The sequence below is a fragment of the Erithacus rubecula genome, assembly GCF_903797595.1.
Source record: "Erithacus rubecula genome assembly, chromosome: 3".
Lineage (NCBI taxonomy): Eukaryota > Metazoa > Chordata > Aves > Passeriformes > Muscicapidae > Erithacus > Erithacus rubecula.
In genome coordinates, this window is record NC_136689.1 from 63,299,855 (window position 1) to 63,443,269 (window position 143,415).

At 40.6% G+C, this 143,415-nt stretch overlaps 5 protein-coding genes across 11 annotated transcripts; 3 read left to right on the forward strand and 2 right to left on the reverse strand.

The window, feature by feature from the left end:
* Positions 1-4,791: 4,791 nt before the first annotated feature.
* ELOVL2 (ELOVL fatty acid elongase 2) lies at positions 4,792-52,147 on the forward strand. Of its 2 annotated transcripts, none has more exons than XM_079300827.1 (9): positions 4,792-4,857; positions 4,968-5,225; positions 28,434-28,497; positions 33,674-33,861; positions 45,323-45,400; positions 45,951-46,122; positions 47,856-47,980; positions 49,938-50,072; positions 50,696-52,147. In XM_079300827.1, the coding sequence occupies exons 1-9, from the start codon at positions 4,807-4,809 to the stop codon at positions 50,822-50,824; spliced, it is 1,200 nt and encodes a 399-aa protein (XP_079156953.1). In that variant the 5' UTR covers positions 4,792-4,806; the 3' UTR covers positions 50,825-52,147. The 2 variants fall into 2 exon arrangements, with proteins under 2 accessions (XP_079156953.1, XP_079156954.1); XM_079300828.1 differs by having other exon boundaries at positions 4,808-4,857; positions 4,963-5,225.
* Positions 52,148-56,158: 4,011 nt separating this feature from the next.
* SYCP2L (synaptonemal complex protein 2 like) lies at positions 56,159-82,594 on the reverse strand. The gene is made up of 35 exons (XM_079300825.1): positions 82,533-82,594; positions 81,931-82,068; positions 81,725-81,844; positions 80,433-80,537; positions 79,478-79,502; positions 78,513-78,598; positions 78,290-78,378; positions 78,156-78,190; positions 77,324-77,466; positions 76,770-76,822; positions 76,380-76,425; positions 75,545-75,637; positions 75,400-75,460; positions 74,831-74,979; positions 73,953-74,010; positions 72,158-72,276; positions 71,699-71,768; positions 71,504-71,549; positions 70,817-70,862; positions 69,822-69,883; positions 68,322-68,370; positions 67,149-67,204; positions 66,504-66,558; positions 65,792-65,945; positions 65,083-65,132; positions 64,369-64,465; positions 63,850-63,941; positions 63,628-63,691; positions 61,981-62,112; positions 61,161-61,285; positions 60,577-60,671; positions 59,169-59,268; positions 59,030-59,088; positions 58,489-58,558; positions 56,159-57,326 (listed from the first exon to the last, which is right to left on the reverse strand). Exons 1-35 carry the CDS (start codon positions 82,554-82,556, stop codon positions 57,267-57,269), a joined length of 2,826 nt encoding a protein of 941 aa, XP_079156951.1. The 5' UTR covers positions 82,557-82,594; the 3' UTR covers positions 56,159-57,266.
* A 970-nt stretch (positions 82,595-83,564) lies between these two features.
* On the forward strand, positions 83,565-90,428 carry GCM2 (glial cells missing transcription factor 2). Of its 2 annotated transcripts, XM_079299611.1 has the most exons (5): positions 83,565-84,009; positions 85,240-85,492; positions 85,847-85,959; positions 87,260-87,385; positions 87,599-90,428. In XM_079299611.1, the coding sequence occupies exons 1-5, from the start codon at positions 83,968-83,970 to the stop codon at positions 88,463-88,465; spliced, it is 1,401 nt and encodes a 466-aa protein (XP_079155737.1). In that variant the 5' UTR covers positions 83,565-83,967; the 3' UTR covers positions 88,466-90,428. The 2 variants fall into 2 exon arrangements, with proteins under 2 accessions (XP_079155737.1, XP_079155736.1); XM_079299610.1 differs by lacking the exon at positions 83,565-84,009 and having other exon boundaries at positions 85,177-85,492; positions 87,599-89,630.
* A 6,544-nt stretch (positions 90,429-96,972) lies between these two features.
* MAK (male germ cell associated kinase) lies at positions 96,973-124,405 on the forward strand. 5 transcript variants are annotated; one of them, XM_079300469.1, is made up of 15 exons: positions 96,973-97,049; positions 102,073-102,404; positions 104,064-104,118; positions 105,057-105,178; positions 106,215-106,294; positions 107,221-107,353; positions 107,439-107,610; positions 111,795-111,962; positions 113,719-114,033; positions 115,045-115,235; positions 115,746-115,876; positions 117,725-117,853; positions 119,679-119,753; positions 121,291-121,419; positions 124,120-124,405. In XM_079300469.1, exons 2-15 carry the CDS (start codon positions 102,304-102,306, stop codon positions 124,269-124,271), a joined length of 1,953 nt encoding a protein of 650 aa, XP_079156595.1. In that variant the 5' UTR covers positions 96,973-97,049; positions 102,073-102,303; the 3' UTR covers positions 124,272-124,405. The 5 variants fall into 5 exon arrangements, with proteins under 5 accessions (XP_079156595.1, XP_079156597.1, XP_079156599.1 ...); XM_079300470.1 differs by lacking the exon at positions 96,973-97,049 and adding an exon at positions 97,168-97,254; XM_079300471.1 differs by lacking the exon at positions 119,679-119,753 and having other exon boundaries at positions 96,983-97,049.
* A 3,552-nt stretch (positions 124,406-127,957) lies between these two features.
* On the reverse strand, positions 127,958-131,607 carry LOC306799134 (transmembrane protein 14C-like). The gene is made up of 4 exons (XM_079299740.1): positions 131,441-131,607; positions 131,055-131,156; positions 128,980-129,064; positions 127,958-128,748 (listed from the first exon to the last, which is right to left on the reverse strand). Exons 1-4 carry the CDS (start codon positions 131,514-131,516, stop codon positions 128,697-128,699), a joined length of 315 nt encoding a protein of 104 aa, XP_079155866.1. The 5' UTR covers positions 131,517-131,607; the 3' UTR covers positions 127,958-128,696.
* Between the last annotated feature and the right edge of the window lie 11,808 nt (positions 131,608-143,415).

Sequence of the window (143,415 nt, forward strand, 5' to 3'; positions counted from 1 at the left end):
TTTTCCTGTGATGCTCAATGCTGATCAATCTTCCCACATCTTCTCTTAGTGTGTATGAGCATGGACACACTGAGATATATTTTAGGGTAGGGAAAAGAGGATGCTCAGGCCATCAGGCAGCAGAAGGACTGCAGCACCAGACTGGTAAGGGGGCACTCAGGGGGCCTCTGCCCAACAGTGCACAAGCCATGGGCTGACTCACAGCAGCACTGTTTGACACTTTTCCTCAAAGCAGCAAGGGCCCATAATGCTGTGAATAAGATAGCTAAAGGCTCTTTAGCTCAGGGAAGAGGGGTGAAGATGCTGAGGGCACAAACCTTGTTTTCAGGGTGTGAGAGCTGATGCATCTAGAACAACCAGTTATTTCACAGCAGCCAGTTAACCACTGTTTGTGTTTGCATAGCAGGACAAGGGGAGGGATCTTTTTATCCCTCTTCAGCTGGGAGAGGGCTGAGGCAGACAGATACATTTGAAGTATCAACTTTTTTGATTGCCTCTTCTGGCCTGCTTTTGAGCTGTCATGTGGGGAAAATCTCATGCCCCCCTTTATTTGCAGCACAGCTTTTGCTGATATCAGGTATTGCTGCAAGTGCTCAGCACTTCAACAAACCCACACTTGGTTATCTAGAGGGACACAGCAGAAGGAAGAACGAAATAATTGACTAGCTGTAAAAACTTATATGTAAACAGCACAGCAATTATTCTATATAAGGCATTTATTCCTGGAAAAGAATTTCAGCCACTTAAGTTTGGGGGTTTTTTTGTCCTTTTCCAAATCCTTGCATCATTCATGGCCTCCTGTTTGTTTATATCATCCGCACCCTGCATTGATGAAGTGGGAATCTTGCCGAAGGTTATTATTGCAAATAAGGCTTAGTAAAATTAATACGGGCAGGAAGAGCAAGCTAAAGTAATCCAGGCAGTTTTTGTTCTACAGTGTTCTAATTTTTTAATCCTTCTCTTGGCACATGCAGTATCTCTCAAGGTAACTGGCAACCATACCAACTACTAGAGCCAATATAATGTTTAGGAACTTGACTGCCTATCAGTTGTACCCCAGAAGCCAGGCAGGTAGAGTTCATGCAGAAGGTACAACCTGTAGCCCCTTCTGCTATTCAGAATATACTCATGGACCTTCCCACTGCTCAATTTCTTTTGGCATTAATACACTTCTCTTTCCCGGGGTGGGATACAGAGGAACAGCTTCCTCCCACCCCTTTCCCTCTGCTTTACACCATTCCTCATGGCACTGTAAGCTCCTGGATGTAGGACTCAACACAGCAAGACCATGGTCCCAAACTGGGACCTCCACAAGCTACCCTAACACCAAGTACTAGCATCCACAATTCACAGCAGTACATGCCAGCAGGAGACATGCAGGGAACAGTGAGGAACTATGGTCTTTTGTAACAACTCACCTTCAGTATTTGCTTTGGAGCCCTCATGCTTTTCCCAGTTCTTGGCTGACTTAAATGAACAGCACAGACTATTTGTATAAAGATAATAAGCCTAAGAGGGATGAGAAAATTCTAGTTATGTTAATTTATAGAATAGAAAAATACATAACTAAACTGTGTCTGTGACTGCAGCCAAGGACTTTTCCTGTTGCAAATTCTTTCCAGCTTTAGCCAAACCTTTTAAGAGTAAACACCAGCAGTGCTGGTTTCTGTCCGAGAGAGGGTGCTAAAACAAAATACTACAAAATCTTCAGAGCTCCACTACTGCTCAATTCAGTGCTTCCACCTGCAGAAATTTATTTTGATTTAGTTTTTATTCTACTTGCTTGCAGCTGGCAATTTAATACAAGCTTTAGCTTTAGTTACATATTACACCACTAATAGTAGTTTCAAAGCTGAAAATAACATTTAAAAAGAACTAACCATACCAGAGAAAAACAAGGGAACAAACTTCCAAATTTTCACTTCAGCCTGATAACTCACATTTGATTACATGCATTTTAATTACTGACAGTTCTGAGTTAATAAAATTAACAAAAATTAATGAAAGTTAACTGAAGGAGGAGAAATTTAGGTTAGATACACAGAAGAAATTCTTTACTGTGAGGGTGGTGAGGAACTGAAGAAGGTTGCCCAGGCAAGCTGTGGATGCCCCACCCCTGGCAGGGGCCAAGGCCAGGTTGGATGGGGACTTGAGCAAGCTGATCTAGAGAAATGTGCCCCTGTTTATGACAAAGAGCTTGTAACTAAATGATCTTTAAGGTCCCTTCCAACCCATTCTATGAGTCTATAAAATTCTGTCACACTGACCTTGTAACTCCATATGGTGTCACTAGCAAAATCGAAATCTGCAGATACGTAACCACTGTCCTGTGCCAAAAAAATTAGAAAAAGAATGGATAATTAAAGGAAGATATCCTCTTTCATCTGAGCTGGATGCTCAGAGACAGAATTTTGCCAGAGAGTTAGACAGATGCTGCTGACAGAACAATTTTGTGAAACAGGAACATTCTGAGTTTAAATTCCAAGTTTTGGAAGAGGTCATGGTTGAGAGGAGTGACTGCTAATAAGTGACATGGTAATGAAAGACAGAAAGACTTTCCTGAACTAAAGCTTTCTCCTGCTGATTGAAACTTACTGGGAGTTGAGTGTTGGTTGTAGTTGACTGTTCAGTGGTACCTTGTCCACCCTGTTTCCTATTGACCTGCAAGCCCAGTGGGACCTGTCAGCTCTGAAGTCATTGCAACTCAAAGGTGCTTTTCCTAAGCTGCAGAGATATCAAAAAACCTGACTGGACAACCACCTTGGATAGCTGACTGTAGGAGACCCTGCTTGAGCAGGTTGATTGGACCAGATGGTCCCCAGAGGTCCCTTCCCATATCAAGCAGTCTGTGATTCTGTAAATTAGGTAGTTTGTGATAAAGTACAACCCCTAGACCAGCAGTGCTCAAGCTAACTCCCTGTGGTATTGCACTTTGAACAGTGGTGGTTGTGTAACAGCATTGCCCCAGAAGTAAAGTGCTGTTTAAATTGCCTCTTCTTACTCTGCTTGTTTTCAGGGAATTTCAGCTGGAACTAAGCAAGTCTATTTGTCTACATGCCAACTTATTTTGCTGCCATTTATCTCAGGACAATGTGCTGTTCAACAATTACTGAAAGCTGGCTGGCAGAGGTCTGCTATGCTTGGTGTCTGGGATGAACTAAATGCATGGCATCACTCTCCCTACAAAACAGGTGAATCCAAATTCTGACACAGCCCTTAAATCTCCAAATTCAGGTCAGTAGATAGGTGTTAAAAATATGCATAATGTTATTACAGCTTCTCTTAGATGCCACCAGAATCCTATTTGTTCTTCACTGGAGACACTATTGTTTTTACAAAAAAAAAAAAGAAAGATGCTACTGTAGAAGAAAATTGGTTAAGGAAGAAAATTATCAATTGGTACGAATATAATGTGTCAGGATCAAGAAACTGAAGAAATTAGAAATGTAACATATTTATTAAACCTGAAGTATGTTTCCTTTCTGATTTAGACAAAGAAGAACAAGAATAAAGACAGAAATACCTTGTATTACCATATTCTTAGATCTAGATTTAGCTTGACACACTAACCCAGATTATTTTGGACTATAAAGAAATTGGAATAAAAATTGTGAAGCCAAAGCATTGCAATGCATTGCATCACTTCTATGTTCCTCTGTCAGTCAGCTTCCAAACTGTTCCTTGCTCTACAGCACCTAAAGAATGCTAAGTTTTTGGAACAAAGAGGAAAATTTTCTATTTAGGGAACAATTTCTCTGGGGATAAAATAGGTATGAAAAAGTATTTCTCCTCAGTATTTCAAGATGGTTTGTAATGACCCACAAAGAATAAAATTTATAATCTACGGAAAAGGTGAAATAGGGGAAAGGCCAGCAGGTCAACCTCAGGAATTGCAGCAGTTAGTGTAGACTAACATGCTGGGATTTGGAAGCTTGAGCAAACAAGTTTGTGTCTGTAAAAGTGGGTTAGAAATTACATAAGGACACGCTTTCACAAGAATCTCCTGGCAGTATCATTTCTTGGCAAGCAGCAGCCCCGGGAAGATCGCCACCCTCACTGCCCTTGGTGGACCTCTGTGTCTAGATCCAAGAGTTGACAAAGAGTCAATCAGGAAGGAAATTTACAGGTCCAGAACATCAGTGCTACATTTTGGACAAATATAGCATGTCTTTACATCAAGTATGCTTTAGTTTTTGAAGATGACAGTCCTGCATACGGTGTCCTTAACTCATTGCTACTGTTTGTCCCACTGAAACTGGTAAATACATCTCCGAGCTCTGGTCAGAGAACACAGAATTGAGAAGACAGCTATGGAAGTGCATGCATGGATACATAATTTCTTGACAAGTTTTCCTTTAGAAAACAAAATAAAAATGAAAGATATGAATAGCTTTTAAGAAACATTATTTTGACTTTGCGTGCCAAATATTTATTAAAAGCAGGGATAAAGAAGCAGGAAATTTTCAATCAACTGTGGTGGTTTAAATAAATGTTTTATAGTAGCTGTAAGTCTTTGTCAGCACTTGGAACAACAATGAGTTTTGGAGGTGTGAGGTTTTGTGCTTGTTACACCAAGCACAAAGCCACTTCCTTCTCTGACTTTTTCTGTTGTGTATGAGAGGCTGAGTTGTGATGGAATCGATAGCTCCTGTTCTATGTGATTTTTGTTTCCTTCCTAGGCAGCCTAAAAATTTGCTTATCAATCCCTCCCTAACAGAGGGCTCTCCTAGGAGATGCCACAATTAGAATCATGGAATCATTTAGAGCGGCAAACACCTCTGAGGTAACCGAGTCCAAGCAGCAACCATGAGGTGCTGGATCTCACTTTGGCGCAGTGTGGCGGATTCAGGGCTTCAGGTTAGACAAGTTCAGCTTGTAAACACGAGTGCTGGGCCATAGAGCAAATACCAGAGACTCAGTGCTCCCGAGGCGGCCCGACAGCGAACTGAATCTTCCCAACAGGGCAGATTCCAACAAAGGCAAGCGGCCGCCATCTGCCGTCACAGCGGGCCGGGCGATGGAACAGCACCGGGCGGCCTCTCCCCCGCCCAGACCCCGCTGCCCACCGCCTCCCCGTCCGTCCCTCCGCTCGCTGTGCCCTCCCCCGGCGCTGCCCCGGCCCGTGCCCGCCCTCAGGGGCCGGGCGGAGGCGGTGCCTTATAGGGCCGAGCCGCGCCGAGCCCGTCGCTACCCTGGACAGCGCCCGGCCCCGCTCCGCCGCCATGGTGAGTGCGCCCGCGCCCCTTCCCCTCTCTGCCCGCAGCCCTTCCCTTCTCTGCCCGCACCCATCCTCCGGCCGAGATTTTCCGGGGGAAGGGGGGAGCTTCAGGTGCCTCCAGCCCCCAGGCGGGGCACCGAGCCGCTCTGGTGGGTCGGCTCCAGCGGCTGAGCTTGGGCACTGTGGGGAAGGAGGGAGGGACAGAGGGGCTTCGGGGAGCGATGGGGAGGAAGGATGGGGAGAGGGAGCCCCGGGAGCCGGGCGGCGTGCGGGGACAGGCACGTGGAGCAGCGCGGTCCTGGGCGCAGGGAGGGATGGAGAGAGGGAGCCAGAGATGCTCATCCATCTCCCCGGGCTCCATCCATCTCCCCGGCTCCCTGCGCCCTGCCCCGCTCCGAGCAGGTGCATTCTGCTCTACACCGCGGAGTAGAGCGTGTTACATAAACCGATTATTCCCGTTAATTTGTTATCTTAGCAGAAGCTCTTGCTTTAGCCGTGCAATCTGTAGTGGAACGCTTTTTTTTTTTTTTTTTTTTTTTTTTTTTTTCCCCATGTGATGAATGAACAATGGAGTTTTAGATTCCAGTTCAGCGTTTAAAAGAGTTAAAGTGGAACAATGAAGTCACCTATTTAGCGAGCAAGACCGATTCCCCACAGCATATTGTGTCTTTGCAGTCATAGTAACTTTCCCAAAGGGGCTCATCCTGTTTGTTAACAGCAATGCATTAAGTGTAATGCTGACCTTACAAAGTAGGGCAGTATCAAAGAAGTATGTGGCAACCTTAAATTTTGAGGCACATTTGGATTAATAATTTGGCAAAGCTTGTTGTATAAGAAGCTTGAGACATGATTAACATGACAGTCTAGTTTTTCTTTTATATGATTTAACAACAAAAATACTTTTCCCCCTGAAGTGTCTTTACATCATATATAGTAAATTCTGCCTTCCTTGAATAAAATTCAGTTCAGACCCTCCCTCACCCCATAAATCCAGACTTGAATAATATCCAAATAGTCATTCCATGAATTAATTTGAGTCCTCTTTTCTAAAGTCGTGTACCCACCTGCTGTCAGGTCTGAATCTGTTTCTGCTACCCATTCTATTTGCCACCAGCTCAGCCTTGGGATGACAGATATGAGAAGACCCTGTTGAAAAGAGCTGAAATGGTGCAGTAGTTCATGCTGCCTAAGCCCCTCTAGAATGACCCCCCACTATATAATTGAATTCCTATTTTCTGTCAATTTGGAATATAAACACAAGAGCTAAGACTAAATTACCATAGCTGCACAAAGCCTAAGTTAATACCAGCCATTGATAATATCTTTCTTGTGGTAGAGGAAGAAGGTTACAAAGATACCTGGTGTTGCAGAAGGTAATGTGCATTATTTATCAGTAATTGGTACAGTTAATGCCTAGATTCTCAGGAGTACTAAGGCAGCTGGAAAGAAAGGTAAAAAAATACCCTGAACTAGCTAAAATGTTTCATTTTGATTCCTTCCAGGACTGAGATGAATTCAGTTATACTAGTACAAATCAGGGAAGCATTGGTTGGTAACATAGGCATTGGCAGCCTCTTACCAATGGAAAGTATAGCTGAGACCTACCCTTAACCTGTTCTTTCTGGTTCCTAGAGCTGTTCAATTAACCCCGGCATTTTTCTTGAAATGGTTGGAAGCAATAACCAGAAGTTGCCATTCAGAGCTACACATGGGTTTGGATTAGCAAATTTTGCCCTTCTATATGTCCATTAATCTTAGTATTTTGACATTTCCCAAGATTTGTTTCTCATACATAAAGGCATTCTGAAGAAGGAATTGCCAGTTTGTGAAAGTCCTTGAAGTGGTATAAAGGATGAAGGTTACTCTGGCTCTAAAAGTTGGAAAGAGTGTCCTTGGGGTACCAGTTACTGAAACAAAAACCTGAGCTATTGATGAAAGTTGTTGCAACAATGCTAATGCAATGTTAAAAGTTACAGCACATCGATTTCTAGATGAACCTGAAGCTTGGGGGCAAGGGGTCATGGGGACATCAGAGTATACACCAAAGGTATCAGGAGCAAATGTAGGACAAACAGATTTTTGGCCTGAGTGGTGGGAAAACACTCACTAAGCATTCCCTTCTCTAGTATAGAAATAGAAATAAGCAGGTTTAGCTTGCTAGTGTCCTTAAAACTCAACTGAGAGTTTTTTCAGCATCCTGAGTCTTCAACAATCACTATTATTTGTAGAAAGTAGCATAATAAAACTTTTTTGTTTGTTTGTTTTGAGAGTGCATTTTACTGAAGCAGGAAACCGCTGCCATCACAAAGCATGAAGTATTTTGTCAGCATCCTCACTGTATGAGGGCAACCACACTGGCTTGGTTCTTCTGTTTATGTGGTTCACTGCAGCTCTCCTTCAGTGAATCTAGGTCAAATTACACTGGCTCAGGATTTGGCTGCACCCTTGAACTTTAAACCGATTACACATTTTGATTTGTCAGTGTATTTTCCATGGGGTCAAATCCCACTTTTATGGAGTAAGAGGGTGTATAACATTGCACAGTCATGGCAACTTATGTTTACAAAGAGACTGGGTAGCACTAGGGTAAGCATAAACATGAGGACTGTATTTAATAGGTACCAGTATCTATAGCTGTATAAGGATCCAGTGGTAGAGGGAGAGACAGAAGCTAGAATAAGTTTTTATTTTCCTTCAAAGGCTTTGATACCCCTGTAATCTGAAGTCAACACAGAAAGACACTTAACTCTTGTAAGCATTCATAAGCATCATGGCCATCATATCGGGATATGGACCATGATATGGGTATACACTGCAGAACATACAAAAAGAGCCCTAGGCAGAGCAAAAAACACCTCTTCTTTGTTGGCAGTAGCCAAAATAAACCCCTGTCTAATTTCCCATTGGTGTTTGTTAATTTCTCTGAATGCTGCATGAGAAAGAGTGTTGCAAAGTGTTCTAGCCCCAAACAGTGGCACACAAATTGGAAGAGAACGTTTTTCAGCAGACAGAGTTCAGCTCAGCCCAAATAGCTGATGACACAACATCCAGTGCTAGAGCACCCACAAGATCTCTCCAGCTCCAGCAGAGGGAATGGACTGCAGCAGCCCTGCCATCCATAACAAAAGCAGGAAGGCAGGGGTTTGCCAGCTGACACAGAACTATTATGCTGTGAGAAAGCATGCTGAGAAACTGCATATAGAACAGAAAAAATAGACCCTACTTGCATAGAAACTCAAGAAGAGACACTGAAGCCTTTTGCACATAGTGGAATTGATTAGGAAAAAAACCTTCCAGGAACTGATGTAAGAGTCCACCAACTCATTTGCATAGTTACAGATGCCTGCTTTCCAAAACCTGCATGTTGCCCTTGGGGTTGGTCCCTCTCATCTCTAGGAAGATCCTTCAATTCTTGAAGACTGATCATTGTATCTCCATTACAAGCAGTCTGACTTGTGAAGAAAAGCACAGTCCTCTTGTTCATCAGGCATTCGATTTTACATTCATTTGACTTTTCTCATCTCTGGACTTTTTGGAGAAAAAGGTTAATCATAGGTAAAACACTAAATTTGAACCTCTGACTCAATCAAAAGTTGGGAAAAAAGCCTGCAATAGTATTTTCTTGAGTAAAGTTCAAAGTAAGACAAATATAAAGGTCTAGTTTATTCCTTGATCCAAGCAAAATTCAAGTGTAAATAATGGAATAATTAGAATAGAATAATATTGTAATTCTTCCTGATGCTTTCATGCCATGCTATATGAGAGTTTTGTTGAACACTGCCTATAAAACTGATTGAGAAGTTGAAGTATTATTAAGCCTCACACAAACAGAGTCTGAAATCTGTTTTCAATGATAAAGTAGTGTGTCACAAATGCAGCCTGGTTTGTAATTAAAGAAGGTAACAGAGAAGGGAGGGAAATTATGAGGATGGAATTAAGTGTACAGCTGATGGTTCCAGCCAGAGAGCTACTGGGATGAGCCTGCCCTGTGATGCACTGGTGGGAAGGTACAAGGAGGATTGCCCAGCCATAACAAACACCCTGGGACATGCAGCTCTGTCACATTGTTAATGCCACACTTCAGACTTGGAGCACACCAAATTTATCAGCCCATTTGTGAGTGCCTGGCAAGAGTGGAGCTTGTAAATCCTTTATCTGCATGAACCCTCCATGGCTTGCCTCATCATATGCTAAATACACGGGCCACAACATCTGAGTGACTGCATCTTTACCCACAGGACTACCCACAGCTGGCAAGTAGAGTACAATGTGAAATTAAGTGAATATTTATGACTTCTCTGGGGTTCTTATCTACCTAACTAACAGCAAAAGTCACTTTTAGTTTTGGAGGACTAGTCAAATTCAGATTTAAGAGGGTAATTAGAATTCTTTACACCTTCAAGGAATGACAATTATATTGGCATTAATGCTGAAAGTTGTCTGACTTGATGTCAGTCTAACAACCCAGTGATAATTTTAAATATTGAGTTCATCTACGTAATGACTTCTAAATTGCACTGAATTTCCTTTTTCTCAGTCAAAACTGGCTGTGATAAAGTGGTAAAGCTCCCACATACTGAAGGAAATCAAACCCTATCTGGTAGAAATTTGTACACAGAGATATGTAATTAGAGAATAAAAAATTAAGATAATTTTATCATCATTTGGGGAGATTCTGATTTTTTTCACCCTAATGGAAATGAAGCAAGAAATAGTTCATACTCTGTGTCATCGTTTGAAAATCAAACAGAGCAAGAAATGGAAATTAGAAATAGGGTGACCAAGTTTAAAATTAATATCCTAAACCCAAGCATTAGGAGCCATAACCAAACTGGTCTTCCCCTAGATCTTAAAGAACCTCCTACAGGATGCAGTCAGTAGTCACCATTTATGACACTTTTTAGCCAGCAAAGACATTGTGGTACAGAAATCTAACAGGGGCACTGACTTACACCCATGATAGAAAGTTTGCAGCTGTTGTTATTTCCTCTGTGTGACAATAACTGATGCAGTTTACAGACATTGTGTATCATTAGGGCATTACCATGCAGCACAGTCATTAGCATTTTTATTCTGAGCAAAGTGTCCGTCTGGGTGTTTCCATGGTGTAATGGGTTTAAGAGTCTGGGCTTTAAAATTCCAGTTATGTGTGGATTAAACTCTAGGATACCCACTGCTGGGGCTGATGGAGAAAGGGAGCTAATTAGCATGTGCACCCTCTTATCCTGTGCCAGCAGACAGCTCTCTGTTATTTGGGTTTCGTACGGTTTTAAGAAGAGGTGTCCTTGGAGTTCATTAGAGTTCATTTAGAGTTTTAAAAGAGGTAAAATTAGAATTGTTTTGGAGGAGGAGACGTAAGAGAGCTCCCATACTCCTGTTTTCTTCTTTATTAAGCTTGATAATCAACTGTCATTTCCTTTCCTCTCCTCTCTTTGCCCAGTCTTCTTTAAACATGACTGAAGTCCAAAACATGAATTAGCATTTGAAATGCAGGGTTTTGCCCTCAAGGATTTAAGGGAGAAATGGAAGAAAGAAAAAGAACTTAAGGACCAGTTATCAGAAGATGTTTCCCTCTTTAATTGTTGTTTTGTGTTCTTAAGTGACATTTTGGAAAACAGGAATCAGCTTCTGTTTCCTTATTTCCTTATGTTACACTTGCATTTTCACATCCTAGAAGTGAAACAGTACTGTTTCTTGCATTTTTCTGTAAGCATGGATAAAACTGCTCCAAAAAGCAAAGTGCTTTCAAATTGGCAAGGAATAAATGGTTGGCAAACTTTTTGAGAGTGATTTCCTTGTCAGGGAATTGGCACATCTCTTGGTAAGGCAGTTCTGAATATTACTGTCCACACTTGCTTTCTCTCCAGTTGCAGCCAGCCAAGATACTTCTGCTGGGGTTTAAAAGATTAGCTGTGAGGTTGTGCAAGTTCTGATCTGGTAGGAGCTGGTATTTGTGTCAGAAACATGTTTTACTGTGCACATGGTGCAATTTTTTCCGGATTTGGCAATAGTCCATGCAATTCCAGAGGGAAAAAACATTGTCTGTTTTTATATGTGTATGCTTGTCAATTCATTATTTAAATATCTTCATGTACTAGGTAGTTTACACAATTGGCATTGTAACTGGCTACTCAAAATTATCCTCCTCCCCCAAATTCAGATGCTTGTGTGATATGAATAATATCCCATGCAATGGGATATTTTTTAGAACCAGATGCATCTGTCCTCTCAGATGTTAGTATTATGTGCCTTCCTAGAGTAGCATTTCAGTGTTGCTTTGCTGTTACACCAGACTGTACAGTGGATTTAAATATTAAAATCAGCCCTTTTTACTTAGGAGTACCCACTTACTTTGACTTGACTTCTTTCCAAGGTGTATCTTTTAGTACTGACAGAAGGCTATGCATGAAGGCAGACAAAATCTCCATATTTCAAGCTAATGGAGGAAAAAGAAAAATCAAAGACTTAGAAAACAAGTGTATGAGAAACCAGTTCAGATGACCAAAGTCGTTTTAGGTTCCTTTCTTCCTCCCACTTCTTGCTGCTACTGAAAGCAGAATGTCTTCCAGCCAGGAATGATCATCACTTTCCAAATAGTAGACAACTTATTCATGTGAGTTACCTAAGAAATAGAAATCTTCTCCCAAAAACTATGTATGTCCATGAAAAATGTGTTAGAAGAATCTGGATTCAACCTTTAAAGCACTGTTGGAATATTTTCCTGTTCAAATACTGGAGCTACTGGCTTTATCTGGCAGCTTGATAATTAAGAACCATGAGAAAGTACTGCTCAATCAGTCCTTCCCCTGAGCCAGAAAAACAAAGTACATCCCATCTCTAGTTTTATAGCATTCTTTTCAGTTTCCAGGGCTGTTTCCAGGCAGAAATTTAGTTACTTATTCTAAGATTTTTTAAAAATTTTTCTTATAAGTGTCAAAAGCTTCACAGGATCTTCATGCTCTCCTTTAAACGCTGTTATACAGCTTGTGATTTCCTGGTGCTGAAACACATTTGAAACTTGTCTTTAAAGCTGGAAATTTGTTTAAGGCAACAGAGAAAGTAGCATTTAGCTTTATTGTTCTGCAAATATAAATACCTCTCAATTTCAGTGAAAACTGAAATGTAAACCTTTTGGGTTTAATGCAGCTATTTCTTCCTTACTGCTGTAGACTTTGTAAACATGCATTTTAATAGTATCTGCAAAAACCCTTGAAAGATATAAGGCTAGATAAAAGTTATTTTGCTTACAATAACTTAAAGAAAAACTAAAAAAATATCCCTTATAACCTACCTTGGAGAAAAATATCCATTTTTTCCCATTCTTCATTTACTAAATTAGCAGCATAATTTTATTTCAAATCTGCTATAACTAGAATGTCCCTCCAGGAGTACATTTAATAATTATTTTTTTTACAAAATAATTTTTTTATCATCAATCAGGAAGTAATCTCCTTCTGTTTGCCAGATACCTTCAGGAGATGTCAGCATTCAGATCAGAAAGTGTTTTGATGGAAAGGTACAAAGTTGAAAGCCAAGACAGAGAGCAATGTCATTAAGACAGATGTAGAAGGGAAACAAGACAGCACTGTCCCATTTTTACCCTGAATGTGTTTTCCTGAGTTTAAAGTAGTGTGAGTATTTCAATATTCTGGCTTGTTAAACCTCAGGTCTTGCTGAAGTTTGACATACATACTGCAGATATTTAAAAAACCTAACTCAGTAAGATAAGGAACATCCCTATCAGCTGAAAACAAGAAACCCATACTAGTCCCCTGGTCTTCAGCAAATTTTGGGTTTCATGTGTTCTTGCTTTAAAAAGGCATTCCTCCACTGTACCACCTCCAAATGACAGCAGCATTGATAAGACACTGGTGTAAGTGTAATTCTTAGAGGCTTTCATTGGATGCCATAAGGTGGTTGTTTAAGCAAAGAGGACACAATATCATTCAAATAATGAGTCAGTGTAAATTAAGAACACTGAGCTCAATAAAAAATAGAAAGATGATGACCTGTGACGCTTCATTCATCAATCCAGCATTAGATGGGGTTTGAGAATTTGTTACCTGAAATTATCATTAATTTGACTCCATAAGCCAGTTTAGGATATATTTTGATCAATATCAAGTTTATCAAAACTCCTCAGGTTAATATTGCAGGTAACACAGTTTAAATTAGGAAAGAGACATTTGCACAGTCAGAATGAGGGAAGATTTTGATTTCAATTAGAACCCTCAAATAACAGTGTTTATACCTAGCTGGGGAAAGTACCAGAGACACCTTCAGGCATCACCTCCTGGTTTGTTTCTTATAACCTTCATAAAAGAAATCATTTGAAATAGACAGATTTTCTTTCAAATCTGTGATACTTGGAATTCTTTTATTTTACCTGATAACCTAACTCTCACAGCTGTCACATATTTACTCCCTCACCACATTTATAGATCACACAGACTTAAACAGAGGTATATATTTCTTGCTATAGTTGGTTTTCCAGGGGAAAGCTTCTTAACACTGCTTTCTTGCCTGAAACATCTTAGTACTGTATGATATTAAATAACTAGATTTACTATTATTACCTTTGCCACTCTTTCAGACAATGCATTTCACTGGCAAACAATTATTCTGTGTCTGCTAGTTGTTTTTTCTCCCTTAGCTGGAGTTTTTGGGGGTTTTTTGAGCACAGAAAGTTCTCATGTTATCTGTTTTTTGAGGTTATCTCTTCTGAAGCTTAAATCAGCTGCAAGCGCCATTTATGCTGCTTCTAACTTCTACTGTAAAACAAATGTATTTGTTAGGTTTACTTGTAATAAATTGCCATCTCTTCAAAATGTTATTCCTAGTACACATATCATGCAAAGTAAGAAGTGATGCTTATCCTTCTTGGAAACCTAAGCTTGTGAGGATATTCATTTTCTGGAAAGAAGTACACTTGATCAGTGCCTGTGATGTATATCAGGTCTCAGATACTTCAAGCTGACCTTGCTAGCAACTCTGTTTTCCTCCCACCTGCTGTCTGTCCATTACAGAGCAGCACAGAACCTTGTTGATGCTTAACTATCAAGGGAACCAACATTTTTCCAAATGATGCCTGTGTTTATACTGGCTGTTTCTTCTGAGAAGCAATTCACTCCTTCTGGATGGGTGTAACAACCACTGCAGTGCAGCACTCCCGTGGAGCTGTTATGTCACATGGAAATTCCCAACTTCAGTGGCTCTTGACTTTACAGGTCAGCTTAGGCTGATCCTATCAGATGATCTTCCTGAATGCTGAAGAAAGCTAGCTGTGGGAAAAGCCTCCACCAAGAAAGCTGATCTTCTAATACTGGACATAATCACAAAGGCACAAGATGTGTTGCAAGACCACCAGTACCACTGAAGTACTGGATATTTTCTAGTCATGTTTTCTCTACATATTATTGTTATTTATTATTAGATATCATGACATGCTTACCCTTTAGAATTTTTGGGCTCTACTTTTCTTCTTTCAATCAGCAGTTACTGATAAATGGTATCTAGCACCAAATGATAGATTAAGAGGTAAATGTCTGTTACAACTCACAAGCTTGAAATCCACTTGATTTAAAATTTATTTTACAGATTTTACAAGTGGATATTTTTGCCTGAAACTTCATGCTTCTTTCCCAGGACAATTTATACTCCCAATTGAAAAGCTTGCTGCACTGGGTTTCGTGCCTGTATTTGTCACACAGCAGTTAGACAGTTTTGTACATGGGTAATGACCTCGAAGTGAAATTGAAAGGCTTTGCATGTGTTGGAAGATTAAGGCTGAAACCTTAGAAGCTGGGATGTGAACTCTCTAATCCTCAGCAGCATGCTACAAACACCTCCCCCCTCCTCCATTCTTTTCCTTCCCCTTTTCCAACTTACATCCCTATAAATAGCTCAGCAAAGATTCCATTCATTTGGGCAGAAACTACAAGAAATGGCACAGCAAATGACTGCAAACTGAGAAAAACCATTTCTCTAGTGGGGAAAAGAACACATCCAGATCTCCTTCAGCCAAACTGTAAGAACAAGAACAGCTGAGTGCTGTTACTTCTAAGGATGTGGCTAAAGCAGGATACAACATGACCTGTGTTACTAGTCCCTGCATGGAGAGCATGATAGATAGAAACAGAGAGAAAACATGCACACACATACCATGAGCTTAGTTATCTTGTCAGCATCCTGTGTTCCCTGCTTTTGGAGAGAAATGAAGCTAGAAGGGCTCCACTCCTGGCAGTGGGTCCAGTCAGTCTGGCCAAGGGGAGTGTTATATCCATGTGGAACTCTGCTGGTCTCTCCAGCAGCCAGCCTGGCATTTACCCATAATGTGTTGGGTTATAATTCTGCTATGAACATGCCCCTCATACATCTGCTTCTTCCAAGGGCAAGGGGCTGGGAATTTGTCCTGGTTTAAAAATTCAGGGCAGAAGGGTTTTGATTTGGGACGTTTATGCTAGAGAAATCACTCCAAAAGCTAGCCAAAGATATGAACACATCTCCTGTTCCAGCTGTGCCAGCTCCCAGGCACACAGCACCATTCCTTTGCTGCAGGTCACAGTCCTGCACAGCTCGCATGAACTTGGTACAGTGTATTTTAAGAGCTCCTGTTGGATAATTTCCATTAAGAAACCCCTTTATCTGAAAGAGGCAACAGCTGTAGAACCAGCACTGCCAACATCTCTGCAGTGTCATGGCCAGCCCAGGGGATACACAGCTGAGAAGCCAGTGCATGGCAGCCCAACTCTCCAGCCAGCACAGTGGCTTTCACAGAGCTTAAAATGCCACAGATGTTTAGCTCTGATTTAGTTTTTTTGTATGTTTATAAGGAGTTCAGGGCAGTCAAATAATTGCATCAATTGGAGGCTGTTTCGCTCATGAGGATGAAAGTATTTTCAGGACCATTACTTGTTTCTGAAAAAATAAGGTATCCTATTTACAATTTGCTACTTACACATGGAGCCTTTTATAGTTAAAGCAGGCTTCTGTACACATTCTGCAGCTATGCAACTTTAAAGTACTTCAGGAGTATGAAATTAATAGTAGTGAATTTCACAAATTCATAAGATATTGACTATATGTATTGTACATGGTTAAGTGATACAAACAAAATCTGCTGCGTTTCATTAATTTTTTATATGCAGTATCTGTAGCATTTTACGTGTTAGAAGTGCATTCAGCTTCATATACCCTGACTACAAGACTTTGTTACTGGTTTGAAACAAGTGTTAATTGCAAGTATGTAGAGAGCTGTCAGTTTTTTCAAACATCTCTCACAGTTTTCCTTTTTTTTTACATGTTTCATGGGCTGTATTCAATCTTCTACCCCTCCTGTCCTTAGCAAAATGTGTCTATAAGGGGAATTATAGGGAAAACGTCTGAATTAAGCAATTATTTAGTTGATATTTTACAAGTTGAGTTTTTGACTTACAGTTTTCTGAAGGGCAGCTGACAATCGCCTGTCAAAGATTACAAGATGTAAAAAGCACCCTCTTTATTTGATTATTGTATGTTTACATTTTAGTGCGTTATTTTAATTTAATTTCTTGTCCTTTAAAGATAAAAACACACAGCCCTACTTTTAAGTATGCCCAGAGGAACTAGAAATGCTACCCACACAGATTTTCAAATACTCCTGCCTTGTCTCCCCTGCCAGCAGCCAAGGACCCCCCAGCACTGTTATGAGCTGTTTAAGGAACTCAGACAAAACTGTCCAGTGGGGGAAAGCTCCAGCCAGGGAACACACTTTATAAAATCCTTTTTGATCTCCCTGCCTGTATCAGGAGGGGCAGGCAGTCCCTTGCACTTTAATCCCTGCTATGGGGACACAGTTGCAGACATCTGGGACGGCAACCAAGAAACCTACTTCTTTGGCATAGAGTGCCCTTTGTCCTCCTGCACTGCCAGGATTGTGGGAAAACCAGTGCTCTTGCTTTGGGGTTTTTTGGTTTTTTTGGGGGGGGGGGTTGTTTGGTTTTTTGGGGTTTTTTTTAGTTTGGGTTTTTTTTAAGGTTCTTTGTCCAACAAACCATGAGATCGTGTGCAGAGGCTTAGAATCTCCTATTCGTCTTAGATCGTGAAGATTGTTACAGCAGAAAATGAAGAGATTTTCACAGTACTAGAGAGGATGTGTTGTCAGCTTGTCCCTGTTTCTTTCTCCAGAAAAACTATCAATTATGCATGCCAAGCACAAAATAAAGTCCTGCATGCATACTAACTTTTGAAATCAGCTTCTCAGCAGCAGAAAAATCTGTCTGCAAATAGTGAGGAAAACAAACTTATCAAGATATGGCATACTGAGAAAACTGAGCTGCCATGTAAACTTGTGGTTGTAATTCTCCACTACCATTTCATTTGCTCCCTGTGCCCTTTATTTATTGATAGATCTAAATGTAAGATGCAAAGTCTTTGCTGCAAAAAATGTGTAGTAGCACATGTGGCAAATTTTGGGCAAACACTCTATACCCAGTATACATTTGGGGAATATTCTATTCCAAAACTAAATAATCTGGTAAATCCAAAGCCTTAAAAGGGGTGATTACCTCCTTTGATTTGGTACAATTATTTTCCTGTGCTTCTCAAAGTGCAGCTGGCTGTCTTGCTCTTATATAAGGTGAAATTTTATACTGGTTTTTCACACGCAGTTTGGTTAGGCATCCTTTACCAAGTCTAGTTGTTGGAAACAGGTAAGTTAAGCTGTGCAGGCTTTCGTATTGCTGATGTAAAATTAATTCTGACACTGATCTGTCTTCCCAACGCCTCATAATATCAACAAGAGCTGAACAGGCTATTAAGAAAGCAAGCAAAACAGAATTAACCTGTCTCTAAAAAAACTCATTGGGTTTCTTTGCTTGTAAGTTTAAGACCTGCTTGCTCCAAAGGAAATTTTCTATTATTCAAGCCAGAACCCATTCCCAGGGATTGTTGCTTTGCTTGAGAAAGTGATGTGTTCACTGAGGCCATTAGGAGGAGGAAGAATTTTTATCTTCTCTTTCATTTTTAACTGTTTTCCTTTTTGTTTATTCCCTCACAGTCATATATTCTTGTCACGTTGTCACTGACAGGAATTATGCTCCAGCTCAGGTCATTCTGTCAATTTAAATCTGATTGTTAGAGCAAAGGAAAATGAGGTCAATAATTGCTACCATTTTCATGGGAACTGGCAGGCCACATCTGAGGTCTCCCTAGAGAAATCTTCTTTAATTACAAGTTAAGCTGATGTTCCCCTGTGTAGCAGGTAGAATTGAGCAGGATTACTTTTAAAAGGATTGCACTGATCTGCTTTGGTGACAGTTTCATTTTGAAATTCTGATAACAAGCAAGAGGACGGATTATAAAGATATGGTTCTCAGGAGTGTACATGACTGACAGATGCTGCAAATTGGTCCACAGCAGCTTCTCTTCCTTTTTACTCTTCTTTTAAGGCCATATAATCTCTATTTTAAGAGCTGAAAGTGGCTTGCATTATTTTAGGAAAGGAAAAAAAAGTTTGGAATTATAGAAGGGAAATCTTGCAAACAATCATTCAATAAAGGGGAGTTTTCATTTGGAGACACTGAACCTCAGCCTTTGATAAGACCGGGAAATAAAAAGCATGTCATAGATAGAATGCTTCCAAGCACTTCAATTATGAAAGGGTTTTGTAAAACCAAGTAAATATTAATGGGTTCTTAAATCACTTTTCTTCTAACCCATGCAATGATAGTGCAGAAACCTTTCAAATTCCTTTTCCTTGTACTTAAAAAAACAAAAGCTTGAACAGCTGATTAATTTTGCAAAAGCAATTTATCTCGCAATAACTGATCTGACAATATTGTGACTGGTAAAACAAGTCTTGCTTCATATTATGTGAGCAGTTAATATTTTCTATGACTCCTAGCAGGTTACATAGCCAAAAACAAGACTGATGTCTGAAATAATGCACATACTTACAATTAGTTTTCACTAAAATTCTTCTGCCTCTTGGTGCTTTCTCACCTGTGGTATTGATGGTGTTTTAAGCTGATTTGAATCCTGACAGAAACCATAAAGCAGCTGTTCCTCCATCCTTATTCCCATGTGTGGGATGAGCCAGTGCAGCACTGAGCAGGTCTACAAAACAAAGTGAAAATAGACCTCTTGTTAAACAAAATTTAAAATCCCAAAGCAGAAGGAAGCTAAATATTAGTGCTCTTTTATTAGAAGCCAAAAGTCTGGAGTATGTTGGCTCCCCAGCTGAAAACAGCTCAAACTCTCATTTCCAATGTGAGTCACCAACCATCAACCCACAACTGATCAGGCTTGGGAGAAAACTGCTCCTCCAGCATCTCATGGCTGTAAAGGCCTGTCACACAGAACTGAGGTGATTGCAAAGTGCCCTTTTTTGCAGCAATCCACAAAGCCAAGCAATCAATTTTCAGGAGTTTTACACCAAGTGTTACATAACTCACTTCTCAAATATAACTGCACTAAACCAATACATGCTGGACTTTGGGTTTCCATCTTGCATTACTATAAATTTCTCAGTGAGAGGCAGAACTTACCCTTCTACTTCACTACAGCTGACATCTGGCATTTTCAGAGAACCATAAGAGCTCTCTTTATGATACCTCAGTATGATGAGTTAAAATCAGTTTTGGAGAAGCAGGGAAATAATATAAAGCAGGGTATATTTTGTTAGCTAGGAAGAGAGAATGAAAGCACAAATGCAAAGCTTTTACAGTATGAACTTCATTTTGTATCACAATTTTTTAGAAAGGTGAATGCTAGAAGATCCAAAGGGGGTTTTTTTCTTCCATTGCATTGGGTTATCATCCAGTGCGTTTTCCCTTATGTGTGAAATCATTTTATCAATTCCTGAGCTGCTGTTTCAGACAAGCAGCAGCAGGAAGGGTTGTCTATAGATTGACACCTGTAAAAAAACAAGAAACTATTCAGCAGTGAAGGTGGATATTGCAGCTGGTGGGGGCTGTGTGCCTGGGCTGTGGTTACAGCAAGATGGGAAAGACCAAGCATAGCATGTCTCCTTGGGTCACTGCCATTCTGAGGTGACCAACTGAAGCCTGTCCTGGAGCTCAGAGACCTGAAGCAGAGTGTGTTTGCTGTTTTGGGGGCAATGGGCAAGCTCAAAGAGATCTGCTTCCTCAGGGTGAGGAACACTTGTACCCACAATTTGTACTCACAAGAGCCACGTGGGCAGCAAGGCACAGGCTCTGCCTTTAGTAGGACACTGTTTCTCTTATGAGTCTGTGAATAATACTCAGCCATAAGATGCCTCAGGAGGGTTTGTTAAGAGAGCTGGGTGTTCTGACTCATGTGGAGGCCACCCAAACTCACAGAGCAAAGTGTGGAAGTTTCTCAACCTTCAAACCTCAAAATCATCTGCTTCCCTTTCACCAGAAGGAAAGATAACACAGGAACAGATACTGAAGGATAGGGCTGGCTTTCTGCCACCAGCTGCTTTAGCAAAAACATGGGAATTAAGTCAGGGGAGGTCTGTGCCAAGTCCCTTCTGGGCTTGCTCTTTCCTGTGATAGTTTCTATCTGCCTGTGGGAGCTGCTTCTCCACTGTGGGCAATGACAGGGATGTTTGCTGGGTCCAATGTTCCCATTCCCAATGTTCTGGTCTGGTTTGGGTGTGTAAACACCCACAAAAAGTACCATTGGCACAAATAGAACTATATAAAGGTGTCATTATTCACCAGAGACTCATGGAATCTGCATGGAAACTTGGTTTGGGTGCATGTTTGCCAAAAGATCAATTTCTAACTCCCCAAAAAGCAGGGGCATATTATCAAGAGGAAAGATTGCTTCTTTGAGCAACTTGGTCTAGTGGAAAGTCTCTGCCCATGGTAGCAGGGTTGGAACTAAATTAACATTAAGGTCAAACTACTCTTCTACCTAACTTGAACTCATATCTGACATCTTTCTATGACTTTTTAAACTGCTTGGACTGGCACATCCCCCTGATTTTTTGAGAGTAGTCAACCATCACCACCATCAAAAAAAAAGGGAAAAATTGGAACTGAAATAATTTATCTCATCATCTGGATTCTAGTTCATGCTGTGACACATGCTTAAGTTTTCTATAGGGAGACAAAAATGTAGTTGCAGAAAAAATAAATTCTGGAATTAACTGCTAGTCTGAGGCTCAGGGTGGGTTTGGAATGCAAGCTGAAGGTCCACTGACAGATTAAACAGAGAGCAGGTGTGAACAGTGGTATCACAGACACAGCAGGCTGCTATATCTGCATGTATCCAGGTAGTGCTTTCTTATCTTGGCTGTGTTTGCAAGGGGAAATACTTGTGTGGGTACCCAGCTCCAGAAGCAGCCACTGGCAATCAGAGGGAACAGCCACAGCTGCTTAGTTACCATTCTGCAGAAAGGGAGCCTCTGTGCCCTCTGCAAACCCACCTGAGTGCACAGTGCAGGGAGCAGCATGCCCAGGTCTTGTGCCTTGAAAAAGGAGCTTCCACATCTCCCTTGGGACCACAGAGCTCATCAAGACTCCTCAGCATCACACACCACAGCACTACACCCCAGACACCTTGGATGATTCAACTCTTTCTTGAAAGATCTGTTTGAGTTGAGAGAACACAGAACTAAAATTAGATTAAAATAAGGTCAGTTTGCTGGTATAAGGAGCATCTCTTAGCATGCTCCTGGTAATTTAGGCAGTCAAATATTTTGCTCCAGGTTTGGTGCAAATACTACTGGCATCCTCCTGCTTCCCTTCAGGCACTGCTAAGCCTTGTGGTAAAATTTCTCTGGGCAGCAATAAATTAAGAGAATCTGAAGTCAAGCCACCTAGACAGCTTAAATGCCAGATAAATCCTCTGGCTACTTTTAGCTGTGTCTTTTACCAAACTTCACATCCATTCATTTTTTATATCAGAAATTACTAGCCAGTCTTCTTGTTGAGGAATCCACTGAAAACTGCATTTTATTCCAGACAGTGTAACCTAAGCAGCTGCTCAGAGAGAACCCACAAGCCTACCCTACCTTTGTAGCTACCTTACCCTTATCTTTACATCCTCAGTAACAGCATCATCAACTCAGCTCTCTCTTCAGTCACTAAATCAGCACAAGAGGAGGTGTTGGGCACTTCTGGCTGTAATCTGTTCAAACAGCTGCTCTGAATTCCCTCTCGAGAAAACCAACCTATTTGATGAATCAGTTTCCCACACCAATTTGCTTTGTCAGATAACAGGCAGACCTGCAAGCTCCCAGCCTCACCTAGGCTGCCATCCTGCAGTCAGTCATTTCCAAATGCATGCAAAAAATAACCCACAACTGAAAAAATTTGTCACAAAAAGTGCTGAATTTGGTAATATCAACTGGGAAAGCATCCAGACATTTGCACATATGCATGCAAGCTTCAGCAGTGGAATGAATCATATATTGCACAGTATGAAAAATTAATAGGAGTAAAATATGATCTGGCTGAAAAACACTGAAAATCAAATGAAATATTTCAGATTTGAGATGGCTCTCACTGAGACCTTTTAGAAATACTGTATGTTGCTCAAACATAGACAGTGCTATTCTCTGCTACCTTCAAAGTCGTTCTTGAAGTTTTTTTAATAATTTACTGACCACAGTAACAACATGTTTCTTTCTTGGAGTGCTTACAGTTTAATGTGAAGGCCTTCAGAAGAAACAGAATGAGAAAAGAAACATACAAAGACCATTCATTTTTTTGTTTTCTGTGCTAAAGCTGGAACAGACTTCTTTTGTTTATTTTTTTTCCACCATACCGTATTTTTCAGAGATATTTTGCATTACATTAAAATCTATTACACAGCTTGCATTTCCAAAACAAAGATACAGCTCTCTCTTTTCTTAGAATTTTGAAAGAATGACTAGATGGAGTAGTTCACACATAGTTCTTTTCTTAGCTATTTTTGGCTATTTTCTGCAAAGTAGGAGCATTACCAAACGTTGTCCACATATTATATGGGCGCTTTTCCAGACCCAGACTACTGGCAGGACTTCCCTCACTTGCCTTGGCTTCAGCCACTTCTGTCACACCAAATTACACGCCTTTGAAGGAGAGATGGAAGGATTCAGGCACTGGGATTGCTACAGCAGCAAAAACATCTCCCATGGATCCATCTTATGTTGGCAAAAGAGCCCTGTAGCCAGCCCAGGTTACCACAGAGGGTTAAGCTTCCTCCAGGAGCTCTGGCAACACCACTCTGCTGGGTGAGGCGTTTGTGGCACAGCCCCTAATCCTGTTACCAGTGGGGTGGAGAGAATGTGGGACACAGAAATTACCATGTCAAGACTCCAGTTTCTGTCTCTTCAAATGATTAATCTAAAATGCTAATAAGAAAGATCTAAGATAATGTCTCTTCTAGCTGTTTTTCCCCTCCCTCCCAGTACATCCATAGACATAGCAGCAGTCTCATACCCCAGCTAGCTGTTTCTCTCACAAGCTCACTCCAGCTTGTTCCTACTCTCAGTGAGATCCATATATTAAGCATAAATTACACAAAGCAGCAGTTAATTGCCAGCTCCTGGATGTCCTGCCTCCCAATTTCATTGAATATCTCCCTTCTTATAAGACACAATTCATAGCAACATCTGGCTCACCTTTCTGCCTTCAGCTTCAGCTTTCTCTGCAGTTCACATATAAATCCCTAAATAAGTGCTTCCTTTGGGATTTTTTCTGCATGTTTCCCCTACAGATATAACACACAAATCATAGAAGGTAAAGATGACAAAAGCCTATAAGGTTGTCTGAAGCCATCTGTGATGGAGAATTGTCCCTCATTGAATATATTTTTTCACAAGTAATTTTAAATGCTTCAAGCAATAGAAAGCTAAACAATTTAATCTATAAGCAGTTCTGATTTGGACACAACTTTGCTTCATTCCATCCACTATTTCAGCCATTCTAGAGCCAACACTAGCATTTACATAATCTTCTTTAATATTTGTATAGTTAGATATATGCACAGTAGCATCTAAAATCAGTTTCTTGAAACATGCTGCTAAATTTGGATTCATTCCAGTACTTCTCAGACACTGATTATGTGCAGAGCAGAACTCTTCAAGGAATCAAGGAAAAATTGCCATTTAAATAATAAAAATCCTGTATGTATTTTCAATCAGGGTAGTTTAAAATATCACTGTTACTTCCAGAAGCTGTGTCAGAGAGCAGAGGCTGGCACCCATTTCCACTTTTTCTTTGAAGTCTGAAATGAGATCTTGTTTTGTACAGAGTATCCTAATTGCTATGTAGCTGTGTAAGAAGAACAAGTAGTGGATTTTTGAGGTGCTGGATGATATTCAAGGCTTTTGAATTAAAAAAAAAAAAAAAACAAACCAAGAGTAATACAAAAGGTTTCCAGATAGCATAAGTAAGATTGAATGCAGTTTACTCATCTGCAAGAATTTTATTTCAGAAAGTTTTTTCATATTTCTGTTGGATTCAAATAGTTTGGATATAAAGCTATATAAAGAGCAAACCTAAATCACTTGAGGCAATGTTTTCACTGGGCAATAAATAATGCCTAATGACAGATCATTGGTATTTTGAGAAATCAAAGGTATTTTTCAGAAAGCAAAATTATTTTGATATCTGAACTGTTTTATCTATCTAGCATTTACCTATTTTTTACATAGCTGATACTACTTTTGCTAAAACTACTAGAAAATCAGTAGATATTGGTGTCTCAATGAAGACTAACATTTGAAAATATATATATAAATATATAACAAGAAGTGATATATTTTTTACATACCCACTGACTTTGAAATTGTGTTTTAGGTGCAGTGGCATGAAAACTAATTTACTTAAGTACACTATGCTACCTATTCACTTACTTATGTTTCTGTGCAAAAATACTGTAATATCTCATTAGAGAGATATTTGTTGCTTTATCATCATTGACTTTATGCTCCCTTCATATCTTTCCATTTGGGTGATTTGATTTGCTCAGATAACCTACTGTCTTTTTAATAGGTTTAGGTAAATAGATCTTCCACAAATCTGTCCAAAATCCTGCAGAGGAAGATACATTGCTAATACACAGAGCGATGCCCTCTACAAAAGAAGAAACAACACGAAAGACATGTTAATCTTTAGCCTTGTAACCCAAATACCTTCATTGATAAAGGCTGTTACAGTCATTTGCCAGAAAGAAGAGAGTTGTCTGAGCACGTGGGTTTGTTCAGACTGGTTTTATTTGCTTTTCTTTAGAAATGTGACAGATCATGTTGAGCAAGACATTTGCATCTAATCTGCCCAGAGGTACTGTTGAGGGCATGCTCTAAAACACAGAAATACAGTAGAGTCTCTTGTAGCAGTGTTGACAGGAAGGTGTCAAAACTAGTCACACAAAATTACCTACCTCTTTGTAAATAAGAATTTTTTTTCCAAACTATTGCTACTAGTTTTAGTTATAAAAACAAATATATTTTCTGTAGCAATATTACAAATCTATATTTTGTGAATAACTATTTTTCTTCCTGCAAAAATAAAATAAACTGCACAATGTTGAAACAAAGGCAAAGGCTGGGAGATTCTTATGAAGAATATTTGTTTGTCTGCTGCACCTCCTGGAAAAAATTCTACTCTCAAATTACCAATGAAGGCAAACTAAGGCACTGAATTTTTGTAGTGCTAATTAAGAGAGATGGGAACAAGGTTGTCAGCTGGTACAAGTCCTCACTGTGCCATTTAAGCACACTCATAAGGAGGTAGATTTCATTTCAGACTGGCTCATCTGCTCAGCATGCGGTCTGCTCATCCCAGCCAGGTGTGAGAGGTTCCAGGTTGGGTCACTGGAGACAGTAACCTGTGCTGGGCAGGAGTGTTGATCTGCTGGAGGGTGGGAAGGCTCTGCAGAAGGATCTGGACAGGCTGAATGGCTGGGTTGAGGCCAGTGGTGGGAGGTCCCACCTGTGATCATCCCCCTGTACTCAGCACTGGTGGGGTCACACCTCCAGTCCTGTGTTCAGTTTTGGGTCCCTCACCACAAGAGAGACACGAGGGGCTGCAGCATGTCCAGAGAAGGGCAGTGGAGCTGGGGAAGGGTCTGGAGCACAAGTCCTAAAAGGGGGAGCTGGGGGTGTTTAGCCTGAAGAGAAGGATGCTCAGGGGGACCTTGTCACTCTCTATAACCACCTGAAAGGAGGGTGCAGCCAGGTGAGGGTCAGCCTCTTCTCCCAGGCAACCAGTGACAGGACAGGATGAAGTGGCCTCGAGTTGTGCCGGGGAGGTTCAGACTAGGTGTTAGGAAAAATTTCTTCACTGGAGGGCTTAACAACCCCTGGAGCAACCTGACCAGAGAAGTGATTTTATCACTATGCCTGGAGGTAAAGACATCTAGATGTGGCACTAGACATGGTCTAGTGGTGGAGTTGGCAGAGCTGGGTTTACAAGTGGACTTGATGCCCTAAAAATCTTATCCAACTTAAACAATTTTATGATTCTTTTCCTTTATTCTGTTCTTTCTTAATATTCTGCAATTCCCATTCCTCCATTAACTGTTAGAAGCATCCACTACCTAATTTCCATTTCAATCCAGCTGAGAATAGGTTTGTCTACAGTATTTTAATATAAAAGGAATATACACGGTGTTTATTTTGTTCTGGATGTAAGATTTGTTTATGTAGTTCAAATGTAAGATTCATTTATGTAGTTTAAGTATGAAAGCAAATAACTTTGCATGCTCATTCCTACACTCAAATCCATTATAGTATTTTTTTCCAAAGCAGTTTGTTAAATCTAACCACAAAACCATTAAACACAGGAGTTGGTCTGTTTCAAATTAAAGCAGCAGGTGAGCACATCACAGACAAAAGCAGTGTGGCATTTCCCAAAAGGGAGTATCATTGTCATGAAATAATAACAGAGCTACTGTATAGCTCAAGGAGATAAAAATGGAAGCAGATTTTTGCTTTGGTCTCACACCTAGAAACGGAGGCACCTCCTGGGAGAGAAATCATCATTAGGCTGGTAAAGTAATTGTCTGAAATTCAGAAAATGCCTTTTTTTATGGTTTGTAACCAGGACACTTTCCTAAAAGTTTAATTTCCTCAGTGCTGAGAAACTTTTTTGTGTCATGAATCATCAGATTCTTTTGAGCAATTATTTTTTTGTTTTTTAGAAAAATATTTATTTTTAGTTTTGGGGTTTTTGTTGGGTTTTTCTCCAAGAAAACATGAATGCAGAGAAAGAGGCTTATAGCCTAAGGTGGTGAAAGAATCTCTCATTACCACATGTTCACACAAAATCTGTCCACTTTGAATAATCTGAGGACCAAATTCAAGAGCAGAAGAAACACAAGGAAGGGGCTTAGGAGTGCCAGGAGCTTATCCCTGCCCAGATCACAGCCCACTCCCAGTAAAGGAATGGAGGGGGGACAGCTGGACCTTCCAGTGTGCAAATATGTTTCCTCATAAGGCAAATCTTTTAATGGTGTCTGCAGTGCAAACTGGTGTGGAGATGCCTGGCATTCAAACCCACCCAGCCCTCAGCAGCTCCTGCCCTGCAGAGAGGCTCAGCATCACTCTGTGTCTCTCAGCCTGGCTGCATTTTCTCAGTGCTGAGATTAATTCATCAAGCACAGTAGGACACTGTTGGGAGAAAGGGAAGAAGAAGCTGGCTGACCTCAGGCTGTGGCAAGGCATGCAGGAATCCATTGCCCAGAGCTGGAGTCACCTCAAAACACAATGTCTCTGTAATGTAACCCACCTCTTCCTGCCACCCTGCATGTCCTGAACTTCATTTCTGTACCTCTAGGTCCTTCTGTAGGCTTGCTTTAAAGGAACTTGGGGCCTGGTTTAGAGAAATCTCAGTTGGCTCACCTTCACTTAAATCACTTAAAGATTTCCTTCTTTAAGTGTAAAGCATTGAGATATTCAGTTGAGGAAACACAGTAAAAACAAAACATCATCCTTATCAGAGTGAAAACTACACCCATCACTGATGGATTTATTGTGATACTTGCTGATTCTCATAAACCTTAATTTCCCTTCCTAAAGAGTTCTGGCTTGGGCAGTTTCCAGCAAAGAGGCCTGTATTGTTATCTAGACCACAATCTGCCCTAAATTAATTTTTAAAGAGGTTTGGGGTATTTTCAGTATACATGATGTCGTGTACTTTGGAAATACTTGTGCATGACAGAATTTTTACAAGTTCATTGGAGTCTTTTAAAATTGTATTCTCTCTGTGACCCTGAAGTAATGTCTTTTTCACATGTCCTTTTCTGTATTTTTTAGGAGACCCTGAAAGCTTTTGACCGGGAAGTAAATGCATTTGTGGACTATATGTTTGGACCTCGAGGTAAGCTGCTCCACTTACAGCCCTTTAAGGAAATAATACTTCTGGAAATTACCACCCAAAAAACTTCTAATAAATTTGCTGTGTAATTTCTTATTGAAAAATGTAAACTAGGCAGAATCACAGTATTATCAGAAAGACAACAGTATTGCAGCAAATCTATCAATGCAATGGTTTGTGATTCCTTTGTTTCTGAGAATATCAGAGAAATTCAATTTTACATTCTAACGTGGAATAAAAATCCTGAAAGTCTACACCTTTCTGAAAGTGGAAGATCTCGTTTGGGACTGATTGTCATTCATAACCCAGTTTGCTTAGTCCAGCTACTTATTAAATTGCCTGCTTCAGAAGGATTCTTGGAGCAAAAATCCAAGAAGGATGCTTGGAGCAGGAATCCAAATTTTCAATGAACCAATAGATTGGGTGGGAGAACAGATACATCTTTTGACTTCCTATTATTGCTTTCTGGAACAGTTTGGATAAGAGTAACTTAAATAATTGTAGGCTGGAGGTGCCTCATTCTTTGTTAGGACTGAAACAAGTAAGTAAAAGAAAATCCAAACCTAAAGTAGGGCTGCAGGTGAGCATGAGGCATAGTCAGGGCTAAGAGAGCCAAGCAAATACAAGAAAGGGATGGGACAGGAGCTTAGGCAGGGCACAGTCTTCAGAGGTGGCCCCTGCAAGACCACCTTGCTGTTGATAGGGCCGGGTTTAATCTCAGGAACTGCCTTGCAAACTTTTACCCATGGTTAAATCCAGAGTGTTGCCTGTGGGGATGGATGCATGATTATGGATTCCCAATTTGTCACAGTAGTGTTCTCCATGTCACAGTTCTTACTTAATTGGAAGGAAAAAGGAAAGATGTTGTGTTCTTAAACACAAGAAATTCTAGTTTTTCTTAGCTAGATAGCTGGCTACAAAATCTTTTCCATTGTGACTACAGTAGATGTGAAGTTTGAAAGAAAGATTTCCAGTGAAGAAACACTGAACTGCAGCAGGAGTGGTTAAAGCAGAAGGTTTTATTAATGGGTTCTATAATAGAACATTTTAATATTAACAAAGAAATGTGATCAGAAGAATAAAATACTACTTTTTGGTGTTTTGTGGTTTTTTTTCCAAATGGACATGATGCCTTCTTTCATTCCTCTTTCCTTGTTGGTCCAGACAAATTATCTCAAGGAGATAATAATATCTCAATAATATCTCAAGCTATAGTTCTGTATAGCACAGAGACACCTTTAGGCTTTTAGAAAGCCCTTCAATTAAACAAGTATTATTTGTATTGCTTGCCAAGTACACCACCATCCTTCTCCAGACATCAGTGCTGAAGATAGCTTTGTTTGTCCATGCCTCTGCAGTGTGATCTTTAATTTAACTGATGGTATAATGACACAGTATCATGCATTTCCTGAATAGTACATCTCCCTGCAGTGTGTTCATCCACATAAATAATTCACATAAATAGTTCACATAAATAATTCACAATAAACTGCAATCAGTTTTAAATTGAATGACCCCACAGATTAATATCTAATGAATTTGAGAGCTTCTCCAAACATCTAAACCCACAAACCACTCCACCTCTTTATCTTTACTGATTTTCATCCACAGTACACACTTCATTCAGCATCAAGATGGATTAAAAGGATGGATAACAGCACTTTATTATTTTAAAAACCAATCCCCTATTTATTGTTTATCTTTTAGGTAGTAAATTCTGAAATACTTGTATCACTCTGCAGGTCTTTGTCATCATTACCAGATGTGTCTGAGGGCACTAGAGGAGACAGAAAGCCACACTCTGTTTCCCAGAGGCAATGTCTGTCCCACTGGGAGCACAGAGTTAACACAAGCTGCAGTACTGCCCAACTAGAATGAGGGACAGATTATCAGACATCTGAATTTGATTTGTAAATATTGGCCTGTTTTGTACCTTCATTCACTGCTATCAGCTGGGCTCTGTAGACAACTTTACCTCTGTGTTTGCTTTGGAACTAGCAGAGCAAGTCCTTTGGATCAGGGAACAGCTTCCTCCCCATTGGTTTCATCTCTTAATGAGGGGTGGACATAAAATTTGGTGTTGGTCCATATTGTTCTTATGCTCAAGGTAAATTGGGAACAAGTGAAATAGCAATTTTCTTCTGTAAGAGATAATTTTTCCAGGGTAACCCTTCATCTGCAGAGTATTGCTTGGTGTAATGCAAAATTAAGTAATACTGAATTGCGGGAACTAAATCTAGTTAGCTGGTTATTAGTTTTATCTGTGAAAGAAACAGAGGGGGTCAAGAGGAGATGTATTTTGTTAAAGTTATGGTAAAGAAAAAGCCACTTTTCCTTAACAGACTATGATCAGCAGCAAGGCACTGGGGCAAACCATGTATCCTCTGAACCTTAAAATGGTCTGAATCTACTCAGACACTGACTGGCCAAAGCTATAAGGAAACTTGAATCAAAGTGTTTCTAAACCTCATTGATAAAAGCCTGATATGTTTCAAGAGCCTGGGAGGCCTGCCACTCATTTAAAAGGAGCCAGGATTTCACCCCAAGGGTTTGGCACATCATGGGCAGTGACCGTGAATGAGCTTATTCACGGAGCGATCAGAGCTTGTGGGCGCCTGCTCCTCCCCCTGCTGTAGTCCAGTGCTTTCCCACTGGGACTTTATTCACTGCTTTGGTCTCAATTTCAGATGCTGGGCAAGTTCAATACTGCAAAAATAATCCTTTCTCCTATTGACAGTGTAACTTTATAGTACTTGAACACGGAGATTTAACTGTCGGTCAACAGAAATACGTTTCATCTCTCATTCTTCTGATAACTTCTTTTGAAATACATTCCCTTTCCTCCCCTTTCTTGACACATAAAAACCTCCCTCTGCTTGTCATTCAGGGATAAGTGGAAGTGGAAACAAAACAGTCACGTTCCTTGGCTGCCCTTTATAAACCACTTTCTGCCAGAAACTGTCTTGCTATTCAAGGTATTGAGGTCGTGGTGGGAAATATTCAGGAAGGGTACATGTTTTAACAATTTCTCCTGAAACTGGAATACTATAGAACTTAAAAATACTTGACATGCTGACCTGAGCAAGCACACAAGTTCTGCTTTTGTGCAGATCAGCCCACGTGCTGTGGCCACTCACAGCAGAACGAGAACTTTCTGAGGGGCAGAATTTATTCTGTGTAGTTTGATTTGTATTCTGAACTCTTCTGAGTGTTTTTCCTCTTTGAGCAAACGTGCAGTTTTGTTATCTACTGATGCCAATTTGCCTTTGCACATGTAACCTTTATGCACCAAGTGTTGCAATCCTCGGATGGGAGACCTTCCCCTACATAGCAGTCTTGCTGACATGACTGGTCTCTGCATCTTCATTGAGAATATCAATTAAATAAATTAAATCCTTATGCTCCTAAAACACACACTCCTAAGACATCAATGCTTAAGCACTCAACCTTTATCTATGACTCGTGTGCTATAAGGGAGCAGAATCACTTCTAAAATATTCATTCTAGTGCTTCACAGATGGGTTGTGAGCTTTAAGAGATTGTTGGAAGTGTTTTCTTCTCACACTGAGGTGATCCTGATAAGCACTGAGCATTGAAGACACACGACAATTGCTAACACACAACAAAGCAAGGCTGCCATAGACTGTGCTGTTGTGGCTGCTTTAATCCTGCACCTCTCTGCTCCTAGAGGTTTTTGGGAGTCCAAAAGGGAGAGTCAAAAGCAGGGGAGCATTGGGCTTGTGTGGCAGTGGTGGCCTGGTTGAAAGTTTTTCCTGCAAAAGGGCTGACAACCTTCATGGAATCCAAATTCAACAGATAAATGTTACAGCCACTGACATGGAATTGAGGGGGGAAGCAGAGGAAAAATGTAATGAGGAAGAAAGCTGGTGTTCAAAGCCTGGCTCATATGCAGGTTACTCTAACAATTGTAAAATTTCACTTTACATATACCTGTATGCATGTATTTCTGAGGAAGAAATTGCTGGAAATAATACAGTACAGCAAAATTACAATCAATTACTAAATGTTTGGGCACATTTACTTGGTGCATCATCCATTGCCCAGTCTTTTCCAATTTCAACACAGGCAGAAAAACAGTAAAATATATTTTCATGTACTGTGAATAGCTTTTCTATTACAATTTTAACACAAGCTTGACTTTTGTAAAAAAGCAATCTAAGTAATTTAAAACATTTTCCAAGGGCAAAAACATCTTTCTAAGAGCAGGAAGAACTACTTCCTGTGAGACCTGCACAGTGACTCCTCACTGACTTCTTTCTTCACTTACTCCATAAGGCATTCTGAACACTAGCTCTGATGCCCCACTGTTCTTTCCATAGGTTGAAGAATGTTGCTATGGAAAATTAATTTTAGATTTTGCTCCATCTTGGAAAAAGAAAAAAGAAAAAATAAAGCACACCCCTTTCACTCATGACATCCAGTTGCTCATATGAAAACAAAGTGGTGCCTCCAGCTTGGCATCTGGGATTAGGCTTTGCTCATATACACTGAACTATCTGATTACTGCCAATGGGATTACTTGTGTGAATAAGGCAAGCAGGATTTGACCTTAATATTTCATTTCAGCACCAGGCAAGTGGGACAGAAACTGTGAGAAAGCAAGCCCTTGCCCAGCCAAAAATCTTTGATAACCATCCAAGTAAATGTTTGCCCCTTGCTTTTCATATTTAGTATTTTGGAAAAGTCTTCCCCTTGCATGACCGTTTTCTAGTCAATGTTATATACCTTCCTACCTGTATGGCAAGTGCACAATTAAAATAACATGTGAGGCAGCAACATTGCATGCATACTTTGTATTTAACTCAATCTGCAAATTGCTGAGCAGATTAATATAGGATTTAAATAAATATTAAGTCAAAACATTAAATAAAAAAAAATAAAGCATGTAAGAATGGGTTTTTTCCTTTCATTTTCTCTTTACTATTAAAATTGGGTGATTTAGGTTACCTTAAATTATTAGGGAATTCCATGCACTTTTCAGCCCATATTCTCTGAGACTTAGCATGCAGTTTTGCTAAGTTGAAAGCAATGGATAGCTCTTGTGAGAAAAGAATGGCTGATTCCATCTCACACTTTTAGCAGATTCTTTTCATGATGTGTTCTGCCTTTTCTTACCATAGCTTTCTTAATTGCCACCTCTGCATGTTTCCTTTTTTAGATGCCAGGGTTAGAGGATGGTTCCTTCTGGACTCTTACCTTCCCACGTTTTTCCTTACTGGAGCATATCTACTCTGCATATGGCTGGGCAACAAGTTCATGAAGAACAGGCCTCCTTTCTCTCTCAGGCCTCACCTCATCGTGTATAACCTGGGCATCACCCTGCTCTCCTTCTACATGCTCATAGAGGTAAGTGCTCTGCAAGCAGCAGGGCTGAGGAAGGTGACCAAGATACAGCTTTTAGCAGAAATATCATTGTGACAGGTGGCTTTGCTAGGAAAGTTTAAATCTACAGGAAAATAATATTAAAAAGTCTCTTCTCATCTTAGACCTTGGCATGTTTTGATTGTCCTTCCTGAGCTACAGTCCACACCAAGGACAGCTCTTTGCTGCCAGCATAAATTTGAATCTGCAACAGCCACTCAGCTCAAATATGCCTATGCCTTGTCCTTCAGCACCCATGAAAATGCCATGGATTTGGTTTATTCCTATGACTGTCTGTAGAATGATTTTTCCAGGCCCGTGCTTAAACATTAATAAATTTATAGATGAGAGAAAGTACTGATTTATTTATGGTACTGGCAATATTTTTCTGCTCTTGGGACTAAGAAGCTTTGCTCATACAGTCTGACAGTAAAAGATAGATGTTAAAAACTTACCACTTCATGTATGGTTTTTCCATCTGCAGAGGAAAACAGAAGCCAAAATACACAATTTGGATATTATTTGGGAGCTGCCCATTCTCAGCCTTTTGATACCTGCAGTACTTTTAATATTAAGGGGTAACATGCATTAATTGACATTGCTCTGTTGTCTGCACAGCCTCACAGCATTTCTCAGTCCTGAGGTTCTCAGCCACAGTTTCCACCTTATTCTGTTGGTTGAACAAGAAACTTTTCAGAAGCCAAACATGACACCCAAAGACTTCAACTTTTAAACTAATTTGAACTAGACCAAGTGACTGGCCTGGTGAAATGGCTGAGGAGCAGTTCAGGTTCGTGCCTTTGTGCAAAGACTGATTGTGTTGCACAGAGTTTTTTCCTGGTCAATGCTCCAGCTGGCTTCAGAGGCTGCTCTGAGTGTCTGGGAGTGCAGGATAAGGTTTGAAGCAAAGGAGAAACCAGCACAATTGCTGGAAGGTTTGATGACTCCACAGTGGTTGTCTTCCAGAATTCAAATTAGTACTTTGATGTTTAAATCCCCATTTTGCTTGAAGGCATGCAGATAACCGGCTGCAGTAGCAGCACTCAGCAAAAGGAATTAACTGAATAGGAAACAATACTGCTGCCCCCTTTCCTTTTCAGTCTGATTTGGCCTGCCATAAGTAAATAAATGGAAGAACAAAGAAAATTTTAGCAGGTCTCATTGGCATGAATGGAACAAATTTTGGTTTAGCCATCTTCACATCCTGGTAGGAAGCATATTTAGCCACCTCCTGTTCAGCTGCCTTCCTGCTCCTTCCTTCCTGAGGCTAAGTTTGCTGCAGACAGTCACTGAGTTGTGTGAGTTCTCAGATTAGTCCCTCCTTGAGACCCTGATTCTAAGGCTGGGGGCTGCTGATTTACACCTCCCAGATGGGCATGGCTGGCAGTGCCAGCTCACAGCTCCACATTCTGCAAATTTGGGAACCCAGGGAGCATGAAGGCAGATCTGCACTGCCAGCTGTTCTACTGCAGATTTCACTCAGTTCTGGACTGCCAGCCAGGCTGGTTTTACACTGTACAAAACACACTTCCATAATACTGGCTCGGTATTTCCTCTTAGTCTGCTTCCCTGGTTCCTATCACAGCTTCTCCTGCAAAGGAGCAGAATGAAGGTTAATACTTGCAATCCTGCCTGAGGTAGCTTGCACATCCCTGCTGAAGAAAGGTAAATGTGAGAGAAGAAATCATCTTCAGTACCAAATCATGTCATGGTGATTCAATATTTCAAAATGTCTTATTTCCAAAGCTTCTCTCTATGTTCCTTATTCTCTCAGTCTCTTGTGGACAGTAAGCTCTTTAAGGCAAGAGTTACCTATATTTAGCACATTCTGCACAGTGGTTCCTTATGTAAACACAGCTGATCCTTCCAGTGATCCGGGATCAATTCCTGGTTAGATACATCTCCAACAGTTGTTTTATTCCTCCATCCTCTCACTGCATCTAAATCCCTCTGGTCTCTCTTTTGGGGATAAATCACAAAATAAGAAGAGAAAAAATTCATTTCCCCACCACCCACACCCCACAAAAGAAAGCCCCATAACCAACCATCTTTCTCTGTTTTGTTTATAAGGTGCCACACATCATTTCTTGCCATAGCTCCAGAATGTAAGGGTTGCTTCTTAGGCATTCAAAAAGGAAAAAGTATCTCGTTCACAAGAAAGGGTCTATCTCCAAGTACAGCTTGTCCCACATGATGGATTTAATGAGAAACATAGTAAACCTGCTGATGGGGGTAGCTGTGCTTCAATTCTTCATCTCCTCACCCTCATCTCCTGACTAGTTATAGCTGGCCCTTCATGACAGTTGATTTGTGCAAGCTCAAGGCAAGAAGAAGAAGGTTACAGCAAGGAGTCATAACAAAAGGGCTGTTTTTAAATCTCCAAGGGCAGATTCCTCTTTTGAGCCAGAGCTCCATGCACTGCACCGTGGGCATGAAGTATCTGGGAGCGGATTTTATCTCTGAGCTTTGAGGTCAAGCAATGCCCAAAGTACTTGGAGGAACAGGGCCAGGACAACTCTGAGATGTGCCATTAGCATAAGGTCGGATACCCCTACAATTCCCGAAGGACAAGGTCTAAAGATAACAGCTCTGCCCAGCTGCCCTCATCCCACTGAGATGTCTCAAAATGTTTGAGTCAACAAAGAGTTGCATGTCTCTGATGGCCTCCCAGAAGGGCAGCTTGTTGGGCCTTTGTTTAGAGTTCTGAGTTGGGTAGATAGATTTTTCTGAAGTTGTCAGAGACACTTACCTTCCCCAGTTGAGTACAATAGATAAGTTGGCTCTTGGGTTTGGAGCATGTTTTTTTTAAGTACCTGAAGCTTAGGCAAAGGTCCTGTGTTTAAGGTGGGCAGGCTGCAGGTGGACTGCTGAGGAGGCAAAAGACAATTCCTTCCACCATTGCTGCTACCAAAGAAACCCATGTCAAAGTTTGTTCGTGTTACTTACTTTTCTGTACCAGTAAGTGCTCATAGACCCAGATCAACTCTACTGATCCAAAATTTCTCCAATATTGTCAAATTCTGTATGAGGAAAAACAGCCAGCATCCTTTTACTTTAACAAAAATCAAAACTTTCAACAATTGCCTTAAGAAATAAGTGCCTTTTCTCTGCACAAATATTTGCCTAAGGTGCTAAAATTACCAACCATGAGCAGTAAACCAGCTTGCTGTGAAAAAACATCCCATCTGTGCGTATTTTTAAAATTATTTCATGTGCTTTCAAACCACACTTCAGGGATGCAGCCTGAGGCACTAGAGGCCAAACTGTCACAAGTACAGTGAAAAATTAAAACTGGAAACACAGAAGGCTGGTGCTGATCTCTGACTTCTGAAATTACTCAGGTGAAGATACTCTCTCTCTCACTAATAGGAAGAGACATAATCTCTGCCACAGTCCTAGGCTGCTTTCCCCAGCAATAAGTATCACCTCTGCCCTATTTAAATCAAATCTCAGCTGGTCATCAAGGTCTCACCCAAGTCCTTCTGTTGATCAGGGTCTGAGAAAACCAGGACACCAGCACCATTTGGGCCAGATTAAACAGGAGATCTAGAGATAGTGTCATTAGCAGAGGGGTGGCGTGATGTCTCAAGCTGCCTGTATCCCCAGGTAGCTTCTCAGACTTATTACAAATCCATGGGATTTGTAAGCAAGCAACCACATCCGTGTGGGGAAGCAGGACTTGCATGTGAGGACCCCTCATTTCAGAGCAAAGGGAAAAGAGCAGAACTCACAAGTATTGCCAGCCCAGTGCATTAGCCTTTCTAGAGGAGGCAGGAAAAAAGTCTTCTACCTTGCAGGATTAACTAAAATAAAAAACAGTAAATCAACTGCACTTTAACTGTTTCTAGGAACTGAAAATTCATACCACATTAAGTACAGTTTCTGAATTATAGCCATAACTTGCATAACTATTCATAGATGCCAAGATGGTGTGAGGATTCCAAGGAGTGCCAGAACAATCAGGGCTATCAGCCACCACTTTTAGCCCTTCTCCCTGCAATTGAGATTATATCTCTTGTATTACTGAAAGGTATAATGCCTAAATTAGGCATAACAGGCCAAAACAAAAGGAACAATTGAAAAATAGAAGGAGCACTTAAACTCTGCTTTATTCCATCATTATGATGGCTCACATTAGAAAGATTTACTTCCTATCTGTGCATGTGTTAAAAGGATGGACCCTGTGTAGCACAAGTTCTAAGTAAAGTGCAGACAATGGGGAAAAGTGGAAAAGATCCAAACTACTTGGAACTCTCCTGGAATTTTACTGTAGAAATCCAGCTTCAATATAATCTTGCTTTTGATGTTCATTTTCTTAATCTTTTTTTTTTTTGTAAGATTGTGATAAATTACTGTTTACTCCTTCATTAATTGTCCAGAGGTTAACAAATGTAAATTAAGTACAGAAATAGGGAAAGATTGTAGTTCCTTTGAAGCAATTATTTAGTACTGAAAGACTGTTTGTACCTTAGGGCACCAAGAGAAAAATAACAAAGTGAGAAACCAGAAGAGATCAGGGATGCTTCTCTGTGATTTGAAGAAAAGGAGAAGAGGGAAAAAGAAAAACCTAGAGAGCAAAAGTCACCAAGAGTGCATTGTAAAGCAGTGAAATGTAAGGACAAGAGCAAACAGCTCTTCTGATCGAGTCAGGACTTTGGTGAATGGAGTTAAATTACCAGGTGTTCTTCTGCCTTAATCAAATAGCTTCTTTGGAGAGCTGAGGAGCTGACTTTGCTGTCCTTGCCTGCTGTTATTCCAGCTGGGCATGTTGTCCTCACATCTCAGTTTTCATCCTCTGTGCTCTCCTTGTCTTTCATGCTGACCTTTCTGAGCTCTGCATTTCAGTAGAACATTTAACCTGATCATCAAAAAGGGCAGTGCTCTGGATCTCTCGTGCACATTTGAGCAGAATTCAGCAGAACCTTATTGGAAATCAAGAATAAAGCTTCATATTATGAGGTTTTCCACATGTGCACACCTTCTAATACCACCACTGGTACCACAAAATATGATAGGGGAGTTATTCAGAACAGATGTAATCAAAGACTCATGGAAAATAAGCCTAGACAGGATTTCTTTTAACCTATCCTGCTGTCCCAGACAACAGCAATATTCAAAGTAATTATCATTCATAGCTAATTTCAAATAATTTTGAAGTCATTGGTTCACTAATCTTTCTATCAGGCTCCCATTTACTTAAGGAGTATTAAATAAACTGGCTGGTAATTTCTCAACAATATGGCTTTAAATTTTAAAGACTTTCTGTTGATAAAAATATTCAAATAATTATCTAAACTTCACTTGGAAAGCGACTCTTATTTTTTTTGTCACCATGCTATGAATTTTCTGACCTAAAAACAGGAAGAAAGCATTGAACCACATATTTCATCCACCCTGAAATAATCAGTATCCTTTTAGCTACAGTGCTCCAGTTGGAGGAGACATCCAACTTAGGGTCCAGCTATATGTGCTGTGGGTCAGGATAGCAAACTGCAGTTGGTATATTAAAGAATTAGACAATCTTTTTGGGGAGACACCATGAATGCAATTTTTTGACTTCTAACCAAGTACATGGAGAGCAGGAGAGCCTCACCAAGCAGTAGCCCAAAGCACACTTTTCACAGTTGTATCCCCATGAAAAATATCTCAAATGCACCATGAAAAAGGAACAACAATATTTCCCCTGTGATAAATCTTGTGGGATGTTTCCCATTCAGCACCAGGATTTGTTTGACACAGCATCACCACTAAGTTTTTACATTTGGGGAAGCCATGGCATTGACCAAGTCACAAGGCTGGGACATCCTGGAATCTCCCAGTCCTGGGCTGAATCATCAAGCCCACACTGCTTCCCTAGAGGGTTTATAGTCGTGCCAGACTGCAGCTTATCTGAGATCTTTGAGGCACAAAGGCATCAATCTGGAAACACAGGCTGTTCTGTACCTTAGTTATCCATCTAAAATCTAGGATTGTGCCACAATTCTTGGAATCTTGTCTAAAGATAGGCAACTTCTATGGAGAGATATTTTTAACAGATGCTATTTGCAGATGATTTTACAATTTAATGTTTTAGCCAAAAAAACCCCTAAAAAACAAAACAAACAAACAAACAAACAAACAAAAAAAACCCTTAAAGCTTTCTATGTATTTTTTTAAGATTGATTTAATGACAAGTCGAAGATGATTCATGGCGTTTTCCTCTTTCCATTGGGTTATCATGTAAAAGTGTGATGCTCTCAGTAGCCTTATGATGTGCTTCACCCCAGCCTCTTGGGTATAGCAAGACAGTTCAGATGTTGCATGCTTGTGGAAGTAGGTCATGTTACAGGCAAGGAGCTGATTTCTCCCTTTAAAAACAAAAAAACAAAAAAAAACCAAAAAAAAAAGGAAAAATATGTGTGATTATTAGTATCTGGTCTCTGTTTTTAGATGCTGATGATCTTCTCAGGCATTCCTTTCTAAAATGCATTTAAGTTAAAAAAGAAAATGTAATTTCTCTTTCCTTCCTGAAACAGTGCCCTGAGTGAATCCTTTTCCTTGGGATGTGGCCATCAGGTAGCTCTTTTAGGACTATTTTGTCCAAGCTTCAGGAAGGAACTGCCATTCACAAGAAGAAACTAAAGTCTCCAGTGGCCCAGGGAAATAGGAGACTCACAGCACTGAAAGTTAAGCCCTTTTGTGCTATATGGGTAGATTAGTCTCCTTTACTTATTCTAGTGAGATTTCAGTTGCTTGAGAATAGTGGTCATATTAAGTTGTTTTAATTGGTCTGAGGGCTGGAGTACCTTAGAAAATCCAGTGAAACATCACACCCATAATAACATCTTGCTCTGTTTTTTTCACAAGAGCACTCGTGCTCACACTCCTGCTCTGAAGTTTTAAGATGAATCTTAATTACTTGCATAGTAACTCCATTATTAGTTTTTAGCTTTCCTTCTTAGCTGTTTCTGTGTAGACAGATCATGTACTGGATAGACCATTTCTGTTGGAAGGGATGCACAGCACTCACCTAATCCAACTGCCTGACTGTTTCAGGGCTGACCAAAAGTCAAAGCATGCTGTTAAGGGCACTGACCAATTGCCTCAAACACTGACAGGCTGGAAGCATCAGTCATCTCTCTAGTAGCTTTTTCCAGGGTTTCACCACCCTCTCGGCAAAGAATTGCTTCCTAATGCCCAGTCTAAATCTCCCTTGTGCAGCCTGGAACTGTTCCCACACATCCTATCATTGAATCCCAGGGAGCAGAGCTCAGCACCTCCCTCCCCCTTCCCCTCCTCAGGAAGCTGCAGAGAACAATGAGGTTCAGCTTCCTCCTCTCAAGTCAGACAAGCCCAAAGTCCTCAGCTGCTCCTCACAGGACTTGCTTCCAGCCCTGTCACCACCTTTGTTCTCCTCCTCTGTATGTTCAGGGACCTTCAGAATCCTCTCAGATGGTGGCCCCAGACCTGCACACGGTGCTCAGGGTGAGGCTGCTGCAGTGGATGTTGATCCCCTCTCATGGCTGGTTCTGCTGTGCTGGATGCACCCCAGGATGAGGTTTGCCCTGGGGGCTGCCAGGGCACATGATGGCTCACAGGGAGCTGCTGCCAGCCAGCACCCTCAGATCCCTTTCCACAGGCTGCAATCCAGCCATTCCTCCCAGCTCATACTTGTGCCCATGTACTCCATCCCAGGAGCCAGAGCCAGCACTTGGACTTTAACAAAGTTCATCCCACTGATGACTGCCCAGGGCTCCACTCCATCTCTCTGCAAGGACTCTGTCCCTCAAGAGGGTCAGCAGCACCTCCCTGTTTCATATGACCAGCAAACCTGTTAATGGGGCAATCTGTGCCTCCAGATCACTGAGAGGTATTTTGGACAGCACTGGCCCTAGAACTGAGGAACACTGAGATTCTGAGGAACACTGCTTGTGACCAGTTACAGCCAGATGCAGCCCAATGCTGATATCTCATCCTCTGCCTTCCTCCTGCCCTGGGACAAGGGGAATACCTTATTGCTTCTAGGCATTTCCTCTCTGAGAAAGTCCATCCACAAACAGAGATTTTTCTACAGCTCAAAGAGCACAGAGAACCTGCAATCAGTAGAAATGGCAATGTCCATTCAGAAAATCACATCACTTTCCTTTCTAGCCTGTCTATAGGGAATAGATGAAAAACAAGCTATGGCTGTGAGATTTTTGAAGTTGAAAGCTTGAAATGAGCAGGACACAGGCCCTTGGGTGAGGCTCTTAGAGCTTAGGGTGCTACTTGGTGAGGTGGGAGGATTGCATCATCTTTTGGTACGTGCTGCCCACCCCTGAAACTTCTGACAAAGGAACCAACTTTCAATTCTGAACATTTTGATTCCCCATTTACAAAAGTAAGGCAGGGCTTGGACTGATGTGGAAAACAACTCTACGAATTCTTATGCTGTACTTGAGTAGATGAATAGAAGCCATTTATCAGTGTAAAAACAGGAATCTGTTAAGAACAACATTAGGGCAAACAGCAAAATATGAAAATCTACTAATTAATAGGATGTTGCTACTTAGCAGAATTTTTTTCACAAGGCAGCACTTTGCTCTTTTGCATGATCCGTTTTTCCAAATAGCTTTGAACAATACTGGTTTTAATATTATTTTCAGGATAGGCTACCAAGAATGCAAAGAATTCAAATAATTGTTTTCTAGGGGAAGAGAATTTCTGTTTTGAAAGAGAAAGGGGGATTTCTCATCTCTTTGATAGATCCTGCACTTGCACCATCTCTGAGTAATTAATAACAGCATCAGCTCTGCAGAGACTGCTCAGTGTACAAAAGGGAACATGACTGGAACAGAACAAATAATGTATAGATTTGGTATCAGAAAAAAAGAGACCTGCTACCAAAATGTCTTGTGTCAAGGTGCTAGAGCCAACAGGAAAATCATTGCCTAGGATCACCAGGATCTCTTAAAAATTACTCTCTGCTTTCAAAATTTCCCCACTAACTTTTTTTTTCTTTTTTTTTTTTAATTAAGAAGTTAGCCAGAAGTCTTGAAAATTATCTTGCAAAGCAGAGGAGTCAAAACACAAAGTGAATTTTTCTTAAAGGAGACACAGTAGTCTGCAAGGCACTTACAACAAAGAATAGAAATGTTGAGCTACAGAAAAGCTGATGTGAAAGACTGAGGTTAAAAAAAAGTCAAAAAAGATCTCCAGTCCAAGCTGCTGGCTTTTGAAATGCAGACACAAACCAAGTGTTTACTTCTGCCAAGTAAAATGACTGGGGAATAAGCAAGTAGAATGATCTGAAAAATCTGGCATTTTTTAAATCATGGAAGAATGAACAAAAGAAATTAAATAAAACCATGGAGTCAGACAGAGTGGTATTCTCACCTAAAGCTTACTTTTCTGTAGTGGCAGGCAACTTCTGGAGAGGTATCTAACATTTTGCAAATAATCACTTTCTTTTTCCTAGCATTTATATGGCCCCTAACAACGTACAGATTTCCTCCACAGCTTTCCAATCACACCAGTTATCCTGAGCCCATTTGTGTGAGAACTTAGGACTTGGACATTTTCCATGCTTTTGTAAGTAGTCAGTGATACTGCTTGCAAACCTGCTGACTACACCAATTTTTGGCAGATATGTGTTTTAAGGTCACTTAACAAATCACTGGCAAAGGTATAATCAAAACCAGGTTTAATATAGAAGTGAAAGCACAACAAAGTTCTTTGGCAAGGTGTCACTCTACCACATATCAGATAGTTAAAAAAAAGCAAACAAAAATCCAGTATCAGTCAATCCAGACCAAAAATATCCCCAAAGTATCTCCATGGATGACTGCAGCTCCTGGCATGTGGTGAGACACCACCTTCTTTCCTCAGGGCTTTACCCAGGACCTGCTGGGCAATCAACCAGCCCTCACTCCTGACCTTTGTTACACAAGGAGACAACACACAAAAGAGAATTTTTAAAAAATCAATCCACTGTAATCATATACAAATTGGAACAGTTGTAAAATAGACTAATCAAAATATTGAAGATCTTACATTTTCCTCACAGATTTCTGTGAACCAACATTTTACCTACTGCAGCAGAAAATTTTGAGGTTGAATTTCTTCAGCAAAGCAGAAAAATGAGTTGGTTGTAAAGAAACGTGTTTGTTTCAATTGTTAAGTATCAGTTATCTATAAAACACTAATTTACTGTATTGTCATCTCTGTATTCAATTTCTATGGGCTATTTTGGCCACCTAAAACAGCTAAGTTCACATTACAGGGACAGTCATGGAATTTGAATGCAGAAGAGAAACAGTAGAAGACCCTGCTTTTCCACATTTCAAAGCATTTCAATGGGAATTTACAGAAAGCATTCTAGGCTACTTTCTAATCCTCCAGATTTTATCAATAATAAGTTTTTAATGTATTTACTCTAGGAATTAATTCACTTTGATCGCTGAGAATGCCTCTGCTTCACTTTTGTATGGTCTGTAACACATTCAACACAGGACAGTTCTTTCCAGTGTGAACTAGAGGGAAAAGTCATCCCTTCTGTGCTGACATGTATCATCCCTGTGAATGTAGCTTCAGTTCTGAAAGCAGCCCACTGCTCTCAGCATCTTGCAATTATGCTTACAGCATAACACTTGAGTGCCTTTCTCCCACTCTCGCTCTCTGCAGTTGTGTAGAGGGTGAGAAAGACCCCAGAACATGCTCAGTTTGTCCCCAAACCCACTTGGCACTTATTTGAGAATAAACAAGATCATTTCAAAATTCAATGGATTCTACGTGGCTTTTATAAGCAGGAGATGATGCTCCCTATCCACAAGGGCTGCTGAGTGCTTTAGGTGGCTGTTAATACAAAAATATTCCATATTGAAAACTACCATATGGTTTTCTAGAAACCTGCTTCATCCCTGTGTGGCACTCTGATATTTCATTGCTTCCCTGTGTGACATGTGCAGAACCTAAGAAATTGTGTTCTTATTCATGCCTCCATTCAGCACCGTGGCTGCTCTCCTTCGCTTCCTCCAGCGTTTAACAGTGTAGGATAAAGAGATGTGTATGGCATTAGGAATTATTTCTCCCATTGCACTACTTTGCATTTGCCTTCTGTTTGCTTGGCAAACAGGGAATTTTTCTCAAGGACAGCTTTACATGAGTAGCTGAGTTAAGCTCTGTTCATACTGCTTCAGGACAAAGATACAATATTCCAGTGTTTGCTTTGGAGATGCATTAAATGATGAGAGATTTTAATGGATGCCTTGAAGCTCTAAAGCTAGAAAAAGAGAATAAATGCATCATTTCATATCTCCACTTAACCCATGCCTTTCTCCTTTCAAAATGCAAGATATTAGCAAGTTGTCTGGTTCAAGAGCATCGGTTCATGGAAGGAGTGGGTACCCACCAATGAGGACTGAACAACTGCAGGGGGAAAAGCCATCCCATCTGTTCACAAATGCAATTCCTCTGTTTTCTGTTCCAGCTCATCCTTGCCACGTGGGAGGGCGGCTACAACTTGCAGTGCCAGAACCTCCACAGCGCAGGGGAGGCTGATATCCGGGTGAGAGACAAAAGCAGCTCAGCCTCAGCATCCTTTGTATTTTAACTGTCCCAAGATATAGCCTGAGCTCTGACAAAATACTCTAGAGGAGGATGTATTTCATTGCACTAAGTATCAAATTTAGATTTTTTTTTCAAAAGAAGGAGCTGGCAGAAAAATCTGTTCCATGTCAAGAAGGTGGTAGCACCCTTAAAATGAATAAAACAACCCCAAAATGAAACAAAAACCCACTCACAAAACTGCAAATTTGTAAAAAAACCAAAATAAAACAAAAAAACCCCCCAAAAATAGAAAACCCCTCCTTAAAGTTGATATTTCTTAAATTTTGATAATTATGTATTTACACAACTGTTTAAAAGATGTGCATTTTTTTACAAAACTGCTTCATTGAAAGCAAAATAAAATTGAAGACAGAGCTCGTGCTTCTCTCTTAATAGCATATTAATGCCTCTGGGAAGTTGGATACCTAGGGAGTGAAGAAGTACAGTAATATTTAAGCACTTGTATGGACAGATATTGATCTTCTGTTCCTTTGTTCTTGCTTGTACAGGTAGCCAAGGTGCTGTGGTGGTATTATTTTTCCAAAGTAATTGAATTCATGGACACTATCTTCTTTGTACTGAGGAAGAAAAGCAGTCAGATCACCTTCCTGCATGTGTATCACCATGCCACTATGTTTAACATTTGGTGGTGTGTTCTGAACTGGATACCTTGTGGGCAGAGTAAGTCTTTGTTTGCTTCATCACCCCGGGTCTAAGCCAGCTGCAGCTGGGGAGGAATCACATCCCCATGCAAAGGAATCATGTCACTGTGCAATATGAGGGCACCTTCAGGGTTCAGAGTCTTTCAGAACTGCTGGCCACCTGCAGAACACAGGAAAGTTAAAAGCATGGTTAAAAGTTCAGGCCAAAAGTACCTAAGTGTTAGGCCCTAGCTTTTTCACTTAGCTGCCACCAACTCATGTATTTACCTCTTCAAACCATTTTTAAGCATAACAGTACTGATGAACTCAGAAGAGCCATCACATACAATACCTACTCCAAAAGCAGATGCAGGAAGAAGTCATGACCCTGGTAAAGCCTTTATCAGTCATAACAAATTAAATCAATGGCCCTTCTACAGGCTCAACTCTTGTATGCATTAATCTCTGCTTTAGGAAGATACTTTACTTACATAGTCACTAATTAAATCACCACTTTGAGTTTGTTCTGTTTCATATGAGAATACATCCTCAGAAGGTTATAGTGCCTGTCATCATCTTCCCTGTTAGGAAGGGATCTATGATGCCACAGGCTGGTCACTTGGCATTTGCATAAGGAAAAGCAGAGAATTTACTTCAGCTGTCTCACAACAGGCACACTTTTCCAGGGCTTCACACGGCCAGAGGCTTCCTGTGGAACTGCTTTCAGAGTTGAGAAAAAGCCCAGTTTTCTTACAACCTATTAGAGGGAGTTGCCTGAGCCCATTGTAACATTTTGTAAAGAAACTTGTGCATGTCTTTTCCAGAATTAAAAGCAGAATTCATATTTGTTGGCACTTACTGCAGACAGCACAAAATCAAATTAGATCACTGTTAGAGGCAGAAGCAGGGATCAGAGATTTCATAGCAATTAGGAGCTATTTCTAGAGGTTTTAACAAATCATTGGGGGTTTGTGCTTTCTAATGCGTGGTCCCCACACTTTGCACTAGCACTGCACTACTGTAATTAAATCAGTAACTAAGTAATTAATCAATAGCAAAATCAGAACAACTGGTGAGTCCATCTTGTAGCTGTAGCACTGCCATCAAACACACAAGCACACAGCACAGTAATGCTGCTACTTCTCCACAGTCTACAAAGTACAGAGGATAATTAATTTCCTGTAGGACTGGTATCCACTAAGTGCAACTAATAAGAGCAGCAAGGTATTACCTGGAATGAAATTCTGTAAATGTGCATCTAGCAGAAGATATGATGAAGACAAGAGTGATGATCAAACACAGGCACAAAAGACTGGTTTAATTCAGACTAAAGCCCTTGGTACTGCATCAGAGACCAGGAGTACAGGTGTTTCCCAGGGCCCTAACCTGCATACAAGCAGCAAAGTTATCCACAGCAGTGTTTAAAGCTTACAGGAATAGTGGAAAGAGTCATAGCAAGAACTTTAGGAGAGGGGAAAAACAAATAGCCTGTAAACTACAGAATAGGAAAACGTGGAGGAGAAGGAAAAATATGAGATAAAAATACAATATTCAGTATGCAATAAACCCTCTAGGAAGTATCATTTGGTTTTTCAGCTTCCCCTAGGAGAGCACCTCTGCACATCTGGAATGTCTTGAGCAAGGAATAAACAGAAAGGAATACTTACCATATGCAAGAGATTCAATATAGAAGTTACATCACAAGCAACAATATTCTCTCTCACTTTTTACCAGTTGGACTTTAATTTATTTTTTCCTAATGGACTTTTATAGGTTTCTTTGGACCCACTTTGAATAGCTTTATCCATGTGCTCATGTATTCTTACTATGGACTGTCAGTCATCCCTTCCATGCGCAAATATCTCTGGTGGAAGAAATACCTCACTCAGGCACAACTGGTATGTATCTATTTCACTCTCATTTTTAACTACCAGAAGTCTTTCAAAATATGAGAGTACAAATGAACTATAGGTAAATATTGTCATTTACACAATTAAAGCAGTTAGAATTGAAGTGTAACAAAACTATCATACAGCATAAGTCACTAGCGCAGCTTGATAAAATTTAATAGAGGAAATTATGTTCAGAAGTGTTTTCTGTAGAAAACAAAAAGCAGAAACTCTTTCGTCCACAAAATTCTATTAGTTTTGAACCATTGCATAGAAAATGACTGCTCCTTAATTGTGGAAAAAACTTATTTAAAAGTCACCAAAAATGTCTGAGAGACAAGACAGATCTCCCCTGCTGGCCAAAACTGAGCCCATCAGCAAAGCCAGGGACACCTCTGTGATACCCTATTCAGTTAGGGGTGAAAAACATAGCACAGCAGCTGAGAGAAGGCAGGAAATGTGAGAGACAGCCCTGTAAATCCATGTCAGAGCAGAAGAGGGAATTAGCACCAAGGATTCCCCTGCAGCCTGTGGGGAAGATGCTGGTGAAGCTGTTTCCCTGCAGCCCACGGAGGGTCCATAGGGGAGCAGAGATCCACCTGCAGCCCATGGAGCACCCCGTGCTGCAGCAGTGGACATGGCTGCCCTGAAGGAGGATACACACAGGAGACACCCCACACTGAAGCAGGGAAAGAGTGTGAGGAGAAAGGAGCAGCAAAGCCAAAACCAACATGGGCTGACTATAAGCCCCATCCCCCTGCACCATATGGAAGAAAGTAGAAGAGTCAGAAGTGAAGTTGAACCTGAGAAGAAACAGGGGCTTAGGGGAAGGTTTTTTTTATTTCCTGCTATCCTTCTGTTTTATTAATTTGCAATACTTGAAATTAATCTTCCTCAAGTCTATTTTGCTTATAACAGTAATAGGTAAGTTTATCAATTACCCTCCCTACCTTTATCTCAATCCATAAATTCTTGTCATCTTATTTTCTTCCCCTACTTTACTGAGAAGAATGGAGAGTTGCTGGGTGGGCAGCTGGCAGCCAAGCCAGGTAAACTCACAAGACAGTGGTACAATTACAAAATACAAAATGATGTAAACAAACTTCAGGCAATACAGAAATTGACTGACTTCTAGAAGTCTATTCCACCAGATGCTGTACCTGAAGATCTGAGCCACATCAGAAGTTTCTATCAACAAGATATAAGGCTTGATATGAAATAAAGTTCCTTTTATTTTTTTTCTCTTAGGGTCTGCTTATATAATTTGGAAGTTCAGATGTTTTCAATGAGCTTTAAAATGCCTGTGTAGAAATTTGCTTAGAAAAAGCTGCTTGTCTGGCCCATCCCTGCAGGTGAAACACACTGTCCTGTTGGAAATGCACCTCAGTACACTGGATTGAGGGCACACTTATCTGGCTGAGGAGAATCAGGTGTACCAGTATGGGCTGTAGCTCACAGTTCTAAGTACAGACAAGTCTCTGATTTCTTGCCTGCCTCATTTTTGCTTCCTTTGTCCCCTCCTTAACTCCATTAATGCAAGTGATAGCCTATCTGAACTACTTGGACCTGAGTTTTGCATTCTATGGTCAGACTTCTAAAGCTGTTGCCAGGAATCTTCAGAGTTTCCTCCAGTTTCTGCTCAGTAACAGAGACAACAACTGTACCTGTCAAAAAGTCTGGAAGACAGAACAACACCTACTAAATCTGAGAGGAAAAAAAAGCTTCCCTTTTATCAACTAGGCCTATAAACTTACTTTTAGAAGCCTCTGACCCCTTAGGGTTTTACTTAATTTTACAAGAGCACCGTTTTAACTTAACCCTCACAATGCATTCAGAAGCTAGAAAGGGATAGTTTTCAAGAGTACTCAAACCTTCAAGGAACAGGACTAGGGGACACTGCTGTGTCTGATTTAGCTAGCACTGACCCTTTCTCAGCAAATAATCCAGCATTATCTTCTCTCCATAGATCCAGTTTCTGCTCACTATTGTGCACACACTCAGTGCAGCTGTGAAGCCATGTGGATTCCCATTAGGCTGCCTCATGTTCCAGTCCTCCTACATGGCCACTCTGGTCATCCTCTTCATCAACTTCTACATTAAGGTAAGCAGTCTTCTGAGAAATCTCTGACAAGGACAGGGAAAATACAAACTTTTTAGGCATAGAAGTCTGGGTAGACTCAGATGCAGAATGACCATAAGTGCTTAAAATATGTTAGTCTTAAAATATACACATCACTTAAGAATAACAGACATAGTCATGTCTGAGAGAGAGAAAGAGAGTAGTAGTGATGACCCTCTCATTGCAGCTCAACTCTTCTGCACTTGTATAACAGTCAGTACATAGGGGGTCTGAATTTGCTTGGGTGGGCAAATTTTTTAGTCTTTCTCCTCCTTAGAGGGGAAAAACAAAGAAAAAAGGAGCTCTGTCTTTGCCTTGTTTACTTCAACATCTCTTAGCAGGGAGCTCTCTAGCCACCTGAATACATAAAGCTTTTAGTGTACAAGGCTTGAAATCTCTTTAGATATTGAGAAATATTACAGTAAGGCTAATAAAGTGACATCACCCACAGCAGGGGAAAAACTACAGTACCCTTTATGCAGCCTGAAACAAATGCATACATCTACATCAAACAGCAGACAAGCTCCATTTACAGTTACCCATAAGCAGTGTTTTGGTGGGCACTAAATGAATCCAAGTGTTTACTTTGGATTTTGCTTCCATAGACGTACCGGAAAGCACCTTCAAGAACAGCTGTGAAGGAAACCCCTGTCACAACTGAAATCAAGAATGGTTTCCATAAGGACTACTTTGCTGCTGCCAATGGATTGCAGAATAATAAGAAGGCACAATAAGTATAGGATTTCCTATGGGCTTTTTTCTAAAGATAAAAAGAAGAAGAAAAAAAGACTGAATTACAAGCTTTAGCTTAAAACCTATTTGATTACATTTATCAGTTCTTTGTACCAGACACTTATTAATGTACTGCTATTTAGGTTTTAACAAAATGAATAGAATTACCTGTCTTGTCAAAGATCACCATCAGAACAAAGAAAGCCAAGATCTTTCTCATATGAAAAAGAAAACCTTTCTGATCTCTAATGCTGACATAAAAACGCCTTATGAAACACTTGATGGATAAAGCCATCAATGCCTTCAAAAGGTTAGGACTCTGTTCAGACTAACACAGTGAGCACTTTCTGTGCATGGAGAGGTCTTGAGGCAAGGCTTCACAGTGCACCCAGTACATCCAGCTAAGCTGTGGCTAAGGTCAGGGAAATAGAGGAGGAGTGGGGGAAAGGTGAGAATCCTGCATTTTCCATCACCATACCTCTCGTTTCTTCCTCTCAGCAATTCCCCAAAGCACACTCCTTCCCCATGGACACCAGCAAGGTACCCTTTGATGCTGTGGGAGCCCTGGGGAAGGAAGTGACAGAGGGCAGAGCCCAGGTGCACCATCCATAGTTTGCAGGCAGTTGTGCACCAGGCTCACTTGCTTTACAAGTGCAACCTGATTCAAATGCCAGAAAGGCTGGCAGGAGCTTTCTGTTTCAGGAGGATGGGCTGGTAGCCCCTGGCACTGCCCAGAATGGCATTCTGAGCACAGAGCAAAACAAGTCACTTTGGATGTGCTAATTAATAGGAGTTCTAGGTAAATGGATTTTGAAAGAAATAGGGTCTTAGCAATTTAAAGAAGATAAATCCATTGAGTGTAAATGTGTGCAAAGTTAATCCTATACAAGCACTGCTAATTCAAAGCAAACTGTCATGCCACATATAAAGAGACTGGAAGATGCAGAAAATTTGTGAAGTGAGTTCAGCAATGAGCAAAGCAGGTTATAGAGGAATTTCTGTGGCAAGTGGACCTTGCTCAGACTGTTCTCTGGCTAGAGAAACAGATGGGCCTGGGGCACAATCCTCTGGAGGGGAAACAAGGAGATATCTGCTGTCTGCAGGTGTAAAGTTGTGTCTCTCCCAAAAGTCCATCACTATCCTTGTTGCTTCAGTTCACTGCATTTACCCCCATCTAAATGTTTAGAAAGTAGGAATACCCAGGGTTAATTTTATGGGTCTGCCCTCACCCTTTTCTCATTTAGCCCACTAAATTTCCTCTACAAAAAATAGACACAGACTTTTTTCCTCACAGTGAAGTAGTTCTGATCTCTTCCATTTTCATGTATAAAATTCTCTTGACAAAAAAACTTTTGGAGTCACTCTAACCCAGCAAGTCCCTTGGACTAAAGCAGTTCTGTAAAGGAAACGTGTCCTCTCACTCCTGTCACCTTGCATAGTCCCAAGGCAGGAGGAAGACAAAACACACACCCAGCCAGCACAGAGGGCCCAAGCAGACACAGAGGGCTCACGTGTAGAGCAGGCTGGCCCAGATCCTGCTGTGCAGTTCTTTCCCACCTCTAGAGGGTCAGTTATCCCTTCCAGATATCCCCATTTAGGTGATCTGCCATCAGGAGCTCTTGGGGACTGAGTAAAGGCAGGAGGAAGGCTGGTCCCAGGGAGCAGCAGTATGGACACAGGACAGCCAGCTCACCAGGAGCAGACTGAGAGACCACAGCCACAAGGGCTCATGGATAGGAAGGAAAGGTGCTGAGGAAGTGGTGCAGTAGGGGAAGAAGAAAGATGGAGTTGTCCAGCAAAAGCAAGAGGAGAAAAATGGCATGAAGAAAGGTGTCCTGTGTCAGAGTTCTGCTTGACAGTGTGCTTGAAAGTCCCCATTGAATGCCACCTGTCTCCAGCTAGTCCCAACTCCATTGCAATGGGGACAAAACATTTCTGCTGCAGCAGAAAACTGAAATTCCTAAAATGCTACAGCAGAAGCAGTACCTCTTAGCAGCCTGACTGCTGAACTACATCACTGTGAACCAGATGTAAGAAATTATTGGGTTTGACTGAGGGCATTATATAGACCTGAGTAAAGGGAGAGCTTTGGAGCTCTGCAGAAATCAGCTTGATACTGGAAGCCAGAGCAGAGGAATTTGAAAGGACTGACAGGACAGTGAACAAGGCAATGAGCACCAGAAGGGCTGTGTGGCCCAGCATGGATTTTAGGCCGAGTGGAGTCCATAATCTTTTGATGGCAAAGAATGCATTTGACTATCAAGGTGGAAAGCGTCAGCTGTGCTAAGTGTTAAAGTTTACTACAGCAATCAAACCCATAGATATCATCTTTTGTTTAGTTGAAAACTCATTCAAAAGAAAAGGAAATAAATAAATGCCTTACTTGAAATTCAAAGGGCCGGGAAAAAAAAAAAAAAAGAAAAAGGAAAAAAAAAAAAAAAAAAAGAAAAAAAAAGAGATGGTCTCAGACCTTGCAGATCCAGATCAGCCAGGAAGGCTGGAATCAGGTATGTTTAAAATTCTTCAGATATGTCTTAACATCTTCAAAATGCTGCAACTTTGAAGAAAGAGAAGCATTGACTTTTTAAACTGATTTTCCTGTAATACCTAATACTGTAAATAAACAAATTTTACTATCAAGCTGTCTCCACTCCTCCTTAAGGTATCACGTTGAGCTGGTAACTGGTTACTTAAGGGTGCTTTTGTTCTCCAACTTTTAAAGCAGCATTTTAGGGCATTCACATGAGATTAAAAAACAAACTCCATAATTTTATACAAGATTTGCACTGGTGTTGGTGTAACACTCCCATGTAGTTTTTATGAGTTTCTACCTATAAAAACTTGGGCTTTTGAACAAAGGGAATATTGAAGCAACATGTTTGTTCAAAGCTTATACTTGCCCATCAAGTCCTCGTTTGATTACCAGATTGTTTTCAGTTGGAACAGTGATGGTAGAAAACAGGGGAGAGGCAATGGAGAAATCAAAATCTCAAAATCTCAAAAATAAAATTTCTTTGAGATGGAAAATACACAATAGCTCTCAGTTGTTCCTAGAAATATGTTTATTTTCCAGTGCATTACTCTCAGACACATTTCTACAGCTTACAGAAGCAGGACCTGTCCCTGTGTGCTCCAGCTGACCTCAGCACACCTTACTGATTGCAGGGTGGGCTTCCCAGGCCAGGGTAAACACACACAGCTCCTCTGCCCATTTCCAGCCACAGAGCACACCCTTTTCTCTGGCTTTAATGCAGCCTTGACATGAAGCTGTAGCCCTTGGATGGGCCACAGCACTGGATGGATGGGACCCACACACACTTCATCTTTGTTGCTCTGGCTCAGCAGTGTCAAGGAAACTGAACAGTTTGAAAATTGAGCTCTGTTTGCACTGAAAGGAAGAAAATAAATATCTGGATTAATAGCACTTGAAAAACCATGAAGGGCAAAAGAAACCTGCCAAGGCTACCTACCTTCCAAAAGGTAACTTTAGGATAACCCAATTACACATCTGTTGCAGAAACCAAATGGACTTGAGACCTAGAGGAGGTTTAAGCTCAAACACGTTTAAATGACCCAACAGTGCAGGAACTGGTATGAGATGGGCTGTCCAAGGTCAGAAAATGCCATTTCTGTCCCAGATGTGATCTCCAAACACTTCTACTACCTACAGATGGAAAGATCATTAGTAAAGTCCAAAGCTTTCAGTTTAGGCAGTTCACAGGTTATCAAGCTGTAACACACAGTTTCTCAAAAGCTAAAGCAGCATGACAACCCTTTCTGCTCTCCCATACCCATCATTAAACCAGCCTTTTGGGTTCAGATTTTCCAGTAAAACAGTTAATACTAAGTGTAGGTGCATATAACATTGTGGCCATTTTTACTAAGCAAGGAATCCTGATTTTTCCATTATCCATGCCTTCTGAAGTACTCAAAAATCACTTTCCAAGCTTTTATAGTTATAGGTTATGCAGAGATGCAACAATATGAGATTCAAAAATAAGATTGATACACTCTGTAAATTATCTAGCAAAGATACTTGGAAGAAAAGCATTCCTAACTTTTTACAGTTACAGGAGACACCAAAAGAGTCTTCTGCCAACACACATGAAGGGTGAAGAAATGCAGCAAAACAAGTGTTTCTACACATCTATTTCATAGTGCTGACAAAGCTTAAACGTTTAGCATCTTGAACTTAAAAGATAAATTAATCCATCAAAAACCTCAGCTACCCAAAAAAAAAAAAAACCCAAAAACAAAAAAACCAAAAAACAGCACCTTAAACACCGATCTCATCCTATTTCAGACCTTCCCTTTGGGCAGCAAACTGCTTGGAGATGCAGATGAGAGAGCCTAAATAGGCCAACACCCATGCCAACGGAGATGACGCGCCCCGAGGGTGCGAATTCCCAGCGCTGTTCCTGTGGCTTTGCAGATCCAGCGCACAGGAGCAGCCGCAGCGCGGGCAGCTCATCTCAATTCCTTATGTCTGCTTCACATCAAGCACCTTGGCAGCCAAGGTTCAATCATCATGTTTGGCCAGCTAGTGGGGAATAAAATCACAGAATATAGGCGTTTATGTGGGAGTTACTGGAAGGGTCACCTTGGAATTCAGGAGTGGGAGAACACAGAACAAGGCATCCCTTTACATTCTGGATCATAGGAAGCAACTGGGCAGTTCAAGCCTTATGATACTCCTACAGCCAGAAGCTCAGGTTACTACTCAGGTAGTGAAAGCCCCAAATGTAGGATCTGGCACATCCAGGCAACAGGACAGGGCAGGATCAGGTTGTTCAGGCTGATATCTTCAAGCCTGTTTTGGTTAATGGCACTGCTGGGATAATCCAAGCATACCATCACACCAGTGGGAGCAGAGCATGCTGAAATCTCTGCTGCACAGATGCAAAATTAGTTTTACCAGACCCAAGCACAGGTGCTCACAGAGGTTACAGCTACATCTCCCAAAAGTCACAGCTGCTTCAGCTGAGTGCTTTGAGAGCCTAGAATAAAACAGCAGCTGTAAGGACACTGAAGAGTATCAGGAGGATGCAGTGTAGCCAGGTCACTAGGGCCACCCTCAAAAACCAGCACAAGCCAGTGGATTTTAAATCAGCATTTCAGACCTTCACGTTAGGAATTGGAGGGGGTAGACCAGTAGATCTGACCTTTGGAAAGGGCAGGGTTGAATAGATATTTTCTTTTAAACCACTCCAGGAAGAAAGCACCAAGTGTGCCTTGATGTGCATGAACAAACTTCAGCTCATGCCAACCCTAGTCAGGACTACTTAAGATAAAGCAATGGCAACTGCAGCTTCTTGCTGTTCTCTGTGCTGGTGCTACCCTGTGTGACCTTCTCAGGCAGGAACAGCATCAGCCCTATTTCAGTTATGAAACAAACCCTGTCAGAGTTTGGGCTTTTGCTATGAAGATACATTTTGTGTGGGGGAGGGTTCCCTCAACTTTAACCCATACAGCAATCTGAGGTTGGATTTATAAGTTTAGGAAATAGAAACCCAAAGCCTGGAAACCTGCCCTGTTCTCACTAATTCATTAAGGTGCATTAGCACTAATGCTGGTTTTGCAAGAACACACTCTCTTGTGAACAGCAACTATAATCTGGGGAATTCTGTCAAGATCTGTCACAGCAGAGGACAATATTAAATAGCATGGGTTATCTGCTGCTTACTTTCCAGACACCTGTGATGCTGTTTTGTCTAACCCTAGCATTGTTCACTGTATTCTGAACTCTCCTTGGAGGCAAAAGTCACTAGCTGCAAAAATAATTTCTCCTGCTTCACATGCCATTTGCTGTTCAGTTCTCCAAATTTCTTGCCCTCCACAGTCTCCAGCTTGCCATCAGGCATCTCCCAACAGATCTCTCTTTGCAGCTCTGCAAGCCAGAATTGAGTGGAAATGGTGTCAAGCCAGCAGCTCCCACACTTATGTGCACACAGGAGAGGCTATTCCTAACACATCCCAAGTTAGGGGTATACAGGACTCTGGAGTGCTTTTCCAGACACTCTCAGTACATCAATTTGAAGGAAAGAGTGAGATTGTTACCCTATGCAAACGACTTTTTACTTTGAATCAATTGTTGAGTGCTTTTACACTTGATAAAAGGTGTCAGCAGAACAAAGTAAGGCAATATTTCAATTTATTTGATGGCTATATCATTATCTTAAGATCATTTTTTAAATTTCTTTTATATATAATGGACCTAATCTTGTGATTTTTCAGAGAAACTTGTTATCCACACAGGGGTCACAACTGGACCACTTAGCACTAGATATTCTTTTTAGGCAAAAAAAACCCCAGTTCAACATAATGCTTTTTCCTCCTCTTTTTTCTTTTCATTTAAAATAGACTAACATCCATCACAGAACCATCTTCTCTATGCTGCACGCAAAGTGCTCAAATGTCATGAGCAATAATGAATTCAGGGGTTTTCTAGTCAGAAGGAACAATCAAGACATTGTTTTCTTCTGCCTTCTTCACTGGGTGCTCATACTGCAGGGAAGAACAAAAAAAAAAAAAGGTAAGAGAAACATCACAAAAAACTTATACAAATATTGAAACTGCTCAAGATAAGAAAGTGCAAAGCTCCTGGAAGTATTTTTAGACTCTGCTCTTAATTCTCAAGCACCAAACCTGGAACAAGTGCTGCAAGATGAGCAGCTGCCATGACACAAGTGCTCCTTTCTCAGCCCTGCTGCTCTTCAAGTGTCCTTGTTCAGGAGCACCTGTGTCCCTCAGCAACTCATAATGCTCATAATGGAAACATTTCCCTTTGCAAAGGCTCAGGGTTCCAACTTTAACTTCTAAAATATACAAGCCATTGTTTTTCAGTATCTTTTCTAATATCCCAGGCCCACTCTACTGTGGTGACCCACATATTTGTTCATTCAACACTGGAAGCTTTCTCAACCCTGTGAAAAGCAGACATCCCACACATAGCAGTAATCCATCAGCCCTATTGCAGAAATGCTCAACTCTCAAAGCCATCATATCTGCACACAGACCTGGAACAGCAGCAGTTGCAAAAAATACACATCCATGTGATGGGGTGAGCCAGATGGAAACTAAGCATTGCATGACAGTTAGCAAAGTATTTGTCCTAATTTACAAATTAAAAACAGGGCATATAATAGTGATTAGACTCTGGAGAACTTAAGTTCAACAGAACATTTAACCAGGATGTAAGTTGAATAAAAGATACTACTTTTTAAAAATCACACTTGAATACATCAATGCTAGAAGGTACCAGACCTAAAGCAGCAGATGAGAAAAAGCATGCAAGGTGTTGTTAGACTGCAGAGCCCTTAGCCACAGGTTGTCATGATGCACAACTCCAAGGGCAAATGCATTGAGGGTCACAAACTACACAGAAACTGCCCCAGACTGTGAACACAGGAGAAACATCACCACCTGATGGCCCTTGTCTTTATCTTCTCCCCATGGCAAGTACTGTTTGACCTCTTTGCCTCAAAGACTTCTTTCTCAATGCTTCCAATGCATCAGGACCAGAAGTCCCACAAAGAACCAGCCCCACAAATCAGCCAAAGTCTTGCCCTTCCAGGACTTCAGTTTCATTTTCTCACTTCCAACACCAGTAGTCTGGGCAGAGCTCAGTCCCCCAATCCATAGGAACCTGCCTTTGTATCACACATACCATTGTGTTCTGGGCAGCATCAGCAAAACTCTTGGCTGTTTCACCCAGGGCTGAGTCAACAGATTCCACTCTGAAAGAAAAGTGATTTTAACTGGTTCTTTATGAAGCAGTTACAGGTGAAGCTTGAGCAGATATATTTGACACCAAAAATAAACCCAAGAATGGCAGGATTTTGCTCATCAGCATTTATGCCAACTGTGTCTTTTACACAGGAAATGATCACCTCTTTCTACCTCCTCTGACCCCTGGACACAGTCATGTTGAGAGGGTGCATTGCACATTTTTCCAGATCCCAGTACAGCTCTCCTGAACAAGGTTCCATTCTTGCACAACTTCCCAGAGTTCCCTCATTACATTCGAATTCCAATTGAAAACCCTCACAAGGCTGCAAAAGCTCAATCAGTGGACACCAAGTGAAGATGCCCTACTAGGTTAAGAATCTTTTCCCATCCATCAGCAAGAGTACCAAACCAGCCTAACCAGTGCCCTCTGTGACCATCAGAGGATTTGTGAGCATGCAGGACAGCTGGCAGAAACATACCTTTGCTTTTGCTCGTTGCAGAAAGTATTCAGTTTGAGCAGCTGCACATTCCAGAAATCCTAGGAAGATCCCCAAAGAAAACCCCTGTTACCTGGGAAGGAGCACCCTTTTGGGCTGGCACACAAGAAGCTGTACACACCAGTGCATCCTTTTCCATGGCTGCCAAAATTTGAGTTTCCTTCTCAAGGTTGGCAAGCTCTTCAACAACAATCTTCTGGAAGGTCTCAAATTTATTCAGCCTAGTGATGGAGAGCAGAAGCAATTTTGCCACTTCAGTGTGCAGTCACACATGGTGGACAACAACCCCTTCAGCACTAAACCTACCTTGAGGCAGAAGAAAGTGACACTGCTGAGCTACATGGGGCAGATTTGTTCATGGATATGTCTTGGAGCATGTGAATAGCTGCATCATAGTCACACTGCAGATAAATATGGCTCAATAGCCTGTCCCAAATAGCAGCCAGTAACAGGGGACTGGGACAGAGAATACAAATGAATTTCTAGCACAATACTTGCACTGCATGCACTCCCTGCCTGCAGGGAGCTCAGCAGAGATTTCCTTCCTGTGCTGAAGACCTCTTTAAGGTCCCTTCCAACCCAAACCATTCTATTACTCCATGTTGACACAGTCTCTATGGACTTTCCTGCCATGGATTTAATAAACAGTGTTGCCACAGGATGGCAGAAATTTCTAAACCTTAAGAAATGTTGTGGTTGCAACATCCTTATTGACTTTGCCACCATTCCCAGCTGCCACTGAGGTAGGGAAAATTTGGCATGGCCCTGCATCCACTATCCTGTGACCCTAGTTAGACCCAAGTTACTTATTTGGCAACCAAGCACTGAAGCCTCTCACTGCCATCTACCCATATCTTCCACCACAAAACATCACTTTTTTTTTTTTTTCCTTTTGGAACTCAAACTTCTCTGTGCACCTTAATGACAGCAAATTCTGCTCATAGAGGTCCCATTGATACCAAGGATTTTTCACTTTAAAGACTACTACCTCATACTACATTTGGTCCAAATCCTAAGAAGTCAATGTGTAATAGATACAGAGGACTGATAAACTTACAAGGACAGTATAAGATGTAAGTAAGTATCTCGCTTATACCAAGTTCATAAATATTTGAATTGATTTTTTTATCTTGCTCTTATCTAAGAAATTCAGGATCTGAGAGATCCCTTTTCTTCTCCACTTCATTAAGAAAGTCACAGCCTGGCTTCTTTCTTAAAAGACTTAGAAATAGAAGATACTAAGTTGATGACAACCAGAAGACAGTCCAAGGATTGCTCCATCAACTGCTTGTAACTCAAGATTGTTTTGCATGAATTAACCCATCCTCTCATCCTACAGGAAAATTAGGATTAATCACAGGAGTTATACTTCTGAAACTCTTGAAAAGAAAAAAAATTTAGAAGGACACATATAAGCTATTTTACCATACAAACCATAAGTGCAATAACAAACTGTCAGGTTGGCCTTCCCTATTAACCAAAATTGACACAAAACTGAAGCTGTTTTCAGCCAGCACCAGACCACTTACCTGCACTTGTGTATCTGGTTCAGCAGGGCAGACAATTTCTTCTCTGAAGATCTCAGGGCATCCTGTGTGTTGCTCTCAATCCTTTTGTACCGGGACTAGCCATGGAATGCAGAGTTAGGGATAGGCAATGGCCCAAGCCAAAACCTATGAGTCTAGCTTGCAAAACCTTCCCCTGGAAAACAAATTCCTCTGCAGGTTGCTATTCATCTTAGAAGAAACCATCTTAAATCAAATTTAATCTGCAGTAAGATGACACACATTGGTGCTGCAGGTATGATCTGATTTAATTCAGTCACAGTAGTTACATCAACAAGCCTTGATGCAACCCATGAGACTTTCAGGGCAGTGTTGTGTTAGGAAAAACCTGATTAAAATTTCCTTTTTGCCTTCCCTGTAACACTTCTCGGAATATACAAGTTCTGTAGAATACTTCTAAGAGCTCCAGACTAAGAGACACTGCTGCCAAAGCCCTACTCTTGAATACAAACTAAAGACAGGATATTTGCACCAACTCTCCCTGAGATAAAGAGGTAATTTCACATAACATGATCAATTGCCACACGTGTTGAAAGAAGTCACATTACCCAGAACAATTTCTTCAGTTGGCCAATAAAGCCTTCAAAGGCAAAAATCACTCCTGAATCACTCAGATCTTCATGAAGCATCTTGGAAAAGAACACATCATCTGTGCTAGCATCCATTTCCTGACCTAGGAGGAAGCATACGCCCAGTTAGCATCATGCTGGAAGAATTCTGGAATATAAACCTTCCTGCTGCTGAAGGGATTGACATCCATGTCAGCAACAACTTCTGTTTACAGAGCTGGAATTTGGGGCTGCTTCTTCTAGAGCTCACTAGCAGGAGGGAAACTGGCTCAAAAATCCCCAGAGAAATCAGCAGGGAAGGACAGGCACAGCAGAGCAACGAAGAGCTACTTACAGATACTAAGGCAAATGCACAGAAAAAAGGCAAAAAATTGTCAGGCCACCACCATTTTCTGTCTTCCACTTATGCATTGCAGGGAAAGCCTGGTCCTCTCGTGCTCGGAGCAAGCAGTATTTTGCAGTTACTTTGTTCATTACTTGTGTGGCTTTTTTTCTAGTTCCTGTGCTGGATGGTTTTTTAATAACTCTGGAAAAATCACTCTTCAGATAGACTAGAAAGTGTGGATGTCATGGAGCAGCTGACTAACTAGAACCTAAATTTCCTTATTCACACTTCTGTATCCACTGTCATTGGCAGTGCTGCAATACCGCCTGCTAATTTTGACTTTTGGAATTTGGAAAAGTTGGCCTCTCTACAAATACATCTCTTCAAGCTTCCATGTGACTATGATTTGTACCACAAGAAAAGAAAAGCTGAGAGCACTTAAGCACTTCACCTTAGTTATCAACCAGATTTTACCTTTCTGGATCTCTACTTTCTCTTCTACTGAATCAGAAATGTTCTTCGGTGCATGGTTAATCTCAGAAGGCAATTGAATTTTCTCCAAACTAGAAAACTTAGGCTTTTTTATGACGGTGCTACTCAATATATCTAGAAAGAGAACAGAAAATATTTCAGAAGAAATTTGTTATTTTGCAGTGCCTGCTCAAGGAGAAACCATCACTGGAATTACCAATGCTACAGAAGAAGAGGCAGGTTTATTTTATGGTCTGGCATCACATAGGACAGGATAAGACTCTGCCTGCAAGCATCTTCCCTTGCAAAAGCAGGGAACTAGTCTGCCTAGTGTTATAGAGGTATTTGGAAAGCTTCCATGTCTCCATCTTAAGGATAATTTCCTTTCTTGGCCTTCTATTCCCACCATAAAAAACCCCTGGTGTCCAGTTTCTGCCTGTTCCCGTTTCCAACCCAAGTTCTCAAACTGCTTATGAAGAAAATTTTGAGAAGAAAATAGAATCAATCCAAACAATTCAAATCAAAGCTGCAGCCTCTACTTTAAGGCAAGTTTGTTAAAAACCAAATAAAGTAGACCTCCATCCTTTTGTCTCACTGTGCACTTTTTCTGAACTCAGCAAGTTGTCTGTTTGACAAATCATCTCCCTGGAGTCTCCATGGGGCAGAATGCAAGGTGGTGAGGTCCAGAACAGAGGGGACAGTCAGACCAAGAGAAGCACCCTGGAATAGATTTTGCGTTCACAGAGGGAGTTCAAATGGAGTCAGAGACCACACCTGAAATTTTTGAGCATAACTCTGCTTGGGCCTTTGCATGGCAACAACCCCTCTCCAATTGTAAGGCTGTACATCAAACAGTGACAAAAATGAAGTGTTATTGGAGTGAAGGTGCATTTAGAAAATGCTAGATAGGTAAAAGATATACTGGGTACACAAACAAAGCCAGCTCATGAGGAAAAGGATTCTTTTCCAGACCAAAACATCAGTGACTCGCTTCACAGACACAACAGTAACTCAGACTCTTAGAACTACATCAGCAGTGAGAATTATTACAATGAAAACAACGCCATTGCTGCTTGACTTGCTTGAAGTTCAGTGGTTTCCAAGCACAAAGACTGTGCTGCCCTTTTGAGTTAGTTTATGAAAGTTCAGTTTCATTTAAAAAAAAGGATCCTGAAGTGCCACTTACCTATTAAAAAAGCTACAGTAGTAATAAGCATTGTCCAAGTTCCCATTTAACAAATGCTTATAGCAATTGTTTACATCTATGTTCTTAGGCATAAAGAAAACCAACAACTTGAAGGGATGCTTGTTTTGTTTAAACTGAAGATGCAGTCCACTTTTGAAACATTAAAAATAATATTTTGTGTATCTCTTGGGTCATTAGCTTGTAAATTCCCATCTACACTACAAGTTCCTCTGTAATCAAGGACAGGTTTTAAGAGTTAGCAGTGAATTCTGGAATGTATATGAAAGCATTTTACCACAATCTGTCATGATATACAAAACAAAGAAACAAGATTCAGAAAAAAAAGTAATCTCAAAAAACTCAGTGTTAATTTGTCTTTGAAAGAAAAATCACAGCTTTGGCACCACCTCTTTCTGCTTTTAACCAACTTTTATTATATAACTTTGTTATCAAGAGCAACAAACCTGAGTCCTTCCGCTTGGCACTTTCTTCCTCTCTCGCTAAGTTGCCTGGTGTACCATGAAACATCTAAAGACAGAAAGAAAACAAAACAAGAAGGTGCCCACCCTGCAGACAAGCTGCCAGGGACTTGTCTAGTTACAGGAAGCAAAGGGACATGATACACTGGCTTCGGGTAGAGGCAGCCAGACAGAAGGCTGGAAGGAGCTAAGCACTGCATTCTGCACCTGTGTGGGTTTCTCCACGTCGCTGGAAGGGCTCCTGGAAGACACTTCAAGTAGCACTGGACTCCCTCTAATGTCCTCTGAGAGTGTTTCATCTGTGAGAGAGATTAACAAATGGCACAGGCAATAGAGTTTGAATCCTGCATTGACCAGAAATCTCAATTTAATGACACAGAAAATAAAACCCAAGCCCTCTACCCTCTCATCACATAGGGAAGAGGTGGTGCCTCAGACTAGTCCAAAGGCTGCTTTCTTGGTGGCTGTCAGTTAAATGCATTCCTTCACCTCTCATTAGCACCAGCTTAACTTCTCCTTGTACAAGAGAATATGTTCACAGACAGTATCTACCCCTCAGAGCCATTACAGAAAGAAATATCACAAGGCAAATATTTATGGAAAAAAAATGTGAATGAAAAATTGCAAAATCAAAAGGAAAAATCCACTACCAAGAAAATTCATCCAAAAAGTACAGACCCACACATATCAAAACTTGTAATGTACTGAAGATTAAAATAAAAATACCAGCAAGATCTACAGTGGGTAAATCATCTCTCTTGGAGCTAAATGTGCTTTTTTTCCTTGGCATCTCCTTTTGAGCTCTTTGCCTTGATTCTCCCTCCTAAAACAAAACAAAGTCTAAGCATTATTTAAACATTACTACAGTAGTAGGGGTTGGGGTGTTGTTTTGGAGGGAGAGTTTTGGATGACTGGTTTGTTTTTTAAATACACTAAGCGTAGATATAAATTTAAATAATACCTAATATATTGATGGCTCTATCTAGCACCAAAGGAGACCTATGCCCTGAAGCTCAATGCATGCAAGAATTCTCCCTTTAGGCATTGGATACGTACATTTGATGATGTTTTTAATAAGCAGAATAGAAGCATTGTAGTCAAGAAAGAGAAGTTTTCCAGGGGAAAATAAAAGCACTACTAGTTCTGGAGATTTTTTTCCCAGACTTTCTGTATTTCAAATAGGTATGCACAAATATATACACACACGTATATATTTGATATGCAGCATGTAACACTCATTTCTATAGTGTTTACCATGTATTCCTAAGACTTCCTCTATTAGACCAGTAGAGTCTCAACAGCACTTAGCAGACATCTCTCTCCATCAGAACATTTGAGAATTAAAATAACATCAGTTCATTTAATTCTCACTCATTAGTACACATTATTGGTATAAAATGCTTTTTCAATCTGAGGCACTAAAGGATAACACATTCTTACCTTCTTTGACTCGGAGTCACTGCCACTACTTGCAGAAGATACTGGAAGCACTGCAAGAAGAAAAGCTACCCTGGGTACTGGCAATGTAAAGTGTGTACTTTAACCAGTCAACTGAGTTAGTCACAATGCAAACCTTTTCAATTTTGGTTTTCTAGGTATTTGCAGGATAGAACTTCACAACACTTCCATTAAGTTTCAAAAAAACACCTCTCTCTAATAAAAAGAGATTCAACAATGCAAACATACACAACTCACTGCATCCAGGGCAGCCAAAAATAAAAATTTAAAAAAATTTAAAAAAAGGCTCAGCATCTTGTCTGACAGTCCTCAAGTCCTGGGCAAGACGTGGGCTGACACTGAAGTGAGAACAACTACCCTGGAAATCCAGTATAAAGAATAATTTGAAGCTCAACTTTCTTTTGCTTTCTAATCTGTTGAGAACCTAATATCTCCTGAGCAAGCATAATTTCTCCATGAGTGAGAGAGAAATATTTCATCTTATTCAGGGCAATTTGGTTTCCATTTGGTGATGACAGCAGCAGACAGCCCTGGAGCGTGGCTGTAGGGGAGGTCTGCTCTTGGTCAGTTCTCCCACTCAGGAGAGGCAGGATTTGGTCAAACTCTCCTTTCCCAAACCATCACAAGCATTTGCTTTTCTGCAGCAGAGGACATCATGCACAGCTAAGTGTCAGTAGGGGACTAAGTTTACCTTTTAATTTACTTTTCACCGTGTGTCTTTTTCGGGTATAGTCAGATTTTGGCACCAACTGTATCTGAGAGTCAAGGATCCAGCTTTTGTCACTCTCAGCAGGGCTTGTATTTTCATTGTTGCTTTCAGAGAAAAGATGTTTCCTGTAACTAGACTAAAGATACAATTAAGTGCTGTTCACTCAGAAGCCCCTCAGCTATTCCATTTCAGCTGCTACCAAGTTATCCCATTTCTTCCTCCCCACAGTTTAACGTGTAAAGCTGTGAAATCTTCCAAAACAGTCTCAGCCAGCTGTTGAAACAGCTGTAAAAAAACACCAAGAGGTAGATTCTTGTATTTTGCCAGCATGGGTTTGTTACAATATCCTCCCTCCTTGTCTTTCCCTCTCTCCTGCGCCTAAAATAAGAGTACTCTTGCAGGGAGAAAAGCCTCAGCATGTCTGAGCTGCATCCAGCAGCACATCAGAGGAAACAGGTAACAGAGAATTCACTAGCTGGTCTGACAGTGATGGTGCATCCTGAGCACTCCTTTCAAAATGACAGACAGAGCATTTAGAGACTACCAGAATCACATTCCTCCACCTCTGCTCTGGGTAGGCCTTAAACTTCAGCTTTTTTTTGTGGGTCCACCAGATTTGTACAGGTAGAAATAGACAACATTCAAATAGGAAATAATTGAAGGCTCTAGGGATGCAAAAGCATAGACAACCTACCTGCCTTCTCTCAAGACTGTTTAATTCCTTGCTCTTGCTTCGTGTTTCATAAGTCCTGCCAAGTAACACAAAGACCCAAGTTAAAACAGCAAACATAGCAATGACACCACAGCACTGCAGAATAGTCATGGACAAATAGAAGTGGCAGGAAGAACCAAACTGTTCAAGAGCATAAAACAGCCCAAATTTTTCTTTGCCTAGATTTCTAAAGTAGCAATTCAGGGATACCTAGATTTTTAAAAATAAAAATCAGCAGTTTTTAAAATAAAGTCATCTGCATACACAGAGGTGGCAAGTCCCTGGAAGTTTGTTATGACTGGAAGGCAGCCAAAGCAAGGCAGGGAGTTTAAGCATTTTTCAAAAATTACATCAGTCATTTTGCCATGTGATCAGAAAAGGATGATTTTTAAGAGTTAAAAATCTTACTATTGTCAAAGTTAACAGGAGTCACTATTCTCTCCAGTAACCTTTATATTCTCTGGTATTAATTTAAATATTAGTGTCAATAACATCCACAGAGTGTGGTAGCTAAGCAAGAAACTTCTGTATTAGAGAAGTCACACAGCCTCTTGCATCATAACTTAAAAGCTATGAATTCTTATTCACACAGCAAAAGGCTCAAACACTGATTGTATAATCTTGTACCTCTGACTTCGTGAAGAAATTTTCTGGGCAAGAATTTTGTGTTTGGCTTCAGCAACCTGAAAGCAGAGAGGTGTCTTAGAGTCCAGTTGCCCCATAAAATACTCTACATATTGAAGATATATCAGAATTCAGAAGGGAAACAGATTATAAGTCCTGCTCAAAAGTTCCACCTTTTAATGGAATGGGATTTTTTGATTGAAACAGTGTCATAAATTATAATGGACAAACATTTGAGTCTTAAGCAGAATTCCTTTCTCTTTTCCTTGGTGTATGAATCATGTTCATTTTAAGCACCAACACCACAAGTCATGTCATTTGACTCAATCACTGGCAGCAGCACTGTAGGCAGAGTGCAGGGCCCCTGGACAGCCCTGGAACAAGCTGCTGGAGCAGGGTGCCATGGAGCAGGGATTTATGCTGACACCCAGTGGCAGTAGCAAGGATTGGACCACGTCCAATTTATAGTATAGAGGAATTTGGGGTGTTCCATTCAGCACCATTGCCTCACAATTAGCAGGTGCCACTGACTGCCCTCACACCAGGGAAGAGGCTGAAAGCCAAAAGGTTTGAGGTTTGTCCAGCACAGCCACCTTGATGGAAGCCATCAGGAACAAGTTCACACAAGTTCACAGCTTCCTGGGAAAGCCCACATTGGGCAACCTTTTTTTTTTTTTTTTCCCCGCCTCCCCCCCCCAAGAGTCTGCAAATATAAGTCAAGCAGAATTTCCAACAAAAGTTTTGTGAGGACTGAGTTTTTAACCAGGAATTCCCAGCTTACAAAGCACGGATTGAAGTGGATTTTAGTCTCTTCTGCTTAGCCTTGGAGGACAAAGCAAATGCTCAGCAATCTGCTTTGGATATTCAGTAAAACACAGAAGTTGGCCGTCAATCACATCCTTTGGCCTCACTGAAGCAACAGCTCAAATGCCTGTTGGTGTTATGATGCATTACCCACCACAAAATTCTCATAGTTTTTAGCATTATCACTCAAAAAAAAAAAAAAATTCCATTTCCACTATACAGAGAAAACCATAAAAAAACCAAATCTCAGATTCCCAGTTGTCTGTCTTGCTATAACAATGTGTCCATCCTTACAGCATTTCTGCAGCAAATTATATCCCTTGCTTCAATAATAATACTCCATTAAGTGCTGAGCTTCTGTCTCAACTTTACCTTTTCATGACTTGGGGAATCTGAGTTTTCAAAGTCATAGAGCTTCTTTCTGCAAGACAACATAAATATGGCAATGACACACAATAGTGAAGAATCACCCTATAGAATTTCATTAAGGATAGGGGGGGTGATAACATGGGTTCATTCTGAGCCCCCTCTCCTCAGATACCTTATATGCCTAAAAATACTGTTTTCTAAGCTTCTAAAAAATACTTGCTCCTTTTCTACTTAGTCTTATTGCTGTCTGTCTTGATTCTCACCCTTTTAATAGTAACTCTTTTAAGAAATATTCAGAACATAACCTATTTTATGTAGAGGATATTTTGTTCTTGCATCACCCATAATAGTAGGTAGGAAGAAGCAATAAGTGGAAATACAATATCAGAAGTATTTTAAAAATTCTATTTAATAGCCTTTTGAAAATTCTAGTATTTAATATTTGTTCTCTAATATCTGTATATATCTAGATCTTGTTTTCATGTCTTCCAACATTTAAACTGAACTGTACCTTTACAGCTTTCCCTAAATCATAACTATTTCCAAAAAATCCTACAACAATTGCTCAACACACAGTACATCTTTTTACTAGTAAAGCAACGGGAAGACTAAAGAACTGAGATCCTCAGAGCTTCCCGAAGGAAGCAAACTCATTTCCAGACAGAACACTAGAGGGAGCAGAATGACCAAGCTAAGAAGTTCTTCACCTCGACTTCTACACTGCTTCTCCTGTTCCAAAACTGGTATTTGCTACATCTAATAGTCTTAAACCACACAAAACCAAAAACTTCATGAAGCCCTGCATCAAGTTTTCTTATTCTTACCTACAGTTAGTAAAAAAATTCGTCTACGAGAGAGTAGGCTGAAGCAGGACCCCCATGGAAGCAGAGATCCTCACACAGCTCATTTGCCCACCTGCTCAGCAGCAGGCATTAACTTGAACACAACACTTGGCAGAGCACAGGAGGAAGGCTCAACAAGGCAGACTCCCAGTGCCACAGGCTTCATACGGCCCCCAAACACTCAAGTGCTTGTTCCTGCAGTGCCCCCAGCTTTGAATGCAACAGACAGATGTGTGGGTGTGAGGGAAGGGGACAAATCAGGCCCATCCTGAAACCCTAGGATACAGGATGCCAAGGAACTGGGACAATATTGGAGAAAACTTACTTGTTCTTGAAAGAAGCTGGCATTCAGAATTTAACTCACTGGAGGATTATGGTTGGGAAAGGAAAAAGCCAACATGCCATGATATGGTATCACAGGGGTAGAGGGCATTTTTGGCAGACTAGGGTTAGTCTCTGAGATCTTTGTCATTTTGGGGACCCAAAGAGTCCTACAGAGACAAGTTATGACCCTTCATGGCCTCAAACTTGTTTTACTGCCTGTTCTAGGCACAGTCAGGCCATCTCCCATGAGGACCCCCTTCCTCCCTGAGTGCTAGAAAAGGTCTTAAGTGACATGGTACACCAGTTCCAGTGTGGACACAGGGCTTGTGTGTCATACCTGCCTCCAGCCCTCTTCCTGGCCGAACTTGTTTTCCTGTTTCTCTTTTCACTGGTAACATCCTTTGGAAAAGAAGAGTGTTGCAGGATCTAAAACAACAATACCAAAGTCATGTTCTGATTCTAGAGCCTGCCAAAAGCAGAGAAAAGGTGTGCCAGGAAGCTTCCTTCCTCTCTCCACAGCAACTTTCCAGGTGCAATTGTTGGCTGCAGTACTTTCCTACCACAAAGTATGGGATGTACAGAGCTGAAATTGGGGGGCTGTGAGAAAGTAGTTTAAAAGCTTAGAATTCACTGTGGTCACATGCTACAGGCAGTAAAAAATATTTTTAAAAAAATATCTTAAACTAGCACTTGGAAACACAAACCCAAGAATAGTCTAAAATGCGATTTCTTAGCTAAGCACCCAAGCTCAAAAATATTGCTTTGGGAATTTAACTTCTCCCACATAGTGCACTGACTTATTTTTTTTTTTTATTACATGGACACACCGATGGAACTTTCCAAGTGCAACTACAGATTACTTTCACTAACTCAGTAATTTACCAGGTTGCAAGTTGCTACATGGGAGAGCCATTAGAGCCCAGATACAAAACTGAATAAACATCTGTAGAATTTCAAGCCTTGCATCCATTCAGGAAGCAAACATTCCCTCTTGAGATAGGTGTGCAAGTCTTGTGACATGCAAGCATGTCCCACACACCACTGTACTCCTGGATACAAGCACAATACATTGCTTTAGGGCTGTATATATGGTGAATAAACTCCAAGGAGCTTGAATCATTTGGCTGGGCCCCTCTAGAATGAGGCAGCTGCTGCCTCTGCAGCTCACTCCTGGTGCTAAGTGGCACAAAACATCAGGTCTGACACTCTGTGGGCTCAGGACACCACCCAATGGCATGAGTGGGTCAACCCATCCCAGCTGTCTTCTCCACCAGAATGTCTCTTCCCAACCCTGTATCTCTTCACTCAGGGGGACCCCCAAGGCACATGTACCTTTGACAGAGACTCATCCATAGGTTCTTCTTCTGGGGGCTTCTCACTGGGGACAAGAGGACACGTGAGGGAGCTGCTCATCTAAAGACCAAAAGTTTGTGAAGTACTAAGAGGGGGAAAAGAAACAACAAAACTTGCACAAATTAGCACCAAAGCAACTGTTTTTACACATAGAGAAGAAAAGTAATCAATAGCTCTACAGAAATCCAGCTCCTTAACTGCAAGAAATTCTGTCTTGCAATGGTCTGGGAAAAAAGGTGAACTCGAGCCAAGGGGAATTCAAGCTCACACCATCTTCCACAAAGTCATGGTGCCCATTATGAACAGCCTCACATTTGGCAAGCTCAGGTTTCACAGATGAAGTTTAACTCTCTGTAAATCTGCCCAGTAAGCTCACCTTGCATTTAGACTAAATCCATGATGAGAAAAAAGTCATACGAAGGCAGCTACCAATCTAGTAACCAAACATCACTGTTCAGCAACTCCAAAGTACTGTAACTCCAGGCAAACAGCCTTGATGTCCAGGTGGCAAAAAATTTTCTATTTAATAATTGATGGAACAACCTCAAAATTGCATGCATTAAAACCCCAAGAGAAAAAAAAAAAAATAAACCAAACGCACACACACAAAAAAAAAAAAAAACACAAAAAAGTCACTTTGCAACTTTCTGTCTGCAAGACACTCACCTGGGCTTAGCTTTCACTGCTGGAGATGGAGTTCTGGCATTTTTTTCTGAAGAAGGCAAGGAAACTATAGTTTTACCCTCTGGAGCTACTGTGAAACTTTATCTACTTTTGCTGTAAGACCCACAAAAGCAGAGCCTTCAGCATGTCACCTGGGTGACATCTAACTGGGTTAGATTTAAGGTAGCCATGCCTGACCTTGGTTAGCATCCTCCAGGTCAGTCTGCTGGCTCACTGTAACCATGGCAACACCAGGGTTGACCATATTCTGCTTGGAGACACGAAACCATGAACAAAACATGCATATGATCCATAGAAAAGTGGGGGCTTTTAGGAACAGATTTTTTTTAGTGGCAGCCTGTGGCAAGAGCTGCATGGCAGGTTCCTCATTGTCTGCACACAAAAACCTTTTAAGTTGTAAGTGACACAATGGGTTTCTCACTAAGAGCATCCCACTGTCCTCTTATAAGAGAAAGTAATTTTTTTATTATTATTATTATTTAAAGCAATTTTGCCAAAATTGCAGCTCTGGAGACTATACTTGATCTGAATAGATACAAGCAGTTTTCTTTCAAAGAAGGTTTTAATCATACCTGTAAAAAAAAGCAGACTGGAGGAAGGGAAAGGGGCACAGTCATCATACACCAAAAAACTTACTGCTACAGTGCCTGTTAACTGCTGCCTGTGCTGAGAGGTTAACTTGTCTTTTTGAATCTCCATATTTTCAGAGTTTGAAGGATCTTTCTTCCTCTGTGCATTAGAGGGCACAGGTGTTTCTGCAGAAAAGCAACCAGGGTCAGAATGTCATCCCAATAATTGAACACACTACCCCTTCTTTCCCTTCCCACACATGCACACACAAATTGCAGCAGTACAACCTTCCAGGCACATCTCAAGCTCACATTTAACAGAAAAAACCAAAGTATCCTCAAAGCACCCAGTGAAGAACTGCAATGCTAAGTAAACAGCATATAAACTCATTAATACTGAATGAATACATGCAAGTTTATCATCTCACTACTTGTATTGCTATGTTGACTCCTAAGCTCTGCAAAGCATTGAGCAAGCTTTTGTCTGACTAAAGCAGTGGGATCTTCCACCATTTGTTTCTCTCCACTGAATCTCTCTCAGGCACTGCAAATTTTGTTTCCCTGCAGATTAACTGCCTTCTGCCCTTTGTACCCCTTGATTGCTTCAAGCAGCACCTCTGTGTGCTCCAAGGTAGGCACTGACAAAGGAACTCCTAGCTCATCTGCATCTTCAGGAGCTGGAGGACTTCCATTCTAGCTGGTTTTGGGCTGTAACTGGAGGAAAATGGGAAGCACTACTGAAGAAGTTACTGCCCCAGATATTTAGAGCTAGAAAGTGGCTCTTAAGCATTCACCTGGAGAAATCTGAAATGTGCAGAAACTTAGAGAAAAGTAAAAATCTCTTTTTAACATTGTCACAGAAGGAATTTTAACTATCCTCAGAGCTCTTCAAATATAATTTGTTTTCAAGACAGTGGGTGGTAGCAGTAGGAAGAGCTGTGATTTCACAGCCTTAGAAGATGTGGAAATAACTGTCAAGCAAGTTAGACTGAAAAAGGATCCACACAAAAAGTCATCACTCTAAAACCTGAAATACAGCCAGTTTTGCAGCAAGGACAAATATCAGCCTTTAAAGTTTAAAGATCACCACAAAGGGGAAAAAAAAAAAAACCAAAACAAAACAACCAAAACGCCTTCCAAAAAATTTGATACAAAGTCAATCAGAAAACGCTTCCTCAGCTCAAGACTAATTTTGATCATGCACACCCCTTGTTTTTTTGCTGTAAGCAGACTTGCCTTAAGGCTGTGACCTACTGTTTATGGGGACTTGCAGAAGAATTGCAGTGCAAGAAAAGGAAAGAAAGGAGTCACTCTCTTTTTCTTGGCAAGTGCTGGGCTTAGACCTTCCTTTGTGTCAGACATAGAAATGACATCTATCGATACTTCAGGTTCCAAATTACCTCAACAACCACCGAATTTAGAACATAATAAAACTCTGCCAAATGATCCTGGAAGGAGATGCCTTGCAGATGCTCACTGGCAGCACAGGAAGCACCACCATGTTATGATGGAAAACTTAATGTGCCCAATTCTAAAACAGAAAGCATTGGCTGTAGGGTGGTGAGAATAAGGAAATAAAGGCTCTTCCAGGTGCAGCTAAGAGCCTGTCCTGCATTAAGGCAGACAGATACTTTTGTAGCTGGAGCACACACAGAGCCCTTCAGCACAAGGTATTTACAGCAGTAGGTCACCTCCTGCAGAGGAGCAAGAACAGGAGAAAAGTGAGCCCGGGCATTGCTTATTTTCTTTCTTTGTTTTTTTTAAGTGAAGTGTAAACTGTGGACTACAACTGAAAATGACAATTTTAAAACAGATATTTAAATTTAACAAAATAACGGTTTTTTTAAAAAAAAAAAAATCACCTTCATTCTGCATGGCTTCCTTCCCAGTGTGAACAGTCTCATCTTCAGACTCAACTATCTGTTGGTATTAATTAATCTCATGTGAAAGTGGTCTTAAAAAGAGTAGTCCTTATCTAGCAAAGCCAGCTGATTAATAACAAAACTAACAGCTGCTAATTCCCAGCAACAAATCAGAGGATACTAATTGAGTTGATAATTTTGAAAGGTCTTGGCTCCTTTAAGGGCAAACAACAGCCACTATATTATGGTTATTTATTCTCATGTAAGCTTTTCTGCAAAACACTACAGACTGTGGATTAATTACAAATCAAAAGTTAACTATAGTAACATTGGAGAGGAAAAATAAATCACACATGATTTATATTTTTACATCAACTAATACAAAACATTCAGGTTTTAGAAATACTCTATTCTTTGTCTTCAACTCCTGTCTACAAAGTCAAAGACTTACATTTTTCAGCACACCTCCAGATTTTTGTGTAACAATTTGCTCATCCTGTGCAATGTAACACTTGGAGCCATATATAAGAGCATGTCCATACTTAAAGTTACACAATTAAATGCCATAGGCTTTATTCTCTACTTCAGAAACCCAGGAAAAATTGTAACACAAGTAATTAATTAAATCATTTTAACCTTCCAGCTTTTAAACCATAAATTTGAGTACCTTGAAACTTCTTTTCTAAAACACTTAATTTCTCTTCCGGGTCAAAGCTTAGAAAATCTATATTGACTGTCATAAATCCACAGTGGGAAGAAAAATATATAGTAAAGAGGCACAGAGAAAACAAAGAAACCACAGAACAAATCCCACAAACCTGAATGGTTTTGTCCAGTGCAAAATATAGTTAAGAAAAAACCCGTATATTGGAGCTTACCATCAGTTTTTCATCTCCCAGGACTTTTCTAAGTACACTTAATATTTCAAACTCAGCACTGAAAATCAGTTTGACTTTTGTTACTTCTGTTTTGCTAAGAACAGCAGGTACCATCATCAAAATTTTAACTATTTTTTGTCTATCCTTCTCTGTGTAAAAAAAGAAACAAAAACAATCAATTACATTTGTTTTGGATCAAGACATTCTTCTCTTAACCCAAAAATGTCTGAGTAAGTGGGATTTTTAGAACAGTCTTTTACATCTTGCCCTTGCAATTCCAGTTACTCTCTTTGCTCATTTCTTTCCTGGTGAGTCTTGGTGATGCTGCTCCCCAGGACACCCAAAGCTGACACCTCAAGCTGTCCTGCTTGGGTAGGGAGGGGAGGTCATTGTGCAGAATGGGCTCACACACAGCCCAACAAGCAAAGCTAGTTCAGAATGACCAAAGGACAAGGCAGGGAGGAAGGACAAGAGACAGGAAAACCTTGGTGAGGGTGGGATTTTAGGTTTACTCCACGTGTCTCACAGATCCCCAGCCAAACAGGATAATATTGTTGGAAAAATCTTACCCTTCACACTGTAACTGCTGACATTTTCTTTTGACAGCCTCACAGAGTCCCAAAGAGCTGCCTTTGAAAACCAAAGTCATTGTGTCAGAAGAGCTGAGTGCCCACTGGCTTAGGCTACCCAAGGCCACCTGGGATTTGCTGTTACCTCATCACAATCCACATAGAAAGTCACACTCTGGCTGCCAGTATTGAAGTCAATCCAAAACGCCTCCAGTTTCTCATCCGATGGCTTCTTCACCTGGGGAAGAAGAGTGGCACTCTTGTTCCCCAAAAAGCCCCACAATTTTCTTTAATGAGACAAAACTGGAACGTGTTACCCTATATAAAGGTCTGTACACACTACAGAAACAAGATCACCCTGTGGGGTGCAGCCCACTGCTCACCCAACCACACCCATGTCAGACCTGCCTCCACTTCAGCCAAGGGAGAGGAAATGCTCACATGTTTGTGCCAGGAAAGGAGCTGGGGAAGCTCTGTTTCTGAGCATTTGAAATCATCAGAAGCAGTGCAACCAGCTGCCATCTACTTGGGTTTGATTCAAAATGACCATCAAGAATGGTGAACAGTTCATTCAGCTGGAGAGCAGAGAAGCAAACTGCAGGATCTGCAACTCTTCTCCAGGGGCATCAGGCTAATCCTCTTTTCTGGCAGTCTGGAAACTGCCAGTCCTCTGCCAGAGGACTCCCTGTTGCCCTGTCCTGTTTCTTTTTAGAACTCTCTTCTGTCATCACCATGAAGAGAAGCATTGCCTCTATCACTTGACTGATACAACAGCAAAGTCAGCAGCAGTGAGCTGGGAGCTAAGTGACAAACAAGCAAACTTCCCAGCTGGAACAGAAGGTTACACTCCACGCTCCAAGAAATCGAGCTCATCCATGACAAAGAGGCACAGGGAGTAAAACCCCAAACATTTACCACAAAAAGCAACATTTCAGCAGCCATAACACTGTAGGGAAGGTGAGAGCTTTAAGGGCTATTACCTCATTCATGTCAGCAAAAGCAGATATGCAAGGAAATGAGAAGACTCTAGAAGAGAAGTAGACTTCATATGATACATTCAACATTAGAATCTGATTTCAATTATTTCATTTTAATAAGATTATTAACCAATCTTACAGTTTTCTAAAAGTAAATTAAGCTTGCATAAACTAGAGATTACAGTATTTTAGTAGTGATGCATTATCTTTATTGATTTGACTTTCAAAAGAATCACCATAAAAATGCATACAATTTCCTTCCTAAAAAACAATTTCATTCTTCACATGTGATGTAAACTTTTTTTTTAATATAAGCCAACCCATTTTACAATCCTATTTATTTCCCTCTGCAGTAATGATGGCACCAAGTTATTCTGTTGGTTCCCACCTTACCTTCTTTTATCTCCAAGCCTTTCATTTAGTAGGTTAAGAAATTTTCTGCAGTCCTTCAAGAAAAATCACACATTATTAAAAAAAAAAAAAAAAAAAAAAATTCAGGCTACTTTTCCTTTGCAAATAGTTATTCTATGGTGTAGAAGAATTATTTGCTTTGTAACCTCTACTGTGCAGCAAAAAGCCTTAAACTGGTCAGTGGGATCCCAAAGACCACTAGGAAGAAACACTACATTTACCACAAAAGGTTGGACCAAACTTAAGACCAGTAAGAATTCAAATATAAACCCTGCAAATTAACTTATTTCTGCATAATTTATATTTTTATAGGTAAAATAACTTAGAAGTATGAGCTATTTTAACAATGCATCATTTAATATTTACCATATTAATGGGGGGGGGGGAAGTAAAACATGCCATCCACAAAAACCTTTGTGTATTTATAAAATCAGTTTTGTAGGAACTTCTTGCAAGGACACCCTGGCTTAACTCAACCAAAACCAGCCCCTATACAGACTTGTCAAGTATGTTGTTTTCAAAATAAGGACCCTCACCGTCTCAAATTCTCGATCCTTGATCTCCTTGAAAGCTTCAGCAAGATAACTATCTTCAAACCACTGGTGAACAAGGTCATCCCTCCATTTTTTTATCATTAACCTACAAAGTGCTTCTGAAAGGGCAACCTGAAGGTCATAATCTGCCAGGTAAACACAAGCACAGGATAAATATCATCCCCCCGACGTAACAGAGGGTTATAGCATTGCTGCTCCTGCAATTTTATATTCCAGTCACATCCATTCTCTAGCCCCAGTTTCCCCTAGGAGAACAGGGAAGGGTAACAGCCAAGTGTTGGCTCAAGCATCCTCAGGCCCCAGCTCAGTGAGATTGAGGTAAGGAGAATTGCAAAGCACAACACACAGGGAGATGTGCTGGAGATTTGGAAAGGGTATGAGAGCAGAGACTCATCACTAACCCAGTAGGATTAGGTCACCTTCCATATACCATGGTAATACTCTGCAAAGTGTTATCATTAAGGTAAAACAAAAAAGATCTTGCTCAAGGGGTCATTAACCTTGTTAACTAAATTTTGTCCACATCATGGCAAAGCAACACAAATTTAATTTTTTTCTGTAAACACATACGTAAAGCTGATCTAATTACTTTTCTACATAAATCAGTTTAACTTGTCTGATTAGTCAATATGCATTACTAATACTAACCAGAAAAAGCTAATGCATTGCTGCCTTTAACTTTTTTTATTTTTATTTTGTTAAAGCACATCTGACTTTCCTCCCTAAAAATCAACTCTTGACAAGGAAACGCAATTTAAATTATAATTCATCTATAATAAATAAGCAAATGAGATAAAGCTGTAGAATTTCTTACCACCAACTTCCAGTATAGTTTTTGCAAGGTCTTTCCTGAAACAGCATAAAGCCACAAGTTAAAATGGAAACAACTAGCTCCTAATGCAGAGAATAGAGTATTCAGGTACAGAAAGTGGAGGGGAAATCACGTACGTGAGCAAGCATATCTCCTCAGAGAGAGGGAACTTCTTTCTCTCCTCCCGTGGGAGACTGTCAAGTATAGAGTTGAGGGTCCTCAAGGCCTTTTCCCCCCCGACAAGAGAAGGGGCAGAAAACAAAGGGAAATAAATCAATAATATTGTTTCACATCTTTCATGCAGTTACAGAAACTTTCATGCAAATGTATCCAATTTTCTCCTCGCAGTAAGAATCTTACCTCCAGATGCAGAGCGCAGCCAAGATTCATTTCTATCACTAGGCGCCCTAGTTCAGGCAAAAATAAATTCACTAGCTCTTTCTTCCCTAGAAAAATAAATCAAAAGGTACAGCTAGAAATTGGCTACTGTCCATATAAAAAGAGCTGAAGCAACTACAGTTTGTGTTGAAGGAATAAGAACATCCCAGCTATAAGTTCATTTTAGAACAATACTTTGAGACTAGCTAATCCTAGACACAAAGGGAAACTGATAATTTCCATCTAAAATTTTGTCAAAAATCAACAAAGCAAACCAATAAGGTATTAACTAGAAGATGCTTGTGCCACTCTGCTCCCACTAGAAGAAGGTGCAAGGATAAATAAGCACACATTACCGGACCCACAGTGCAGTACCTCATTTTTACATGGACTGTGAGCCTGGATGTCTGGTCACACAGGTATTATCTGAAAGCACCTTCTCCCTCCTGCCCTAATGTAAAACCAGCTGCAGCCACAGAATAAAACCTTGCTGCTGAAATGAGAGACAGCCATCCTTCTGTCGAGTTCAGAAGGCTGAAGGAGTTACCACATTATTCTGTGGAGATAGCTGCCCTCAGTAAGGGAATGACATCTGGTGTCAGAACAAACAGATATGCAAGAACAGACTGTCTAGACTAAACTCCTTTCAGAAGCCACTTACTCTGATCAAGTGAAATTCTTGATGCTGACCATTTAAAAAAGATACCAGAGATAGAATATTTTCAGCATGTACAGAGCAAGAAAACAAAGAGAAAGAAAAAGGTTTTGTGCTCCAATATAAATGTTAATTAAAATTAATTGAAATCAGCTGGACAACTTAAAAAATATATTGCAGAGAGGAAGTACAAAGCTATAGAGCAAATAGAAAGGAGACAGTTCAAGCAGAATTAAGAATAATGCTCCCAAGAGTCAGGATATTAAGGAATGGAAGGAAAAAAATTACTGACCTTCATTACTGCATTTGCAAATCACCTGATGGAAAGAGTAAAAGAAGCCTTCATTAACACACCACCACCCAAGAACAGCAGTACACAAAGTACCAAGATATTTATGCACACCCTCCTCACCCCCCAACTTTCAGATGCTAAATAACATAAAACAGTAGCTCACCCACATCAGAATAACATAAAGCAGTAGTGTACCCACATCATAAAAAGCCACCTGATCCAGTATGTCACATATGGTCACCCTGATCATACAGGCTGGCAATATGCAGGGGGGGTAAAGGTAGCCAAGCACCCACTTCCCCCAGGGATTTCAGCAGCACTTAAGAGCATAATGCCCACAGGTTCCCTGGAAAACCCACATCATGACATCGTTCTCTTATTTTTATTACACAGGCAACAAGACTGGAAGTAACAGCTTGAGGAATGAAGTTAAAAAGCATTCTTCCTATTACAAATGTTACATCACTAGGCCTCTAACATCCTTAAAACCATGAACATTTAAAGTTGAAACCTAAATGAGAGTTGTAAGCAAGTTAGGTCATTCTTTAGAATTAAATCATCCTTTTTAAACAGAGTAGGAACAAATTGCCAGGACCACCTCAGCAAACATGTTTGCACATAAAGTGCAGCTCAGTGTCAGTCACTTGTGGGTTTTAAGGAGAGCTTCAGCTCACAAGCTTTTATTTACAAAATGCATCAGAATTTCTTGCAAATTTTTCTACAAAGACAAATGTTTCAAGTTAGAAAATAAGAAAATGCTTCTCCTAAGTGTGTCAAATCTCAGTCACATCCCACTCCTGGACACTGCCCAACCACACCACCTAGGCTTTGTCCCAGGCTCAGCCCTAGGGCACCATGTCCATGCAGTTACTTATTTTCTAACAGGAAACTGTGAACAATAGCTATCTTATCCCATAAAGGCAACCCTTTTGTCCCATTAAATGTACAAACATACCAATGCAGAATCAAAGAAGTCTTCAAGCAGTAACATCAAAAATTTCTTCTCATTTGGGCCGAAGACAGTCACAAATGCTCTTGCTCTTTCAAACCAAGATACCAGGTAAAAGTTAAAAGAATGAGTTAAAAACTGGGAAGAGGAGTTAATAATCTGTCAACTATATATATCTAAAGAGTTTTTTACTCTTTAGAGTAAAAAGAATTTAAGAGATCTATGTTAAAGTGGTTTTTACTCTTTAAATTTTTGAGTCACATACTGTGTCAAAAGCTACATGGCTTTAAGGAGTTCAAATTTTGCTAGGATGACATGAAAAGTACTATTTCCCCCTTACCCCCAACCCTCCTTTATTCTCCTTTCTTGCCCAAGGCACGTACTCGTGATGCTCAGACACAATATTTGCTTCTAGTGGCACCAAAACTCCTACAGACATTTCTAGAGGACAACAATTCCCAGCAAAATGCTGTAATTTTTTCCAAGCTAAAAACGTTAATACTTCACAATTTTAAACATTGCATAATATCACACACAAATATTGAACTAGAAATCTATGCTCCACTGGAAGTACAGAGCTCAGACTGGAAAAACTTATTAATTTATCTCCATACAGGAATTTTGAGCACTGTATCCCTGAAAAGCACAACTACAAGGCAGGAATACAACACTTTGGACCAAGGATTCCTCAGTACAACTCTGCTAACAGAGAACATGTGCTAGCAATTCCCTGGTAGCTGTGTTAGATCCTGGTGTTACTCATCTTCAGCACAATTGCATTTCTGCTACTACAACTATCACCAGCTGAAATCAATATAGTGCCAGAAGATAAAACACAGTTGCAGATTAAATGCACCTGGTTTGCTACATATCTAGAGAGGGACCTTCACAAAAAATCTCAGTTTTTAAAAATATAAAAGCATAAATTACTTATCAATTCTAATACTAAAACTGTATTTTGCTGGAGCATTTAAAATGCCTTTAGAAAGTCTATATCATTTCACTAATGGGACTCATAGAAATTAATCTTCTCCTTCCACTATCAGCTTTAAAAAAAGGCCAAACAACCCAATCCTTTAAAACAAGCAATAAGTGGAGCCATCAAATTGGCTGCTACATGAAAAGAAATAAAAGATAGCAAGCATTTTTTCCTGCTCAGCTCATACAATATATTAAAAAAATATTTTGTTTCTGTGTGGCCAACAAGCCATCCTCTAGTTTTCACTTCCTTGGAGTTCTTTTTGTGATGCAAACAACCTTAAATCACATTAGTAACTTGTATACAGTATTATACTTATCTTTGTTACCAGCCCTTGCTCAATAAACAAGCTCTTCCCTTCTTCAAGATCACTTTTAAGGTAGAGCTGAATACATTTCAGCAGCAGTGAAACATTCTCAAATTCATTCTTGTCTAGCTCCTACAGAAACACAGAATGCTGTGCATCATTAGCCTGCTACCCCTGAGCTGGGTATGAGGATAGTTGAGATTATTTATGGTACTTGCCTTCCTCAGTGCTTTGTCCAGCTGGTTAAAAAGCGATTCACTGTATTTCTGGGGAGGTTCTACTTCCTTCTCTTGAAGCAGTTCGTGTATTTTTTGAAACCCCTTCCCTTTAAAGGCATCAATGAGCAGTGATTCGAGCTGTAGAGGAAGGGGAAGGAAACAATTAGTGAATAAAATAAGCAGACATTGAAACTACAGCAGCACTAATGAAAAAATACTTGCAATGCTATTTTAAAAGTTGCACGTTTCTATTTGTTTTACATAATTTGTTTCTCTACTTTCATTTTACTACTACATCTGAAGTGAAACATCAATCTTAACGTCCCAAAGAGACAGCACCCTTGAAACTGAGTAATCTTGAAAGATACTGAGTAAGGAAACAGGCAATTTAGTAAAACCAATTTGTAGGTCCCAGGACTATTACAATAATTTCGTCCCACTTACTAAAGAAAAGATTCAGAGAACTGTTGCACTTCCCACATTAAATAAAATAAATAAGTGTTCTTGATTATGCCATATCCATTTAAGAAATGCACCTTTCAATAAATACATATATATAAATAACAATATAAAAGATAAGGATGCATTTAAAAGATCCTTACATAGTTTTCTGCTCTGTCTGACATATTGCCACTCACATCTCTATTTCGTTCTTCACTTTTTTCTTCCTTTAAGAATGCAAAGAAAAATACAGAAAGAAAAACTTTCTTTTTCCGTCTCCCCCTCCAAAAAAAAAAAAAAAAAAAAAACAAAAACCAAAAAAAAACAAGAGAAAACCTAACCAAAACAAACTCAAACATGTTTCCTGCTCACCTGGGCCATGGCACGGGGCAGAAGGAGCGGGAGCTGCTTCACGCCGCGAACCGCTACTGGACACACCCGCGCCTAGGGTGGAGGGAGACCCTCGCCAGCCGTTCCCACAGCTCCGAGCGCTCTCTTTTCTCAGCAGACCCTCACTGTAGCTCAGCAGTGCGAGGCAAAAAGGAGAAAAACCAGCTCTAAGCAGTGCCTGGGACGGGCTCTCCGCAGCCGGGCACCGGCGCTGCGGCACGGACAGAGCCCCGGCAGAGCCCAGGCGTGCAAAGGAGCAGCCCGGAGCCTTCCTGGGGCCGAGAGATACCACAGCCGCCGTGTGCTGCTGCCAGGTGGGCTTTATTATGCTCAGCTGAGGGTAAAGTTCAGTAAATTTTGGACCAGAGAGGATGGAAGCGACGGAGAAAAATCATTGCGAACAGGTGGGATCGTTTAAAGGGTGATTGCAGCGCTCGGGGTACAACGGCTCGGTCTCTACGCTGTTGTGGATATTTTTTTTTCTTTCTGTTTTTCACACCATAAATAAATAAATAAATAAACCAAAGAAAAAGAAGAAAAAACTCACGAAAACCAAACCAACCAAAAATACCCTCCAGACTTCAGATCTCATCGGCTATTTCTTTCGAAAAGGAAAAGGTAACAAAAAACTTGTAACTGTTCAATAAGTTAAAATGTGCCTATCAATACAACAGCACCAACTTTACGCTTTAAACCAGGTGCTATAGAGCACAGCGCGAAGGGGAAACCTGCCAAATAACGCCGATTTCGTTTATATCCCAAGGTCATTCAGCATCTTTGCCTCTCCCCGGAGGCTTTCCAGGCTGCGGGAAGCTCCGAGCCATGCTCAAAACCCAAGATCAGGAGCAGTGAGGTGGGACAGAGACAGGTGCCCCAGCTCCACATCAACCCTGCCATCATCTCGGCCGACCACGGGAGCCGGGTTACACTTCCAAACCCTGTTCAAATCTGCAGGAGTGACAGCCCCCGGTGCTGGGGGATGGATTCGTGCACAACCCCTGTGTCTAGCCCCCATCATACACCTTCGGGGGAGGATAGCGAAACCCCCCGTGGCGTGGAGGGGGAGAGCAGCTCTTGCCCAGCCGCGGTGGGGCTCGGTGATGCTGCTGACCCGCCTACGGGACCGGCTGAGAGCTTCCCCCGCATCTGAGCGACGCCCCAAGGGCATAAAAAAGCGAGACCCGCCGCCCACGGCCACTCTCTGCCATGAAGCTCACCTGGGACATTAACGACCCCAAGCTGCCGCAGGTAAGGGGGAGGTGCTGGGGAAAGTCTCCGTCCAGCTCCAACGAGGAGCTGGGAACAGCGGAACGAACTTCATCCTTAGCAAAGCTTTGCTTTTAGTTTTCTTGCGCCTTTTCACTTTTTTGTTTTCGTTTTGTAGTCTTTATAAAGTGACTTGTATTAAAAGTATGGATATGATACACAGCTTTGCCTAGCTGGATATGAATTCCTAAAACAACCTGTGTCTCAATTCGGACAGTTTCCTTCTCCCTCCTCCTCTTCCTTCTTCAGGAAATGTTGAATAGGAGCTTGAATTTACTGTTTACTACTATGATCCAAGTTATCTAATTTTTTTTTTTTGTTTATTGATGCAACACTTTAAGGACAATGAGCACTCCCCTCTAGTCGAGTTGTGAGTTTCAAATGCGTTTTGTAATTTGCAACATTTTTCTTCTAAGAGTTTATTTAAGTTTACAGAGCCTATGCTGTTATGTCTTAATGCTGTAAATGCTGGTAGTTTCCTTGTTTGCTGGGATTGCTCTTACTTGTCGTACATACATATGTTAAATATGTATTGCATTATATATATTTGCAGTTTAAAATCTTCTTTCACAGTTCTGGTAACTACATTTGAGTAAGGAACTACAGGAAGCCATGGAATGCAAAATGAATGTTGTTTGTTGAAAAACTCTTTGCTTGTGGCACTATACATACAGTGAAAGTACGTTTGTAATGACAAATCTTTTAATCTCTATTTTTTGGGAAAAGCCTTATTCTAATCATAGCATATACACTTTAAGAAGCCATTCTGTAACTAAAATTTCTAGTTTCGTGCCTGTAGGTGCATGGTCCCACAACAAGGAGAGCTTAATAGCGGCCATGAACAGGATGGTTTGTGTCCTGTCTCACCACACTGATAGTGGACTAGTCAGTAAATTCTGGGAATAAGGCTGATATCCTATAACTAGTAACTTCACTATAAAAGGCCAGCAGACAGTGCTACAAAGGATCACGATGCAAAAGAGGAGAGGATCCCGTCTTTCTTTTCAGATACGGAATCGCGGACTGCCCTAGCCATTTTAGAGAGTGCTTCTGAACAAGCTATTCTTTCAATATTTCTTTTTCTGCTGCTTGGCTGGTCATAGAAAAAGCATTTTTTTTTTTTCCCCCCTCTCATGCATTTTATAACAAGGCAAAAATACCAGTATGCTAATGACGTTCTCTTGCTCTCCTTGCTGCCCTGCCCTGCCGCAGGAGCCCAAGCACTTCGACGCCTTCCAGGAGTGGCCCGATGGCTACGTGCGGCTCATCTACTCGAGCGAGGAGAAGAACGCGCAGCGGCACCTCAGCGGCTGGGCCATGCGCAACACCAACAACCACAACTGCCAGATCCTCAAGAAGTCCTGCCTGGGCGTGGTGGTGTGCGCCCGGAGCTGCGCCCTGCCCGGCGGCGCCAGGCTGCAGCTGCGCCCCGCCATCTGCGACAAGGCTCGGCAGAAGCAGCAGAGTGAGACCCAGGGACCCGCTTCTTTCATCGGGGCTTCATTTCCAAACTCGGGTCTCTCTTACTTGCGTCCATAAATGCAATGACTGACTGACTCCAAATGTCATCAATGTCTGCTCGCAAATGCTTAAGGGGATATGGATGTAAATCCTCTAAATTACTAGCATTTATAACTAGTGGGCAGTTCTAGCTCGCATCATTTAGCTATACTTGGTAGTCTATGCTGCATTTCCTTGAATAATACATTTTAACGTGAATTTTGGACAAGTCTGATCATGTTACTCTTGAGCTCTGTTTACTCTCAGGCAGCATCCTGATCCTTAACCAATCCTTTCAGTAGCTTCTGTCTGTTCACAGAGAAAGCCTGCCCCAACTGTAACTCTGCCCTCGAGTTGATTCCTTGCCGAGGACACAGCGGCTATCCGGTCACAAACTTCTGGAGGCTTGATGGCAAAGCAATATTTTTCCAGGTAGAAAGCAGCAGTATGTATTTGTGCACACTATATAAATTTTACCTGTATATAAAATAACATCTGTAAAGAGAGAGACTTCTTCCTCCTTCTCCTCCCTTTTTTATGTTACACAGACCATGATGAGCATGATGGAGGTCTAGTCCATGACTGAATTTCTCTTTAGTATGAACATGATAAGAACAAATAAAACATTAACACTTGTCTGTCTCTTTAAAAGCAGTACTTAAGCGTTGGCAATATTCAGTTTTAACTACAGTATCATTGATGGCTAAAATTCTCCTGTTTACAGAGCACAAAAAGTTGTCTTGCACCCTGGTGCATATGACAACTGAATCTCTCCAACATTTATTTACAAATTTATTTCCTACTAAAATAAATAGGAAAACACTTAACTTATGTGAGTTGAAACATGAAAATTCTACTTCATATGAAACTAGCCTTTGAATTTTAAAGAATTTAAAATCTTGACAGAAAAAAAGAAGAATCTTAGCTTAAATCTGGAATTTCATCTTGATTTTTTATTATAACATTGCAACAAAAAGTAAACAAAAAGTTTCTGTTCTGTGAGATTACATTTTTTCCCAGATACTTTTTTCCCCTGTGAATTCTGTTCTCCAATCAGTAAATGGAAGAAAACTGGCTGTATTGCCAGATTCCCTCCTATGTTATTCAAGTGTTCTCTTATCAAGTTGATAAATCCTTGCTTAGACATTAATTTCTGCTTGAGAAATTACAGTGTTTAAAAAGCAATTTTTTAACTTCCTATTTGTATTAGGGACTATATGCAGATTTTTGCAGACAAATGAGTAAGGAAATGTAGTGTCCATGATTTCACCATATATCAGTGTAACTTTGGTTGCCTAGATCTGCATACCCACAGATGTTTCAATAAACCTTCAGATGGTTTTCCAGGATATAATTTTCAGTTTGCTTCAAGAAGGTCTATTGCTTTAAGAGAATATTTGTTATCCTGTGGCATGAAACCTCTTTAAAGCCTGCTTTTTTTCCACTTGGTTTTAATTATCTACTCCTTAATGTCACAAACTTAGGTAACATTTTTGCTCCTTCATCAGCTCTGCAGTTCTCACTGACTTTTTCCTTCTATCTACATCCAAATAATGATTTATTCCATTTATTTATTGTCATAATAAATTTGTCCTTGTTTAGTTTCTCCTTCCTTTTTTCTCATGCCAAACCGCAGATCACGCTGTGACTACCTCTCATACTATTTAGAGCATTTTCTCTTATCTTACCCCCTTCCAGGTTCACATCTAATTCTCATTTAATTCTGATTTAGGCTAAAGGAGTCCATGACCACCCCCGGCCAGAGAGTAAACTGGAGGCAGAAGCAAGAAGGAGTGCAATTAAGAAACAAATGTCCTCTTATCACCATTCCCAAAAAAAGAGATCTCTAAACTCAGAGGTAAGTAAAGCGCATTAGTGAAATAAAAAGGTGACATAGATGAAGACTTTATCAATTAAAAAGGTGTGATAAGAACACACTGGGAATCTCAGGGCAAAACAAAGCTTTACATCATGCTACATCTGTTAATTTGGGGCTGAAACTAGCAATAGCACAGGTATGTGTGTGGGCAGTATTGATTCCTGCATTTTAAAGGTTACTTCTCTTTGTCAGGCAGGAAGGTACCATGACAGCAGCAGTTACACCAATAATCTACAGAACTTCCACTGCGTGGATGACCCAGAAAGAGTTGGTATCTTCACAGACACCAGCTTTTCGATTCCAGCCCAGTCCTACCCTTCGCTGCAGAACTCAGACCTCTACAAGGCACCGTATGACACAGCCAGCTTCCAAGAGGACCAGCTGTCCCCATACCCCAAATGCCCAAACCCAAGGATCTACATGCCCATGCCGTGCAGTTACGAGTTTGGAGTTCCTGCTTTCATAAGCTCGAGCCCCTACCCAACATTTTACAAAGATGTGACCAGTCCTGCCATGGATGCAGACCCCCTCAGACTGAGTGGATCTCACTACAACGCCATGACCGCCCACGACACGAGCTTTGATAACCCCGGCCGGCCCCAGGGACTGACGGCAGCGTGGGGGAGAAGCGGCGGGGAGCGGGGTGACCGCGGGCAGACGGCCAGCAGCGCTGCCCGCCCTTACTGCAGCGGGGACCATCCCTGCAGGTACAGCCCCAGCCCCGCGCCGCTGCAGACCGTCATCACCACCACCACCAAGGTGTCCTACCAGGCCTACAAGCCGCCCGCGCCGAGACACGGCGACGGCCTCTGCGACCTGAAGAGCCTCCAGAGCTACGCCCACCTGGCGGAAAACGTCTCGGGAGCCATCTACTCGGGGATGAAGATTCAGGAAGACTTTGGGATGATAAAGTCAGCGTTGCTCTACCAGCACGACTCCATCCCCACAAAATCCAAACCAGCCGAGAGCGTGGAGAGCTATCGGTATGGGCTCCCTCTGGGGAGCAGCTTTGCTGAGCATGAAGGCCAGGCCCTAAGGTTTGAGAGCACTGAATATTGACCAAACAGTGCCTAAAGGATAAATACCTGCAGATGGGAGATTATTGTGCTGACCAGGTGAGCGCTAAGCCAAGTGGTTTGGGATTTGAGGGCATGTAAGGAAACAACATCAAGACAGCTTTTTCTCAAAAGCACCTTTCTGGAGCTGTGTGCTGAGTGGATTATACCTTGCATCTAATTTCAAAGAAACCCCGCACAATCTCTAAAATGGCACAAGGCACTGAGCCCAAAACACACCTGAGAGAAGGTAATATGAAGGCACTGCTCTGAAGTCAACAGCCTCCTTTAACAGCAAGTCTAATCCACTTATATCTACAACTCCTGCCAGATGCCTCAAGCTTTGAGAGAAATGTAAGAAAAGACTAATCAGGTAATGGGAAAAAAAATGCAGGAAGATGGCTATAAATTATAGTCAACTGAAGGAAATGGCAGAGAAAGAAAGAAATAAAAGAAATGTGAAAGTAAGACAATTTGCAGAATAATTCACCGGCCATGATCCTTTTGATGACTGGAAAGATCAGCTAAGTTTTTTTGAAATGAGAAATGAAAAACCTGAAGCCTAAATGCTAAATTCATGTTGCTTTTTGATCCTCTGTATCAAGAGTAGTGACTACCCAGCCTTTCCATGTAAGAAGGACATCCCAGCACAGCCACAGCAGGAACTGATGCCCTGTAACACTCAGCCTGGAGGCAGGAAGGCTCTGGCAGCCCCACCAAGCCTGCTCAGCATCACAAGGGTGCCAGAGGTAACTTGTGTGGTCCTGAAAACCATATGCAGTGAAACTGGTTTGTGCTTAAAGGAGCCTGACAGGCTGGTCAGACCAATTGGTTATTGGTGCAGAATTCTCTTTACCCATGAATACAACTTGTCCTATCTAAGAATGCAATATCCCAGCTGTTCAGTATAGGTCAGTGTTGAATGAACCTTTCCTGATTGTCTCTCTGCACTCCATCTCCAGACCTGCAAGTCCTTCTCCCTCTCCCAAGGGACTCCTAGTGATTTTTCTATCTGTAATCATAGCTCCCCGTGATAGCATTACTTCAGAAATTAAAAAAAAAAAACAAAAAAACAAAAAAAAACCAGCCAACAGAGAGGTTACAAAACAAAATCTCCAAAGAAAACACAAGGAAATACATTCTCAAATGCATCCCTAAACCAACTAATTCTTAATTTATCTGGAAGAAGAAAAAACAGAGCAATGCTGGTTTAAAACCTAAAGATATTTTGAAAGCTGCTTAGTACTGGGGAGTAGAACCCTCTGCCAAAATGTGTGTTCCAAGCAAGTGAGCTAAGTAGACACAGGGCATTGATCAGAGTCAAAAAATTTCTTTTGTTAGCATTATTATTAAGTTACCAAGTATCTTTAACTTTTTGAACACTTTTTTTTTTTTTTTAAATCTCTGTTTTATGTATATTTTTGCTATGATTTGAGAAGTAGCATGCTACCATAGTCTTTCAATAAATGTGAAACCACCAGGCACCATGTAAAGTAATGGGATCACTTGGCTAATTAGAATTTTAAGGTTTTGTGCACTGAAGCCACCCTTAAACTGGTTAACAAATTGCATTTTCAAAGCACAGCATACAAATATCTGAGATTTAAAAATAGTTCTTTCTGATTTAGTATATTTTCTTTTTTTATATTTTTATGGAAAATAATGTATTTAGTCAGAGATGCGAAACTGAACCCCACAGGAATTTAATAAATAGCATCCTGTTCCAGCAGTGGATTGTTCAGCATCTTAAAAATTAAAGCCAGACAAGATGGAATTCACAAAAAGACTAAATTAATTTACCTACAGCAAGTTTACCTGGTCTTTTAGTTCTGGTGTACTTGCTGTATATCTTCCTTAGCTTTTGTTAAATTCTTATGGCAATTCTTCTACCAAGTGTTTTAAATTACTGACAAGAAGAAATTCAGGTGAACAACATCAATTTGATAATTAGCCCACATATTAACCTTTAAAAAAGAAAAGGAAAAAAAAAAAAAAAAAGAAAAAGATGCTTTGTGAGTCATTACCCAGAAAGAGTGATGCAAAATTTTAGAGTTTAGGAATATATAACACTATGCCTGCTTACTGAACTGGGATTTCTCATCTGTATGCCAAATCATATTGAGGATTTGACATGTATAATAAAAATCAAGGCTTACAGCCTTATAAGTTTGAAAGGAAAAAAAGTATGAGAGGGGAATAAGGCCAAACAAAATGACTAAAAAAAGCTGGAAAGATTCACTCCAGAGGGAAAAATCAAGGGAAATATTAAAGCTGTAAATGGCTCTATTTTATAGTGATTTTAGAGGAGTTAGCCAACCACAACTAAAGCACAAGTTATTAAATTACTACACGCTATTAAAACAGTCAAGCTGTGGGGGTTACATGCTGTTTACATTACTGGTATAAAACTTGTCACTGTAGTTGGATGCCTAAATTATTATGCTATCCAATTAAATATAGCCTTAAAAGCAGAACTTTGTCCACTAGTAAAGCAAATGCAGCCAATTGTGTTAAGATGCTACTTTTAGGGTGTGGATTTATTTATAATAAACATGACAGCTGTTTAAGCACAGTGGAAAGCTATGGTGGTGATTACCTTGCTGCATCATCTGAGCAGTACAACAAATAAAACCACTCTAAAGGTTATTACAGTCTTTCTTCACCTTGATTCTTCTCATGTACCAGTGTCTGGGATGAGATTAGCTATATGTTACCTTTTACAGATAAAAAATCAGATGGAAAAAAGTCTAAAGCTGTAGACAGTCTTTCTCTTCAAAATACATAAATGTAAAGGCAATGGGAGCTTCTGTAACAACAACAGCAAGCTGAAATTGAAAGCCTCATTGTAGGTTTATACAGCTGCAGCATTGACTTTAAAAGCATGTTCCTCAGGCAAAGCAGCATCCTGAAGCAAGATGGTCCCTGAGTAATCACCTTCTCTTCCATTAAGAGTCCCTTTCAAGTGTGGTTTCTGGTCCTGCACTGAGCACCTGAGAACAGCCCTTCACCAGCCTGTATGCTCCACTCTGACAGACATCTTCATCTAACAAACTCCAGCTGCTATGGCAAAGTCACGGAGGGAGCAGAGGAGAAGGTGCTTTCAAGGCTCAGTCCCCTCTGGCTCTGGCTTCAAATGGGTAACAAGGGCCCTACTGAGGTAAAGCACCATCTGTGCCCGTGCTGAGGATGCCCTTTGTACCAAAACAGCAGCCTCACAACAGCAAAGGTTAAAAGCCCAAGTGTTGGATGGAAGCTACCCAGAGACAAGAGGCCCTGTGACAATGTTTTTCAATTGTGTCCCCATGAAATGCAGCCATGTGTCACACAGCTGACAGATTCAAATCCCTGTGGGCATCCCTTTATGGTCACATCTCCTCGTGGAGGGAGACAGAGCCTGGCACACTGTCCTGCTCCATGACCTCCTGTGAGAGTCCAAGCAATTTACTTAGCCCTTGCTCCTCTTCTGGAACCAGGTCATCTCTGGGCTTTTCAAATGTGCTAAATGCTACAAACAAGGCATGCAGGAACTTGGCTGTTTTGTACTTATTGGGCCTGAAGTAGTTGATCTCTTATTTGGGGGAACAAACCATCACTTTAAAGATAGAGACAAGCTTTTCTCTGAATTCCATGAGTGGAAACCAGCAGTGTAACAGAGCTGAATATGATTTGAGACTTTTTCCTTTCTGGGGATTTTCTGGGATTTCTTGGGGTTTTTTTAGTGTGTTTTTGGGGGAAAGCTATCCAATACAACTGAGATAGCTTTCGCCAAAGTAGATCATGTTTCCTGAGAGACATCATTTAACAGGATGCACAGTGCAACTCTAGGGGTACATTTAGGAAAGTTCATGTCATTCCCACCCTTATCAGTAAAAGTCACATGCAGACAGAAAGGGGATAACTGAGGCCTTTTGTGTTGGAGTGTTCGTCCCAACACATACAGCAAAAAGTTAGTCCAAGCCAGTAAAAATCCCTCTTCCTGAGAAATAACAAGAGTGGTGTACAATAGTTATCCATGCCTGGATTACTGCCTTTGGTGTTCTAGCCATCTAAAGTTAAGTATCTGTCTGTTACTCACAAGCAAAGGGAAGGTGAACCAGATAGTATTTATGTAGTGCTACACCTGGGATTGTGCAAAATGGAGAGTGCTTTTCAACACAGCACCTCTCCAGGCTTGCAAGAGTCCACACAAGACACGAAGATCAATGAGATGACACAGGTGCAAGTAAGTACCACAGAGAAACATTGCTAATTTGGCTCATCCTTATTGAAACAAACAGAAAAAAGAAGTTTACACAATCCCTATAAGCTTCAACATGCATGCTGGCACTTGTGATGGTGTTTGGGAGGTAGTTTCAGGTATTTTGGCTGGCACTTGAGCATAGCATCAACACCTTTAAGGACCAGAACCAAAGGAGGTTCTTTCAACAGAAAATTACCAGTGGGTCTGCTAGTGTTGTTTTGTAAAATAAGCAGGGAAGCAGGTGCATAAGGATGTTCTCAGAGGTGCTTTAGCAGGGCTCACAAACATCCTGGGTCTCTTTGTTCCATCCTGTTGCCTTTCCTTCAGCTTCTTGGTTCATAGCAAGAGCACAGGGCAGCATCTCCCTCCTGTTTTTATGATAAAATGAAGTGTTAAGTGACTGGCTTGCAGTGCTTGTACTCCACCTCCACACCATGTCACAGTCTGGCTCAAACACTTGCAAGTCCTGTCTACAGCCTTTTGTCTTCAAGTGTGTGAAATGTTGGGGATCATTACAAAAAGTACCAACAATTGACAAGACACATGGTCCTGGTAACAGAGTTTAGACTTCAATGTTTCTCTTGTGCAAAACTAATACAGAAATTATTTAAACATAAACCCCTTTCTTGTGCCAGATCTCTTATAAGTGATTGTAATTAGACAGGAAATGCCCCACAGGCAACCAAAAGCATTTTCATCTTGTTCAGCAACATGGACAGTGGGTTTGAATCCACCCTCAGTGTGGCTAATGATGACATTGAGCTGTGTGGGGCTGTCAGCATGCTGGGGGGAAGGAATGGCATCCAGAGGTACCTGGACAGGCTGGGGAGGGGACCTGTGTTATCCTAATGAAGTTCAACAACACCAAGGGCAAAGTCTTGCATTTAGGTCAGGGCAATGCCAAGCACAAATACAGGCTGGGGAGAATGGATTGAGAGCAGCCCTGAGGAGAAGGACTTGGGGCTGTTGATTGCTCAGCATGACCCAGCAGTGTGTGCCTGCAGCCCAGAAAGCCAAATGTGTCCTGGGCTGCATCCACAGCAGTGTGGCCAGCAGGCTGGGAGAGGTTATTCTGCCCCTCTGCCCACCTGCAGTGCTGCATCCAGCTTCGAGCTCCCCCACATAAGAAACACCTGGACCTGATGGAGCAAGTCCAGAGAAGGCCACCAAGATGCTCAAAGGGCTGGAGCATCCCTCCTATGAAAGCAGGCTGAGAGAGCTGGGGTTGTTCAGCCTAGAGAAAAAATGGTTCTGAGCTTGTAGTACCCCTCCAATACCTAATGGGGGCCTGCAGGAGAGCTGGAGAAGGACTTTTTACATGACCATGTAGGGATAAGACATGGGGGAATGGCTGTACTGTGAGACAGGGTGGGTTTAGATTAGCTGTTAGGCAGAAATTCTTTACGATGAGGATTGTGAGGCACTGGAACAGGTTGCCTGGAAAACCTATGGATGCCCTGGAAGTGTTCAAGGCCAGGTTTGGATCAGGCTCTGAGACATCTGGTCTAATGGAAGGTGTCCCTTGTCAGGGAGGTTGGAACTAGATGATATTTAAGATTCCTTCCAGCCCAAATCATTCTGTGATCTTATGAAACTGAGTGGCGGCAGCAGCAGAGGAAGGGGAGGGAGCCCATCACTGGGAAAGGACAGTCATGGGACATGGCTAAACTCAGAGAGAGGAAGGGACATGAGAGCAGGGAGGGAACATGAAAGGGTAACTGCTGCATCATTTCCACTGACAGTGGAGAGGTATTTTCTCACATATACAGTAGGGACGTATCCAGATAGTAGAGATCAAACCTATTCTTAGAGGTTAATGCATGGTTAAATTCTTTGCTACATACAGTCAGCACTCGCTGAATCTCTGCCTTAATTCTGCTGGATGGTTTATGGCACTTTTTTCCTTCTCATGTCCAAGTCTCACCTTTGAACTTTATTTTACCTGGCAGTCACCTCTGATGTTTGATTTTAGTAAAGGAAACAGGCATATTTTGTTTCAGAAAATATAATGTTGTTTTCTTGTACTTTCATTTCAGCAAGCTATGTGCAAGTGGTTCAAATCCTTTGAATTCCAGAAAACCGATTCCCATAGCCCCACGTTCCACCCAGTTGACTTGAAGTAGAATCAATTAATCTGTCAACAGTTCTTAAACACAAAGTTACCACCAATTAATGAGGAGCAGGGAGGAGAGAGAATAAAAGGTAAAATGAAGACAGCTTCCCATTTTTGCTCAGCAAGCCCAAGCTGCCAGCAGATAGAAATCTGAATTTCTAGAACAATTTTCCTCCACGGGGTTTCTAGTAGTTAATGTGTTGAAATGATCTCTTCCTTTTCTTGCCCCTCACTCTCAAAAATATTACGAAATAGGAAGCTCAAGCTAATGTTGAGAATTGAAGATTAAAATGAGACTTTCCTGCCAAAAGCATCTCTGCACCAGACACATCTGCCATTTTTATCAAAAGTGCCTTCTGTACCCCATGGAGAAATGCAAGATTGCAAAGGACCAAGGAGAAAATTCATTATTATTTTTGTAATAGAAATACATACATTTTAGAATGCATAGAGCACTCAAAGTCTCCCCCCTGCATCAGTATTAGCAACATGCATTTTAATAAATTTACAATAAATAATTTTTAAAAATGCTAGGGGGAAAAAACCCTCAGGTTTCACTGTGACTGGGAATATTACAGGTGGGAATTTCTGTACAAATCCTAAGTACACTGTGGCTTAGCTGGTAGCTTTGTTTTCATATGAGCATAGAATGGTTTGGATTGGAAGGGGACCTTGAAGATTGTCTAGTTCCAACCCCTTTGCCATGAGCAGGGACACCTTCCACTAGAGCAGGATGCTCAGAGTCCAATACAATGTGGCTTTGAACACCTCCAGGAATGCAGCATCCACAGCTTGTCTGGGCAACATGTTTGTGTGCCTCACCAGCATCACAGTAAAGATTTTTGTCCTAATAACTAATCTCTTTCAATGAAGCCGTTTCCCTTTGTCCATGCTCTTGTAAATAGACTCTATCCATCTCTCCTGAAAGCTGCCTTTAGGTACTGGAAGGCAGCTCTAAGGTCAGCCTGGAGCCTTCTCCCGGCTGAATAGCTCCAACTCTCCCAGCCTGTTGTGTTGATGTGGCCAGAAAGGTGTTTTCTATCACCATCTGTTGAAGCCAGTGGGGTAGTGATTCCTTATCTCCGTGGCACATACCATCTGCTAATGGGCCATCTTTAAAACCAGGTGAGGCAATCATCTTTATCTTTTCCACAACCCATCCTCCCTCCAGGAAGATTCATCTGCTGCTGGCCCATTGAGTCCCACTGCATGACTGATAAAATTACATCATCCCACTGGAGATACTCCAGCCAGGGGGAGGAGCCAAGCCTTTCCTACCTAGAGAAAAACTGAGATTTTGGACAGCAAGTTACCTTCTTTCCACTGGATTCCAGAGGAAAGCTGGACCTTTCCACATCATCTCTTGGACCTTCAGAGGAAAACTGCACCTTCTACAGGAGCACTGCTCCAGCTCAACCACATCTGCCACTGCAGGAGGATGCAGCCACCATTTAATGGGACTGCTACCAACACCCTGACTGACAGGTGTCAGGCTGTACTCTGACTCTGTCAGGGTTGGGATTGTTCTTTGTAATACTGTATTTCTATTTCAATTTTCTTAGCAAAGAACTGTTATTCTTAATTCCCATATCTTTGCCTGAGAGCCCCTTAATTTCAAAATTGTAATTTGGAGGGAGGGGGTTTACATTCTCCATTTCAAAGAGAAGCTTCTGCCCTTATTGGCAGACACCTGTCCTTCAAACCAGGATACCTGTGTTCATAGGAGAGGTGCTCCAGCCTTTGGAGCATCCCACAGGTCCATGTGCTTCCTGCGCTGGGGACCCCAGAGCTGGACACAGTACTGCAGGGGGAGTCTCACCAGAGCACCAAATATACATTGAGTATATCATTACTACTAGCAGTAATTCTAAAATATAATTAAACATATTATTATAATAAAATAATAATTGTAATAACTGCGTCTAAGGACGATGTCGCGTACCACGGGGCCGCCCCCAGGGTGAGGCGGCTCTGGCCGCCATGGCCGCTCCCGCTGCGCGCCGCTCCCTGCCCGGCAGGGCGGTGTTCCCTCCGCACGGCGCTCTTTATCCGCCGCTCCCCGGGGCTCCCGGCGGCCGTGCCGCGGCCCGAGGGCGGTGCTGGCGGCAGGCCCGCCCCAGCCCGGCCCGGCCCCGCGCCCGTCGCCCCGGTGACGGGCAGAGCGGCCCGGCCGAGGCAGGCGGCGGGCGGGCCGGGGCTCGGCGGCACCGGGCTGGCTCCGCCCGCAGCGCCGCGGTGAGTGCGGGCCGGGGGACGGCGGCGAGCCCCCTGGCCGGGCCGGGTTGGGGAGGCGAGCGCCCGTGCCCGAGGGCTGTGCGTCTCTGCGGCCCTCCCAGCACGGAGGTGGTGCTGGGCTGCCGCGGGAGCGTTCGGAGCTCCGCTGCTGTACGGGGGCTCTGCCGGCCCCCAGCGCGGTGCGGGGCCGTGGGTGGCTGGCGGGGTGAGTGGCGTGCGTGGGGAGCTGCCCTGCCGGGCTGGGCAGGGACCCTGCCTGCTTTGGCTTCACTGGGTAGGGCAGAGCCGGGCCTCGGCGGCCTGACAGCTCCGAGGCTGGTGAGAGGAGGTGAAGTTTTGTTGAGGAGAACCGGGGTGAAACTCGAAGGCCGAAGGCTCGCTGAGCGAGCGGCAGCAGCGCCGTGCTCCCCTTGGTGCTGTGAGTGTTAAGGAAGATGCTGCGCACTCTTGCGAGGCGACTGAATGGCACCAGGTGGAACTGAAATGGAAACAAGCATCTGTTTCCATTCTCAAGACTGAGAGAGGATCTCGTTTGTGCGTATAATTATCGCAAAGGCAGTGCCAAGAGGATGGTGCCAGATTCTTTTCAGTGATGCCCGGCGACAGGACGAGGAGGAATGACCATAAATTAAAACTCAAGAAGCTCCAGCTCCAGGCTGCCCAGGGAGGGTGTGGAGTCTCCCTCTCTGGAGACATTCCAAACTCTCCTGGATGTCTTCCTGTGTCCCCTGTTCTAGTTCACTCTGCCTTCACAGGGGAGTTGGAATAGATGGTCTCCAGATGTCCTTTCCAACCATAACGATTCCGTGTTTTATTGAAACTTACAATGGCACAGATGCTGAAAGATGATTGGTTCATATTCCTTCTGGACACTGCCCAAAACTGGAAACTTCAAGTTCAGTAGCACTGAAAACATTGTTATCCTGAAACTTGCTGTACTGCATTGTGGAAATGGGTTTCATGGGGATAGGAAGAGGTAGCTGGCATGGTGGTAATCTGCTGAAAGAATTGGTGTGAGTAATTTTGGTTTGGAACAAAACAGGGGATAATACTCAGAGCAAACTAAGGAGTTCTTGATTTGATATGCCCTATCCTGAATACCTGATATATGCAAGTGGAACAATATGTTAGATTTTTAATGGGACCTTTTTTTAAAAAAAAAAGTAATTTAAGGCAGTCTGTTTCAAAGCACCAGTATTTATTGTCAATATTACTGACTTCTTTCTTGCAGCTGAGCGTCCTGCTTTTAAATAACTGCTGGTCTTTGATTAGAGTAATGGATTTGAGGTTAATCTCAAGAACTAGATCCACCTGTCGTGGGACCTGATTACTGGCAGCTTTAGTAATAGAGAGTCACTACCGAGAAGGTTCTTGTAGCAAAATTTGTTTTGTTTTGTGGTTGGATTTGAGTTTGGTTTTTGTTTTTTGCTTTTAAAAGCATACATTCTGTGCTTTGCAATACTGCCACTTTTGATCATTGAGAACAGTGTTGTGTGCCACACAAACAGTTTTGGTGATTTCATCAGTTACTGTAAACAGGTCGGTAAAATTTGATTGTGGGTGTTTTGCTTCTCTGCATGGGAGGTCTTATAGGGTTATATATCCTAGTTTCTATTTATTTGAGAGTAGTTTGTTTAGGATGTAAATGTAGAGCTCTTGGTAAAGCTTAGTATTTGTATATAAGAAATGTAGATGATTTGCAGCTATTCATTACATTTTGAGATGTAATTCAGACATCTAAAGTAATATAAAATTGCTGCTAGTGCTTAAAACACCAGCAATACAGTAAAAGTGATGATTTGTTCCAATTCTCTAATACTTGCTCGGATTCGCTAAATTTACATAAATTATAGATTCTGTCAAGCTGTTTTATTTTGTCCTCTATTTGTCCCTGGCTTTAATCTTTTCTTAATCCTGTGTAAAGAGATTATGTGCAGCATGTCATTAGGAGTATTGAACAAGCTGTTGTTTAGACTAGAATTTCTCTTGTCTGTTTGGTAGCTGTTATGACAGTTTTATGTTTTAGAGCTTTGCATCATTGAGGAAATAATATAATATCATATGAGCATTAATATGGAAAAGGCCACTCCAAAGCCTTGTTTTAACCATAAAAGCTAGATTGGGCCCTTGCTTTTTCTCAGGTTGGTACAAAAGACAAAACTGAACTGCATATTTGAAAAAGAAAATACAGATAGACCACTGAAGAAAAATTTGCACACCTGAGCTGGGTATGGGTGGTGTAAAGTACAAACTATTCAGAAGTTTTTTGTAGTGAAATGTGCATCTCTGGAGCATTTATGTTCTAATTATCGTGCTCTATAATTCCAACATATATCAGTGTGGTGTAGGTGTGATGGTACACAGACATTGTTATCAAGGTATGTGGTTTTCACACCTTGTTTTGGCATTTCCATGGAGTGGATGTGACACTTCCACCTGATCATTGAAGGAGTACGCTGATTTTTCTATATTTTACTTGATCAGATGTTTTCATACCCTAACATAATAAAGTACACAGCAGAAAAGGAGTAAGACAATAAAATACATTACAGAACAGACAAAATTAATAATTAGGTCTGTGGTGTGTTGTATTACACAGAATTTCTGGAGAGAAGGAACACTTCATGTGAGGTTGTTTTGATTGCACGTGCCAAAATATTAGAATTGGACAAAAGGAATAATTGTAAAAACATGTGATTAATATATATTCCAATGAAAATTACTTGGAAAGCTGATAGGATTTAGGCACCAGAATTAGAGGATTTAAAGGTCAAAAGCTGAGTTTTGTGTCTAGATCTTGTTCTGTTAATTGTAAATACAAGTTCTCCTCATATTGTTTTTGGTCCACTTTTGGTCTACTGCTCAAAAGGTTGAGCATGAAGTGCATACAAATTGTCCAACTTTTTAATGTAACTCTAGGAGTTCAAGCTAGGGCCATCTGTGGCAGATATTGCTGAATGCCCTCAAAAAAAAAAAAAAAAACAACATATTTTAAACAATACACAATGATATTTGTTAAAACAGAGAAACACACGCACCCAAAACTTGTTGCATTTCAGTTTGCATGATACACCTGTGTTATACATATACACAAAATGCATACACAAAACACAGTTCATCATTGCTGATGCTTTAGAGGTGATGCTGTGTTTTCAAATGGATCTAATAATATCCTCAAGGTTTTTGTGTTGGTTTGTTTTTTTAATATATACATAGAGCTAACAATTGACAACTTGTACAATGTGTATGCAGAAAGTGTCTTAACTTGGAATAAGCACACTTGATCATCTACTTATTACCAGAGTCAACAAATAGCCTTGTTGTAAAAAGACATTATTGGTGATATTACAGACTAGAGTGCATGCAGGCATTTTGGGGAATAAGTTATAAAGCTGAACTCTGAGAAAAACAATTTGCTTAAATATATGAAATTCCAGTTTAAAATCTAGTCATTATTTGAGATGTCTATGTTACTTTTTGTTAAATCTCGTTTTTAGCTTTGTTTCAGAATACGCTGTTAGACAGAAATCTTATTTCACTGTAGCTGTGGTTTAGGGAAGGTGTAGATGAGTGTGGAAAAAGCTTCATCACTTTCCCTGACAAAATGAAGGTTGCCTGGTGTAAAGATTATAAATTGAAATGTCCACTTGTTACTGGCATCTTTACAGGTGATGTGAGATTCTTTCCTGGTAACAGAAGCAATAGGGAGTAACACTCTGTGTTACCACTTCTTTGAGGAAGCAGCATTTCAATTAAGAACAACTTAGAAACATTGGTCTGTTTTCCAGGCAGCTGTTTCCTTTACATAGCAGGCTAGTCTGCTTGAGAATGCATATTTCACACTCCTTGAGAGGCCAGTTTTCTTGTTATTTTGCCAGCCTGTAAATATCAAAGCCTGAGTCTTGTTATCAGCTGAATCAGAGTTTCTTAATCTGTTTGACCAGACCAGACTGTAGCTAATTCTGGCATGAGGATAAGGACTAGCGAGTTGCATGCTGAGTTCTCCATCCCTTGTAAAGGTAGACTGATGGTGTATTCCCATTGATTTGAGTTTTATTTTGTATTTTCAGACAGTAGAGGCAAAAGGGAGAGAATGCTGTTATTCAGTTAACACTCAGTGTTTGTTACAGTGAGTAAGTGGTACAATGGGAGGTTATTAACTTTTCCTAGTCCTGCATGAATAAGTGGATGACTCTTGTGAGTTTGTGTGTTTGACATCAGGCAGCTGGCCTTCATCTGAAGTGTTGGTGACAGATAGCATTATTCTGTGTAATGTAAGCTGGGGTACAGATTCTAACTTGGATTGGGATTCAAATTAATATTTGCATGGATTCAAATATGGTGATTCAACATTGTTCAATATGTATTATTTTCCAAATGACAATTCAGATCTTCCATACCGGTGTATCTAAGCTCTATGCTTCTCTTTGCAAACCTTGTAAAACTGAAGAATAAACTCAACTCTTCAGCCATTACTGTGCATAAGAATTACGTGAACTTCAGAGCCAGATGTCCATGTACATTTATAACAAATCAGTTTATGTGGGTGAAGAATGCAGTGGTTATCTTCTGCTCCACCTCCCTTCCTCACTGACTTTTAAGCACAGAAAGCCTGCTTGCATTACCAGTCCAAAACACAGTGTTTAGACACTAAGTTTGCCATGGCACCCTGTGCAAAATTTGTATCCTTCTGTTTTCCAAAACTTAGGCTGTGCCTTTGTTATAGTTCAGAAAGCTGCTGCTGTCTGTAAATTCAGAGTAAGACTTTGGACTAGACCAGCCTTTGCTGGTTCTAGGGCAAATTATGACAGTAACCTTGACTCTCCAGTCTCTGCCTACTCCAACCCTAATTGGACAGTAGGCACCTTCTGTGGTTTGAAAAATTTTAAGGAACTAATCACATTTAAGTCTGTATTAAAAGCCTGGCCCTGGAGGGTGTTATTGTTTGATACAAATAGTAGTGTGTCTCTTTCCTAAAATACTGTAAAACTACCTAGTCTTTTTGTTTGTTTGTTTGTTTTAGGGATCCGTTGTGAGAATGACCATGTTCTTCTGTCTCCCATGCCTCGTAACTGGATCTCAAAGTAGCTACAGTTTGGAAGAGAGCAGTGAATATCCTGCTCAGTTATGAGAAACATTCACCAACGTAGAACAGTCTGGAAGAAGATTTCTCTTAAGAAAATCAAAAAGCACAGAATAAAACAGAAGAAATTTAGCATCTCATAAGCTTTTGGCTGTCTGAGTAATAGAAACAATGAATCGTTACACAATTATGAAACAACTGGGTGATGGCACCTATGGCAGTGTGTTGATGGGGAAGAGCAATGAGTCAGGAGAACTTGTGGCTATCAAAAGGTATGTAACATCTCAATTCAGTAAAGGTGCTTGCAAAACTTAGGATTTTCACTTTTGACTTTATTGTTGTCTCCCATTTGTGTAGAATAGAATAAAGTCCCCTTTTAAAAGGAAATTAACATAACAAATTTATTTTCTTTTATTAAGATGTTTACCAAGGTGATTGTGAGTCAGATTTCTGGTAACTGATCAATACAAAGACACACCAGTTTAATTTGCTGATATATGTTGTCTTGTAAAATTGCGTGCTGCTTTTGTTCAGTTTGAACATGCTTCCTTCTAAAAATGTTGTTAGGCCAGCAGCAAAGGAGATGCAAAAGTGAATGTGCTTAATTAGGGAGTTTATTTATATGAATTGCAGGAATAGCAATGTTAGCAGGTAGATTTGAAATTCCATCCCAACCCCCAAATCTTTCTAAGTACTGCATTAAGTTTCTTGTGTTGCTACAGTGATAACAGAAACCATCTGGTCAGGTAAATAAAAGCTGTCTCCTTGGCTCTAATAAACTTAGAGTTCTGTATAATCAAGAGCATTGTCATACTTGCCTTAAAAGATGATTATGAAACAAGGAAAATTCTACTAAAGGCATGGGGAAATTTCCCTTCTATTCCTAGGGAATTGCAAGCAGGATATAAAGTGTAAGTTGAAATAACCAAGATGGTATCTTGCTCAGATGTGCATTTACTGAAGTAAGATAATTGTAATATAATTTATGGACTTTGTCTTTAAGAATTTCTGAAAATTTCAGGTTTTACCATTGTTGGTACTGTTAATGAAGTTAGTATTAATCTAAGCTAAAGAAAGAATCTCCACTTGATTATTTTAATTTTTCTTAGCAAAAGGAACAACATTTTGCAGGAAGTGGTTCATTCTTGTTCAGGATTTGAAATTCTGTCGTGTGATTTTTAAGTTTGGGACTTGAGAGGGTAGAGTTTTGCTTGAAGATAATTTTACTTTAAATTAAAATCTTGGGTTTAAATCTCTTCACTTTAAGTGCTAAAACTTTACCAAAACACAGCAATGACATTCATGACTTCGTTCCAAGGTGTGAGCAACACCAGATGTCCACATTTGGATTTATGCAGGATTTGCAAATAAATTTATTACACTGTTGTGTTTAACAATTAGCTTAGAGGCTATGATGTTGCTTGAAAAAAAGAAAACCTTTTCTTTTAAAATTAATATCTTGGAACAGATCTTTTTAAATGACTGATCAAGTCAGATGGTTAATTATAATAGAAAGCAGTCCAGATATTTTGCAGATTTCAAAAATTTGTTTTCCTAGAATATGCAACTTATGCATATGGACCTGACTTTCCATATTATATGTGCAGTGTCATTGTTGCTTACTTTATTATTAGAAGCACAATTCAAATCATACAAAGGGTTTTATGTCCCTTTTACTTTGGAGTAACATGCTCTCTTGCTGTACTCTTGTAAAAATTTTTCAGTGTTTGATGATTAATTACTATAAATTTTTAGCAATTCTAAGCATTGACTTTGTTTTTAATTATATTGCTGATGGATATGCTAGAATTCTTTAAATTGAGTTCAAAATATAGATAACGCTAGTCTGAGAAAATATAATTTAGGTTTTCTAATTTTATAAGTATTCTGTACTGTTCACTGAAAATACTTTATCTTGGACTTTATTTCAGAATGAAAAGAAAGTTCTATTCATGGGATGAATGTATGAATTTGAGAGAAGTCAAGGTAAAGTGGTGATCATACCACATTCAAAAATAAGTGTCTGGTTACGCTTGCATGAAGAGTACCTACCATGTCCATGCATAAAGCCAAACTCTGTGATCCCCTTAAATGCTGACAGATTTCACAAAACCGTGGGCTGCTGGAACTCTTAGAGGTCCTGCTGATTTATGGAATGTCCCACTATTCTCAAGCAGTGGCCATGTCTCATAGCCAAACCTCTTATCTTTGAGAAAGGAAAAGGAATTGATTTCGTATGTATGTATTTCTGTGGTTTACCATCCTCCTCTTTCATTTTACTTCCAGATTTCCAGCTGTGTATCCATTCCATATATCTTGTGTTTGGGGCATCTGCAGAAAGCACTGGGAGTTTTGGTTAGCCAAGTGATAAAATAACACTTGAAAACTGGGTTTAAATGCCAAATAATTTCATATTTTGGGCATCTGAATTTTCTGTATATACAAAGCTCCCAACTAAAGGGCTTTAGATTTAACTTATTGGAGATTTCACACAAAGCTGTATGTCCAAAATGAACATCTGTAAGAGAATCCTTCTTCATGAAAGTTTCCTGCCAAAAAGAAGGGGAAAAAATGCAGGTTTTCTTACTCAGTTCAGCAAGCACGAGCTCTTTCAGCTTCAGATTTGTCTTGTTGTAGGGAATTAGGTTTTTGTGCTAATCTTACTCTGAGGTAATCCCTGGAAATAGGTTTAAAGTACTATTTTAAAGTACTATAAACTACTACTAAAGTACTATTAATATAGTTGTTGCCTTTATTTGAAATTTATTCAAACTTTGGAGTCGTTCTTTAAAACAGATTACAAGACAAGTAATGGATATCTTGGGTGGATTCTGTGCTAGAAGCCCTCATGTTAAAAATTTAGTTCTGGTAAGTAATCAAGGTCACTCTGGGGTTATCTGAAGCTGTATTTTGCTCTGTTGCAGTCTCTGAAGAAGCTAAACCATGCCAACGTAATAAAATTGAAGGAAGTCATACGAGAAAATGACCATCTTTACTTTATATTTGAATACATGAAGGAAAATCTCTATCAGCTAATGAAGGATAGGTATGTCTTTTTTTCATAGAAAAGTAATGTGCTATCATGCTTTATTTAATGATTCTAATATTGCCTTGAAGAACTTTGGGATTTCTGGTTTTGGCTCTTCTTGCAGCCCCATTGATGTGAACAGGAGTTGCTGCACCTGCTTCTCTGAGGGTAGAATTCTGCACTGCTCTGTTACAGCACTGCATATTGTAATGGTTTTGGAAATAAGTTTGATCACTTGTTAACAGGAGAGTTTGCATGCCTTTGTGTACAGCCATGAGAAAAATTCCAAATAGTTGTGTTTTGTTTTTGTTTTTGTTTTTTTCCTTCCATAGCCTTTGTTTTAATTTGTGAAGGATGGGTGAACACTGTTCATGCTACTTTGGCTTGTGGGTTTGACTTAGGGTGGGGATGGTACATGCCTGCATCCTTGTAAGAATGGCCTGTGTATAGGCTAACTCTGATGTTGCAATCTTGGACAAACAGTGCATAGCAAGGCTTGCAAGGTGGACTTCAGAATAGGACCTGCCTTTTCAATAACATTTTTCTTTGGTGGATTGTTTTGCCCTCAGTGTGGGTTTCCTTCAGACTTTGTCATGCTCTTTTCCTTCTAATGTGCCAAGCTCTTGGGCTGACATCCTGGGGTGGCTGCTGGTGACATCAGCACAGTGTTACTCTGCAGCTGAGCACAATTGCTCTTATCAGGGCTCCCTTAAGGGCACCACTGTGTAATGCACCTACCAGAGCTGCACTGTGCCACCTCTGCCTTGCTACACCACTGTGCATTCCACGTTCACCTGGTCAAGCACACTGCTGGCCAGCCAGCTTCTACAGAGAGATACCACCATGAACCTCTCAGCACAGCAGTTCTGCTGCTGCACTTAAAGTGGTTGAGCTTAAGCCCCAGAAGAGTTTTGAAATGAGAGCTGCATCTCTCTCACTTTGACTTGATGGGTCTGTTTTCATGTGTTCATGATGTGTTAGGCAATATAAACAAACATGTGTGTTCTGAATTATGTTTCTTAATTATGTAAGTTTTTACTCTGTTTCTCCACAGAAACAAGTTTTTCCCTGAGTCAGTTATCAGAAACATGATGTATCAGATATTGCAAGGGCTGGCTTTCATCCACAAACACGGTAGGTTTCCTACTAGAGTTTAACTGTGTAGCACCTTTTTAGAAAATAAGATCAAGCACAGAAATATCATTAATAAAATAACCTAGCAAGGGCTATTGATTTGACCATAAGTGTATAAGGGAATACCAGGTATGATAAATTTGAAAATTTACATTTCACTCTAATAATTTCAACCAATTTCTTACAGTTATTTTCAATATCTGCATGTAGTGCTTTATTTCTAGCGAGTGGATTTCAATCAAATTAATGTATAACATAACAAATTGTGTGTTACAGTTAAACAGCAGAATTAATTTGCTTGGTGACTTAACCACTGCCCAGGTATAGAGGTCCTCAAGCCAACAACAAGCACTGAAGAAACTTTATTTTCTAATTTACTATTTACTTTATTTTAGTATATTTTATACTTTAATAGCTTTATTTACTATTTACTAGCTTTAATTACTAATATTAGCATTTCTGAGCAGGATTTGGATATCCTTTATATGTCTGTATCTCCAAATTGTTGTCACAATCATAAGTAACTAGCTAAAAATGATTCAAGCAATTTTATGAATCAGGTGTGTTAGATGCTCAATTTTCCATTATCCCAAACTGACAAAGCAGTTTTAGTTCTTGCAAAACATTTCATTGTGACATTGGTTTTTTTAGTCAATATTGCTGCCATCCAATTCATTTTTCTTAGTGTGCTAATGACAGTTTTTTTGTTAATTTAATAACACTTGGTGTAATAATCACTGGAGAGAAAATGTGTGCATTTGTTGAGGGAGGGTTCCAATTATTTTATATTGAATTAAAAAAAAAATACTGCAAACCACTATATTATTCCAAAATATCCCAAATATTGGATTAGTCCTACTAGAAGTTGCTGCTTAAGAAGTAATTCAGTGCTAAATTGTGATTCTTTGCTGTTTGGTCTTCTACAGGATTTTTTCATAGGGATATGAAGCCTGAAAACCTTCTCTGTAGTGGACCAGAACTTGTGAAAATTGCAGATTTTGGGTTGGCTAGAGAACTAAGATCTCAGCCACCTTACACAGATTATGTTTCTACCAGATGGTAAGTATATCAAGAATTCAATACATTAGCTTAACTAATTACCTTCCCATTTTAACTTATGTATTATTTCCTTCCATGCTCACAGGTACCGTGCTCCTGAAGTTTTGCTGAGATCTTCTGTCTATAGCTCACCTATTGATATATGGGCAGTGGGCAGCATAATGGCTGAGTTATATACACTCAGACCACTTTTTCCAGGTACAAGTGAAGTAGATGAAATCTTCAAAATTTGCCAAGTCCTAGGGACTCCAAAGAGGGTAAGGCTTAAAAAACTTCACACAATTTTATTACAAAAAAAAAAAAGTTATTACAAAATATTCAGTGTTATCTTTCAGAACATGCACATTGAATTATTGTTTCAATAAGTTTCCTGCAGACTAAGTCTTTGCTCAACTGTATTTATTTTCAGTTTCTGTTAAGGCATGTAATGCTAGTCTTTTGTTTTATATTAGCATCTGTTGTATATAATTTTGTGAAGTCTTGCTGTCCTCTGATGAAAGCCAGATAAAACTGTTTAATTTAGTTATTTAAAGCTATACATAAGGGAAAGCAAATCAGAAGTCTCCTAGAATTTAATTTACCAGAGCCAATTTTCTTTCCCTTCCTGAAAGTGTAATTCTTCTGTGCTGGCACACAGAATTTGATGCTTGTAAAAGTTACCATAAATAAGACAAATTATGCCTTTCTTATTTTTAAAGCATAAAAGAAACATTTCATCTCAAACACAGATGTCTCATAAATATTATTAGCAATAAGAAGTAATGGAGGGTGAACGTGCAGTATTTTAGAGAGGAAACAATTATTTTTGCTTTTTTTATGGATGAGCTAAATACTATTTAAAATTACAAGGAAGATTTGGGTAGTGCATATAAAAATTAGATTCAGTTTCAAAGTTGTTTTAGTAAATGGATGGAAGAACCTGCAAGAAAATAATAAGATTACCTTCAAAATTTTGAATGAACTGAAAGAAAATCATATGTTATTAAAAATTTTTGTATACTAAAGTAAGAAATGGCAGATGTATATCAGCATTTTTTGGGTGCAAATAGAACATGATGACATAACTGACCTAACACAGTCCCCCTAGATCTGAAAAACCTAAGGGTGGAGAGAAAAACATCAGTTTCATTAGTGTTCTACTTATACAAAATACAGTATAATTCTTGTACAGTAAAGGAGCTGTTAGCCGTAGAGAAGTAAGGAACAGAAAACTTTAAAACAGAAATAGATTAAGCTCAGCTAGGAACATGCAGAGCTTGAACTGGTGGGAAAGCATCCAAGAGAACATACTGAGAAACAGGTGCAAACTCCTGACAGAGCAAAGAGGAAAAGGTCAGGTGGAAAGTCATAGATGATACATTGTGGAAGTGAAAATTGAGTCAGGAGGACAACGTGAAAATTGGTATGCTGTGTAAAACAGTGCTTGCTGTGACACAGTTGTGCCTCAGGAATAATGTGCAATAGGAGCAGTATTTTAAGATTTGAGTTTTCAAATGCATGAACTTTCTTAAGCAAATCACAAATCTAGGATAGTAAGTGGAAAATTTTGATGTGTATGAAGAATATCTGAAAGGCAGCACCATGCTGGCTTCTGGAATATTTTCAATGTACAGCAAAACAAGCTCTGAAGTGCAGATCAGAAAGAGGTTTTCAATGTGTGCAGTTGCAGAGCAGCACTGAGCTGACTACTGTGTTTTTTCTCTAACCTTACAAGGAGCTAACAGAAGCAAATCATGTTTAGAGTCTGTCATTCCCAGACTAGAAAGCTTATTGCTTGGGAAAGCAGGGAACATTACCAGCTCAGAATTCCAGAGAAAACTGTAGCCTTCACTAAAGACCTTAGGAGTTAAGGGTCTTTTAAGTCAGTCCTGTAGGATCAGAAAACTATAATTAATTACTTTGTGCCCCTGTCATCTGTTGGGCAGACTTGAGAAATTTCTATCCTTATGACAATGCTATGGCATTCTTCTGGGACATTGCTGTGTAAAAGGTATACTTAAATATTAGGATAAGAATTACAATTACCACAACAAATAATGCATTTGTTACAAGTACTTACATTCTGAAAAATGTAATAAGTTATTTTAATGGTCCAATTTTGCAGATAGTTTTACAAATATTATTTTTTCATACGTGCACTTTTGTTTATTCCATTATCCTGCAATAATGAATTACAGGAATTATGCCCAAAAGCTATTTTCATTCCAGTTTAATTTCCTGTGTTTAAGTCCATAACACTGTACCAATGACTTATGTGAATCTGGGTGTTTTAAATAGTGACGGCAACTATTTTGTTTTATTAAATAAGTTGCTTATTTTATTTTATAAATAAATTAAATTGCATCATTCAAGTATTGGCAGTGGTGATGCACTTGTGTGTATTTAATGAAAAAATTGATGACAGTCTCAATAGGAGAGATTGATTAAATTAATTTTCATTAGTTGAAGGTTGGCAATGGCATTTTAAATAATTTCAAATTATTTTTTCATTTTTGCTCTTGTACTATTTTCACCTTATCTCTGTGCTTCACCAGTTCAACATGCAGCCCTTGGTACTTTGTTGTGAACTGCTGCTTTATCACTATTTCTAGCAGACAGAATGCCACCAAACTCAATTAAATAAGGGCAGTGCAGCGAAGAAGCAAAGTCTTTCTCCATTAATTTAAATGAACAAACTGTTCTCTGAGGTGGAGTAGGAAATCACTTGAAATCTTGAAATTTTTTTTTCAACCAGATATGATTTACAATTATATTTGGGGTTTTTTTGTTACCGTGGACTGTGCTATCAAAGCTAAAACTGTTGTACATAAAGAGATGAGTAATGGCTATCATGGTACCTTAAGACCAAATTGTATCACATCAGTCCAATTTGCCCTGTGGCAGTGTAATAAGCTTGGTGGATAGAGGAGGAGCACAAATAGTCATACCTGAAGGTTTCTGATGCTGTCCCTCATAACATTCTTAGCAGCATATTTCTATACAAACTGCATGATAAGAGCATACCTGTTTGGAAAGACTTACACAGAGACTAAGCTTCACTGGCTCTTATTTGGAAGATGAATTGAATAGAACTTGAGTGGTTCTGCCTCTGATGAAATTTTTTTAATTGTATTGAAGGCTGTCTGCTGGAGTAGATTTTGCTACTTAAGGTAGCAGGCTGAGAAGCATTATGTTAGAAAACAAGATTAAAATGTAGAGGAGTTTTTTAATGTATACAATTAGAGATGGGGCTTTAAAGAATTTTTTTCAGTAGTGTGCAGAATGCTGTACTTAGGCAGGAATAACCAGCTACATCAATAGCTGTGAATAACCATCCAGCTAACACATCTGTAGGAGAAGCCATAGGAGCTATTTAGTGTACTGTATGTCTAAAGACAAATACCATACCAGTGTGTAGAAAAAGGAGTATTGCCCATTAGCAAGTGAACTAATCTTTTGGTTTCCCTTGCCAATTTATATCCAGTTTAGAGTTTTCCTTTGCAAGAGAGAAAAATCAGAGTCTAAAGAGGAAATAAAACTTTAAAAGCCTAGACCCTAGGAACTGTTTAATTCTGTACAAAGAAAGGCTGGAAGAAAGGAAAAGAAGTGCACCTTCCAATGTATAAAAAGGCCACTCTAGAGGGAAGAATCAAATAGTCCTTCTTGGTATCTATGCCTGATAGGACACTCTACAATGTACGAGAAATCTCCATTTTCCTAAGCTTGAGGAGATGACTCTCTGGAGCAGTGGTACAGAATGGTTGTAGACTGCCAGAAATTGGAAGCTTTTTGAGACTCAACACCAGGAAGAGACAAGGGTATGGAGTAATCTTGAGGTCTCTTGAAGTCTTTGATTATCCTGTAGTTCTGTATTCCAAGAATGTAGTTGTCAAACAACGAAGGACTTCAAGGTTTTAGTTTTGGAAAGTTAAACACTTGGAAAAAAAGTTCTTATCTGGTGGTCATGTTTTTTTAATGTTACAGTGCTATCTAGTTGTAACTTAATCATTGACTGTCATAATGGTGGGATCAGTGCTATATTGTATAAGCTGCATCATGGTTATACAACTGTGGCATGGTGAATGGAAGGACCTCGCCTCTGATACTTCCATAAAGAGGGTATGTTGAAGTCAGCTGCTGGGCTCATTTCTGTGGCAGATGGGATGTTTAGTACCATTCCTGGTACTGCAGCACTCTTGTCTCCTTCAGATAGAATATGTCCAAGTGAGTTATTTATGGTGATGGTTCCACCTTTAGCTACAGGAGACCTCAGCAGGACTGCCATGGGAGACGGATGCTGCATTCACTGATGTTGTAATAATTGTCATGGAAAACAAGAATGCTTGTTTTCAGCTATACAGGAAGGAGCCATGCAGACCAAGCATGACTCAAGCTGCCTTAAATTTTATCCAAATGCATCTTTGTTCTTTATTGGTGCTGATTTTTCTTTCCTTTGAAACAGAGTGACTGGACAGAAGGATACCACCTTGCTTCTGCCATGAATTTCCGTTTCCCACAATGTGTTCCTATAAGCCTAAAAACTCTCATCCCAAATGCAAGCAATGAAGCAATACAACTTATGAGTGATATGCTGAACTGGAATCCAAAGAAGAGACCTACAGCAAGTCAGGTCTGAGCACATGAATGATTAAGTATAAGACTGAATTTTCTTTCATTGTTAAAAAGTTGTAGATACAGAGACCAATTGATTGTCATAATAGTGATGACCACAAATATCTCCTCATTTTGAACACTTTGGTGGGAATGAGACTAAGTGGTGAGAAGACAAAGTTCTAAACCTGGCTCAGCAAACATCAGAAACTCTTCAGTAATTTTTGCAATGTTGTTCTCTGTATTGACGTATCTTAAAATTCTCTCTGCACAAGACAGAGAAATAGCTTAGTTGAAAGTGTTTTAGTTGTGTCTATCAGCCACATCTGCCACTTTTGTGTTCTTCCCCATCTATACAAAGGGAGGTAATGAAAACGTTGAAAACTGCCTTTTGTGAAGCTGCAGATGGAATGCAGTATGGCAGAGCTAAGGTTTATTTTTACTTGGACTGTAAATTGTACTAAGTGATAAAGAAAGAACTTTGTGAAAAACATGCCAATAAGTCACAAAGGTCACAATTTTTTCCAAATTAATTTTAAAAAAGCATATTTCAAGGACCAAAGATGGTTACATTCTGTGGATTTTTTTTCTTTGTATTATTCATGCCTAATGTAATCCTATTTAGAATGTATGAAAGAGGAATACAACTGGGAAAGAGAACATATTGCAAGTTACCCTAGGTGGATGTAGTGTAAGTGATTCAGAAGCAGTTAAGCAGATGGTACCAAATAAAACAACCATTCCTCTCCACTTTATAAAGCACATCTATTGTACAGTGATGGAGATCTATCTGTAGTCCGATACTATGTACCTCTACTCAAAATACTGTAGGGTGCTTTATAAAAGCAAATAATCAGCTTTTACCCAAGTGACTTGTTGAGGAAGCAGCTGCAGCAGTTGTGTAATCCACAGTCAAAAGGAAGAGTTTAATGCATACACATGGCAGTGTGTTCAAAGGCAGCGATTTGTGAGTGCAGCTGAGGCAAAACGTATCTGAGCACTGAAAAAGAATAGGATCCTACCCAGAAGAATTAATAGGGTGGGTTGTTTTGATATAGGAGGAGGTGTGTTACTAAGGTGTGTTCATGCTCTGCATCTAGCAGAGGACTTGGAAAGGTCAGAGGAAAGCATCAAAAATACCTTAAGACATGCTGTGTTTTCTTAATAAACACTGTGAAGGCAAGCAAGCACAGTGAATGTATTTTAAAGATAAGCAAAAGCTGGTGATAAGAAAAATGGGGGAGAAACCTTGCTCATTAACATCTTCTAATTGTAGAACCCATACATGGCAATCATCTTGCTTCTGGGGTTTTTGTTTTTGTTAGTTTTGTTTTGTTTTTAACTGAAAACCTCAGGCTGTTCACTGAGTTGTCTCCACAGTAGCAGTGGAGATGTGTAATAAATCATGTGGTAAAGGTAGTGGGGACTACCTCTTTTAAAATGGAAATATGTTACTGCATGAATATAGAATGGTGTTAAATGTATAATGCACCTCAAAACACAGACTCCACCTAGCAATAAAGAAGGGAACAAAAGGATATGACTGCTGCCATATGTACAAGTGGATCAGTCTTACTAAGTTATGTGGTGGGAAGAATTTAAAATACAGAACTGCCAGTTCTCAGAACACACTTTACACATGATGTCTTTATGCATCTGTCTTCTATCTGTTCTGTAAAGCTTGCTCAAATGTTTCAGAAACCTGCTTAGATCCTTGAGAAGTTACCAAAGTCAACTTATTGAACTAAATTAGTGTGTTATATCTTCTTCTGCAGGCTTTGAAGTACCCTTACTTTCAAGTTGGCCAAATTTTAGGACCTCCTCCACAGTATCTGGAGAAGCAGACTACTGTTAAAGCAGTTCAGCCAACAGAGCCAAAGCCATCTTTACCTAAACTGGAAGCTAAGCCAGAACCTCTGTCTTCACCTGATTTACCTAACAAAACACAGCCACAGCACTTGCCAAAGGTTAACCACCAGCCTCTCCAGCAAATTCAGTTGCCTCAGAATACAGCTAACCAGCAAGTACCAAAGCAGCAGCAGCCACAGGCACAACCACTTTTTCCAAATATCAATAAAAACTCACCGCCTGTAAGTTGTCTTCAATAACTACATAGATGACTTTATTTCAGCCAGGTGATGCCTTGAAAATTGTCATATGTTTTATTAGAGGAGATACAGATAGATAACTAGGGACTAATTGAGGATGTAACTGTCTGCTTATTAAAATTTTATAGCAGGTCAGAAGAATAGATTGCTTATAACGACAGTGTTCATTATAATAGCCCTCAGTGACGTGCTTATGCAGTAATGGAGTTGAAAGAACTGTCACTTATTGACCTTTGAGAAACAATTCACAGCTGTACTGTCAGTGCACAACAGAGAAGTGGAAAGGGAGAACTTCACTTGCTTCACAGAGGAAAATACCAAAAAAGGTTCATCCAGTTCCTAACCTTGTAAGAATTTAGCAATTATGATTTTTAGGAAGATGAATAATAAACTTTGGTTAGTAACTTCCATTTTGCTTTTGACTTTGTACTCACTGAACGGCAATACAAAGTATGTTAAAAATAATGGGTATTCAGAGAATACTGGAAAGCAAATGATAAATAGAAGGACAGTTTTAAAACTTAGCAATTTTATTGGAACAGAATGTTAAAGAAAAGGCCTGAACAGTATCTTTTATTTGCTGTATTTACTTTGGGGGCACAGCAGTGCTCTATTTCTTGACAGCTAACCTACCACTGCTCAGGGCATGAGTTCAGCAAGATGCCAGAAACAGTGGCTGAGCACTGAACTGGGTTTGCAGACAGAATGTTAACCTCACTACTTCAGGTAGACTTGAGCAATTCAAGGATGATAGTCTAAAAGAACTGCAGTCCAAATACATGCTGGCATTATTGTTATGTTTTGTGCTTAAAGTCATGATGAGATTATGACCAAAATAGGTACAACATATTGGGAAAAATTCCCTCAAATCTGTAAGCTGTAGTCAGGAGTTATACTAGATACAAAATATTAAATTTTACAATTGAATTAAAGTGTTTTTATTATTATAATTTAAAGTTTGTTTGTTTTGTTTTGTTTTTTAATTTGAAATAGAAACAAGCAGCTAGTGGCCCTCTAAATGGTGTACTAGGTCCTAAAAACTGCAGAAGACGGTGGGGTCAGACTTTGGTAAAGGCTGTGGATAGCTGGGATGAGTTGGATGACCCTGAATTTGGAATGTCATGTTCAAAGAAGCCTAGCATTGCACTGTTAAAAGAAAAGAAAAACAAGGAATTTCTATTTAGGTAGGTCCTACAATTATCACAATTTATTTTAGTTAGCAGTGTCTGGAAGTAGATTTATAGATTGATTAAGATAAAGTCTATTAAAATTCAAGTCACCAAAGTTCTACAAGAATGTCAAGAATTGTATGAGCAGATCAGCTTTAGGTGATACATTGTCATAGTGCCAGTAATATCTAAAAAGAATCAAATGTGTTTTCAGGCACTGTATGGTTCAGATATTTGTTGTGTATTTAAGAAACTGCTTTACTAAAATTTGACATACTAATATTACTTCCTTTGTCAATTAAATAGTACTGTGTTTTGTCATTTGCTTTTATTCCATAGTGTTAGATACATTTCTTTCTTCAAATCCCAGGTCATGAGGTGTTAGGTTTGGCTGTTACCTTGTGGAAACACATTCTACTGAGAAAAGTAGGATAAGTGAAGAGCCCTGTGTTCTTCAGGCTAAGGTCAGCTTGTATTCTGAGCTGGAGTTGTTGGTTACATGGTTTGAAAATTTTGATTTTTCAGTGTGCCAGAATCAAAAGCTTCATGCTGTGTCCAGCCAGGAGGGGGAAACAAGATTCTGATGAGAAATGATTCTGAAAGATCAAATACATCAGCAAAAGATTACTATATAAACCAATCAAGATATCTGCCTGGTAAGGTTAAAAGTCAATACATATAGAAAATGCAAACTATGCACAATCTGCATACAGTACATTTAAGCTTTAGACTTCTCACTGGATAGTTTTATTTTTCATAACCAGCTAAATTTTCAGGTTTTGGACTAAATGCCTTTCCCAGAACATATGACAATTGATGCAGCAGTTCCTGGCTATATAAACATGGCAGATCCTCAACACTGCTTGTACACCATAAAAGTTCTCAGGCCCTCTTAGAACCAGTAACATAAAAAATCCTCAGTAATATAGATCCAATGTATCTTGGATTACTAGGAATATATCCTGATTAATCTATAAGCAGGTGTACATGAGGACTAAAGAAACTATATACATTTTTTCATCAGGACTGTAGTGAGAGGTTTAGGAGTAATGGATTCAAATGGAAAGAGGGGAAAATTAGAGAAGATACACAGGAGAAATTCTTTACTGTGAGGGTGGTGAGGCGCTGGACAAGTTGTCCAGAGGACCTGGGCACACCTCATCCCTGGCAGTTTTCAGGGGCAGGCTGGATGGAAGATGGAGTAACCTGGTCTAGTGGAAAAGTGTCCCTTCCTATCCAAACCATTCTGTAATTTTATATAGTGCATATTTACCAATTTTGCAGTGTCAGGATGTTTGGGTTTCCTGAACCTAAGTTCTGATAAACCCAGTCCCCTTCCTTGTACTGGCACTGGTAGGAATTCACACACTCACTTCCTTTTCCAAGGCAGTCATCTTTCTTTAGAAATAGATATCTTAGTCTAAATCTGGGTGATTTTGTCAGGAAAATAACATTATATTATTTAATTACTGGGAATGAGAATGGAAAGGAGAAAGCAAAGAGAATGTTTCCTTTAGTTAGTATTATTTAGTACTTAATTCTTAAATTATTTTCTTGGTGCCTCACTCAGTATCTTTTGTTACCATGGTGGTTTGTACAATTACAGTAATCACACCATGAATTCTGTAATCCACGTTTGAGAATTTAGGTGGCTCACAGAGGAATTCCCCATTGTCAGGCAAGTTGTTTTGTTACAACATATGATTAATTTGTCAGGAGCTTATAGGGCAGTGATGACTTCTGAATTTGAAATCAATTCTTGAATGTTAAATAGGATGCTCAGAGATTCAACAGTTAAAGTCCAAAAGAAAAGAAAAATATAAAGAGCAAGGAACTTCCCTATCTAAAAGCAACACAAATGAAAGGGTCATCCGTATTTATTACATTTTTTTAAGCACAATTCTAATGTCTCCATGGTTTTCAATGAGAAAGGCATGGATGTAAAAAATAATTAATTTCAACATTTGAGGGAATAATAGGTCCAAGGAACATAGTTGCTATTTATCCATATTACTTTAGTTCTGCAGCCACTAAATCTGGGAGCTGCTTTCATGTGTTGTAATCCCATTAACTCTTGTAATGCTCATAACGTGCAGAAGTAACAAGAACCTTTTTCCTACTTTTTAACTTAACCCTTGAAGAAATAGTTTCTTTTTAGCCTTGGCACCCCCAATTTTTGATAGGTATTTTTAATTTGTGTTCCTTTTTTGACAGACAAAAATATCAATTATGAGATTATGGTTTTATGGAAACCAAGTACCTATACTAAAAAGTCTTTATAAATTTCTCTTGAAAGCATGAAGAGAATTGTTCTTAAATTACTGTCACTGGTTTTCATGGTTCTGCTTAAAAATCTAATGAATGGACATCATTAATTTACATTAAAGGTGTTTTGCATTCTAAGACAAATGATTCAGTGTTGGTTTTCTGTTGTAGAAATATATTGGTTTAATTAACTTTTGAAATTTGGTATTTATAACATTTTCCATCATTTGTTTTTTAAGGTGTAAACCCAAAGAGCGTCTCTTTAGCAGCAGTCAATAAAGAAGGATCACATGGAACCTGGAGCAACCAGTTTGCTAAATCACTGGCAAATGCTGGGGGAGGATTGACTTACAGCAGAAATACTACAGGTAAAAGTGTAATTGAAAATGCATTATATCTCCTTGTACTTTAATTAATTTTGTTAAGACCATCTGGTTTAACTTCTGCAGTTCAGCTTAGATTCTAGTAGGCTCTTTTTTTTCTCCTCTCTTTGGTGAAAGACTTAAAAAACCAACTTTTTCATGTGTGATATGATGTATTGCTTTCCAAACAGAAGGTATCAACTAGCCCCTCTTTATAAAGTTCAAGATACATTTTGTAGATAATCCACTGAGACCATTATTTTTCTGTATTTAAGCAAATAGTTTGGCCTCATTACTGCCTGCTCCCTTTGCCATAGAACACTGTCAAACAGCAATCTCACCCACAAAAACAAACGGGTGGGCGGTGTGCTCATGTAATACACATATTGCTTAATTTTTTAGAAATGTCTTTTATGAATTTACTGGCTTTGTCCTAAATCCTTTGCTGCAAGAAAAGTTCCCTTATTTCCAGGAGGGAACTTCCAGTGAGACTATGTTTTGTGAAGGGCACTACTGTAAGCATTCTATAGAGTGAAGTTCAACACTAGTTAAACACTTTATCTAAGATTTCACTGAGGAAAGCATCAGGCTCCAGACTGAAATCTGTCTTCTCAGTACACTGTCCCTGTTATGGGAGGTTACCTTGTTAACAACTCTGCAGCCATTGTCCAGCTTGCATGAGCCACTCTCCAAGTACTTTAGTGCCAGTAAACCCCCCAGCTTTACATGCCTGTACAGCAAGAACTTCAGGAGGTTTGTTGACATGCAGATGCTGCACCCCTTTTTAATAGAATTTTAGTAGCCATTTTGCTGTGTCAACAAACCTGATTTTCCCTTCTGAAGTCAGGTGAGCTGAAGTTGTTTGTCTGAATTAATGCGCAAGATTTTAGAAAGTGGAAAAACAACAGCACCTACCAGAATTTTTAGTGAAATAGAAGAGGGTTTTTTAAGCAATCATCTTGCATATCTTTTTTGTTTTGTGAAATAGAGTATCCATGTGCTTCAGAAACAAATTATTTATAAATAATCTTGCAAGGGAATCAGAAACAGAAAAGCCAATAGCTGCTTCCAAAAGTTTTCATCAATAGACTAGACATGTACCTACTGAACTACACTGAAGATTAAATTAGGATGAATGCTAAAGGTAGAAATCATGCATTTGTCTTACTACCAAGAATTTAAAGCAAAAAAGCACTAAAACTGATTATTTTTGTTTGAAAATTCTTGTTATTATTTCCATCAGTATCTTAAATTGCATGTGATAGTTCATATACTGGGGAGACAGCAACATTTAAGACAGACACATATGAAACCAGGATAGATGGATCACAGAAATACAAGACATGTAAACTATATCTTTTCTCTTTTCATATTGACAGTCTGAAAGTCAACACTGCTGTGTTTAAATAACTATGTATAGTTTATTTAAGTAGGCTTTTTTTCATCAGCCACAACATTGCTCTAAGGCAAAATAAGATAAAAGCAAACAGTTACAAATGCTTTATTTTATGAATGATTGTAAGTTTATGATCAGTCAACTTTGAAGATATTACCAAGTCCTTAAAATTGTAAACAGAATGTAATTGTATTGTTGGTAAATCATATTGTTAGTCCATAATTAGAATGGACCTTGTAAAGCTTGTTGGAGTAACATTTCCTACTTAAGAAAACAAGGATAAGACATTATAGTTACTAATGTATCAGATATTCATTCTTGCTGGCCTTTTTTCCCTCCTCATTTCTTTTACATCACTTAGACTTGCTCTTCATATCCTTCTTCTAAAGTTCTGTCCTTCCATCTTTTTCTTCCTTAAATTTTCCTTTTCTACAGATGAGAACTTAATTATACCTATTGAAAAGCTATCATGCAAAGAAAGGTTGAATGAAAATTTAGAGGATCCAAAAGGTAATTTATATCAATTATAGCTGGTTCTTTGTACATTTCCTATTTATGTTTTATAGTTTCTTGTAAAGAAAATTACACTTACAATGCAGGTTCCTGATAATTGTATTATTTCCATTTTCAGTAGCAATCTGTTTTGTCAAACCTTGCTCTTTTCATTATGGCTTCTTCTGGATTCTTAGAACCTAGTGTGCATTAAAAGGCAGAGAATATTTTATTACCCTAATTATAATCCACAGTAGGTCACTGGATAATGGTGAGGAAGTGATCCTAAAGCAGCAAGTGCATATCCTCTCAGGGATGGGTTGCTTGTGACAGCACTCAGGACTTGCACCTTTTCCTGCATTTGGGTTCTCTGCCTATTACACTGGTTTTACAGTGCTGTGCTTGCACAGGTTTTGGTGGAGTTACCTTACAGTAAAAGGGAGGAAACTCAGGATTTCAGACAGCCTAATTTGTGCCTTTTAGTTCCATTGCTCTGAGCTCTGAAATTATCACAGAGGTCTGGGAGTGTTTGTGTGAAGAGGAACTTTGTGGGATTGCACAAAGGCCAGAGATTTAGAAGACAGAAAAACTGGCAAAGCAGACACTGTTTTTTACTGCAACTACCACTGAAGCTGTGATTAAAATGCTCACACTTGATGAAAGTCAAAATAAACTCCTCTGTATAGCCTTCTACTTCACAAATTTAATACTACTGAACACAGAGCCATACCACGAGAGAAAAGCATTTCTCTCTGGACATTGTGCCAACACTGTCTTAACACTGTCCCAAGTGATGACAGACATGAAGAAGGTAAGACATTTTCTTGGATCAGGGAGTCTTAGTATTGTAACAGATCTTCCAGTCTTCCACTGTATACTAATTTCAGTACTAATTTTGTGTGTACATGCTCATTGCTTCCCTACTTCCAAATGAGGATGGTTATGTCAGCCTTCCCAGGGTAGTAGCACTGCTTTAAAGAAAGATCTGGACCAAAACTAGGCACAAATATAGAATTAAACCAGGGTTGAAGAGAGAGGATAATTGAGTCTGACTTTCATAGCAGGCCTGGGAACTGTCAAAGTCAAGTCCAAGTGGTGCACCACTTTCCACAAGAGATGTTAAATTACATTCTTTTTGATAGATTTAGGCCAGACATGACAAGAGTAGTACTGAGCACTAGTTATACCAGCTTCCAGTAAAACAAGTAGATGTAAACAAAAGGTAAGATCCTACATTTCTCTGCAACTCATAGTGTAAACCTTTCTATGTGGTCTTAAGTTTAGTGGAAGTATTAATGAAATGTTCATCCTGCTCTTTGTCTTTATTCTTGCTGAATTTCTGTCCGTTAAGTGCTGAAAAGGTCCAGCTAATCTACAAAGCAAAGAATTAAAGGACGAAAGAATGTTTTCCAAGAGACAAGCACTAGGGAGTTTTTAAAGAACACTCATACTTGGTATTGTTGTGGTACTGCAGATATAATTGGAAGTGACTATAAAAAGTAGGCAGAGTTGTCTGAATGCAGCTGAAAATTCTAAAATTCTGTAATGTAAACAGGAAATCCTGGCTTTGTAAGCAGTGGTGCTTACAACCCATCAGGACTATACACCTCTTCCTTCCATAAAAAAGAAGTTGGATCAGCTGGACAACGGATACAGCTAGCACCTCTTGGTACATCTGCATCAGGTAAGAAATATTCTTTTACTACTCATATCCAGGACAAAGAGAAATGCTAATTTTCCATGCTTCCTTGGAGATGTATTAGCCCTTGGTAAGGTTTTCCTCAAATTTTGTGAATAAAATTGTAGGGCATAAATTCTTAATACAAGTGAACTGCATGTAGGTGCTTAGAGACTGTCCTGATAGTTAGAGAAAATACTGCTGCTAATATTTGTTAGATAAAAGAGAAAATAATTACAAAAGGTGCAAAGAAGATTTGGACCATTTGTTAAACTATTGTTCATTAGCGGTGATGGGCTAAGCAGAATTGTAAAAACATGTAACTCCACAACTCTATAGTAAATGGTCATGTATTTGGGACTCCATTCATTTGTTAGAATCAATGTGAAATCTGTTCTAGATGCAACTTTTACCTTGGATCCTCTGCACTGTTGGTGATATTCTGAGCACTTTCTTCACTGTCATGTTTCTGATTCAGAGACAATGAACAGGAGTGCTCAGGATGCAGGAGAAACTGGTTTGTCAGTGAAGATTTAGAGCTGTTGTCCACACCCAGCAGCCCACTTCTCTAGTTACTTCAGAGGAAATAGCAAGGTCCTAAACTAATGGTAAATTGTTTAACTAAAGGGCCTGTGGCAGACCAATCTGATATGGTTATCCTTAATAATGTTGTAATTTTGCTTATGTGCTCCTTTGAGTTGCCTGTTCTCCTTAAGAACTTGCAAGTGGCTTCAGAGAACTGGGACAAGAGGGAAAGGAGATGGCATACACACACACACATATATATCACACATATATATCATAAAAATATGCTTGGATTTATGCATATTCTGTGTCTGATTTGATCAGAAGCCCACCAAGGAAGGCTGGAGCTTCCCTTCATTATCTTATTGATTCACTGCTGAAACACAACTGCGAAAGTTGATGTATCATAATGCATGGATCAAAAAGTTCACAGGAGGACAAAATACACAATTCTCTCTAGACTGCTGTGAATAGTGCAAAAAAAAAAAAAAAAAAAGGAATCACATGTGGTGTTCCAAAGGAAATAAAATTTACTGTTAATAACAGTTAATAATAGTAACTAAAAATGTAATATGTATAGTAGAAGTCAGAAAGGCTGGCAGATGGAGGTCAGTTAAGATATTCTTCCATGTCCTGGAGAAGAACAATGATCCTATGGCTTAAACCACTTGTATTTACCTTAAAGTCTCCAGACTTGTATGGGAAGAGAGATAAGAACAAAGCAAATGGCAGGTTTGATCTCCTAGATGTCAGTATTTGAACATTAACATTTTTGGTGACCCTTTGCTTTATATTATCCAAAATGTAACAAGGTTTGCTCTCAATTGTTTTTGCTCTTTTAATTTTTTCTGTAAAATTTTTAATGCCATAATTTAAATAACTTAATGTAGTATACAAGATCCATTTTTCTGAGGAAAATACCAGGAAAAGTGACCTTTATTGCCAAGAGAGTGTAGGCTGGAATCATACTTGCTGATGGAAGATAGGGAATGCCAGCCTACAATAAAAAGAAAAAGTTTTCAAAGAGGTCATGGAGACCTGACCCCTAATTTCAGCTCCCTTTTTAAATGTCTTGCTCCTCACCTGTTCCTTAACACCTTCAATCCACTGCAATACCAAAAACAGGTGGTTTTCTCTAAGAAACAGAATGCTACCTAGGCACCCATTCAGTTTAAATGTTAAATGTTGTTTTAAAGAGTGTAAGTACATAATAAGACTAAACTACAAAAGTAGGAATGGAAGGGGCAGGATCTACCTTAGGAATGCTTAGGAAACAAGGGAAAGATAGAGCAGGAGTCTGGATAAAAGGAATCCTGGCTGGCTAATTTTAAAGATTTAGGAAAATGGTTGGATTAGTCATGAACATGAAGAAACGTCAGCCCTGCAGCAGGGAAATTACTTTAATCACATGAAACTTGAGGAAATAGCTATCTGAAATGTCAAAAGGTAAAATCTGAATAGGAAGGCTAGGAATACAGTAGTGTGCTACTTTTAGTGCCTAGAGATCAGGTGGGTTCCAATATTAAAAGAGGAAAAAAGCCTTCAAACTTGGAATAAATCCTACTAAATCAATGGAGCAAAGAAGACTTGCCACCAAGTACACCAGGAGCTAAGCACAAGGGGAGTAAAAGGCATAAAATCTCAAAAGGAACAAGAGGGTCTCCAGAAGCTGTCTTCCAGTCTAAACTGTCTGAATCTTAATCAGTTTATCAATGTTATAATGACATGTTTTTTAAAATATTTGAGATGGAAGAAAGAACACTTTCATACTGTAGCAGTTTTGTAATAGGAGATACAGTTGTAGACATTTGCATAAGTTTTTCCACGGAATTTCATTCTCAGTGGTTTTTTTGAGGGATTGCTGCAAAACAACTATTTAGTAGGTGAGAATAATACATACAAACTATTGGAAAAAATAATCTTATCTGAAAACAAGCATGGACAGCATGGTCTCAGGCACATGGTGTGATTGTTGGGGTTGTCCTGTGTGGGGCAGGAGTGGGACTCTACATCCTTGTGAGTCCCTTCCAGAGTATTTTATGACATATAGAAGACCAAAGCATCCTGCTACATTAGCATCCTTGAGCACCATAAGTCATCTGTAAGCTCTCATTCTTTTCTCTGTAGAGGACTAAAGTACCCTTTTAGTTGTAATTAATTCTGAGTTCTTGTTCCTTTCAGATTATTCCTGGAAGAACAAAGCTGCTCGTCCTCCATTACCAGGTCCTACATTCAATGCAGCAGCCAAAAACATGAGTATCTTAACTCGCCCCCCAATTCAGCGAGTGCATGGGAGAACAGACTGGGTGGCCAAATACGGAGGGAACAGATAGAAAATACCATCCTGTGTGGACATTACATGCTCAGTGTTCAGTCCTCCTGCACTTGGAAACCTGAAAAGCCTATTTGCTCCAGCTTTTCCTAAAACTATGCAATAGTAAAGGGAAAAAAAACCACCTTGTGTTCTGTAACCTGTATAGTACAGATAACACCATGCAAAATACTGGCTGTAAAGTAGGATGCAATGAAGTATTTTGCAACACATATTGCCAAAACTGAGAAGTAGATTTCACCTGATGTTTTCTATAGACAGATCTCCTGTTCTTGTACTCTTTGGAACAACTAGGGTTAGAATTGTTCATCCAGTGCAACAGCTGCTGCTGGGATGTGCTTGAAGCACACAAACAGCACAAAGAAGAGCTGAAGCAGAGCAGCACCAGGCTTCCAGGTGTTAGGCTGGTTCCTTAGCAGGAAGATGGGAGTGAAAGCACAGATCTGGCTTTGTGAAGAATGTCAGTCTCCTGCAAGGATTTCAGAACTCATTTGTAACTAAGAGTTACTCAGGGTCTGTAAGGTGCAAATATTCATGAGCAATGAGAACTGAAACCCTTGTAGTAGAACATGGGCAATCCACTGATACTACATAAGGAAGGTTTAGAAATCTGGCTGGTAGAGGGCTGTTGAATGCTATAGCAATATTGGAAAATAGCTAAACAAGTACTGAATGCTACTTACCAAGCTGTGAAGTGAAGCCTAACAATCAGATTCTGCTGTTTTAATTAACTTATTGCCATTTTTGGTCAAAGATCTGTAGAGCTTTATCTCTGCCCTGTCAAAGGAGTGTCAGTGACTTTTTAAAGAGCCTAAATCACTGCAGTCTGTCATTTCAAGGGTGAATTAGCCAAAAAAATGCCTAAATTATTACTAAACTCTTGTTCCTACATGTCTTTATTGGGTGATAAGACTAAACTAGAGAGTTTGAATACACAAGGAAGAATATTGGTCTGTTCTTCAAAGATACTGCTTTCTGTTTTCGATCTTAAAGGCCAACTTAGGTACCTGAAAACACACAGAAAACTTTAATAATTCTGTATGTCACTGTTTATATGCTCATTCAGTACCTTCCCAAGCTTTTATGCTTCTATAATAATATTGCCCAAAGGACTTTGCAATGTACAGTAAATTGTTTATTAGGATGTTGAGCTGGGCTATTTCTGTTAACTACATTTACAATAAGTGCTTTAGACTTTATAGTAACATTAAACTTGCCATTTTGAAGTACAAACTGAGTAAGCTTTTAAAAAATATAAAGTTGTTAATGATGACTTCAAGCATTGCAAAAAAAATTATTTGTATAGCTTTTATAAATGGATATTAAAATTTTAACTCCTGTTGTTGTCTCAATGTGTCATAACATAGGGGTTACATTAACTTTCTGGAAAGCAATTTAATCTAAAGCAGTTGTACCAAAAAGTCAAATATTTTGTTAAGAAAATTGCACCTAAAGAAAACACTTTTTTTTTAAATACTGTAAGAGCTATGCAAAGATAGGACTGTCTGGTTAGTAATGCACTAGAGAGTTTAATTCAACGGCTGCTGGTCTAGGGGTAAGTATTTCTCATTCCTTTAGTACTAAGAGATGTCCCTATGCTACTTAAATGCATCTTAATTTAACTGTAGAACATATCCGTAACTTGCTGTGGCAACGAAGAACACCCTCAGACAGTTTGTAACAAGCATAAAAGCTATGACTTTATAATTAAAAAACAAAATTAATTAATCACTTGTCTCTAGTACAAGATGCCAATTAGTTAAAATCTAAGCCTGGTCAATGAATTAACTAATAATGTGCCGGTAGCTCACATGTCTGTGAGTCACCTTAGAGCAGAAAAATAAACAGGTACTATTTATGGCACTAAATATGGTTAGAAGAAACATGCTGTCCTTGTCACATACTAATGAACCTTGAAGGGGCATAACCAGATCAGTCTTTACTTGTCCACAAGCAAAGCATAATGGGCTTTGTACAATCATTTAACTCTGATTCATTGGTATACATCAGACTACTAGTGCTGAAATGCTTAAAAAATTATTATATGCTAATAAAATTTCAAAGGGGTAAAAAGTATGTAAGGCTAAGATTTTTCTTTTGTGACTTTGCCTCTATTACTGTTGTTTATCCTAAGCATGAGCATTCTGCCACAAGTTCTAAATTACTTCTACAGCAGTTCTCAATTTAACCCATTACTTTCCAAAGCTCAGGAAACAGCAGCAAGGGTTCACACATTGATCTAAGTTTAAAAAGCTTACCAGTCCAGTTTTCGGCTTTGTATTGTCTTTATTCTGTTAAAGACAACTGTAATTCAAATTCACAAGTTACCTGATTTGAGACCAGCATTATACAATTACAAAACTGCTGGGTCATGGCTGTTCTTAGTTTATTTCAGGAGATGCATTTATGTTTGCATCCTACTCCTACAGAGGAAAACTGCTTCAACAGAAATATGAAGAGGCAAAAAATCCCCCATAAAGCAGTTTAAAGAGAAGTGTCTTAAATGCTAATATCTGCCTTACTAACTTTTTCAAATTAGAACAGACATGTGGAGACACCTGCCCACCAGTGCTGTGTCCTGGGCTAGAGTTAGGCACTTAAAACGGTGACCTATTAACAAGCCAACTGCTGTCCTGCACACCCCTTATTTCTATGCAGAGAGGTAGGAGAGAAGTGCAAATACAGGTGAACACCTGAAGCCAAACTCTGCAGGGTGATGAATAAGGGCTCTAAGAAGATGCTCTGAGCACAGTTACCCATCCAGACATGTCTATGCTCAAGCCAGCTCTGACCCAAGCTGTCTGGCCTGGGACCAGGCTGCTGAGACTTGCTGGAGCTGCACCCATTCCTGGCCATGTCCCTGCAGATCTGGAACCCAGTCTGACTGACCTGGCATCCTGGCTTGAGCTCAGCCCTGCCTCATCCCTGTGACTTGCCTGGCAAACCACTGCCCTGCTGGCAGAGCCTGGCTGTGACCACTGGCCCAGCTCTGCACCTCCTGCTCACACAGCACAAGGTCACTGCCCTGCCTGTTTTGCCACGAAAATGGGGAGGGAAGGAAAACCACAGGATTTTCTGTGACTTTCCTGCCAAGGTACTACCCTGATACTCAAGAGAATTCTGAGCAACTCCAGAGTCTCACCAATTTAATGGACCAGCCCTCTTGCTTCCATCTCTCTCAGTACCAGGCACCAAAGAAAGAAGGTTGAAGAAATCGAAGCTCAGGATCTGTGCAAAAGGGGACGTAAGTTAAGTGAGACCAGAAAAGGGATTCATTACCATCCATGGGTATCTTCAAGGATATTTCTCTATGGATAGTTTATATTTAGAATGATTTCAGGCATTAAGGGAATCATCTGAGGCCAAAGACTGATCAAATAAGCCCTTTGGTCTTTAAATAAACTTTCCTACAGTATTTTCTAAATCTAAAATAGATAATCCCCTCAGGAAAAAAAAAAAACAAAACCAAACAAATCCCAAACTAAAAAACTTATATTACTTACCTGAATATATTGTCTGTATGTTTTTGTGCTCTCCACCTCCCTCCCAGTTCTGATTTTTATATTTAAAAGCAGATTATACAATTCATGCTTACAAATATATCCTGCCACAATGCAGGAAGGGCACCAAACTGTGTCAATCCAGATGAACAATTAGAGATAAAATAAACTGTGTAGAACACAAAAGTTTGCAATAATAATTTATTAGTTTATTTTAAATAACATTTTAATAAAGCTGTGCGTATAATTCAGCATTACCAAATAAAGCATATTTTTGATTTATGAGTAGTAATCTGTAGAAGTGAAATGAATGACATACAGCTGAGCTTACAAGTGATTGCAAGGCATGGGTAAACATTTCTTGTATTACAGCAAAGCTTCGACAGCCAGCTCTGTGATTGTGTTTTCTGGGACCAAGTATTAACACGCAGTGCTGGGAGAACAAACCCCCTGACTGACAAACACTGTGAATGGATAAACTGGCATGGAAAGGGAGATGGAACATCATAGGCACATTTATTGTATTAATTGCTAGTGACAAATCAGCAACTCCTCTGCCCTAGTTTTAGAGGTATACATGATTTTAGAAGGACAAGTCAGATGTGCATTTAAGCTTCAATCCTGCAAATGTCTGAATGCAAGGGCCAGGAAGTCTTTGTCAACACTTAGCTACAGGACCAGAAGCTAAACTAATGCTCTACTCATATTTTCTTGCTTGCTTTCAGTGCAGAAAATGTTAAGACAAATACCATGACAAGGGCTCTCTGTGTCAGTCCCTTAAAAACACAACCCATGTGCATTAGGATATGAAAAATAGAGCGCACAGGGAGCAGTGCCTTTTCCACTTATGTGCAGCACATTTAGGCAGTTGCATTTTTGGGCTTCTCAGTCATGTGTCTTCAAGTCACCTGATGCAGATTTATGGCTTAATAGGTTTTTTCCATCATCTGCAATCCAAGCCGTCCAACCATCAGTAAACTGTGGAACAGAACAGTTGTTATGAAAAAAGGGAGGTGGAAGCAAAAATCCCATAAAGAACAAGAAGGAAGAAAACAGTGACATCATAGTTTCATTTAGCTGAATGCCACCACGAGATTTCATTTTTCACAGAACTTACCATGTAACATTTTTAAAACAATATAATCCACAAATAAGTTAAATAAAATGTTTATTTAATAACACAGACAGGAACAAAGGACAGGTGGTTACCTGGCACCAGCAATTATCCCGGGCATTGCCTTTTTGGAGTTGTAAAATCTCATTCCCATAACAGCAGACAAGGTGCCAGATGCCACTGTTGAAAAGAAGCCCAGTCAGAACCATTTGACACAGAAATGCCAGCACAGCATTGCCACACTTTGGCACTGAGCAGCACCAACCAAACACACCTACACATACAGACAGGAATGCCTCTCTCTGTGAGTAAATTTGATTTTCTTCAGCCTCAAAGATGTCCTTACAACCTTCTCAGCAACTTTGGTAAGCATACTCCACTGCTCAGCAGAAGTGAGGAGATCTCACTGGGGTTGAGACCACGGTCTGATCACCCACCAACTCTAATCCTCTGAAGGTCACTAGCTCTCCCTCAACCCTTATTTACAAAAGAATGATTATTCCCTCGAACACAGGCAAGCTCAAAACTGCCAGAAAGCTGGGATGGTGACACTATTTATGCTGTGGGAAGTAAATATTATTGGCACTTCCCATTTCTCTGCGACATTCTGAACTGGAACATGGCACCAAATATTACAACTGGAAAGAAAACAACCCCATTTGAAAATGTTTGGAAAACAATCCAATGGATCAAACTGAAAGAGCAATCAACATCTTAGACACTACTCCAAATTATTTTATCTCTAAATGTGGAAAAGGAATCCCATCAACATTCACATGAAATTTACAGGGCCATTGTTTCTTGTAGAAGAAAGGCAGGTGAAAGTGCTGTATACCTTTTTCCAAAGCCTGAATTGTGTTTGCATCAGAGGGGATAAAAGGTATTCTAGAGATCCTCTGTCAAAGTTCTATTTCTGCATTTCTACCCCTGATGTACTGGGACTAACTTACTGCTCTGCAGAAGCCACAGCTGCATGTCGCAAGGAGGGGTGAGGATGGATGGATGGATGGATGGATGGATGGATGGATGGATGGATGGATGGATGGATGGATGGATGGATGGATGGATGGATGGATGGATGGATGGATGGATGGATGGACAGCTGTACTAGACTGTGGCAAATCGCTGCTTTCAAAGGGTCCATTTGAAAGCACTCCATGCACCACATCAGAATATACAAAAGCTGCTCATCCCTCTTCCATGACACTGCCTAAAAACCCATGCCAGAGATGCACAGCCACTCCCATAGCATGCCAGAGTGGAAGGACAGCTCACAAATGGAAATTGTACTTTACATTGAGCTGCATTCTATGTTTCATTCCTTAACACGAGGTTGGTCCCCTACAGTGGCTTCAGAGAGCCTTTCAGCAAATTACTTGTATTGCTTTAAAATAGTCTTAAATCACTGTAAAGCAATAGTATCATAGCACTAGTAACATTATGGAATAGTTACAGAACTAGCAGGCTCAAGAAGTCATCTAGTGATAGTGGTTTAACCAGATACTACACTCCTGCAGCAGAACTCCCTGATGTTCACCTAAGTGCTTCATAATACTTTCCAGTGATTTCATCCTTCTCCTTCCCCTGAAGAATTAACTGCAAGCTTAATACCCACAATTCCTTGTAAGTTCCACTGTAAGCAAACAGAGTAGATCACTGTCTCTTTTCTTTTACCTACTGTTTGTTCCATAGTGTGCAATGCATCGGAACATGCACTGCTCCTGAGATGCTTGTGCAAACCAGGGTTCCATAAGGCCACATCCCACCTGTCACAGTGCTGTCACTACTGCAAAAATAGTGCTTATTCCACCACCACAGGCTACAAACGCTGCTTCACAACCAAAAATTTTCCATGTAGGATTCCTGCAAGCAATCTGTTGGTTTAATATATTATCTAATCTGGCAAAGGAGGCAGGTATTTCTCACCAACTCTGGATTCAAACGGGGCAATCCAGGTCTTCGTCCCAGATATTGTGCTCTAACACAAATACCTCCTGGCTGTGGGCAGGAGGTCCTGCACCACTTACAATATTCGTATAGGTAAAAGGACACAGGGCAACATTTGTATAAGTAAAAGGGAACAGGGCAGCTGAAACACGCTAGAAAAAAAAAGGTTACTGTTCCCACCGCTGTCGGTAACACTCAGTACTCGGCTGCCGAGCACACTTACCGAGGGAAAGCCACACATTCTTCGGATCCTTGGACTGCTGGTAAGCGCCCAGTCCCGCTAAGCCGCCAAAGAGAAGACCGGCAGCTAGAGAAGGGACGCTGCCTTGAATAAGAAATAACAGAGCAGTCAACACGCGGAGTCAGCTACACACCGAACAAAAGCACTTCGCGACTTTCCCGGACCAGTAAATCCACAAAACCAAGCTAACCAAAGCACTAGGGGTTAGGCTGTGCGGTTTGGGGAGGGGTTTTTAAGATACTTTGAGGATCTCCGTTTCGGTGGACAAGGACTTAGCGGACTGGCGGGGTCGCGGCCGAGGAGCGGGGCGGAGCTGAGGGGAGCTGAGCGGGGACAGGGACAGCCCGTCGGCGGCCACCAGCACCCACCTGCCTTGGCGTAGCCCACGACACCGCCCGTGGCCACCAGCGCGGCGTAGCCGAAGCCCAGCCAGTCGTACTCCATGTGCGGGCAGCCGCGGAGAGCCGCGCAGGGCAGGGCAGGGCAGCGCCGACCTTGGGCCGCCCTCCCTCAGGCCCTCCCGGAGGTCCCGCCCGCCGCCCGTGACGGCGCGGGGAGCGCCGCGCAGGCCGCAGCGCCCGCCCCTGCTGGCTGGGCTCCGGCAGGATCTCCTTTATTGACTCCCGTCAGTAGCACAGTTGGGAAGTCAGAAATGAAGCAGGAAACATCCACCTCCCCTTTTCTTCCCAGGCACTGCCAGGGGGTGGAAGCAGTGGTTGCGGCCGGTCCATAGCCTCTCCCCGCACTCCTGCCGTGCCCTAGCTGGGGTCCCTCCCACGGGAGACAGTCCTGCACAAAGTGCCACGGCGTGGGTCCTTCCATGGGGCGCAGTCCTTCGGGAACAAGCTGCTCCAGTCCGGACCCCCTGCGTGTCACAAGCCCTGCCACAAGCCCCTGTTCCTCTGGGCCGTGCCCACCTGCTCCCTGTGGGATCCTCTGTGGGCCGCAGGTGGGTCTCTGATCCATGAGCTGCAGGGGTTAGCCCCCTCACCCTGGGCTGCACTTCAGTGCCAGGGAATCTCCGCTCTTGCACCTGGAACACCTCCTGTCCTCCTTCACTCACATTGCTGTCTGCAGGGCTGCTCCTCCCAAAAGGTTCTCGTTCCTCTCTCCAGCTGCTGATGCTGTTGTGCAGTTAGTTCTTTCTGCTTCTTAAATACATTATCACGGAGGCGCCACTGCTGCCGTCATGAGCTCAGCTTGGCCAGCAGCGAGTCTATCCTGGAGCTGCCTGACTGCCCAGCGTGAGGATGGCTCCTGGTGTCTCAAAAGCCACCTTGCCCTGGAAGCCCAATGCAGATGTCTAAAGAAGGCATCTGGATTCCTGGCACAATCCCCAGCAGCACGTGGAGCAGCCCGCCAGCACTGCACTGGATGCAGTCCTTTGTCCCAAAGGCAGGCTTGCTAACTTGTGCCCGGTGCCAATTCACTGAGACAGGTGTTTACATTTTTCATACTAGTTGGCATCAAGTAGGGAGTTTGGTGCCCTCACCTAGCATCAATACCTTACACTATGTATATGTTTTAACAAACTAATTGCAGTGTTTATACACTTTAACAAACTAAGGCAGAAGCTTTCATTGGTTACATAACTTTTCTATAATTAGTACTTGACCCCCTGTCCATTTGCTAGTAAATATCTCTCGCTTCTCATGCTAATTAGTCCACAAGTGCAGTTCTTCTCTCCATTTGAGTCTGGGTTCTGTATTGAGTAGGTGGACAATGTGTCAATGGTTGTGATTGCCCACTGCCAGAATTTACTGCTGCCAGTTGTTGCTCAGTTCTGCTGACTTCACTCCTGATGGCACTTGTCCAGACAGCCCATTCATCTTGAGATTGTCTTCTCTTTTCCTTAAAACAAAAGATCAGACAGGGACATGATGCTCACAGTACAATTTCTTAATCATAGCTGTCCAGCAACAGCTACTGATTAACAAAAAAAAAAAAAAAAAAAAAAAAAAAAAAAAAGGCAACAATTGACTCAAACCGCCTGTTCAAATCCTGAGGGGCGTAATATCAGTCGAATCCCTGAAGGAGGGTGCAGCTCTCCTGGTCTGGGTCTGCAGAGGTGCCTGGGACTAACTGGCAGGAGAGCAGCTTTGCTGCAGTTTTCCCACTCCTGGAGAGCAAAAAAGGTCTTGAATATTACAGAGTGTCACAAGAAGTTGGCCATGAGGCAGCAACGTGCTGTTGCAGCATAAGTGGGAGGCAGCACCCTGGGCTGCACTAGCTTTGGGCAGATTATCCTTCCCCTCAACTCTGTGGTAAGACACAGCTGACACCTTGGGAATTCTGCTCTAGGCTCAGTGGTGCAAGGTAGGCATTGTACATACTGAAGCAGATCCAGCAAAGCCTCTGAAGGTCTTTAAGGGCTTGAAGCATCTTTCATTCAAAAAGTGTCTGAGAGAGCTGAAACTGTTCAGTCTGCATGCAAAGCTCAGGAACTTCTTATTAATCCATTTAAATATCTGCTGAGAAAGGCTAAAGCAGGTAGAGCCAGGGTCTTCTCAGTGGTACCCACTGACAGCACAAGGGGTAATAGGCACAAGTCCAAATACCTTTGAAATGTAATTCAAACATAAATCAAAACCGTTTTCATTTTGAAGGTGGCCAAACAACAGAAGAGGCTCTCAGGCAGGCTGTGAAATCTCCATCCATGGAGATATTCTTCCCCACACTGGACACTGCCCCGACCGTGCTTTGAGAAAGGAGGGTTGGCCTTGGTGGGCTTCAGAGGTGCCTTCCAGCCCCAGCTGCTCCATGACTCTGTGTGGTACATAGTGAAACATGCAAATTTCTCAGCTGATCTCTGCCTCCTCTCTTCCCAGATTCTCAGGTTTGAGAACTGAGCACTCTTTTATGTATTTTACAGAAAGGAAAATGTCATTAGGTCCGTAAGACGAGATAAATTACCTTCTGACCTCTGGCAGGGCTTGTGCTTTAAAGTGTACCCAAAGATTTGCTGAGCTTTGCAAGTTTCAAATCCTGCCTATACAGCAACACAAATGACCTGCCGATATTGCTTTCTGCTCTGTTTTTCTTCCCCACCTTCACTCCTGAGGGTAGCTGTGCTTGAACCTGGATAGATTTGCAAGGAAAAGAAATTAGAAGATCTGAAACTGGAGCACAATAGGCTATGGTCAGACCAGTTCTTTCACAAAGCAATGAACTTTCCTCCATGCTGGACTCCATAAAAGACTCAGAAGAAGAGGTGTGCAGGCTAGAACTTTGTTCTGTTTTATATGAACAATTAAGAGTATAAATATATTTCAACTGAAAATATGGTTTGTCAGGCTTTCATGAAACAAACAAACAAAAACCAAGCCCCACACCAAAACAAACAAGAAACCACAAAACAAAACAGAGGGCCATCTACTGCTGTTTTACAAGCTCGATGTCAAACCAACAGTTTGCCCCAGGTTAGAAGAAGACTTGCACTGAACAAATGACAATTACCGAAGCAATATTTTTACCCTCTTTAGCTTATCGCCCCTTCACGCTCTCAGTTCATTCTCTCATGTGCTGTATTTTCCCTTTCCCGTCTCTGTTTTCCTCCTGTCTCCTCCCCATTTTTGTCCTAAGGCTTTCTCCATTTTTTCAGTTGTCCTCCCCTTCCACATGTTTTCAGAGCTCCATGCCTGGAAGAGACTTAAGACAATGCTGAAGACTTAAGACATATTTGCTGAAGGTTGCAGTCTTTTGTGGAGAGAGCTCGATTTGCATTTTTGTGCCATTAGATGGCCTGAAGCATCTGGTTAACACAGTGCTAATGACTGTCAGCAGTGACTTGCTGATCAAAACCAGGCCGGGTCCTTTGTTTGAAGCAGAACCTTTGCTTTTACTTAAAGTACCTAATCAAATCAGATAGAAAGGTTTGGTGTTACCTACTTAATGCTATTGTTTTGCCTTGAGTGCCTATTTCTAGGCCTATTTCCAATGCTTGTTTTCAGCCTCTCCAGGTGCCCCTCACAAAAATGACATTCACACACCAGCCAATTGTTTATCATTCTTATGAGTGAGCCTTCATGCCCACGTAGCAAACCACCACCGTGCTGGCAGTCACCAGCCATGGGACAGCAGGATTTGCCAGGTTAAAACCTTTTCTTGGATGACCCTCTGTTACCAAAGGTCTGAATCTTCCCTGCATGACGTGGGGGAGAGGAAGGAGATGGAAAGCAAAGCCATAGCTAGAGGGTGGCACTGTGAATCCGGAGCAATGAAAATTGGTCTTTAAATCCATTGAGAATGATTTGCAGAGGATCATCAGAAGTGCCCCTCTGCCGTGGAATAAAGCCAGAAAAACTTTTTTTAAACATTATGTCAAGCTGTTCAGTAGATATTTGTATGACCACAGGCTGGCTCCTGGTGAAAACTGAGGATGTTGATCTATTCCTGCACATCACAATGTAACACATTATCATGACCTCTGAATCAGTGTGTCCTAATGGGTTGATTTTGAGAGCATGCTTGACTATGTTTGCAGCACCTTAATTCATCATTTGGTGCTGCTGATGTCACTGCTGACCTCACAGCTCACATAAATCAGAATCTTTGATGCTTTAACTGAATTAGAAGCCAGCGACTGACTCAGAAGCCAGCGAGCAGACAATCCTACTGGATACTTGAGTTTTATGCCTCTTGTGGTTATGCTATGATTTATTCATGGGTGCCAAAGCTTCAGCCTTCATTTGTGGGTTTCAAAATGATGGGTTTGTGGTAGCTATGTTCTCACAAATTAAGTGAGACAAGGTTTGAAGGATAAGGCAGAGGAATTGATACAGCCAACAGTGGAATGAGATATGCAAGAGAGCAAACCAAACCAGACTACAAGTGTGCTGGGATTTTTCTCTGTTCTGCATCTGTGGGTGCCCCTGGAACTGTTCCAGGTCAGGTTGGATGGAGGCCTGATGTAGTGAATGACCTTCTTGTCCATGGCAGGGATGTTGGAACTAGATGATATTTAAGGTCCCTTCCAACCTAAACCATTCTATAATACTATGATTCTACATTGCTTTCATTCCTAAAGTGGTTTTTGTTTTTAGGGGGGTTTTTTTTGTGTCACTAGACTCAATTTGAGCATCTGCCTGACTCCTAATCCTGAGATTATCTCTTCTATATCTTCTTTTGGTCTGACACAAATACTGCTTGGTGTCTTGGCAGAGAAATTGATACAGCTCAGGCACAGAGAGTTCTAGCAAGAGTGGGAATAGGAGGGCTGTGAGCCTGCTGGTTTAGGCTGGCACTGCTGCCAGACACCAAGCCACAAGCTTGGCCTAAGACTTGTCCTCCTTTAACAAATCCTGCTGGTGGACCTGCTGCCAGAGAATTTGTTTCAGGCCCCAGAGCAGAGTGCTAGAGCAGCATTTGTGCAGGTGCCTGGTTTGCAGTGCCAGGCTCAAGGCCTCCAGGGAGCAGGAGGAGGCACAGGGCTGTGTCCTGCTTCCCTTGGACCCCCTCTCACAGCTGTGCTCCAGAGGGCTCTGTCACAAACCCTGCAATCTGGCACTTTTTGACTGCTGTGCACACCTCTGATGCCAGAGGCACACACAGAACATACACCTTCCCAGGGGAGGGGATATTTGGTAGCTTTTGGGTGTGTTCAGCTAAAAGGAAAATTTGAAACCTGCAAGTGATTCTGCTTGGATCAGGCCCCATGAGCTGACTCATGTCTCAGCTGTCCTATTAACTTAACACAGTGCTGTGCTGTGGGGTGGAAAACAAGCAGCTGACAGTGCTTACTGCACCTGGAGAAATAGTGTGTCTGAGGAAGGTGAAAGCTTGTGAAAAACCCTCAGCTCCCACATCTCACAGATAGGAACCCCTGTAAGGGAAAGCTCCACTGAATTTGAGGTTTAGCAAGCATTGGCCCTGTCAGCTCATGCATCCCATTGCAACAACAGTGCTGCAGAGCTGCCTAGCAGAGTAATCCATGTCTTACAGTAAAAGACAGTTAAACAAACCCTGATGATGAGTTCAAGATAAAACAAGCCCTTGCAAGCAATGATGTCTTCTCCCCACCACAGGGAGGGACAGGAGGTACAGTGCTATAGTTTCTGCAAATATCTTCTCCCTCCCTCACACAAAGAATGACAGAGGAGGAATACATGCTGCTTCTGTCTTTCATTTTTGATATATTGAATATCTCAGGGAATTAAGGGAAGGCATTGCAATATCTACACCAGGCACAGAGGTTTGCACAGTCATGGAGCTGCTGGTACAGGATCACAGTACATACAGTGCATAAAAACACTTGATGCTAGCAGTGCCCAAAGGTTGAGGAGAGGGAACTGATGATTTTTATTCATAAGCATGAATAATAATCCCAAAGTGATGACAGTCTGTGCAGCTGTACTTGTCATAGCTTCAGGTCTTTTTCCAGTGAGGTTTTGAGCCCCCCTAATGATGGAGACTCCCTGGGCAGCCTATTCCTGGTCTCAGTTTAATGTAAAGAAGGTAGAAAGGCTGCAATTCCACATACACCCTACAGTGAGATTTCAGCTCTTTGGACAAGGTGTGTAGAAGTATTTAGGAGCAAATTAGCAGAAAAGCATCCAGTGGGTTGTCTAAGCAAGTCAAATTGACAGCAGTGGAAAGTCTGACTTGCTTGGAAATCCCATTAGGAAGAGCAGCATGTCCTTTGCATGCCCCATCTCAGTCAGGGTTTCAGTGAGTGACTGAACAGAACAGAAAACTTTTCTTCTTTGTTTATATTGATTCAGAAGAAATATTCTGTTCTAAATTCAGAACTCATTCAGAATTCTGAATTAAGAAACACTTTTTTCAATTTTTTTTTCTCTTTGCCATATTTGTAGAAGACAAGGAGCTACAGAGACAGGAGCCCAAGCTCTCCCTGTGGAGGTACACCACAGCTGCTGAACTGAATCACTGCTGTTACTGCTGTGCAGGGGAGTCTCACCTTCCTTAACATCCTTCCTACCAGCCACCCCCTCCAGTTTTTAATCTTTCACTGTCTTTTACTGCTATTTCAAAGTAACACCAGTATAGTAAGGTCTCAGTGGTTTCAATGCACTTTCAATGCACGGGGGAAGCAAGGAGAGGAGCCAGTCCAAACATCAGCCCATAACAAGTATGGCTGCCAAAAATCATTGTTTTGTCTCTTCTACAGTGATTAACTGTATTGTTCTTTCTACAAAAACAATCAAAAAAAGGAGACTGATGGGGCAGGGGTTGCACCCAAAAATCAGTCACACAGTGAAAACAGATTAATTTACTTACACAAAAGCATAACCTGGAGTAGCATTCATGAAAACAAAACAGAACAAATTTTAAAACTCATTAAATAACATATGGACAGAAATCTGTTGATGTCACTTGAAAAGGTGATATAACCCATAATATATCTGTATACCCATAAACTATCTGTATTTCTGCAGGTTCAGAGTGCAACATGCTGTTATATCCATAAGTTTCAAACTGCTAAGCTCATTACTTCTGCTGCTGAGTCTGAACAATGAAATGTGATGTTGTTTGCACCCTGGGTTACTTTAAATACTTACACAAAATGGTGATCACAGCTTTATTTTATTTGGGATTTTTCAGTCTGGGAGATATTCAGCTTGTTAGACCAAGGAGGAGATGGGCTGCTCCCAGACCTCTCTTAAATTCTTAAGTCTCTAGGCCTTCCTGAAACTCCCTGTTTAAAATAATTACTCATTCTGAAATACTTCTCTCTTCAGCTTCCTCCATGACAGCAAGATAGCAAAGCCCTCTTCCCCTCTCTTGAAAATACTAAACAGAATTTCTTCTCTGGAGATAAACTTTTGGTGCCTTTCTGCCGGAATCCACATCATTAGGTGCTGGCAGCTGTAAAAGCAGAATAAGCTGACTGAGGCAGATTCTGTCTGCTCAGAACCTTCCCTGTGGGTTACCAGCCATGCTTCAGGACATCTAAACGTGTTGTGTTCCTGTTACAGAACTGCTGCAGTTTGCAATCCTGTTTTTTAAAGACTCTGAAATTAGCAATGTTTTCATAAAGTTGGTGGCAAATTACTGTTATTTAAGAGGTATTATTTGAGCCATCACTGCTTGCTCAAAAGAAAGGCAGGAGAGCAGCACACAGCCCCTCCCTAGATTCAGACATCCCAATTTTTACTGCTTTTGTGCAGCTGACTGGGTTACCCAACAGTGCTGCTGACATGCCACCTGAATACAACCTAGAGTTCACATACAATATAATAATATTATATATATAATATTATTATATATATTATAATTAACATACATATATGTATAATATTATAATATAATACAACCTATTAATTCACATGCCATGTGAATACCATAGCTAGAGAAATAAGCACTCATAGGTTTGCTTCCTTGCTTTTTTTTTAGGACATGATGACTGATACCTGTGACTTTTGTGTTCTGTTTGCCACACTAAAATATTCTTAAGCCAAATTTTCTCTGCAGCATGCTTGGTTGGTTGAGATTTTGTGTACTCTACGGAGAGTTTGAAGACAAAATCTGCTCAGACGTTGGATGGCCTCCCTCTAGTGGCTGTCACGGTGGAATTGAAATAGGGCTGTGTTCTGCTGAACTCAAGGTTGTGTTTGCATCAACCACTGCATGCCATGAAAGTGAGGAAACTTGGAAAGAAGCCTTACACTTATTTATCAAAATACAAATCAGAAACACTACTTTTTCAGTCTTGAAAAAGTTTTCTTCCCCACTTTCCCTCTCTCCCTCTGTGTCCTTACACAGGATGATATGTCACTGGCGAACCAAAATCTGCATGTAAATATTTTTTCTTTTTTCTTTTTTCCCACTTCAGTTAGTTGGCCAAGTAGGACAAATATGCAAGCCCCTGTTTTTCAGACATGGATTCCTGTGCCTGAAACCCTCTCTGGTTTTTCTAACCAGGCATATGGATCTAGTAAAAGAGCCCATTTGCTGTTACAAACCTTATCCCAACAGAAAAGATATGACCTAGGAAATGCAGCATCTTTATTCCATTTCCAGTAGTTTTTGGTTATTCTCTGTAGTAAATATCAGTATCTTTGACAAAACCATATCTGTATGTATATCCAGCAGCTGTATTCCTGTGTTTAAGATCTTGCTGATTGTGATTCATTACACTCATCTTTTAGACACAAAAAGTCCCAGGAATGCATGTCTGTGTTTGTATTTTGTACAGAAGAAGATGGCAATGACAGGGTAGCAAGAGCAAAAGTTGGAGCTAGAAAACATCCCACGAAAACTGAAAGCTCCTGCAGCTGGAAGAGAAGGTTTGCCCTGGTCTCTGTTTGGATCTCTCATACTTTGGCCTCCAAGTGTTAAGTGATTTGCAGGTGGTGTGAGACAACCCAACCCAAGCTGCATTTGCAGAACATTCCTAAATATCCTGTCTCATGAGTTTATGCTCTGACACAGCAGAAATTAAGATTGCTACTGCTGTTCTCTTGACTGCTTTTAGTGATGTTGTAGGCTGGAGTGTTATCACCTGAAAATACCAGTTGAATTTCCTCTGTCAATGGAGAGAAAACAATACTTTTACTCACACTAGATTTACCACAAATTTATTCTGGGTGCTATTTCTGTATTTTCACTGATTTCAATATAGTTGTGTTGATGTGAAATTGCTGTCATTGAAGCTGACTGAAGTTCTCAGGCTTTTTTCTCATCAATACACATAACTATATTATGGATTAAGGATTCTAGAAATAAAATATTTGTTGCTAGCACAAGAAGGAAAAAAATGGAGCAAAATGCACACATTACCATGACAACCTCCATGACTCTCTTCCATATCAATCCACTTCACCACTTCCACCTCCCCATCATGTGTTGGCCATGGATCCTGGGACATCTGAAGCTAGGTAACAGAAAGTCAAATAATTAGTCCTTTCAAGAGCTTTGAGTTCAGGTTCATGTCCACTCTCTTTCTCCACAGAAGTGGAGTACAATGCTTTGGAATACACATCAACAGATGCCTGGCTGCTAGCATGGTTGTCAAGTTTCTTCACTGAGAGAAGCTTTCATGACAGGCAAGATGTCACCCCAAAAGACCTGAAGACTACATTTGAGAAAGAGAATCCCTCTTCTGCAACAGCCTCAGTATGATACTGCACATGATCATTCATGTAACCTTCCCAACTAGCACTGCCCCCCAAGTGCTATTTAAACACTGGGCCACTAACACATAGTTTCTTCTCATGAATTTAGTGGTAAGTATGGGATTTTTCCTTTGGTTTTTGTTGTTTGCTGGTTGGTTGGTTGGTTTAAGGAAAGAGACTAACAGAACAATTTCAAGCATGATATAATTGGAAGGAGTTATTGAAACTCAGTTACAGCCTATGATGTTATAATAATAATAGATACAGATTTAGGCAGATCACAGGACCTATCCAGGATATAAGGAAGTAAGAGTTTATCCTCTGGTTCTCACTAATTATCACCTTCCACTTGTCACTGAAAACACCTTCTACTAGCCCAGGTTTCTCAAAGTCCCGTCCAAACTGGTCTTGAACACTTCCAGGGATGGGACATCCATAACTCCTCTGGACAACCTGTCCAGTGCCTCACCACCCTCACAGTAAAGGATTTCTTCCATATATCCAATCTAAAAGCATCCTCTTACAGTATAAAACCATTCCCCCATGTCTTATCCCTACATGCCCTTGAAAAAGGTCCCTCCTTCCTTCAGGCTGAACAGCCCCAATTTTCTCAGCCTGTCTTCCTAGAAGGGGTGCTCCAACCTCTGATCACCTTTGTAGTCTTCCTCTGGCTTACTCCAGCAGGTCCATGTGCTTCTCACGTTGGGGGACCTGGAGCTGGATGCAACACTCCCAGAGGGCTCTCACGAGGGTAGAGTAGAGAGAAGTACCACCTCTCCCAGCCTGCTGGCCATACTGCTTTGGATGCAGCCCAGGACACATTTGGCTTTCTGGGTCATGCTGAGCAGCCAACAGCCCCAAGTCCTTCTCCTCAGGGCTGCTCTCAATCCGTTCTCCCCAGCCTGTATTCATGCTTGGGATTGCCCTGACCCACGTGCAAGACTTTGCACTTAGCCTTGTTGAACTCCATGAGGATCACACAACCCTCCTCCCCAGCCTGTCCAGGTACCTCTGGATGCCATCCCTTCCCTCCAGTGTGCTGACAGCCCCACACAGCTCAATGTCACCAGCAAACCTGCTGGGGCTGCCCTCAACCCCACTGTCTGTGTCACTGATAGAGATGTTAAACAGTGCAGTCCCAGTACTGACCCCTGAGGAATGCCACTCCTATCAAGTGCCACACCACTCACACGAAGTGCCACGCCACAAAAACTGACTCTTGACTTTCAAAACAACTGCAGAACTACCATAGCACTTTGCCATAAACAGCAGTGTGTGTCAGCTATAACCAGGATCTCATTACTTTATTTCTCCCTTCTGTATATTGGGTTTGTCAAATAAATCAACATACCATAAAGTGTGGTTTTGTCCCAGGGAAAATTCAGAAAAATATTACTTTTTCACAGAAAGCATTAAGGTAATAAAGGTAACACTTTATGTACTGTTATGAAGAGGAGATAGTGATGGAAGGATAAATAGCTTTAAATAGCCCAGGATGTGCATTATAATCTCAAATTAAAAATCTGTTCATTACAGATGGCAATAAATGTGGTGTGTGGGAAGTTTTGGAAAATGCTGATACAATGGCAAAGCAGAAAGATATCTGACAAAACAGGAATGACCCCAGGACATACACAAAAGTACTGGAAGGCACTGCCTTCCAGGAATACAAAACTACTGACTTCACATTATTCACCATTTTCCAAATTGAGGCATCTTTGTAAGTTAATTAAAAAGTAGGGTAAAGTGTAGCTCAATAGGGGGAGGAAAAAATTATCATATTTTTCTTTAAATCATTGCTTGAGCAGCTGATTTCAGATTCAAAATTTTCCTGGGTTGCTGTTCTTAAAAAGACAGTTTGTCTGAGAAGTGATGTTGCTTATGAAAGTTAAAATGAATTTTGTCATGACCTGCTCACTCTACTTTTGTTCACCTCTTTTCTCCTGTTCTATTATGGTTAGCAGAGTTTGTCCTTGAAAACCAGGAACAGGAAAGAGCCACCTCGTGGGCAGCAATACTGAGCACTGGTCTGGAAACAAGTTTGCTGCCACCAGGTCTTAAGAACAGTCACCAGCAGCACTGCACTGCTCAGGTGTGGAGACAACCTCAAGAGATGGGTCAGCCCCTCTGGTCTGATTTAATTTAATTTAATCTGCCTCTAATTTCATGCCTTTTCTTAGTGTTGCAGGTTTGAAGGAAGGAAAAGCATTGCTTCAGAGGCTGGACCTCTCTCACAGGACAAAGGCAAGACAATCCCAAAGGCAACATCC

Excerpts from the sequence above, each read along its gene's own strand:
- GCM2 (XM_079299610.1), top strand. The coding sequence starts at position 85,192 with ATGCTAATGACGTTCTCTTGCTCTCCTTGCTGCCCTGCCCTGCCGCAG. Across the intron at positions 85,493-85,846 it reads GGCTCGGCAGAAGCAGCAGA|AGAAAGCCTGCCCCAACTGT; the intron begins GTGAGACCCAGG and ends GTCTGTTCACAG. Across the intron at positions 85,960-87,259 it reads GCAAAGCAATATTTTTCCAG|GCTAAAGGAGTCCATGACCA; the intron begins GTAGAAAGCAGC and ends ATTCTGATTTAG.
- ELOVL2 (XM_079300827.1), top strand. The coding sequence starts at position 4,807 with ATGAGGTGCTGGATCTCACTTTGGCGCAGTGTGGCGGATTCAGGGCTT. Across the intron at positions 33,862-45,322 it reads CCTTCTACATGCTCATAGAG|CTCATCCTTGCCACGTGGGA; the intron begins GTAAGTGCTCTG and ends TTTCTGTTCCAG. Across the intron at positions 50,073-50,695 it reads TCATCAACTTCTACATTAAG|ACGTACCGGAAAGCACCTTC; the intron begins GTAAGCAGTCTT and ends TTGCTTCCATAG.
- MAK (XM_079300469.1), top strand. The coding sequence starts at position 102,304 with ATGAATCGTTACACAATTATGAAACAACTGGGTGATGGCACCTATGGC. Across the intron at positions 104,119-105,056 it reads TGAATTTGAGAGAAGTCAAG|TCTCTGAAGAAGCTAAACCA; the intron begins GTAAAGTGGTGA and ends GCTCTGTTGCAG. Across the intron at positions 106,295-107,220 it reads GGCTTTCATCCACAAACACG|GATTTTTTCATAGGGATATG; the intron begins GTAGGTTTCCTA and ends GGTCTTCTACAG.
- SYCP2L (XM_079300825.1), bottom strand. The coding sequence starts at position 82,556 with ATGTCAGACAGAGCAGAAAACTAT. Across the intron at positions 71,769-72,157 it reads AGTTAACAGGCACTGTAGCA|AATATGGTCAACCCTGGTGT; the intron begins GTAAGTTTTTTG and ends GTCTCCAAGCAG. Across the intron at positions 65,946-66,503 it reads ACAGTCTTGAGAGAAGGCAG|TCTAGTTACAGGAAACATCT; the intron begins GTAGGTTGTCTA and ends TTGTATCTTTAG.
- LOC306799134 (XM_079299740.1), bottom strand. The coding sequence starts at position 131,516 with ATGGAGTACGACTGGCTGGGCTTCGGCTACGCCGCGCTGGTGGCCACG. Across the intron at positions 131,157-131,440 it reads CGTGGGCTACGCCAAGGCAG|GCAGCGTCCCTTCTCTAGCT; the intron begins GTGGGTGCTGGT and ends TTCTTATTCAAG. Across the intron at positions 128,749-128,979 it reads GGGATAATTGCTGGTGCCAG|TTTACTGATGGTTGGACGGC; the intron begins GTAACCACCTGT and ends TCTGTTCCACAG.